Source organism: Ziziphus jujuba, chromosome 7 (genome assembly GCF_031755915.1).
Source record: "Ziziphus jujuba cultivar Dongzao chromosome 7, ASM3175591v1".
In the NCBI taxonomy this organism is placed as follows: Eukaryota; Viridiplantae; Streptophyta; class Magnoliopsida; order Rosales; family Rhamnaceae; genus Ziziphus; species Ziziphus jujuba.
In genome coordinates this window covers 16,871,714-16,999,394 of record NC_083385.1, presented here as the reverse complement: position 1 = coordinate 16,999,394, position 127,681 = coordinate 16,871,714, and the positions used below count along the sequence as shown (strand labels likewise).

At 31.6% G+C, this 127,681-nt stretch overlaps 12 protein-coding genes, 2 long non-coding RNA genes and 1 other non-coding gene across 41 annotated transcripts; 6 read left to right on the top strand and 9 right to left on the bottom strand.

Annotated features, from left to right (window-relative positions):
- Positions 1–1,326: 1,326 nt before the first annotated feature.
- LOC107425360 (CBS domain-containing protein CBSCBSPB3) lies at positions 1,327–8,820 on the bottom strand. 2 transcript variants are annotated; one of them, XM_048479030.2, is made up of 14 exons: positions 8,302–8,816; positions 8,013–8,181; positions 7,784–7,916; positions 7,271–7,441; positions 6,378–6,456; positions 6,144–6,257; positions 5,972–6,038; positions 5,731–5,836; positions 5,603–5,661; positions 4,140–4,249; positions 3,822–3,952; positions 3,174–3,256; positions 2,993–3,082; positions 1,327–2,030 (listed from the first exon to the last, which is right to left on the bottom strand). In XM_048479030.2, the coding sequence occupies exons 1-14, from the start codon at positions 8,436–8,438 to the stop codon at positions 1,857–1,859; spliced, it is 1,623 nt and encodes a 540-aa protein (XP_048334987.2). In that variant the 5' UTR covers positions 8,439–8,816; the 3' UTR covers positions 1,327–1,856. The 2 variants fall into 2 exon arrangements, 1 of the variants encoding a protein (XP_048334987.2); XR_009639640.1 differs by lacking the exon at positions 1,327–2,030 and having other exon boundaries at positions 3,017–3,082; positions 3,174–3,633; positions 8,302–8,820.
- A 5,280-nt stretch (positions 8,821–14,100) lies between these two features.
- Positions 14,101–20,280, top strand: LOC107425321 (filament-like plant protein). 4 transcript variants are annotated; one of them, XM_060819185.1, is made up of 5 exons: positions 14,101–14,265; positions 15,511–15,694; positions 16,445–16,625; positions 17,415–18,772; positions 19,530–20,280. In XM_060819185.1, exons 2-5 carry the CDS (start codon positions 15,584–15,586, stop codon positions 19,809–19,811), a joined length of 1,932 nt encoding a protein of 643 aa, XP_060675168.1. In that variant the 5' UTR covers positions 14,101–14,265; positions 15,511–15,583; the 3' UTR covers positions 19,812–20,280. The 4 variants fall into 4 exon arrangements, with proteins under 4 accessions (XP_060675168.1, XP_048335643.2, XP_015890799.3 ...); XM_048479686.2 differs by lacking the exon at positions 14,101–14,265 and adding an exon at positions 14,354–14,674; XM_016035313.4 differs by lacking the exon at positions 14,101–14,265 and adding an exon at positions 14,831–15,041.
- An 8,232-nt stretch (positions 20,281–28,512) lies between these two features.
- Positions 28,513–28,584, top strand: TRNAQ-UUG (transfer RNA glutamine (anticodon UUG)). Its single transcript has one exon. It is a non-coding gene; the product is annotated as a tRNA-Gln (tRNA).
- Positions 28,585–28,769: 185 nt separating this feature from the next.
- LOC107425349 (fatty acid amide hydrolase) lies at positions 28,770–36,792 on the bottom strand. Of its 4 annotated transcripts, XM_060819114.1 has the most exons (20): positions 36,175–36,776; positions 35,617–35,726; positions 34,402–34,462; positions 33,876–34,063; positions 33,601–33,730; positions 33,331–33,408; positions 33,074–33,221; positions 32,753–32,865; positions 31,974–32,049; positions 31,808–31,879; positions 31,658–31,706; positions 31,288–31,356; positions 31,095–31,175; positions 30,689–30,792; positions 30,496–30,588; positions 29,992–30,060; positions 29,676–29,740; positions 29,495–29,556; positions 29,279–29,374; positions 28,770–29,070 (listed from the first exon to the last, which is right to left on the bottom strand). In XM_060819114.1, the coding sequence occupies exons 1-20, from the start codon at positions 36,437–36,439 to the stop codon at positions 29,008–29,010; spliced, it is 1,992 nt and encodes a 663-aa protein (XP_060675097.1). In that variant the 5' UTR covers positions 36,440–36,776; the 3' UTR covers positions 28,770–29,007. The 4 variants fall into 4 exon arrangements, 2 of the variants coding, with proteins under 2 accessions (XP_060675097.1, XP_060675098.1); XR_009639714.1 differs by lacking the exons at positions 28,770–29,070; positions 29,279–29,374; positions 29,495–29,556 and having other exon boundaries at positions 29,671–29,740; positions 30,496–30,577; positions 36,175–36,790; XM_060819115.1 differs by lacking the exons at positions 28,770–29,070; positions 29,279–29,374; positions 29,495–29,556 and having other exon boundaries at positions 29,676–29,768; positions 36,175–36,788.
- Positions 36,793–46,134: 9,342 nt separating this feature from the next.
- On the bottom strand, positions 46,135–52,643 carry LOC107425337 (alternative NAD(P)H-ubiquinone oxidoreductase C1, chloroplastic/mitochondrial). 4 transcript variants are annotated; one of them, XM_048479187.2, is made up of 11 exons: positions 52,452–52,640; positions 51,930–52,123; positions 50,876–50,971; positions 49,850–49,916; positions 49,552–49,735; positions 49,070–49,163; positions 48,739–48,951; positions 48,027–48,428; positions 47,798–47,874; positions 46,598–46,701; positions 46,135–46,514 (listed from the first exon to the last, which is right to left on the bottom strand). In XM_048479187.2, the coding sequence occupies exons 1-11, from the start codon at positions 52,498–52,500 to the stop codon at positions 46,375–46,377; spliced, it is 1,620 nt and encodes a 539-aa protein (XP_048335144.2). In that variant the 5' UTR covers positions 52,501–52,640; the 3' UTR covers positions 46,135–46,374. The 4 variants fall into 4 exon arrangements, with proteins under 4 accessions (XP_048335144.2, XP_048335145.2, XP_048335146.2 ...); XM_048479188.2 differs by lacking the exon at positions 52,452–52,640 and adding an exon at positions 52,241–52,443; XM_048479189.2 differs by lacking the exon at positions 49,552–49,735 and having other exon boundaries at positions 49,070–49,167; positions 52,452–52,643.
- An 833-nt stretch (positions 52,644–53,476) lies between these two features.
- Positions 53,477–61,521, top strand: LOC125423721 (cyclin-dependent kinase E-1). Of its 8 annotated transcripts, none has more exons than XM_048478810.2 (16): positions 53,477–54,035; positions 54,418–54,528; positions 54,989–55,092; positions 55,182–55,224; positions 55,329–55,427; positions 55,737–55,806; positions 56,369–56,463; positions 56,608–56,641; positions 56,729–56,813; positions 56,971–57,048; positions 58,208–58,255; positions 58,391–58,423; positions 58,643–58,748; positions 59,217–59,426; positions 59,502–59,583; positions 61,452–61,470. In XM_048478810.2, exons 1-15 carry the CDS (start codon positions 53,736–53,738, stop codon positions 59,580–59,582), a joined length of 1,497 nt encoding a protein of 498 aa, XP_048334767.1. In that variant the 5' UTR covers positions 53,477–53,735; the 3' UTR covers position 59,583; positions 61,452–61,470. The 8 variants fall into 8 exon arrangements, with proteins under 8 accessions (XP_048334767.1, XP_048334766.1, XP_048334765.1 ...); XM_048478809.2 differs by lacking the exon at positions 61,452–61,470 and adding an exon at positions 60,489–60,972; XM_048478808.2 differs by lacking the exon at positions 61,452–61,470 and adding an exon at positions 60,422–60,972.
- On the bottom strand, positions 61,172–62,676 carry LOC107425353 (protein DOG1-like 4). Its single transcript, XM_016035349.4, has one exon. The coding sequence runs from the start codon at positions 62,371–62,373 to the stop codon at positions 61,441–61,443; it is 933 nt and encodes a 310-aa protein (XP_015890835.3). The 5' UTR covers positions 62,374–62,676; the 3' UTR covers positions 61,172–61,440.
- Positions 62,677–64,297: 1,621 nt separating this feature from the next.
- On the top strand, positions 64,298–64,945 carry LOC125423933 (uncharacterized). The gene is made up of 2 exons (XR_007242687.2): positions 64,298–64,507; positions 64,772–64,945. It is a non-coding gene; the product is annotated as an uncharacterized LOC125423933 (long non-coding RNA).
- Positions 64,946–66,232: 1,287 nt separating this feature from the next.
- Positions 66,233–70,288, top strand: LOC107425362 (uncharacterized). Of its 3 annotated transcripts, none has more exons than XM_016035365.4 (4): positions 66,233–66,513; positions 67,859–68,780; positions 69,431–69,505; positions 70,118–70,288. In XM_016035365.4, exons 2-4 carry the CDS (start codon positions 67,881–67,883, stop codon positions 70,232–70,234), a joined length of 1,092 nt encoding a protein of 363 aa, XP_015890851.3. In that variant the 5' UTR covers positions 66,233–66,513; positions 67,859–67,880; the 3' UTR covers positions 70,235–70,288. The 3 variants fall into 3 exon arrangements, with proteins under 3 accessions (XP_015890851.3, XP_015890849.3, XP_048335010.2); XM_016035363.4 differs by having other exon boundaries at positions 67,631–68,780; XM_048479053.2 differs by having other exon boundaries at positions 66,233–66,517; positions 67,631–68,780.
- Positions 70,289–70,559: 271 nt separating this feature from the next.
- LOC107425363 (uncharacterized) lies at positions 70,560–74,486 on the bottom strand. Of its 6 annotated transcripts, XR_007242473.2 has the most exons (4): positions 73,329–74,486; positions 72,942–73,014; positions 72,012–72,067; positions 70,560–71,302 (listed from the first exon to the last, which is right to left on the bottom strand). XR_007242473.2 is itself a non-coding variant. In XM_016035366.4 (2 exons), exon 1 carries the CDS (start codon positions 74,336–74,338, stop codon positions 73,334–73,336), a length of 1,005 nt encoding a protein of 334 aa, XP_015890852.3. In that variant the 5' UTR covers positions 74,339–74,485; the 3' UTR covers positions 72,580–73,014; positions 73,329–73,333. The 6 variants fall into 6 exon arrangements, 1 of the variants encoding a protein (XP_015890852.3); XR_007242469.2 differs by having other exon boundaries at positions 70,560–72,184; XR_007242470.2 differs by having other exon boundaries at positions 70,560–72,067.
- A 5,430-nt stretch (positions 74,487–79,916) lies between these two features.
- Positions 79,917–84,291, top strand: LOC107425367 (aldehyde dehydrogenase family 3 member H1). Its single transcript, XM_048479403.2, has 12 exons — positions 79,917–80,177; positions 80,886–80,990; positions 81,117–81,372; positions 81,525–81,593; positions 81,732–81,828; positions 81,917–82,123; positions 82,381–82,496; positions 82,685–82,789; positions 82,904–83,076; positions 83,202–83,292; positions 83,423–83,572; positions 83,877–84,291. Exons 1-12 carry the CDS (start codon positions 80,140–80,142, stop codon positions 84,108–84,110), a joined length of 1,641 nt encoding a protein of 546 aa, XP_048335360.2. The 5' UTR covers positions 79,917–80,139; the 3' UTR covers positions 84,111–84,291.
- Positions 84,292–85,155: 864 nt separating this feature from the next.
- Positions 85,156–90,134, bottom strand: LOC107425336 (uncharacterized). Of its 2 annotated transcripts, XM_016035328.4 has the most exons (10): positions 89,582–90,124; positions 88,819–88,916; positions 88,664–88,709; positions 87,968–88,050; positions 87,802–87,866; positions 86,599–86,660; positions 86,234–86,293; positions 86,012–86,044; positions 85,551–85,616; positions 85,156–85,471 (listed from the first exon to the last, which is right to left on the bottom strand). In XM_016035328.4, the coding sequence occupies exons 1-10, from the start codon at positions 90,026–90,028 to the stop codon at positions 85,427–85,429; spliced, it is 1,005 nt and encodes a 334-aa protein (XP_015890814.3). In that variant the 5' UTR covers positions 90,029–90,124; the 3' UTR covers positions 85,156–85,426. The 2 variants fall into 2 exon arrangements, with proteins under 2 accessions (XP_015890814.3, XP_048335361.2); XM_048479404.2 differs by lacking the exons at positions 88,664–88,709; positions 88,819–88,916 and having other exon boundaries at positions 89,582–90,134.
- Positions 90,135–90,682: 548 nt separating this feature from the next.
- LOC112492493 (uncharacterized) lies at positions 90,683–92,845 on the bottom strand. Its single transcript, XR_007242400.2, has 4 exons — positions 92,481–92,845; positions 91,943–92,325; positions 91,710–91,840; positions 90,683–91,573 (listed from the first exon to the last, which is right to left on the bottom strand). It is a non-coding gene; the product is annotated as an uncharacterized LOC112492493 (long non-coding RNA).
- A 9,518-nt stretch (positions 92,846–102,363) lies between these two features.
- Positions 102,364–105,376, bottom strand: LOC107425335 (B3 domain-containing transcription factor VRN1). The gene is made up of 5 exons (XM_048478896.2): positions 105,198–105,376; positions 103,661–103,706; positions 103,184–103,559; positions 102,930–103,084; positions 102,364–102,761 (listed from the first exon to the last, which is right to left on the bottom strand). Exons 3-5 carry the CDS (start codon positions 103,467–103,469, stop codon positions 102,507–102,509), a joined length of 696 nt encoding a protein of 231 aa, XP_048334853.2. The 5' UTR covers positions 103,470–103,559; positions 103,661–103,706; positions 105,198–105,376; the 3' UTR covers positions 102,364–102,506.
- Positions 105,377–110,605: 5,229 nt separating this feature from the next.
- LOC125423695 (B3 domain-containing transcription factor VRN1) lies at positions 110,606–113,245 on the bottom strand. 2 transcript variants are annotated; one of them, XM_048478568.2, is made up of 5 exons: positions 112,997–113,245; positions 112,435–112,834; positions 112,174–112,218; positions 111,154–111,308; positions 110,606–110,980 (listed from the first exon to the last, which is right to left on the bottom strand). In XM_048478568.2, the coding sequence occupies exons 1-5, from the start codon at positions 113,051–113,053 to the stop codon at positions 110,726–110,728; spliced, it is 912 nt and encodes a 303-aa protein (XP_048334525.2). In that variant the 5' UTR covers positions 113,054–113,245; the 3' UTR covers positions 110,606–110,725. The 2 variants fall into 2 exon arrangements, with proteins under 2 accessions (XP_048334525.2, XP_048334524.2); XM_048478567.2 differs by having other exon boundaries at positions 110,607–110,980; positions 112,174–112,221.
- Positions 113,246–127,681: the final 14,436 nt, after the last annotated feature.

Here is a 127,681-nt window from a genome sequence, read left to right as displayed (position 1 = left end):
CTTTCTAGTTTTGAATACATAGACATTCAATTTCCCCTCAAGTTTCACATATTTCTTCTCCACACACTTAGTATGAGCCATCCATTTTTCTACTTATGATTTATATTCTTCTATCATTAGTTTGCCATAGGTTTCCTGCTGCTTATAGGCTCAAATCTCATCCTCCAGATTGTATATTTTATATCTTAATTGATCAACAATGTTCCTAGCATTGTCTGACATGGGTGCGTCAATCCATTTGAAAAATCTATATCTTCCAGCATCCTACAAACATATACAATGTATTTAAGCCCATGTTTCTCACATCTTTTCATTTAATGAAACAAATTACTATAATTTTTATCCTAAACATTTATAAAAAATAGAAAACATTACCTCTGATCAAATATTTTTTTTGCAATTCTTTCTCATACAATTTTACAAAATATTTTACAATTCCAGCATTTTTGAGATAGCTCCAACATGAATATATTTTTCGAACTTTGAAATAAATACAAACTGATGTGAGCTAAATCCCCTAAATCTCAAATGTTTCAACACAATACCTTGTGTGTATCACAACTGTAAAATCTTCTCCCGGGATTGACACTAGTCTTTGATGTTCTAACCACAACTGATCGTGGTGTTTCACAATTACATAGCAAATCTGAATTTGTTGAAGGAACCGAGTTGCTAGAAGACATTTTCTTCTTCTTCTTCACGAGTTGCTTTTCCGCATGAACTGCTGTTCCTCACGAGTTGTTCTTCCTCAACGACACAGCTCCAATGTTAAGTTATGATGTTGTAAACTTAAGATATAATATATATATATATATATATATATATTTTTTAAACTCTGGCCACTCGAAATTTCAAGAAAAAAACAAATAAATGACCCAAAAAAAAAAAAAAAGATTGAGGTCACATGCCCTAATCGGATGGGTTCAGTTACATTTAACCTAATTGGACCACATTGAAATTTTCTTACACTTTCAGGGTATAAAAATGTCCAAATTACTTTTAAAAAACCTAACTGAAACTTTCGTAATTATAGAAGGTACTAAAATATATTTATCCCTATATATATATATGTATATATATCACTTAATACATAAGATCTTCTCTAACAAGATTTTAAATCTAATGAAAACACCATAATTTTTCATTAATCATAAGTAGCATGCACTGGATGTAAATATTTATTGAATCCGTGTGATCAAGGGACATCCAACGGAATGGCTTAAAAAGCATATTTTATTATTACTACCTCTATAAAAAACAGAAACGTAAGAAAAAGAAAAAAAATAGTATTTAATAAATTATTCAATACCCTTTTGATAGCAGATATGAATCAGAACCTCTCATGATTTTTCATTTTCTTCGTCTTGCTGGTGTTTAAATCACCTTTATACAGTAAAGTAGAATAGAATTAATCCAAAGCCAGGTTAAAAATACAGGGGATGTACAATAGACATCACAAAATTCGACATCGAAAATAGAAGAAACTGTGGTTGGAAGATATCAAGACAATATGCAATGTGGTAGCACCATGCCTATTCCTAGATATGTAACAGCTCTGCCTTCATTTTTTCCCCCCCTCTTTTGCCAAACACTCTTACCCCTCCTGTCCACAATACCATGAGAAACTCTCCTCCAATCACAAAACGCATCATCCTGTGACTTGTATGCATCTACCCATTTGTGTTATTTACCGTTTAGTAGTTTATCAGCTCCCATCAATGTGTGAACCGAAGAACTAGGGTTTCCCTAAGACTGCCAAAAAAAAAAATCCAAGTGCTGATAAAGCCCTTGAAGATCACCTTTCTGATCTTAGTACCTTCCCCCCTTCTTCTCTTTTTAATAATTTAATGCAAATCTCACAGCTTAACGCGTTTTAAGTAGACCGACACACCAATGGCTGTCAAAACTACGCCACCAACCAAAATACTGGAGTGAAATGATGTCCAACCAGTTCTCTGGGCAGTTGTTGTACCTGGCTCTGTTAATGTTTGTTGGCTGTAATCAGAGAAGTCCAGATGTAACCTCAAAACCTGTGAGAGAGAGAGGGGTACAGATTTAAATGAAGAGAAAAATAATCTTGAGGACAGATTCAAAATTTATAAGTCTTATAATCAAAAAATAACATTATATAGTATATAACTTTAAGATATCATATGCACCAGTTGTAACATGATAAGGTAAAACAAGATCTTAATCCCAAGCCCATGCTCCATTAAATAACTAGAACGAGCTTATAAATCATTTGCATATCACACGTCCATTTCAACTTACTCATCATGCTCACAAACATAAGGGGGGGAAGAAATTCAACTAAGAACCATAACATTTAAAACAATCCCCACGATCATCTTTAGCTGAACACTTCAACACTGCCACCAACATCCCACCCTCTATATGGGAAAACGAGATGAGGAAGTAGAAATGGTTGAATATAAATTATCTCATATCTAATCTTCTTAAAAGACACGGCCTCTTTTCTGCTTTAGGAATATCACCTATCTAAATACTCGAAATCTATACTCCAAACGATCCCATGTTACAAAACACCTTATTGAATAATATGATCCCGTAAGCAGCAGTTTCAGGAGGAGGAGAACACATGTAAATAGAAAAGGAATAGAAAAACAGATCTATTTACCCCCCCAAAAAAAAAAAAAAAGAATGGAAAAACAGATATTTTATATGGAGCTGGCTAGCCATACAGCCCAGATAAATGGAGTCGAGCCCCCCAGCTTACATGTAAGACTCACTCCACATGTCTGCAGGATATACCAGCATGACAGACTATATACATAAAAATACATTCACATATAATGATAAATAACAGCTCAATCACTTGAATGCTGTAGAAGGAAAAACATATCTATGAATATTCAAGTCAAAGCAAGAAAGTATAATGTAAACAAAGAAATTACCCAAAAAAAAAATGTCAAAAGGTTTAAAAAGAAATAAAGATACAATATGAATGGCACACAAAAGCAATAAAATAAACCTTCCGCCCTACTGATCGAGCATGGTTGACAGCACCAAGAAGATCGCCATCATTTGCAAGTAGAACTTTATCACCTTCATCATCTTCATACTGAAAATATGTGTATATATATATATATGTCTCATTAACATATTGTCATCAACTAAAGCACTAGAGAAACACAATCAGCTTTAAAACTCACTAATAGCTGAGGACGATCTGAGTCACCACTGGCACCAATTCTTTGTAAGACAGCAGATAGCAACTCCTCTAAGGTTTCTGTACCTGGAAAAAACCAAAGGCAAGATAATCATGTAATTCGAGTGTACAATTGGACAGCATATCTGACGCACCTCTAGTTTCTCAGAGCCATTAAAAAAAAGCATTAAAGTAACAATGCAGCTTTTGAAAGCACAAATCCAACCACATCCATCGTCACTATCATGGCACCCCAAGCGGCATTTTCACTTTCATGACCACCAATTCTGCCGCAATTTGAACTCTTATCATTACCACTGACAGCCACAATGGTAGAACACAACTATCACCACCACAAGTCCATTCAGCCACTGCTTCCCACCACTCTGCATCATTAACATAACCCCATTTGCTACCAACAAAATACTGTCGCACCATCATAGTATCAGATCCCTGCATCCTCACTATCATAATCATATAATGTATTTTCAAAATATGTTCTCTTTACTTTGAAACTCAAACCAACCCACTGTCCCTACCTTGTCACTTCATTAATCAGTAACACGCAAATAAACAGAGAGAGTATGAAAGCAGATAAACAAATTGATATCTAAAGTTATTTGAAGGCCTTTTTCCAATTTACATAACTTACCAAAATTTAGTCTATGCATGCGACCTTTGAGATCCTCAAATTTGAAGGCGAATGAATTTCCAAGACCAAGAGAAGGATAGTTGGACTTCACAATGTCAGTCCCATCATTAGTCATTAATGCAGACATATCACTGTAAACAAAAGTAAACAATGTGAGTTACTGAACTAATCAGATTGATAGCATGACAACATAACCAAGGTTGAAAAAGCACACCATAAGCACTATCTCTACCTAAATCAGTGTATATTTGTACTTTATTTTTTCAACTTGCTAGTGATAATGAAGTTCGGGAAAATACAAAAACTAGTAAACAGCACCTCTGGCTGTGGGAGTCACAATCATCAGGTGGTTCCAAAGCCAGTGCTGAATCCCAAAACTTCTGCATCATAGTGTTTGCCACCTCATTAACTCCTGAGCTACTTTCCACCTAAGGAAAAGCATAAAAACGAAAAATGCAATGTGGTTATGATCTTCAACAGCCTTTTTACCTATAAATTTTATTTTTTACACATCCATTAACATAAAGAGCATGTTGACTAAGACAAAACTGATTGTGCAGAATATGTATAAGCTTATGGGATTTGCATTAAATGAAGCTTCTTAGGGGATTTACAAGGGTCAGGAATATACATAGAAATCATAAAGAGAGCATCGTAGATAACTGTTGCAAAAATGTTAATGACACAGACCAAGTCATGATCATTCCATCTTGGCATAGAAATCCATACTAGAGTACTACTATTTTTTCTTGTAAACATATAAGAAATATTCACATTTCACCTGATAAGTGTAGTATCTACTAATATTCATTCAAAAAATAAATAAGATGTGAAGTATTACATTCTTCCAGACAATGTTATCACTGCAACCAACTAGATACGGACAAATTAAATTAATAACAAACATAACAACCCAACAAACCAGGTCAATTGAAAGCTTCAATCATAAAAGAAAATAAGCAGTCCTAAAGTTAGCAACTCATCTCAACAACTGGAAAACCCCTTCTGAACGCTAGGCCAAGACCTATCGCACGTCTCTTAATTTCCTACATAATCCTTCTTTTCTCCTCCACCCTTTTGTTTGTTCCTTTTTTTTTTTTTTTTTAATCCTCCCTGAATCATCAAAATGTTTAATCTAAAAACCAGAACATGTTATAGTCACTCACTATGTTGACTTCTAGTCCGCAAACCTTTTGATCAGAAAAGAACTTGAAAATAATTCTTTTTGTTTCTTCTCACAGTACCAAAGGAATTCATTCCCCTTTGGTTATATCTCCACACTCACAAGACACATCTGATTCTTAAATTCTATTCAGCTGAATCACCCTATCCTAAAATACATGCACCACATGTCAATAGTGTTTTTTTTTTTTTTAAACATCATTATATGCCATATTCAAGTAGCATTACCAAATAACTGGACCCTTTTGGCCAGATTGTAATTTCTATAAATTAAGAGATTCATGAATCCAACTCCTAGATGCACCCCACACCTAAGTCCATATAGCATAGGGACCTCAACCTCTAGATTTTGGAAGCTAAATAAGAAAAAAAATACTTATATGTTTCTTATAAAATTCACAAGCATTTCACCGGTACTAAGAGTTGACCATGTTCTTTTTACAATTGATATAAGTTAGACAGCAGTTTGTGACACCAGAAAGACACCCTACTAAAACACAAGTTTGAGAGCTTCAGGTAAAAATTCATAATCTAAAGATGTGCCAAAAAGAATAAATTATCATAATACAAGAGTTGGAAGGGAATTAGTAGGATTTTACCATAGAAATTGCGGCATGAGTTATTTGCAGAACATCCAGACAAGCAGCAACATTTCCATCTGCATAGCAGACATTATTAAATATCCCAACATGATACTAAATAAAGGTGTTAACGGAGTAACACTCACCTTTATCTAAAACAGGAAGATGTAGAAATTTCCCATCATGCATAATATGAAGTGCATCAAGAATTGTCGTCTCTAGAGTGCAACATTCAGGATTTGGCGTCATTACCTAATAATTACAAGAGAGAGAGAGAGAGAGAGAGAAATCAGCATAACAACCATCGTTGACAAACAAAAGAAAAAGGGTATAAAATTTCAATCCTAGCAGAAAAAACAACCAAGTAACAAATGCCTTAAAACAAACCTTTTCCACCAGAGTCAACTCTGGAGAGAGATTTTGTGCAACAACTCGCATAAGAATATCCTTTGAACTGCTCACAATTAAGCATAAGCAAACATCATATAACATGTAAGGGCCAATAATCACCATAACTAAGTGCATCTATTTCAATGTTACAATAGGAAAAGAACAATACGTAAGTATCCCCTGAATCTTGTTTCCTGTTGTAATGAGAACTGAATTAACTCGAAACTCCCGCATCTTTCTTGCTGCAACATTGACAGGATCTGATGGCAATACAGTTGCAACCCTGAAAGCACACGGCGCTACAAATTGTGGTAACTAAAAACTAATTTAAAAAAAAAGGGAAAATGGTGAACTTCAATCCCTGACAAAGAGGGCTCATCGGAAATAGTGCTAGAAAACATACTTAGTATTTTCAACAACGATGCTTGATAAGGAAGGCCTGAACATTCGCTCCCTCAAAGTTTCTATAAATGCATATGGAGCTGCAATAAATGATGAAAAATAGATGAATCTATTAAATTCCATCAGAAGTATGATATGTTGTAGCATAACAAAAAGCATAAGCTCTGTCTTTATACTAAATATATATTGCAATATGATATTCATGGGTTTGGCCACCATACTTGAGTTCCAACCATTTATTTTGAAATCATACTTGTTACCATACTTGAGTTCCAACCATTTATTTTGAAATCATACTTGATAATCTAGCAACATCCCTGCTGTAAAACGAATCTCCACAGCCTTTTGGCTAACAAGCAATATTGTTCTTTTAAAGTTTCCCATTCCCAAACCTCTTTAGATTTCGCATTAAAGACATTATCCCAAGAAACCAAATACTCTTCAAAGAGTCCGAAAAAATATCTCTCTCACTAAGCTCTCTAATTTTCCACAAAACAGAGATGAAACTCCCAAAATAGATAAGCTAACAAATGGGACCAACAGAAAACATAGACCATTTGACTAACAAGGCAATATTTAACTTTTTCGTGAGACAGACTCGCAAGACCCCCTTTATATTTAGCTTTAGACACTCTTTCCAAGTAAGCCAAATGGATCTAAAAGACCCTCCCATAAGAGAAAAAAATAATTTCAGGAAAATTCATTTGCTTTATATTATTGCATGTACATCTCTCTGTAAACCTTTTTCATTAGAGTCAACAAATAAAAGGCAAATTCTATATGTATAGGATGATTTACAAACTTTTGAATGAAGAGAGACATAAGTACAACAAAGTCCATTCAGAGTTGAGCAATGTTTTAATGATACGGAAAATGGAAAAGTTCTGAACAAACCTGAAAAGTTGTTCCCCCATTGGCGTTCAACTCCTTCAACTGCAGCAGCAATTGCACTCCCTTGCTCAGCCGCCTTCTCCATCCTTGATATAGCATCATAGAGGCACTTTGTTATATCCAACAAGGCGATAACTTCACCATTTTCTACAACAGGGAGGTGCCTAAATTTACCTGTTGCACCAAAAAAGATCGAAAAGACAGCTCAATTGATTGGTTGTATGCACAAGTCTAGATAACTTAAAAAAACACACAGTGTTATCCCATTGACTAGTCTTGTATGTGCAAGTCTAGTGCAGAAACTAAACTAGAGAGGAAGTTTACAAGAACCAACAGCAATCATTTTACATCACCCTCATCAGAATGGCATATCCCACCCCAACTAGCAATAAAGGTGGCATATTTGTGAATTTGCATACAACAAGTAAAACATTCTGAACACCAGCCAAAAACCCAAAATCAAACAGAACCACCTCTAGCCTATAAGATAACACAAAAATGAATATATGTTATTACCTTGGGCCATTTTTTGAAGAGCTTCAATTGCCAAGGAATCAGAAGTTACAAATATAGGATTCCGTGTCATAACCTTTGATACTATCGTCTGCTCCGGTCTTAAACCCTCTGCTATAACTCTAGACGCAATATCCTAACAGAAACAGATGAAAACGAAAGCTTTATTGACGAATTAAATGGAACCAAAACAAAAAATATAAAAATTAATAATAAAAAACTCAGTGCTGACCTTGTCAGTGACAATACCCGAAAGCAAAGCATTAGCATCGGTTAACAGAACTGCATCGACCCGCCGAGCTGCCATCCGGCGACAGGCATCGGATACCGTCGTCCCCTCAGGAATTGTGAGAGCTTTCGACAACCTCAGCTTCTTCACCGTCCTTTCCCCACCTCCAGACCTTTATTAAAAAATAAAAATAAAAATTAACATAAAATCATCAACACCCCGAAAATCAAGCTATCAAAAAACACAAAAAAAATTTAAAATTAAAAAAAAAAAAAAAAAAAAAAAACCATACGGATTGTGAGGAGGAGAGGAGGGTTTGCTAGAGGTGCCATTTCCGGTGCCATTCTCGGCCGGTGCAGATTTCTTGACGGTGGAAGGACCACGTTTGTGACTGACGCTGTTCCTCTTTGGAACAACCTGACTGCTCATTTCTTCTTCTTCTTCTTCTTTTTTATCCAATCTTCCAAACAACCTTCTCAAATTTTTCGATCTTCTTCTTCGATTCAGCTCCGCTCAGCCTCCTCCTTGTATATTTTTCGCCACCAAAAATCTTCAAATTCGAATTCAATTCTTTTTGAGACAAGAAAACGACGGAAAGGAAGAGAGAAAAAGTGTAAGCCTTGCCTAGGGTTTTGGGGCCCCAAAGAAAAGGCTTCCTCTTTCTCTCTCTTTCTCCTGGCTTTTTTTCTTTCTTTTTCTCTGGTTATGCAAAAAATGGAATTTGGAATTTGGTTCTCTCTCTCTCTCTCTCTCTCTCTCTCTCTCTCTCTCTCTCTCTCTCTCTCTCTCTCTCTAAAATTTTCCCAATTCCTGATTGCCAACCAACAACGCTCGCGTTCGGAATCGGAATCGCAGATATTTAACCTTTTTGAGACATATCAGCCTCAAGTACTTTACCCCTCATTGGACCAATCAAAATTCTCAAACCCTTTTTTTTTTATTTTTTTTTTCTGTTTTTGTCTCAAATTCATCAAAATAATAATAAATCAAATTTTGTATAACAATTATGATAAACTTTTTATTAAGTCATGCGTAATATTCCTTTCTTAAAAAAAAATTGGAGAAATAATTTATTGTTTTGGGACATTTAGAAGTATTTATTTCTATTTTGGTAAGAAAATCTATGCACATGTAATGTAAATTTTAATAAAATTATGTTTTCATCGTTTTCTCTATAATTATCCTAAAAAAAATTTAATTCAGTTTTCCTATAGAATTTAAAAAATATATAATTAAAAATTTATGGCTCAAGAAATTCTAAAATCAAAAGTCATTCTCTCTTCAAATTATGAGAAAATTGTCTATGAATTAATAATAATGAGTTTTGAAATAAATAGGGGGAAAAACGGTTAAGGGAAATAATGGCTATGAAAAAGAATAAACGAGTTCTCAAATAAAAATAAATTTTAGAATTTTAATATAAGTGTCAAATGTTAATATCAAAACCTGTTCATGGAATAAGGATTATTTTTAGGAATTCAAAAAATTTTAAATTGTTCATTCTTGGGACGAACGTTATCTTAATTTGTTGCCTTTTAAGTTTAAATTACCGTTGGGACTTTAAGAGGGTTAAGTTAAGTGAACCAAGTTCTGACACGTATCGTGTGCATGGAAATGGAATTTTGAATTGGCCAGGATCGGCCCAAACATCTGTTCATTTGAGCCCATCTGATTGAGCCCATACGAAAGACACAAAAAAAGACCAAACCCAAAGGTAGTCCCAAAAACATTATTTAATTTATTTATTTATTTTTGTCTATCAAAAATTTTAATTAGCAAAAAAAAAAAAAAGTAGGCTATAATAATAAGAAAATTTCTACCATATAAAACCAATTTTATGTTATAACATATATAAAATTGTTTGTCATAATCACACCTTTTTAATTTTGGGGACAAGTCTTAGTCTTGAAAATTAACTTAAACCACAAATCACTTACTTATAAAGATAAAAGAAAAAGAAAAAGTAGTTTAAAGTAAGCTCATTAGTCTGGAAACTAGGAAATACATATATATATATATATATATATATATTCGGTTGATAAATATTATAAAAGATCTATATATATATATATATATATATTGACATAGTATCAAAATCTTGTACATAGGGCCCATTTGACTTCCATGGCCCCTGGACATAAATAACAATTGATACCGAATAGAAGTGGACGGTTATTGCTAAAATGTGTCTCCTTCTTTGGAACATGATTATTTATATTATTATTTCTATTAGTAGTATTTTTTTTTTTTTTGGTCGATAAAATTAAAATATCATTGAAAGAGAAAAATTTAGATTACAAAGATTTTATATTTTGTCCTAATAAAGAAAAAAAGCATAAGGTAAGTTAACAGCCCACCTAATAGAATTTTATTGCTTTGCATTGCGATATGGGGAAATGAATTGAGAAAAATCATTCTAAAAGAAAATAATAGTTTATCATTTGTCTATCTTCCAAATAAATTTTTGGGCAGTAACCTTAGATTAGAATCCCACCTTCAAAATAAAGATAAAAACTATTAAAATAATAATAATAACAAAGCTCTACAAGTTTTTTGTTTTTTGTTTTTTTTTTTAATTTAAAAAAAAAAAGTCAATATCATGTTCTAACATTCCACAAAGGTTGTTGGCAGATCAATTAACAACATTCATTACCAAAAAACAATAATAATAATAATAAATCAATTAACGACATAACAAACTTTGGAAGGGTGGCTTATTGGTTGCATTTTATATGCTCTTTTTGCTTAATTATTTTCTTTACATGTATATGATTATAATGTGAGCCATATTCTATGTAAATTAAATTTGGCTAGATTCATAGCATTATATGATTTTTTTATTTTTTTTATTTTTTTAGTTTTATATTAGTATTTAACTAATATTCGTTTCCTATAAAATATTGTGGAACAAGAACATGTTTGGTCACAAACCATTTTATTTATTTTTTGTAGCGAAATATAGTGTTCGGGCATATTAATGTTTTATACTCTTTCAATATTATATGTGTCATATAGTTTAAGGTGCACATATATATATATATATATATATAAGTCTCTTATTGTAAATAAAGTTATTTATCAGACATTAAGTGATGGTTATTTATAATAATTTATGCGACAGAATAATTATGGATGATTATTTTTCTCTATGTAATAAGTGATTTTTCCTACTGTAACATTTTTGTGCATATATACATTCTATAGATTTTTTTCATCAAATATTTCTTAATAGATTATAAAATGAATTTTATTATACTACAAAGGAATATGATGCATAAAATTAAAGGAGAGATGAAATTACTTGTAATTTGGTACGCATGTCCAATGACGTCCACATTGTCCACCTCTCCTTTGACTTTATGCTCTGTTCTTTCTCCTAATTAAAATAACACAATAATTGAAATTCTTTTATCAAAAAACACAATAATTGAAATTAGCAATATTTTATGAATTTTGGACGATATAATTGCTGTCACTATTTAAGAAACTCCTTTCATGATGTTCCTAAACTATAATGAAATTTAAATTTGAACCACGGACCCAAAAATAAAATGATTGGAAATTTTTTTTGTGGAGGGTTGTTTCTTGCAGTGGGACGGTCCATATACATTTATGATATGAAATAGAAATTGATATTTGGATCAATTTTAAAATACAAAAATAGATTTTGTATATATTTTGAGACTACTTCCAAATTTAAGAACAAAATAGAACTAATTGTTTTTAGTACATTAATAATTTTTTTATTTAAAAAAAAATTTGAGAATGAAGAGTTGGAACTTTGATAATTGTTTTGAAAAAATGGCAAGAATTGTAGTATATTACTTTATTAATTGAACAAATTAATACAACAGAATAAGTGAACTCTTCCGCTATTTTAATTTCAAATAAAAGAAACTACTAAAAGATAGTTTAAGCATAAAGAAGCCACTCAATTATTATATTGTGAGATTAAAAATTGTGACTTCAATTTTAACAAACTCTATTATTATTTTGAAAGTTCTGTACCATAATAGTATCAAGGGACATCTTTTTTTATTCATTAAAAAAAAATCAAATAAAAGAAAATAAAATATCACCATATCATAATTTGATAAAATTTTGGTGTCTTTACCAACATTGATTTTCTATCACAATCCAAATTTAGTATTTTTGAACCGAAAAAGGAATTTTCTATATAGTCTCTTTTATTTTTTAAATTAAAAAAAAAATGGAAATGTAATGGTGGACACATCACCTAGAATATGAGCATATCTATTTTTATAGCTTCTGATATATGTGCCCAAGCCTCCAACTGATGGTATTTGTGAGCTTATGCCCTCTTGGTCAAAATATAACTCTACATGCCTTACCAACTTATTTGTTAATGCCTTATTAAATTGGCTTTATAATTTTTATTAAAATAATTTAGTGGCAAAACTAATATAGTAATTCCATATGAATAATTTAATAACAAAATTATTGTTTTTCCAACTAAACAACTAAACATTTGTAGTTTAAATCTTTAAACTCAATGTTTGAAAAGATAAAATATATATATACATATATATCTCCTAATTTAGGAGACATGGTAACGTGACAACTAATAAATGAGATTTATATACTTTTACAATAAATTAATCGGCTACATTTAGAGCATTTTTAATATTTTTGTGAGTTCCTATTACATAGCACAGAAATTGAAAGTGGTTATTGAAGTGGTTATTGTATACGTGTTATGAATGTTTATTTAATAGACATATGTGTTATGAATGTTTATTTAATAGACATTCAACTAAGAAAATAATCTTTAATGATTTTATCTAAATTTTAATTAATTAATAATGTGTCAATTACTTTTTATTATTAAGAATAGTTTTTTCTATTATAAAGTTTTAAACAAAAAAATTAGTAAAAATATATTCATAATAAATTCATGAAAACTCCATCCTTTTTAAGTTTCCAACAAAATAAATAAATAATCTTATATATGATACAGGACTATAATTACTTAATAACTCTTATAATATATAATTTAATTTAAATATAATTGTAGTCTAACCAACTCTTGTCTATTTCGTTTATTAGATTCCAATTCATTCCTTTTTGAAAACATCCAACTTAAACTTAATATTTATAATTTATTAATTTTTTTTCCCTTTTGAATAGAGAACCATGTAGTATAGGGTCCAAGAATTTTGCTAAATATATATTTTTTTAACAATAAATTTTCTTTTTTTTTTTTTCATTTTTTATAATTTCTTATATATTTTTATTAAACTTAATCTAAAAAAATGATAAAAAAGACTTTTACCTTATAGCACCAAGGTGCACATTAGTCAGTCAACATAGCTTTCACCATTTTTTTTTTTTTTTCCATTATCACACTTTAATATGTGTTTTAAGAATGCGTGCACACTACTCTAGCTATAGTTTATATATATATATATATATCAAAGTATGTATAAAACATACTGTTTGGCTTTTTGGTCTAGGAATTAATGGTCATGAAGGAAGCTTGGTTGTTTTTACATGCAGTCGCATTTATATAAGCTTCTTGACAGATATGTTTGCTTGGGTATCAATTGCTTTTTAATGGAGGGCATTAAGATTTAAGAATTTGTTGGCTTCGATTGGCAATTATTAAATACTTTTTATTTTATTTTAAATTTTTACATCAATAAGCAAATTGAGTTGTCCATGAGTTAGGTCCATATGTTTTATATGAGTCATGAACAGAGGAAGGGCTAGAATGACTTCTTAATACCATTCAATCTGACATTTATACTGCTATTGTTGATTAATAAAAGAATGCTGTTTTTCTCCCAAAAAAAAAAAAAATGGAAGAAAAAAATGCTGTTTGGTTTTGTTTTGGCAGAAGGGGTAAATAGGACATATTGTTTGAGTAATAACCATTTTTAAAACAAAATTTTCTTTTGGTTCTACACTATAAAATTCACGTATACTATTTAAATAGTTTTAAAAAAATTATAAATAACAAAAACAAATATTCATAAGCAGAAAAAAAAAAAAAAACAAACAAAAACATTACCAATAAAATAATAAGGACGACAAGGGAGGGAAATGAACAGGAAATCGAAACCAATGATTAACAATAATGGGAGCTAAAATTTCCACATCCATGGCGGGAATAACGCTAATCACCGTTTGAAAAGATAGAAAATAAAATAAAAAAGAAAAAAAAACAAAGAAGAAGACGAAAAGAAAGAAAGAAAAAAATGGCAAAGCTGATTCATGAAGATTACAAATTTAAAAGGTGTGGTTTTTATTCTGTAAAACATGCCTCTACCCACGTGGTCCTACTATTGTTTCTTCCAAATTCCTTTCCTAACATGCCCATAAATCCAGTAATCACTCTTTCTATATACAATTTTTTATTTTTATTTTTTGAATTTTATTAATTTTTTTTTTTAAATTTTCAAACCCAGAAAAAGACAGCTTGAAAACAAGTAATATGAATAAATTCAACGTACCCTGCAAATTTTTTTTTTTCTTCTGACAAACCCCTTTGAATCTCTGCAGATTTGTTTGAGGGCGATGATTGATGATTTCTTACTCTTACTCTTTCTCTCAGCTGCTTCAATATTTTATTGGAGCTTTTTTTTTTTTTTTTTTTTTTTCCTGATCTCCTGGCCCAGTTCTTTTGCCAACAGTAGAAAAAAAAGGTATTTTTTGAATTCTGTACGTCTGAGCGTTTTGTATGTTCTTTTTCTCAGAATTTATCGGATCTTTGCCGTTTTGGGTTTGTTGGGTCTACGATTTTTGACGTATTTGAAAATGGGTAATGGTTTTTTTTTTTTTTTTTTTTTTCCGTTTTCGGTGATATGTTGAAGTGAGTCTTCCTATTTCTTCGTTTTTTAATTGAAGATATTTTGAAAAAATGGGTGTTTGTGTCTATTTCACTTTCTATGTGGTCCTCTCTCAGTCTCTGTCTCTCTTTTCTCTCTCTCGCTTTCTATCTTCTTCTTGTAGACCATAGCGTGAATTTTGGGGAATTTGGTAGGTATTTGTCCATCAGACGAGTTGTTCGAGGTTTGTGTTCAAGTAATTATAAAGAAACATAATCTTCAAATGGATGTCATATCAGAATTCTCAATCCATTTTCGTTTTCGTACTTTCTTTTTTCTATCCATTTTTTGATTTTATAATGTACTTTTCGTTTTCATAAATGTACACCTTTTGGGTGGTTAAGGTTATTTTTCGACGTTAGATTGGACGGTGAGTGAATTCTAAGCTAAGTTTACCAGAAAATCCCTCTTTGTGGTCCAACAGTTTATGCTAATCTTCTTTTACTGCTTCTGAAATGTGAATTTTGTTTTCCTTGTTAAAAAGCTCTGAATTTGCCATACAATCCAAACCCATTTGCAGAAAGAGAAGTGGGTTTCAAACTATGGATGATTTAAACTTCATCCAGCTAGAACTCACTTGTTTTTCCATTTCATTTTCCAGCACAAGGCTTCAGATTTGATTAGCTCTTGCTGTTTTTCTTTGATGTATTCAGGATGGTTTTTTGATAAACTTAGAATTCCATCGGAAAGGCTACTGAGGTTCCGCTTTACTTCTTCCCATTCAAGATGGACAGACGAAGTTGGCTGTGGAGAAGGAAGTCTTCCGAGAAGAGTCCCGGCGAGACGGAGAGTTCAGGATCTATATCTTCTCATTCTGAAAGATTATCCGATGATCAGGTGGGTGATTAGCATTTTTGACAAATTAACTCGTCCATTGCCTTTGACTGAAATTTTTTGATCCTGTGAATTAAGAAATTTGGAAGTTTGCTTGATTCTGCTCAGTTAGGATTCATATAATACTTTCCTTTTTCTCTCATTGCATGTACTTTCTCTCTCTTTTCTCGCTGCATCCCTATTCACATACATTGGATGTCATAAGTGCGTATATATATCTGTGTATTTCGTTTCTATTTGCTTGTTTATGCTATGTTTGAAGAGACAAAAGGAAGGAAAAATATTTGCTTTGTATATTTCTAGATAAAGTTGATATTTCTAAACTAAAATGTTTTCTTCTCATTTTTTGACATCTTTTTTCTTCATAAAATTCTTTTATTCAAACAATGGAAACTAAAAACTACCGCACACTGAAATATTCAGGCATTTTAACAAAGCAGTAGATGGATTCCTCTCTAGAAAAAACAATACAAATAATAAACAAAAAGGTGAATTTGCCACTTTTAGTGAATAAAGCAAGCATGTATCAGATCTTTCTTCAAGGGTTTGTTTTTTATTTTTTGACAGTGGTGGTACTTCTGGTTATAGACATGTAGTATATGGCTCCTTTTTGCAGTCCATATGATTTCTATACAAGCTTATTTTGTTGTTTCTTTGTTTTTGTTTTGAACATATTTAGATACATACATATATTTGTACATATATAAACATTTCCTTGGTGAAAGCTAATTTAGCTCAAATTTGTTGTCAAAGGCATATCCTACTCATAGCACTCAATCTCCAGAAGTCAGTTCTAAAGCTGCATCGAATGATGAAGAAGTTAGTGAAAATGTGAAGGCTTTAACAGAAAAACTATCTGCTGCTCTTCTTAACATTAGTGCCAAAGAGGACTTGGTAAAGCAGCATGCTAAAGTTGCAGAAGAAGCTGTGTCAGGTATTAATTTTTCTTACCCAGTTGCAAATTATGCTGCCTCCTGAATTTTCTTACGCTGAATAAATATGAATTTGTTAAAGGAAAAGCAACATTGGAGTTGGGAGAGCCAACGAATAGAATTCTGAAATAAGAGATTGTATGTAAACAACATAAATGAAAAGGACTTCCTGGAATCAATACTTACTCTTTTGGTTGAAGAGTAGCATTTCTTGATGTCATTTAATGTTAATTATAAATGTTATTCTCTTTAAATTTGCTTGACTTGACTATGAGATAATTTTCATAAATCATGAGTTTAGTATAATCCAAGTTCAGTTTTAAGTAAAACAATTGTTAACTTTATATATATGTATTTGTCTAAACTCATTGCTCTGAGTTTACTGAAGTTGGTAGTATTAGTTGGTGTTGGGCTTTCCAAATGGCAAACGGGAGTCGCTTGAAAGTTGTTGATCTTATGCTTTTTAGTAACTTATTAATATTAAGGGGCCCCATTTTTAACTTTTTTGTACTCTGAGAGATAATTGCTTTATGAATGAATCATGTGGTGAATATGTCCCAAATAAATTATTGTGGAAGTTATTTTTCAGAAGTATGATGCTCTAGACATTTAATGTTTCTTTTTTTCTTAAAAAAATTGTTTTCTTCTTATAAATTTGCTTTCCTCCAAGGTTAATGCTTCTTAATGGTTCAAGTACTTCAGAAGACCTTTACCTTACAGAAGCTTTTAATAATTTTCTCTTCACGGGGGAGTAACTTACTAATCCTTTTGCATGCTATTTCAAATGCTAGGCTGGGAGAAGGCTGAAAAAGAAGTATCGGCTTTAAAACAGAAACTTGAGGGTGCAAATCAGAAGAATTCGGCTCTTGAAGATCGGATTGGTCATCTTGATGGAGCACTGAAGGAATGTGTTAGGCAACTTCGACAAGCAAGAGAAGAGCAAGAAAAGAAGATCCATGAAGTTATTGCAGCAAAAACTAATGAATGGGACTCTTTAAAGTCTGGGCTTGAAAGTCAACTTGTTGAGCTCCAGGCGCAACTTCAAAGTGCTAAAACCAACGCTGCTGCCCAAATTGATTATGATATGCAAACAAAGCTAGATGCTGCTGAGAAGGAGAACTCAGCCCTTAAACTGGAGCTCCTTTCTCAAGGAAAGGAGCTAAAAATCAGTATTATTGAAAGAGACTTAAGCATAAGAGCAGCTGAAACAGCTAGTAAACAACACTTAGAAAGCATAAAGAAGGTGGCCAAGCTTGAAGCTGAGTGCCGCAGGCTAAAAGCCATGGCTCGTAAAGCATTCCCGATTTATGATGGGAAATGTTTTTCAGCATCATCATTTTATTTAGAATCTTTTACAGATAGTCAGTCAGATAGCGGGGAGAGGCTGTTGGCAATTGAATCTGATTTGCAGAAAATCAGTGGCTTGGAGTCAAATGAAGGCGAGTTGGGCCGGTCAGATTCATGGCCATCTTCTGTAGTTACAGAAAGTCATCAAATTAAGAAAGAAAAGGATCTTGGAAGAAACCTAATGGTCCCTTCGGTAGATATTAATCTCATGGATGATTTCCTTGAAATGGAAAAGCTTGCTGCATTGCCAGATGTAAAAAGTGAAACATCATGCCTTGAGGCAGGACTTGAATCGAGTCACGCTAATGGTGGAGAAAACCCTTTAAAAGCAGATCTTGAAGCCATGATTAACAGAACTTCAGAACTGGAGGACAAATTAGAGAGAAATGAGGCAGAGAAAGTGGAACTTGAGATAGCTCTGACTGAGAGTAGGAAGCAGCTTGAGATATCTCAGAGCCAGCTATTAAAAGCAGAGAAGAAGTTGCAAGAGTTGCAAAGACAACTGGTAATTGCAAATGAATCAAAGAGAGCTGCAGAGGAAGAAACAAGGGCTTCTGAAACAAAGAGAGGGGTGGCAGAGTCACAACTTAGAGCTTGTGAAGCTGAGGTCAATACCTTGGTTTCTAAAGTGGGTTCATTAGAAGAAGAGGTTCGGAAGGAGCAATCTTTGTCAGCTGACAAGGTGGCCAAATGCCAGAAACTGGAAAAGGAACTGTTACACATGAAACATGAAGCTGAAGTCCAACGTGAGTCTGAGCTCCAGCGTATGAAAAGTATTAATGGCGATATGAAGATAAAGCAGGTCAGTTTTACCACTCTAAAGCTTAATGCATAAATGTTTTTCACAATGTATTATCTAAGGGAGCTATTATTTAGAAGAAAAATAAAACACTTTGGTATTTTTTTTAGCAATAAAACTAAGAACGTTTGCCCATATCATGTAACTGAATAACTGATCCTAGGCTGGCTCATGATTGACCGATCCTAGTTTCATTGATGATCACATCCTCAATTTAACTTCACTTCAAGAATTCAAGAGAACAGTTACAATAGAACATATTTGCCATGGGTTGTTAGTCTTGTCAATGATTGTTGCTGTGTTACCCATTTTAAAATCTGCTGCAAGACTTGCTGCAAAACCTTGCAATCAATCTCTGTATATTTCCTGGATTGTCTGTTTCTCAAAACTTGGGCCTGTTTCTTGATTGATAATGAAGAAGCTCATTTGTGTACTTGTTGCTGAAAACCTGAAACTTATTATTCTTAATTAAGCTATTTGTAATCAGTTAGCAAATCCTTCTGGGCAACGGAACTAATTTCTTGTAAAACAATTTCTTATAGGCTTCTTGAGAATAGATTATGATGCTCACATATTTAGGCATGCAAAAATCTTGTGTCTTTTATGAAAACAGAATCTTTTGGCATGGCTATTATTAATAGGATGTGTGGTCTTTTCAGTGGGGGTTCTACTTTCAAGATAATACAACTAGATTACGACTTACCACCTTCTTTACCCAATAGTTCTTATGTTAATTTTCTTCTTTTCTTGTTTGTGGCAGGAAAAAGAGCTAGTCATGGCTGCTAAAAAGTTTGCAGAATGCCAGAAAACTATTGCATCACTTGGCCAGCAGTTGAAATCTCTTGCAACACTGGATGATATCCTACTGGACTACGAGAAACCAGTAGAGCTTAGTGGTAATGGCTTGGAACCATGGAAATTGAGGTCAAGTGAAATGAATATGCCAAGAAAAGATTGTGAATATTCTAAAGTAGCTGGTGATTGGTCATATCCTTCTAAAAATGTCAGTGACATTAAGCCATCCTTATCAGTTTATCACTAGACCAAGCCTTTTGGCTCAAGAAAAAGAGCCAAAATTGGATTCGGCAAGTTTTCTCCCAGAAATAATAGTGAGACTCAGTTATGATGAAATCGGTGAGGATCAAATAAAATGAAATTGTAGAAAAACAAATAGGTCTAAAATATCCATTGTAAAGTTCTACATTATACTTTTAGTAACTGTGTATTCCATGCGTGTAAATCAAAAGATGTATTTAAGTACACATGCCTCTTGGTAAGCAAAAAGCAGAGAGGTAATTTTTATACATAATTTTTAAGGGGGTTATTTTATTTTATTTTTTTCATTCATTAATATACAGGAACTAGAGCATACTGGTATTTGATTGTTTCCTAGGAGACTAATCATTTAATGATTGCATTTGGTTGAGTGCAGCTCAAATATCTCATTTCCTGTGAATTGTATCCATGTAAAGAATTTTAATAAAATATTATATATTTGGGATTTTAATATATTGGCAACATAATTTGAAAGTTTACTAAGGTGACTTATGCTAAGGGTTGTTTAAGTTTTTACTATAAATTGATATGACATCACTTAATACATTAGTACACGTTTTTATTTTATGTTGAAAAACATATCATGACTCTTGTTTATATTTTTTTAACCTTCATGGTCATAAGAATTCATTTTTCTGTTTTGAAAACAATGGCAAGAAGTTATCTCAAAATATATTATAATAATAATAATAATAATAAATAAATAAATAAATAAAAATGGCAAGAAATTATCCAGCTAGTTTGATTTGCTTTGAGGTGGCCCACAAATTTATTGGCTTTGTGTGGAAATATAGCTTAAACAGCAAATTACTTAAAACATCCAAAAAAGAAAAAAGTGAAAAGCAAAAAAAAGGAAAAAAAGAAGAAGAGAAGACGAGCAACTAACTTGCTAATATTGTTAAAAGAAAAGAAACAAAGTTTGTTTGAAGTTTTTCAACCACAAGGACAGTCAACCAGCTATGAGAATGAGACTTCCTACCCAATTCAACTACCACACTTCCATGGCTTTCTTAGAAATCCATAGAAGATTCTTCATAATAAAAGAAATCTCATTTGGTATGCTAGCTAAAAACCAAATCTTTGTTTTATTATGTCATTTGTTTTATCTTCCTCTTATAGCAATCTTCCAAGTTTTGGTTGGCTGTTGGTGTCCTGGATCTTGATGCTCATTTCTTTAATTATGGTTGGCATGATTGGCTTTTTATAAATTATAAAAGTAAGATGAAAGTGAATCATTGGTTACAAAGCAAACTATTCCTTGGAATGCTTTATTTTCGATAGGAGGTAGGTTAATCTGGAAATGGAGATGTAAATCTTGCTTTGAAGCCCCTTTAAAATGACTTGTCAATCTTAGAAACATTATCATGAATTACACTGTTGATATGGTTTCTGCTTTAAATCATAATAATTCTGGCAAAGTACAGCAATTTATTTGGTGTTAGATTTTATGGATCTAAATATACATAATAAATTTTATTAAAATATAAAATACTAACCTCCAAACGCAGCCATTGATAAATTGAATCTTTAATCCTGCAAAATAGAAAACAACGTAAAGTAATGCCTATGGACACACTACTCTCAAACTACTCTCAACTAATCTCTGAAAACCCTAAAGATACAGTATGTATCAGCTTGCTTGCCCTAGATCTTTTATAGTCTCCGCAAGTCAGATTTACCCATTCATTTTAATATACCAAAATAATAATAATTTAATAATATAATAATAATAGAAAAATATAGGTAAGTCATTGGGCTTATAAAAAGAGTTGATCTTCCAGTCCAATGGGCCAACTGGAGCCTTATAAAGAGTATGTGATCAAGGACCCTACTACAAAATAATAAAATAAGTCAGTCTTATTAATGACATAAATAAACCCTGTAAGTGAGTAATTTATTATTTTAAGTCCACAAATATTAATTTATCTAACATTCTTCCACTTAGACTGCATAATCATTATATATATAATTTAAACTCACTTTCTATAGAATCTTCCGAACCATAATACTATTTCATCCAAATATATAGCACACTGACTGGGCACGACAATATACTAGACTAGGTAATAGAGATTCTCTCTGTAAATCTCTCAAAATATAATACCATTTCAATTGAGCACTTTGCATGCCATAAACTCAGTCTAGGTAGTAGAGATTTACCTAGCCACATGCAATCCCCCAACACATAATACCATTTCATTAGAGCACATTGTATATCGACATGATACAACAATATACCTAAACTAAGTAATAAGGACTCACCATGGCATCTGTGGATCAACATACACATATATATAGACTAAAAATCTCAACACGCCTGTAAATATAAGGAGCAATAATATGTGTAATAAATCATCTCATAAATAAATAATGATCCACATATATATCATTGTATCAAAATATCCAAAAAAATAAATAATACTCAACATGGATATTACTGCACAATACATAATAAACTCCCACTGACCCTCAGCAGTCTCAACTGCCTAACAATCTGATACGGAACATATGCTCCTTAAATATGTCTACTGGTAAGGCCTTGGTCAGTGGATCTGCCACCATACTGTAAGTAGATGTGTGAATAACAGTAATGAGATCCTTTTTAACTTTCTCCTTTACCACAAAATATTTTACATCAATGTATCTCGTACCAGGTGTACCTTTTTAATTATTGGAGAAAGACACCGCTGCAGTATTGTCATAATACATCATAATAGGCCTGTCAATGGAGTCAATTACTCCCAAATCAAAAATAAAATTTTGAAGCCAAATTGCATGATGAGTAGCCTCATAACATGCTACATACTCTGCCTCCATAGTCGAGGATGCTGTCATAGACTGCTTGGTATTCCGCCAAAATACAGTATCTCCTGCCATGATAAATATATATTCAGTGGTAGATTTCTTATCATTCACACAGCCTTTATAATATGCATCACTATAACCAACTACATCAAGAGAGTTGGTACGTCAATATGTCAACCTATGATATTTAGTACCTTGAAGATACTTAAAGACCTTTTTAACTACTTGGTAATGAATATGACCAGGATTGCTCATAAATTTACCAAGCACACCCACAGCAAAAGCTATATCAGGTCGTGTACAAACTTGAGCATACATCAAAGTACCCACTGCTGAAGAAGAGCGAACATATCTCATCGCCATCCTCTTTTTATCATTCTTGGGACACTGATTTTTAAAAAAATATTTCGCTCTTCGTGACTGGTACATTTCCAGGAGAACAATTATACATATAAAATCTCTTAAAGATTCTATCAATATAGGCTCTCTAGGACAACTGCAACACATAATTAGTTCTATCTCGAACAATCTTGATTCTCAAAACAAAAGAAGTCTCACCAAGATCTTTCATATCAAAATGGTTGCATAACATCTACTTTGTCTTATCCAATAGGTTAGTGTCATTAGTAGCCAAAAGTATATCATCAACATACAACACTAGAAATATAAAATTGTTCCTACTGACCTTCATATATATGCACCTATTAACAATATTCTTCTTAAAACCATTTTTGGTGACAACCTCATCAAACTTGAGATACCATTGACTCGAAGCCTGCTTAAGACTATAAATTGATTTCTTAAGCTTACAAACCAAATTACCATTCCCTATTTGCTGGAAACGAACTAATTGAACTATATACACATCCACAAATAAATCACCATTCAGAAAAATAGCTCTAACATCCATCTGATGCAACTCTAGGTCATAATGAGCCACAATCGCCATAATGATTCTAAAAGAATCCTTTGTGGATATAGGAGAGAATGTCTCTTTATAATCAATTTCTTCCTTTTGGCTAAATCCTTTGGCTATAAATCTAACCTTATACCTCTCCACTTGACTATTAGAGTCTTTTTAGTCTTAAAAATCCATTTGCACTTTATAGGCTTGCTACCCTCTAGTAACTCAGCCAAATCCCAAACTCTATTTGATACCATGGATTTCATTTCATCTTCCATTGCATCCAACCAAAAATTGAAGTGCGAACTGCTTATAGCCTCCTCATAAGTGATTGGATTTGAATCACCACTTATGTCAAAATCATGCTTCTGCAAGTGAACCTCATAATAATCAGGAATAGCTGACCTCTTAGTCATTTGTGACCTTCTCAAAGGCACATCAGTATCTGCAATAATTGGAATATCTTGCTCCTCAATAATGGATTCATCCTGACCAACTATTGGTTCATCAACTACCGGATTAATAATCTCTCTATCAAGAATAACAATACTGTGAATGAATACATTTCTTCTCTAAATTGAGGTTTCCTTGGACCATTACTATCATCAAATCCAAAATCATCTTCAAAATAAATAGCCCTATCTGATTCCACAATTCTGGTGGTGTGAGATGGACAAAAGAATCTTGAACCCCTAGATCCAATACAATAGCCAACAAAATATCTACTAATAGTTTTAGGATCCAATTTCTTAATTTGGGGAGTATAAATCCTTACTTCAGCTTTGCAACCCCATACTCGAATATGGTGCAAATTAGGCTTTTTTCCTGACCACAACTTAAAAGGAGTCTTAGAAACGGATTTACTTGGAACTTGATTCAAAATATAAGGTGCCGTCCTTAAAGGCTCTCCCTACAAGTAATCTGACAAACTTAAATTTGCCAACATAGATCGCACTATATCTAATAAAGTGCGATTCCTCCTCTCAGTTATGTCATTCTGCTGAGGTGTACCAGGCATTGTATATTGTGCATTAATACCTCCACACCTCGTTATCTTATCCTTTCTAACCTTTGAAGTTAGTTTCCCTTTCACACATTCAATACAAGTCGACAGATAAAAAAAAATCAAGATTAGGAAGTATTTTCTCCTTTACTAACCTTTCCCTCCTGTGCCTAGAAATATATCCCAAATACTTATGCTACAACATTGAGGAATTATCATTAACTCTTGGATGTTTAGAAGTAACAATAGGGGCAACAATAGAATTAACAGAATAATTGAGACCATTATTAAATAAATCAAGTCTATATAAATTGCCACATAAAACTTCAAAACCAACAACTTTACCATCCTTATACATTTCAACTTTGTTATTACCAAACAAAAAAACTAAACCCTTAACCATCCAAAAGTTAAATAGATAATAAGTTCCTTCTAATTGACGGTACATAGGAAACTTCTTATAATTCTAAAACATGTCCAGTGGCAAGCTTTAACTTGATTGTTCCTATGATATCCACCTTCACTCTTGAGCTATCTCTCATATAAACATGCTGCTTAAGATTGGTTGACCTCCTTTGCCTTATCATCCCTTGCAATGTATTAGTAACATGAATTGTTATTCCAGTATTTAACCACCAAGAATTCATAGGCGCATCAATAATATTGGTCTCAATCATTAAAATATTATCTTTCTTCTCTTGCTTTCCTTTTAAATTTCAACAGCCTATCTTCTTGTGTCTTACTCCATTAGAATAATCACACATTCCATTGAAGTACTCTTTCCTTTCTCCTATCTGATAAGCGCCCTCATACTTAGTATTATTCAAAAGGTCCAAATAATGATTCTTCTCATTCATATCAAACTTGATAAACTTCTTTCCTATCTCCTCAAGAAGTTCCTTTACAGTATCAACCTTAGGAATACTAGCATATATAGCTTCATCCATGTAATTCTCCATCATCATTATGCAGCACTTATTAGAATACTTCCAATCTCTGGTGGATCTATCTCCAAAGCCAAATCCAATTTCATAAATGTCAAATTCATAACCAAGGTTTTTTTCCACTTCTGATAGTTTGTCCCATCTAATTTCATCATGGCAGTCATAGGCAGAACATTTGGAGTGCTGCTAACTATGAAAATAGTAGACACAACAAAGTATTTAATATATATAAAACAATGACTATTTTCCAACCCCTTAACACAAAACATAAAATATCAATATCGCTAAGGTCTTTGTATCACTAAAGATATCCTTTTGCGGGCCAGGGACAGTCAACCAAATAACCACAATCAAATGCATTGAACTAAATCACCGACAGGGTAAATTAGAACCTGCGATTCATGGCATTCAATCAACTTCCACTGCCATTCCGGGCGTTCTACAAAGCAACTAAAACCACCAACAGGGTAGCCTGGTTACTCGTATAGATCCTAGTTAATAAGTGGGAGAAAATCAACATTTGGCAATTTCATAAAATAGGCAAATATAAAATATCTCATCCACTATGCCAACATATATTACATTGGTACACATAATACAAACAAAATAAGTCTCACGATATGTGAGTACCTAAAATTCCATACTACTATACCAATTCGGCACAAAGCCTCTTTAAGAAAAGCTAACAAAATCTAATTTTCCAAACATAGGCAATTTAATTTAATTCAAGAAAATTGGAATGGAAGAAATAAACAATAAACAAATAAATAAATAACATATATATATATATATATATTGTTTAATTTTATTTTATAGTAAACAATAGACAAATAAATAAATAATCAACAAATGAGTAATAAATATAAATAAGAAAAACATGTTTTTTTTTTTGGATGTTGCCGTCAGCAAGAGGATACTGATGTCATCGTCTTCTTCCCTCAGCCGCGTCAGAGACAACCCGGTTTCGTGGTTAATCGATCGGGCGACCCGCTTCCCCAACCCGACCAGAAAGCCACAAAATCGACCACCGTTTTCTGTGTAACCGGTACCATTCGATTCGTCTCTTAACGGGCAACTTTTTCCCCAAATGAATTTGGTCCAAAAACCCAGAAAATTAAACACCCAAACTCAAGAGAAATTTCAGCCATGGTTTCACCATTTTTTGCCCAATTACTAAAGGGTTTCAGTCCAAATCAATGGCAAAACATATTCCATTCCACGTAAAGAACAAGAACCGCAATACCCAAATAAAAAAAAATCCAAAAACACAATTTTCCAATATTTTGTAAAAGGGGTGATAAACAAAAAATTCCACAGTTTTTTTTTTTTTGAAAAGCAATCAGACATATATTATGTATATTCACAGAATATGTAATCTTGAATCTCATATATCCATACGAAAGAAAAAAAAATAAAGAATATATATTTGAATCGCACATATCATTCAACGGTCACATACAGCAATAATCCGATCATTATGAATATAGCAAAGACTAATCACAAAGAAATTTATTATCCATATTAACTAGCTCTGATATCAATTTTTAGATTTTATGAATCTAAATATACATAATAAATTCCATTGAAACATAAAATTACTAACCTCCAAACGCAGCCATTGATAAATTGAATCTTTAATCCTGCAAAATAGAAAGCAACGTAAAATAGCGCCTATGGACACACTATTCTCAAACCACTCTCAACTGATCTCTCAAAACCCTAAAAATACAGTATGTATCAGTTTGCTTGTTCTAGACTTTTTATAGTCTATGTAAGTTAAACTTATCCATTCATTTTAACACACACTAAAATAATAATAATTTAATAATATAATTAAAATATATATATATATATGGATAAGTTATTGGGCTTATAAAGAGATAGTTCTCCAGTCGATGGGCCAATTGAAGTCTTATAGAAAATGTGTGACCAAGAACCCTATTACAAAATAATAAAATAGGTCAATCTCATTAATGTCATAAATAGACCTTGTAAGTGAGTAATTAGTTATGTTAAGTCCACAAATATTAATTTATCTAACATTTGGATCAAGTGGAACCCTCTGCTTAATGGTTTTGTTAAATTGAATACTGATGGCAGTTACAAAGTTAAGCTTGAACTCTGCTAGTGCTATGGGGGTTATTAAAGATGCCAGTGGCTGCTGGATTTATGGTTATTCAGTGAATCTAGGAAGGACCAACAACATTTTAGCTGAAATTTAGGGCTCATATTATGGCCTCAAATTTGTTGAGGATGAAAACTATCACAATGTGCTTGTTGAGATGGATTATGCTCTAGTTGTGTCTTGGATTCTCAAGGGTGTCCAGATTGATCGCCATTTTTATGCCTTTATCAAGAACTGTTAAGCTTTCTTTCAGAGTAATCCTGGCTTCTCAATTAATCATATTTACAGAGAGAGCAATGCAATTGCTGATGGTCTTGCTAATTTTAGTCATTCTTGTTTTTTTGGTCTGCATACTTTTGATATAGCTCCCAATGGGTATTGATGAACTTGTTTCTTTTTAACTGTATGGGAAGATTGTCTTCCTGTGAAAGCTGTCTGTAGTCTTTCTTTTTTCTTCCCTTGTAATAAAAAATAAATGAATAAAAATCTTCCAAGTTTTGGGCATCAACTCTAACTCCTTTTGCCCTGTTTAGTAAGTGATAAGGTTGGTGAAAAGTTGTTTTTCCAAATTTGGAAAAAAAAATTATATTTATCTTGATTGCATATGAACATGTAGTAAGGAAAGATAGTTCACCAAAAGATTAAATTGAAGTGAATGACCTTGTAATTTTTAAAGACATGAAAATACACATTTAAAAAATTATACACTTTGAGAAAAAATGGTTATTATAGTTACTCCAATAGGTTGATCTTTTAAAAGGATATAATATTTTTCTTTAAATTTGTATAAAAGTGATGATTAAGAAATTTATCCTTAAAATTCTAGAGCTGCCCGCGCAAGTTTGTCCTGCATGAACTTTGGACAATATATGACTTTACATTTGCAAATTAAGCAGTTTCCTCGAAGGTTCTATGGTGTAGTGGTTAGCACTCTGGACTTTGAATCCAGCGACCTGGGTTCGACTCCCGGTAGGACCTTCTTTTGTATATATATATTTTTTGTTTTTTTCTGAGATTCCTATTGTTGTTGGCCTTATGACAAATTTTATATTCTGATGAAGCTTAATAAGCTCTTCTTTATATAAATTTAGGGAAAAAAAAAAAATTGGTTTCTCTACGTATTTGTTGTGTAAATATTTATGTGATATAAAAGAGAGTCTGCATGAACAAAAACAAGCAAGTAGTTCCTCTACTGATATTAATGCGCTTTCAGTCACTTCTTAGAAGCAAAATCTTTTACCATAATAGCATGTACAATAATGATTTCAATTCAATCTTCTTCCCCTTGCTATTCCTGGAAAAACAAAGCCTAAAAACATGGAGATCATATGGGTCCTTGTTCCATTTCAGTAGTTCGAAAACATTTCTGATGTGTAATATCAGAAAATTTCCTTGTGCATTTTAGTTGTTTTTGAGTAGATCATAGAAAACCTCTGGCTTTTTGTAGACTGAGGTACAAAGTGCCTGAAACCAATTATATATTGCTGGTCAGCGACTATATTATAGAATACCATATCAAGAAGTTCTCAAGAGTTGGCTGATCATCATTAAAATGCCAAGAAATTTGTGGAGAAAACAAGAAAACAAATGAGTATCATTTGTACTATAACAAGAAGGAAGAAGAAGAGGAACTATACAAGAAGCACAGTTTTTAAACGCTTGCTTACTATACCTGCATTGCGAATGCTATGTGAATTAATGTCGCCTCAGTCCATGGCCTACCGATGAACTGAAGACCAATTGGCAAACCTGATTTGTCATATCCAACCTACCAAGAAAAAGATCATGTTGGGAAAAAAATGACTTGTAATATAAGTTGAAAACATTCCACTGCATCTACAAGTCGTGAAAGACAAGAAAAACATAAGACGTGGGGATAAGATCATACCGGAACAGTCACCGCTGGAAATCCCAAGAAGTTTCCTGATATTGAATACCGAACAAGTGCAGCTGACATAGTAGGACAATGGTTGTCTCAATTAGATTGACCAAGGCTGTTATGGTGATTTTCGTAATTATAACCAAGTATTATCCATAGTTTTAAATGTGGAGATCTAAGTTTTATGTACCTCCATTTACGTAGTCAAGTTCACCAGTGTTGAGAGCATCATCTAAAATTGAGTAGGCTGTTACTCTGTCATACATGTCAAGTCAATAACTTCCTAAAATTTTAGAGAAATTTGGAATAAGCTAGATTCAAATATTTTCCTTTTTTCCCTTTTTTTCACTGAGTCATATTCTTTGTATGTTTCATGAACTAACCACAGCATCTTCAACTAATTCGGGATCAGATGAAAGTAATTGACTTTCGAGTATGATTTTTCATATAACAAATTGGAAGAAATCCTGATAGAAGAAGATGTAATTAGAGAAGAAAAATAGTACCCTGTTGTTGGTGCAACAATGACATCTGCCTGGGCAAATATCTTCTTATGAAACTGCATCTGTCGGTTCCTGTCAATGTGTAAACGAGCTTGTAGCATAAGGAATTAACACATAAACAAGATAACCAAAAGGAGCTTAGCCATGTAATACGGATTGTGAACTTCTAAAAGGCAATTTGCTTGGTGGAAAACCTTCTTGCACATGTTCAAGAAATGGAAGTGCTGGTAATATTGAGGTTTTATTCACATTTCATAAGAAATTGATGTAGGAGAACATTTTATACTTACAATATATTATCTATCTGACTAATATCACTTCAAATATGAAGTATTTGGTCGATTTTATTTGTCAAGATAGTTGAAAAGGCTTAGATTCTTTATCAGTCAGAACCTTGTTCATTGAGTTCCAAATATATTAAAATTGTAGCTTTGAATAGCTTGCTAATATTTCTTTCACTACAGGTAAAATTTAACATATCTGAAGTAAAACCAGGCCATCAATTACCTAATTTGCTGAGCTTTTATGTATTCCTTGCCGCTGAAGGCACCATAAACAGCTAGTGCTACTCTTGCATCCCATCCTAATTCTGCGAAATTCCTATTTTTTATGAGCTTCTAATGTCAGTATCTGGGTTTTGTTATACCTCTTAAACAAGAAAACTTTTAAGAGGAAATTATGGTAGCAAAAAGAAACATACAGCTTTTGCAGATAAGAGCTAAGTGAAGTGCTGCACTCAGATCCAATGGTTAAGTAGTGAGCCAGGCGCATCACCTCTATCTCTGGAATGGTCACCTCTACTGTCTTACATATAAAAAAGACTTGACAAGTTAGCAAGTGGTCACAATATCATTTACCAACTAGTATACCAATTGTATTAATCATGACAATATGTTACATGGACTTTAGTCTAGGTATCGAAAATGTGGATAAGTATCCAATTGTTGCATTGTTTGTTTACAAAGAAAATATCATGTATTTGGAGCATCATGAGTATGGGATGAAAGGAGTTTAGTTAATTAATTCTTGACAAATTGTCATCCATTTTTCTCTGCAAGAAAAGAGTTTCATAGCACAAAAGAGGCAAGTATTCTGATTGCTAGTACCTTCCAACCATGGTGCTTGTGAAGCTTTTGCAGGGCATCATCACAGCATGTTCTGATGTCATCACTACAATCATTAAACCACTAATTGAACCAATTAGTGGTTATGAAATATTCAGAATCAAATAGGAACAGTTTTATCATTCATAAAATGTAATTGTGCATTATTAACTAGGTTGAGAAACAGGTCATTAACCTCCACAGACTTTGCCAATTTGATGTTAACCGGTGTTGTTCCGTTCAACTTTGGAAGATTTAGTTTGGGCTAGAAGGTATCCAAACACAGAGAGACAAAAATAAATAAATAAATAAATAAATAAATAATTGAAAAGACAGATAAAAAATAAAGTTCTTTTTAATTCTGTCTATGATCCTGAAGTTGATGACTAAAAAGACATCCTTTGAGGGTAAGTAGGGTAAATTAGTTGATAGGTTGAATAAAAATGCTTAAAAAACTAAAAAGTAATAGATAGGAACTAGCTAAATAATAAAATTATAGTTTCTGCCACAATAAGCCCCTAAAAATACAACAAATACTTCAGAAGATTTTGAAAACCAATTCTTACCAACATACTGGATTGATGAAATGGAGATTCACCACTCATGGCTGCATAACTGCGGATAGTAAATTGAAAATATAAAAGGTATTAAAAAAAAAAAAAAAAAAGACAAGAAAAAATGTAATAAATAAGGATATATAATGAAACAATACTGACACAATAAAGGCATCCTCAATGCTGCCTGCCAGTATCCCAACCATCCCAACTGTCCAATTCAGAGGAAGAACTCTGAGCATAAAATAAAATGAATGTTAAGAAGTCAAAAGAAAAACTTCTGAGAAATGAATCTATAAGTAACTAGAATAGTACTCAAATAAGTTACCCAGAATGAGGTATGCGCCCAAAGGTTGGTTTTAAACCAACAACACCACAAAGAGATGCTGGTATTCTCACAGATCCTAAAACACAAACCAGAAATGAAAGCACTATTTAGTTACTATATAATATTTTCTACAATCACATTATTATAAAGAATCAGCAGCTTTAGAACCTTGTCTGTAAATAAACTCTCCATAATGTGAAGCTGATTTTGCACAGATGAATCCTATTGTAGGGTATAGTTGAGAAAACTCGGTTTGAGTTTCTATGGAATTTATGGTGTCCAAAGAAAGCTTAGCAAATTCATTAGGATATAGTTTGTAATGCTGAAGGTTAGCTATACTCCACACAGCTAGCATATGCAGACTGATATTTAGGCCTTTCCAGTAACCATTAGATTACAAATGAAAGATAAAAAAAAGATTTCAAAGTGGTTGGTCAAACAAACTATATGGACAGAGAAGAGACAATCTGCATCAACCTAACCTGTGGTCATCCTATTGTGAGCCTTGAGAAATGTTCAATTCCCAAGTGCTTCATGGTTTACTCTCCACTCTCCTTATATCCCTTTACCAATTCAAAAGGACCCTTGCATACTTACACTCTATCAATAAGTAGAGAATAATCTGGATAAAACACAAGTAATAAATAAAAAAATATGATGGTGCGGCATCCTAGATATTCAAAGCAAAAGCTGGAAAAAGGATAATCTATGATGGAGTGCCAAAAAAAACAAAAAAAAAAACCACAACATTTGTGCCCTCAATGAAAAAGGAAATTTACCTCCTCCATCAACACCAAGAGCAGCAGGGCATAACCCTGCAGCCACCAATGCTGCAGATCCACTCGACGAACCTCCAGTGATTCTGCTGGGATCATATGGATTTCTAGCAGCCCTAAAAGTAATTATCAAATCAATATTCTATTAACTAGCAAAGAAATCAATGGTGGATATCACTGATAAATTTAAGATTTATGTAAAGGAAAATGGAAATTGGTAGCCTAGTTATCAGTTCAATCCATTTGGCTCCATTTAGCACAAAAACATTATGTTTGACAGACCTAAACTATAATGAGATTATCCATAAAGTGGATGTTTCTTACCCGTAGTGGGGATTTATCCCACTTGTTCCAGCCCCAAGTTCATGCATATTGGTTTTTCCAACCAGAATGGCACCACATAATCTGAGGCGCTTGACACAGGATGCATCATCTGTGCAAGGTCTTTGTTTGTGCAGCCACTTTGTACCCCCTGGGGGGGGGGGGAAGAAAAGGTTTAAGATTGAGCGAGACTATTATGCTTAAAAAATAAAATTGTAAAATCAAGCATATATATGGAAAACATGAAATGTTAAATTTACCTGTAGTTGGATAAGGCATGCAATCTATTTCATCCTTGATAGCAATTGGGACTCCATCTAGAACAGAAATAGGTGCTCCTGGACAAGGAATTATATTTCAAATTGCAAAAGAAACGTAACCATTAGATTCTTGGATCAGAAAACCCAATTATTGTGGCATAGAAGGGTTAGTAAATGGAGTACATTATCTCAGCATAGTTTCAGGTGCTGGTCTAGTCGTTGTAACTTATCAAAAGGTGTAACAAAAAATCTTTATAACCACACAAATACCTTTCTCATAGCGCAATGTTGATTCTTTCGCTTGACTTAGAATATCTTCGGCAGTGTAGTTAATGAAGAATGACATCTGCAATGGTGGACTTGAAGATTCATGGACAGCAGCTATAAATCTCTCTGCAACCTATAACAATGTAAAGTAACACAAACTGATCATTGGAGGGGAGTTATAGCTATCATATGAAGATGCAGACAGGGGAAGAACAGAAAGATACAAAGAAGCTTAAGGAGCACTTGACTAAAACGAGTAACTAAAAAAACTGTCATACCACTAGAGGAGTTATTTCTCCACTGCTATAGGCCTTCGAATAATCTGATATTGTCCATCGATAGAAAGGAAGGTTTGAACCATTCAAAGGTTTTTCCAAGGAGACAGGCAGACAATCAATTGCTAGTCGAACTTGTTCAGGTCCAGACAAATCGGATTCTATGCATTTTACATCTTGTTCTTTCAGGTCTGCATTAGATGAATAATAATAATAATAATAATAACAAATCACTTCTGAAACAATAGTATACAATTAGATTATGAAAATGTTTGCTGGGTTTAAACTAGATGATTTTTTGACAGAAAAAGGGCATCATTAAATGAATGGTCTATTGCTATTCAGATAAATTATTCAAAGTTGTATATACATGTAAATGTCAAATTGATGCTTTATTGATATTCAATGAAAAATAAAATACTAGATAGCCTAAAAGAATTGGTGAAATATATAAATATATATATATATGTGTGTGTGTGTGTGTGTGTGTGTGTGTGTGTGTGTGTGTGTGTGTGTGTGTATAGTAGACCTTCAAACGGATGTAAAGGAGTGTAGATAGGTGGTTCTTCCAGCTCTGCATCTCTAATAAGCTGCACAGAAATTTGAAGGTTATGAAAAATGCTCAATATATATATATATTTATTATACACAAATTATCTGTTCAATAGAGCAAGTTTTCCATGACTAGAGGCAAAGATGAAGCTTTTATTAGAAATTTGAAGTTTCAATTAAATTGTGGTGAAGCTTTCCGTATCCTATTTAGCTGATTTATGAAGAAGAAACATAGGGTAGCCTAGAATGAAAAATGGTATTTTGGAAGTTTATTAAACACCAACTTGTACTTTATTAAAATTAGGCTTAATCTCATTTTGGTACTCTTTCACTTAAAGAAGGCTTGCTCATTGTCCTTTTTTTTGGCTGAAATTTGTCGTTTTATAAACCGAAAAAGGCAAGCAACTTTCAGAAGGCAAACTCATTTTCGATCCAACTACCTAATTATTTTGACATGGACTTTATCCACTTCCTAAATCATTTAATTATTGGCAAACGAACTCACACGTCAATTCCATAATTTCTTCTCCAACTAAAAGTAATTAAAGCTGATAATAATATATTTAAAAATTTAAAAATCAATGTAAAAACTAGTCATTCCAATCTCAAGGTATTTTTGAACTAAAAAAAAATTAAAATAAATAAATAAAATCTGAAGATATTTTCTATGATATATTAAATGTTGAAGTATATATCATTATAGATGATATATGTATGTATTTATTTATTTATTTTTTTTTGTAAACAAATGTTTGGTAGAAAGATAAGAAAAAACAATTGATGAAAAGGAAAAAGGAAATATATAAAAATAAATTCCATTTTTATTTTTTTGTGGTTTTAAAATTTTGAATTATTTGGTCCAAAATCTTTTCAGCAAAATTGAAGGCGTCTGACAATTCCGTATTTTGCAGTGGGGCTCTGCCATTGTCTGATACTCAATTGAAGTACCTTCTAAATTCTTCTCTTTTCCTTTGGTAAAACCCTTCTAAAATTCTCTCTTGTTTCACATTGAATATAATCATACATATATATATTTAGAGAATTGTTTTCCATTATATTTGATTCTTTGGAAAGAAAAAAAAGAGAGGAGAAACTAAGCTTTCATACATATATAACACAAATATTTACCAGAGAGTAAAATGAAGCTCATAATCAAAACATGTGTTTATATATATATATATATATGGCTTACCTTATGAATCAAATTATTTCCCTTCAATATGTACAATAACAAGGTCCCAAAGATCCTTGACTCCAAAAACCAAGCAAAAACTTTCACCAGAATTCCAGCCATGCGAGGAGCTATATACATACAGAGATACATATATATATATATATATATATATACACAGAAAGTCAATGATAAAAACTCAAGAAATTGAAACATACAGATTGAAGAAAAAAACATGTACAGCACCAAATGATAGCATAAAAATGATTTATACCAAACTCAGAATCCATTACCAATGCAATAGGTAGTATCAAGAGAAACTGATCATGAATCATGAAAAATAGAGAAAACCAAGAATTTTTTTTTAAATTAAATCAAAAATTAAGAAGAACAAAATTCATGGTAACCAGAAAGTTCATTTATTGATTTGAATTATATCAATCTTTCTTGTGTACATAGAGTTTGATGAAACAGAGCATATATACATTCAATATCATATACAGATCAATTTAACAACCAAAAAATTAGAAAAGAAAACAGATAATCTATATATATGTGTATGTGTGAAAGAATTGAAACCTTTGACATTGGCTCGCAGATAGAATTCAGAGCTTTCAGGGCCTAAATCAACTTCCTTCACTGGTTTATAAACCATGCTCTCTGTCTTGAAGAACCCCATGTTTTTAGTTTTGGCTACAATAGAAAGCTGAAGATGAAGATATGGATATATAAATATAGACAGCCAATATATATATCTATATATATAGAGTCTAGAATCTCTCTCTCTGTCTGTCTGTCTCTCTCTCTCTCTCTCTATATGTATATATATACATATATTATGCATATAAATTACAGAGAGGGCGGAGAAGGCAAAGAGAGAAAGTAATATTATATAAGTAAAACTACCATATAACTAACACTCATAGATGAATGAAAATTATATGTGAAAATTGTTTGTGTGTGTGTGTGTATATATATATATATCTATATTTGTATATATGTATATATATTTGTACGGGGAGGTAGGCCAAAGACAAAAAGTGGAATTGAATGCAGAAAAAGGAGGAGAAGTAGAGAGTCGTTTTCAAAGCGAGCATAATTTGATTTCAAACCAATATACATAAACTTTGCAGGGCATGCTTCTGTATCTTTCGAATAGAAGCTCTGTAGTACACGGGAACTCATTGATGATGTGTGTGTATTCTTTTTTCTTAATATCTTCCGCATCTTTTCTTCAAAATTTTTTTTTTTTTTTTCATTTTCATTCTATACATCAATAATATGATATCATCTTCTTTACAAATATTAATGAAGAAATAGAATAAATATAATAAAAAAATAAAATTTAAAATAAAATAAAATAAAATATTATTATTGGTTGAAAAAGAATGAAAATATAAAAATTGAAACTGAACATCTTCTTTCTATTCTATTTACCTAATTTTTAATGATGTCCAATTAACATACACACAAAAAGAATTAAACTAAATAGTCCTCCTCTCATATAATTAATGACTTAAGATATGCTTTTTAATTAGTTGATGTTGAAATAAAAATATGGTACGATGAAAGAGGGGAAAAAAACGAGTGAAAATTCTTTGTTTTTATATAAATATAAGCATACAATTTTGATATGCTCATAACTTTATAAGAGATTTATGGAGGAGTTTTATTATTTATCATTATTAGATATGGTCCCATATTTACATGATAAATTTTAATTAAAATGTTTAATTCCATTATTTTTATTTTAAAGTTTTAAAAATGAACTCTTTAATAATGACAGTTTAAATTGTCTTTTAACAAGCATGTTCTACTGATGATCATTTATTAACAGTGATAATTAATATACATATATATATATATATATATTAAAAAAAAAGGACATATCATGTTAGTTACCTTATAAATTTTTTAAATTAACTTTAAAAAGGTCATAATCAACCTCAAATAATAATTCTCTTGATACAAAAAAAAACCCAAAATAATAATTAATATTGGATCTTATTATGGGTTGCTTTATCTTTTCCATTTAAATTTTATTTTTAAAAGAATAAAAAAAAATATATTTAAATGATATATCATTAATTGGATGATGTGGATTACCATGAATTACATAAGATTTCATTTTCATAAGTCACTCTCAAGTTCTTTACCTGTGCACATATGAAAATGGATTTTAAAAAAAAGATTCTTAGATGATGGTTACTAAAGTATAGAAAATTAAAATAACGCAATCAAATAGTTTTCTATGTCTTTTTTTTTTTTTTTAAATCTTTTGTTTTATTTGATCTTTTGTTTGGATGAGACAGAATTATTCATAGTTTATCCCAAAAAATATATAAACAAGAGGGTTAAATTAAATTTAAGAGCTTCATTGTAACAGTAGAAAGACAGCTCATTTTAATGAATTAGTCATATTTTTTAAATGTTATAAATTTTAATAAAAAATTAATATCTGCAAGAGATTTATTAGTTTTTATGGAACAGTAATTGGGACGTCAGAAAATGATAAAAATAGATGCATGGTTTCTTTCTCCATTGAGTTGCCTTGTCTAACAATATTCAATGTTAAGGTTCACCACAACTTCAATTTAATTTTTCTAAATTAAACTATAAATAATTATTTAACATTTATTAATATAACATGGAAAAACATGTAATACTAATTATTAGTAGACCCCCCAAAATTGAAAAAAGAATATTGCTATTGATTTTCACTCTACCTACCTTCAAAAGTGAAAGAACAGACTAGTTTATTTGATATTGACATAATTAACTTGAGAATATATATATATATATATATATAAACTATAAATAATTATTTAATATTTATTAATATAACATGGAAAAACATGTAATACTAATTGTTAGTAGACCCCCAAAAATTGAAAAAAGAATATTGCTATTGATTTTCACCCTATCTACCTTCAAAAGTAAAAGAACAGATTAGTTTATTTGATATTGATATAATTAACTTGAGAATATAAATATCTATATATATATAAAGAAAAATTGATATTTTTTTCTTGTGTAGCGTCTTCGTTTCACCGATATGTACACAATTCTATCCGGACGGTCTTGACTATAAAATGATTCATATATATATATATATATATATATTTATAAATTATTATAGTAATTTGTTGACGTTGAAAAATAATATTATAATATTACATCACTGACAGCAAAATATTAATTTCACATTCTTTATTTTTTTAGAAAGTAAGCTAACAGATAGACTGTTGTATCTGTAATGTATTTATCATTATCTGGTATAGATTTTGATTAGTTAGACCATCTAGTGTTAGTGCTTATCTATTGAAACTTGTAACCATTTATGTACCTATATATTGGTTTTTGCTTTGTTAATAGTATAAGCTTTCCAATAAGCTCTAAATCTCTTATATAAACATCGTTTAATCTATGTTGGTTTGACAAGATATTCTTAATTAATAATGTTTAATGTCCTTTTAACACTAAACTATAATATTTTATCAAAAAAAGTCCTAAAATAAAAATATATATTAAAAAAAAAAGGGTAAACTTATAAATAAATGTAGACAAACGTGATCGCAACATGACCAATGAAATTATTGTGTAGCTAGTACAGAACAAAAAGGGCATTGAATTAGACACCCCAAAATTACTAAATGAATTAGGTTAATTACTGTTTAAACAGCATTACAATTTAATATATATCTACCTCCGTGCATATATGCATTTAATTTTTAATTCTAAATGTGTGCGATCCATATTTATTAGAAAAAAACAAGTTTTTTTTCAATTATAAACCAGCATTCAATAATGGAGTAATTAGTTCATGAACTTTTGAATCTTTGGATTATTTTAAATTATAAATGGTTTGATTAATTATACTTCTTTATTTATTTATTTTTTCTTCTTATTAAGATTCGATATGCTAAATTTGTTTTTATCAAAGGTGTTTTCGACATATATCTCCAACTAAAAGTTGAAAATTTAGGTTATGAATCATGTGCAATCAGTCAATAAAAAGATTAAACGATGTTTATATAAGATTTTTTTGATAAAATATTATCGTTTAGTGTTAAAAGGACATAAAACATTATTAATTAAGAATATCTTGTCAAACCAACATAGATTATTTTCGTGAGTTTCTGTAGATAGAGAGAGAGAGAGAGAGAGAGAGAGAGTGAAAAATATATATGCAAGTATGACTTTGTGCATATCGTATATAAGAAGAAAATTGAGGAACCTTCTTAGCAATAAGGCATATCAACTACCTAATATATATATATATATATATATATAATTTTGTTGTGGTGGATGTTATGGTGGATGTTATGGTGGACATCCGCATATTAATTAGGGATATTTAGGCAAAATGATGATAGCAAAACTGTATGTATATGCACCTAATTTTGACCTAGATTAGTTCTCTTTTCTAGTAGATGGTTATTATTTTAAGGAACATTATTTTACCCCCCCCCCCCCCCCCCCCTTCTGACATTTTTCTCACCAAGCTATAAAACTTTTCATATTGTCTAATAAACTATTGGAAGATACTAATTTTTATTAATGAATTTGAGAAAATTAGTCACAAACATTATTTATAAATAAAACAATTTAGTTTATTAGGGATTAGTTTACTAGAATTCAATTTCGTATGAGTTATTATTCAGAATGTTTAGTTTGTAAAAGTATATTTAGAATTTATAAGTAATTAATTAATTTATGTTTAAAAATTAAGGATAAATTTGTTTTTTTAAATAAACTAAATAAAATTAATTTTCTAGGTATTTTAAAATTATACATTTTTTTTAGAATTTATTTTCTACCCTATTTTTCTATATTGTGAGATTTATTTTTTCATGGAATCATAATTTTCTCCTTCTAAAAGTTATTCAAACACACACATAAAAAAATCATAAAAATAAAATAAAAATAAAAATCTCAAATTTCCATTAATTTTGACATTTTCAAAATACTCTATATTTTCAACTTACTAATTAAAGTCAACATTATTTAATATTTGTGAAAATACCAACTTCTGGAGATCTGGTTGTCTCAGTAGAATATTTGTGAAAATACTAACTTCTGGGGATCTGGTTGTCGCAGTAGAAAAGAAAAATTTACATTTAGCTTTCAATTTATATAACTAAAATAGCACCTGTTCTGTGGTGGTTATACCAAAAGCAATCAATTTGACTTTTGCTTTTAGTGAACTTGCTCAGAGGAAGAGAATAGATCTTAAAAATTTTAAATTAAAAAAAAAAAAAGGTGAAAAATGTTGAAGAAATTAAGTGCAGAAAGTGAAAACTTAACTGCCACTTAGCATGAATAAACAACTCAAATATATTTTTGAAAAGGATATGTCATGAAATTTTGTCCCACCAAGCACCAATTATTGATGAAGCAATTCTTGGGTGCAAAGCATCTTACAAATATCTTTATATGTAAGTAAGGTATACATTTATGTATGAAAATATTTATGGCGATGCTAAGAATATCTTCAATAGTTTTTTTTTTTAAAAAAAAAAAAACACATTTTCAATAAATTTGTCTAAATATTACAGTAAAAAAAAAAAAAAAAGATACTGTCAATGTACTTGTCTACATTTGAAGGGTTTGCTAAATGTTCTAAAATTTTCTAAAATTCAAAAGTTTACAAAAGAGTTTGTTCTTTTAGAGTTTCTCCAATCATGAATGTGAATTACTTCTCAATAGTACTATGGTATTCAAATTTATGTTGTATTAATATATAGTCAATTTTAAAATTATTCTCTAATAGTAAGATATAAAATATTATCATGGTTGTTAATTAATTACATATATTTTTTGTCTTGAATATTTAAGAAAAATTTTACATTTAAATAAACTTTATAATATTTAACAGACCCTCTGCCTTGACATATCTTTTTTTTTTTTTTTTTTTCCTTACCACATCAACTTAGCATGGAATTTAGATAGATTCATTAGAGAAGTTTTTTTAAATAACTACTTTTTTTTTTTTTTTTTCTTGTATATTTTTCAAGGGTTTGCTAAACATTCTAAAATTTTTTAAAAACCAAAAGTTTCCAAAAAGAGTTTATTCTTCTAGAGTTTCTCCAATGATGAATGTAAAATGCTTCTTATGTAGTGTAAAAATTGGCATAGTATCAAAATTTAGATTGTATAAATATATAATTAATTTTAAAATTATTCTCCAATAATAAGATGTTTTAAATACTATTTATGATTGTTAATTATATATATTTTATTATTTTTTTTAAAAAAATGGAATATTTAAGAAAAATTTTACTTTTAAGTAGACTTTATAATATTTAACAGATCTTCTGTCTTAACATATCTTTTTTTCCTTACCACATTAATTTAGCATGGAATTTAGACAGATTAATTAGAGAATGTTTTTGAATAACTATTTATTTTTTTGATATGATAAAAAAAATTAATAATAGATAGAATTATTGGATATGCTCTTAAAAAATAAAATAAACTAATAAAATATTTAATTAATAGTCGTAAATAACTTTTATGTATATTATTATTGAAAAATAATTTTACAAATAATTATATATTTATAACACTTAAATTTACACATTGTCAATTTCCTTGACACATGTGAAGCAATGTACATTCACTATCAAAAATGGCCTAACCCATCAAGTCCTTGACTCTATAAGTGGCTAAAATTTGCCTAAAATTAATTGTTTTACATATACCACATATTTTCATATGCATCGTATTCTAGAATCTTTTATGATTAATTTCAACGCAATATTAATATTAACAGTGTCAATACAGCATTTCAACTTTTAATTGAAAAAAGCAAGGAACTAATTAAATTAATGTTAGATCCATCTCGTGAATTGTCACTCAAAACCCATAAATTTATTTGCATAGCTTCTTTTCCCTTTCAAAGGAACACAAAATCACTACAAATACAATTAGAAATACAAAACAAGTTTTAGTATTCGTTTATAGAACTTTTTTTTTATATTCAAAAGCTCTATTTGATGGTTAAAACTCTTTTATAAAAAAAATAATAATATTTGACACTAATAAACAAGTATTTGTTGATTAAAAACTACTTTTTTAAGGTGATTTAAAAAAGTTAAAATTTTTAATTTCTATAAAGAAAATTTTTTTTAAAATTTTATATGAAAAATCTAATAAGCATTTAATGTAGTTTTTTTACTTACAATTAAATATTTATTTTTTTCAAAAAGATTTATTATACAAATTTTTAAGACAAAAGCTTTATATTCATCAACTATACTAAATGAACATTTAATCACTTTAACGATCATCAATATAGTGATCATAAATTATACATGGCTCTTATCTAAGATATTGGGTTAAAATTAAAATTGGGAACAATTTATAAGTACCAATAGGCAAATGATATAACAGGTTTGTAAGTGATTCATAGACATTATTTTAATTCGGAAACTTGGATTCTATACATGATATATAATTATTTATATATATTTTATACAAGTTAGGATATCATGATCATTACAGCTTTTATTATTAGCTCTAGGGATAGGTGTAAACTAAATAATATTGTCCAAATAAACCATTTCATTCAAGTATTTTTTAGTTTAAATCAAACCAAACCAAATTTATTATACAAACATATTTATTTTTTAAAAATATTTTATTATAATTAGTAAATTTTAAATACTTTAAAATTTAATTAATTTAAATTATTTATCATAAAAAATTTAAATAATTAAAAAATAATAATGTTTTTAAAAATTTACAAAATAATAAAAAAAAAATATGATTTTGGTCCAAAATGGACCAAAGACCAAATCCACCTAAACTAAGTAACAGTTTGGTTATTAAATTTGGATTAGTTTCCTCTAATAATTTGCTTTTGTTTAATTCGGTTTGTAAAAAAATGGGTCAAAAACCAACGAACTTAAACCGAATCAAAGCCCATATTCAAGGATTGATATTTTAAAATATAATATTGAATTATATGAGTTTAATAAAATATTAAAATCCTAATAGATCAAAATGAATGCTAAACACATTTATATAAACTTGAAACAACTTTTAAAAAAATCTAAATGATAAAGTAGATCTTAATGATTTTTTACCGGAACAAATCAAATATATAGATTGCTAATATGAATAAACATTTTTTAGATATGGTATTTAAAAATTAGAAACTAATGGTGGGGTTTTTGCTCTTTGTGGTTCTCTAGCTCTAGCAATTTCCATGAGCAAAATCAAGAAATCATTGTAGATCCTACCGGTCTTCCCAACACAAATTAGGGGTTGGCCTTAAATAATAATCATCTTGCATATGCTTCTATACGTTTCTCAAGACCGACAAATAGCGTTTAATTCCAGTTCGTGTCACTAATTTCATTAATTCAATTTAAATATGGATTGCCAATCTTTTTATTTTTTTTATATTAAAATTGTTTGATTTTCTTAGATTTGTGAAACTGAACCGGACTCATATTTTTGCTGAATTATCCCATCTGAGACTCTACATAAACAAGGCAATTAGATTTTTGTTCAAAAAAAAAATAAAATAATAATAATAAATAAAATTAAAAGGCAATTAGCTGAATGGTCATCAGGAACTTGTGATTTGTTTGTGAAAAATATATCAATATCTTCCTTAATTTTTCTCTACAAGAATGTAGTTGAGAGATTTTGCTTAATTGGGGGGGAAAAAAATTTAATTGTCAATTTAAGCAAAACAACAAATTATATTGTTGAATTGAAAGGACATTATTAGGCACCGTTTAACATAAACTTGAAACGCCAGCTTGTCCCCCATTTTCACAAAAGTAGACTACTCCAAACATTTGTAAAACTAGAAAACATGATCATCCCATGAGTTTAATACGTATAATATCTATTTTTCTTTCCCATATTGTCTAAAAATTAGGGATTCTAACTTAAAATTATGGTTTTGAATTTTTTTTTATAAATAATTCTTTATTGCTAAAAAACAGTAATTTTATCGTTGTAATGTTTAAAAGGACAAATGTGCAAAAGATTAGATATATGGTGGTTGTTGTGCACGCATGGGTTGGTTTGCAATGTCATCTCCAAATTCCAATAGACCAAGAAGGACCAAACTCTCCCACTTTAGTTTTTTTCTAGTACGTTTTATTTTGTCTTATTTATTTATTTGTCATTTATGGCTTTTGTTTCTTATTTTCATTTGTATTTCATTAAAAAGTTGACATTTTTTTGGTGTGTCTTAAAGATCTGAAGCAGCTAACATCTTTAATATATTTTCACATTTTACGAATCAATAAACTAGTAAGTAGTGCTTGGTTTAACAAGCTCGGAACTTAGATAAATTAATATATATTTATTAAAACGAAAAAAACCCACATTGCAAAGCACATTGATTTATATACTATGTGAAAGTATTCGGATTCCCTCAAACTAAATTTGTAAAATCCGGTTCAAGTTTCGTGCATATTGGTAAATAGTGAAGTGAACCATGTATAAATTTGCTTAGAAAATATAGTAAAAAATTAATGTTAAAATTTGAACATATAAAAATATAAATATAAATATAAATGGCAAGATAGAAACATGAAAGCAAGGTGGGTTGGTCTAAAAAAAACAAAAATAAAAAGACAGGTTGGAGCAATGATTAAGTGGGGCTTAGTTATGTGGTAGAAAGGAGAGTGAGGAGGTGATTGATGCAGTCATGAATGAAAAGTAATGATGAAACCCATAGGGGTCTTGTGAATGCTCCCACATGCAGCCTGTTTTTTAGTTATCAGAACAACTTTCTGGGAAACCAAACATGGTGAAAATGGTGGGGATATGGATGGGATTAAATAATGAATAAGCCATGGCCAGCTATGGTAAACATAGCTGGTAGGTTGCACCAAAATCAACCTAAAGGCTTTTATTTGCCGCAAAAGTTAGAAACCTCCAGCACCAATCAAGTATAAGATAGACGTTTCTAGATGGTCCACCAAAATGAGATAGACAAATCCATTCATCTCTTCATAGTGACAAATGTGTCACTAGAGCATAGCCTAATTTCATTCATTTTTTTATTTTTTGCTAAATAGTCAGAAGTTTATTTTGAATCATTAAAAATTTATAACAATCGCAAGTGAGTTTATCAAATTAAATAAATAAATACTCCCAAGTGAGGCTCTTTTAGTGTACAATTTCACCTTAAAAGAGAATATTGTAGATAATCCACCTTAAAGAGGACAATTTCAGTGGTCGGTTATGACAAATCACAATGTTAGCCATACTAGCCTTTCACCAAATTGCTAGTTTCTATGTCGTTATTGCACTACTAGGTTCTCAGCAGACCTTTGTTTTATTGATGGCAAACAATAAATTCCAGCAAAGAAAGATGGAAAAATGAACAGAAAATGTTTAACAAGTAAAAGGTAGCGCTTTCCTTTCCATGCAGAGATCAAAAATTGGTTTATCTTTTTCATTCCATTTTCAACCCCAAAAAAAAAAAAAAAAAAAAAAAAAAAAAAATCACCAAATTTTTTAATCAATCAAGTAATACAGCAATATTCTAACACCACAAAAAGTAAATAAAGAAAAAAGCATTACTCATATTGCTGTAACAAAATAGATACACCCATCCATTGTATTTACCCTGTTTAACTATTTCTCTGAAATGATGCTCTCCTAAGTGAAAAATGGGGTTTCAATTATCAACATTTTAGAAGTAAACTAACCGTTGTTCGCATTCCATGGATCATGTAGCAAGATTGCCAACAAATCAATACTGTACAAAGGAAAATCATAGTCGTTCTATATTTTAGCAACTACCTATGACCCGGAAAGAACCTTTGTTAAAGTACTTTGTATGGATGCAACTGAATCTACCGCAGTCTTTGTAAGCCAGCTGATCCCCACTCTAAGCCTATGCTCATCAGTTGGTAATCTAATCAAGTAAGCTATTTTCCTTGCTGCAAAATGGAAAACCAAGGCATAATATTAAATGTTGAAAGAAGATAGAAAGGGGAGAGGCCAGTCATGAGTAAAACTTTACCAGTATGACCAATAGGACCTTCTATGGTTAGCCCATCAATAAAACTTGGAGTAACAGCAGCATCATTTCTCCCCAAAGTCATCATCTCACCCAAATTTTGAAACCTAGCAGCCAGAAGTGTGGGTTTTATACTATTGATATTTCTATATGTAAACAACTAATGCAGAACATTCACCCGAAAAAAAAAAATGCAGAACATGTTTCAAACCAACTGATGGAGAACATGTAAGACAAAATCAGTTATCACAAAACAATTCCAGAAAACATTAAACATTGGCTATGTACTAAGCAATATTGCTTAGAGAATTCAACATTATTTTAGATGCCTAAATTAGAGGACGAATCTACATGAAATGAGTTGACAAAGAATAGAGCATCATGGACTCTTCACTTCAACATGCTCTATCTGCATGGATCGGACATCATATTTGCCACAAAAACATGAAAGAACTTCGAAGAACAAACCAACAAAATAATCGGAAAATACCTTCATCCAAGTCCATGTAAAGTAACACCTGAGCTTCAGCAATGTTTAAAACATAAATAGACCATAAATATTGCAGCAAGTGGTGAGAGAGAGAGAAAGAGAGAGAGAGAGAGAGAGAGAGAGAGAGAGAGAGAGAGGAGGTTTGGGGTGAAATACAGGGCATAAACCCCCACCATACCATGGAGGATTTGGCATATTGTAGAACACAAACTTACAAAATTGCTTTTTTTCAAAAAACAACTGCATGTGCATGACACATACCCCCAACAATTAGGAGTAGAAAGCTAAATTATAGGGCTACTAATGCAGTTTGCTACATAACCATGTATAATCCTATAGACAACATACAAGTTTAGAATGTCTTCGTTGTAATTTGCTATTTTCCCTCTCCTAATCTTCTTCATCCTTTAATTTTATGTTTAGCTCAAAACCATAACACCACCCACAAAATCTTACCACAAATGAGGAGTAGTAACCGGACCTTACTAACTTCATACAACAGACTTCTCAACACTAACAAGAACAGATTAAAGACAAAATAGAACGATTGACAAATGATAACCAGACATCTATCAATTTCAAACCAAACATCTTTAATCCATAAAATCATCACACTATCAGTGCAAAGGAAATCCTCAGGGTTACATTAAATGCAAACATTTACCGGTTAATAAAAAATAGAATTATAAGCATGATACTGATTGTCATATTACCTAAATGGCAAAAGAGGACGGCCATTGATTGCAGCCCACAAATTCCAGCCAGCAAAGTCTGCTTGTTGAAAAGCAACCTGAGAGCAGTATTGAAGCAAGATCAGATAATAATTATTTTAAGGCCAAAAGAAAATAATAGATAAATATATCTCGAAAAATTTCACTCTCAACTTTGTATGAAAATGCAGAAGTATAGAGAAAAGGAAGAAATATCAAGTATTTATAAAACCTGTGCAGTGGCAGGAAGAAGCCTTCCACTTGAGTCCCTTAAAGAAGAAGAATCACCAAGTGCAAATATACGTGGATGGCCCTTCACACGAAGAGTTTCATCCGTTTCTGCTTGTCCTCGAGCATTTAGGGGAATATCATAAGGCCGGTCACGAGGCTCCAGCTGAGGAAGAAGAGGTTTAGAGCCAACAGTCCACAATACTAGATCTGCTTCTAGGGTTTTACTCTGTAATCCTCTCTCAGCAGGCTGAAGTTCCAATACATATTTCTGAACATCTTGTTCTATAGCTCCCTGAACTGCTCCAGTCTCTGTTGACTTTTCTGAAGCTTCAGCATCGCCCACTTTGGTTATAGAGCGGACAAAGTAACCCAATAGAAGTTGAACTTTCCTGGATGACAGTACCTAGCAACCCCAACAGAAGTTACATAATTCACACAATGTTAGGGGCTTGGAATAACTATGGTAAGAATAATAAAATAAAATAAAATAAAAATACAAGCATGTGAACATGTAATGGATTGTGAAAGCCAAGTGTTTCAAAAAAAAATGAATAAATAAATTATATACTTAGTAGTACAATGGAAATATATAAAATTACAGAAAAATTCATACTGCATACTCAAGTATTGAAAAGCAACAAAGGATAAGTTCTAGCATTCAATCTGGGTCAATAAAATGTCAACCGGCATATAATTCAAAATTTAAAACTTACTTTAAGTGCAGCTTCCCTATTTCCAGGTGGTGCTGTTGGACAGATTGTGGTTTCCACATTGATAGCATGTACCACCCCTCTATCCTGTAATCTCTCAGATATTGTGGCTGCCAACTCAACTCCAGAATAACCGCAACCAACAAGAGCCACATGAATCAGAGAGTCCTGACCAAAGTTCCTTCTCTCCAGTGTTTTTAACCAAAAGTCAACCTTCTGCATCATAGGAAAATTGAGATGTAAAGGAAATAAGAAAAAGAACGTTACAACCTAAAAACCAAAACTTGTATACCAAAGACAAATGCATAAATTTATATTCCAGGTCAACACTCACACGTGCATCTTCTAAAGTGGAGAATGGCAATGCATACTCTGCTGCTCCTGGTACAACATCAAGTTTAGCTTCAGCTCCCAAAGCAAGAACCAGCCTGGCTGTCCAGGGCAAACACGAAGGAAGGTGACCAATAAAATTCAAATCAGTGCCAGTCATCCATGTTATAAAGAAACCAAAACAAAGAAGACATGCTCCATGGGAATAGAAGAAAATCCTAAAATATAAACAATGTCCCTGAATTGTTTCTGGATTTTACATTACATAGAACAATGAAGCATAAAATCCTACCCCTATATTTGGCCTCTTACACTTGGCTTGCATGGGAATTCCTAGTATAAGAAAAATTTTCAATCTAGAAAAATTGTAAACTGCTTAACTAAGTCATATAGTGCAAGAACAAGGATTATCATTCTACATTTTAGGAAATCACTAAAGCTATTAATAGAAAATTTGAATGCACATGAAAAGCAGTAAAAATATACCAGTCATATTCGATAAGAAGACCACTTTCAAGATGCACAGTTCCCCCACAACTATATTTTGAAGGTCCATTTAATCCTAAATGATCAGAGGGTCTCACACATTTGACCATGTCTTGGAAAAACAACACACTGGTATTTGCCAGCAAATCTGAGAAACGAGGAGCTATCTCCCATGCATCTACTTCTGCATATGATAAGGCGTGAATTTTCTTTCGGTTGACAAAACTAAGATTAATTAATCTCTGGAATCAACAAGAAGAAGAGCATAAATTGCAAGTTAAGCCAAAAAACAACATACCTCCAGATAGAAGCTCATACAGCATTGGCTTAAAAACAAAATGTTCAGACTGATCAACAAGAAGCACCTGAAAATAAAAACCTAAGATTAAGTGCAACAAGGTAAAAGTCAAGAACAATACAGAATGACACCACAATGTACATATTTATTTTATTAATATAAAAGTTTTTCTTTACTTTTCAAGTGAGAATGAGGGCACTAGAGCTTAGAGTATTGCATCGTAGTTCCCACAACTTCAATAGCATCTTTTCTAATCAAACATGTATAGAGTCTACTCAAATATGAAGTTCTAGAACGTGCTCTGCTAGAAAACATATTCACATTTTCAGTCATATAATGTCTCAACATGATACAATTATAACTCAAAATCAGGCGGATAGGAAACACTAGCTATTTGATAATAATGTTAAACAACTTGGCTTAAAGTCAGCTTAAACACCCTGATTTTGTTCATGTCATTTGAAATTCCAGTCATCCTCTCATGTTTTGCTTCAAATAACCACCCTCAGGACTTTACTATTACATACAGGATGGGTGTGTCTTCTTATCTCTCTCTCTCTCTCTCTCTCTCTCTCTCTCTCTTTTTTTTTTTTTTTAATGAATTTATCTCCCGGGACCAAATTGGGAAGCAGCTGAATTATGTAACATTGTACAAAAATAAATAAAACAAAATGCTTGAACTCAAGTCCAATACTTGTCCGCATCTATCTTTTGCATACAAGAAATCAAAAGGCTTACTAATAACATTGAAATATCAATGTAGAAAATTAATTATATTGGAATATGATTCAGATGAAAAAGTTGACATTAGCAAAAGTACTTGTAGTTCAACACTTGGTAACAAATTCGATTCAAAAGCTTAAGGTGTATAGATTGTAATTCATATACTTGGTATTGATGCAATGATACCACCAAAATTCAATGCCAAGAATTCCAAATAATTATGAGCGATAATGTAATTACAGAGAAATGCCAGGCTGGCAACTTAATCACCTGCCAGCAAAACCAATATAACAATTCCCTTACCTGAGGTTTTTTATCATCAGGCCATACGAGGGACTCTAGTCTTAAAGCAGTATATAGCCCTCCAAATCCTCCACCCAGTATACATACCCTTGGCTTCTGCAAGCACAAATTTACTGCTAAATTATATGATTGCAGAAGCAAAACTCACATATTGCATTAGCAAAAAATAAAATAGCACACAATAGATTACCCCGGCATGACATATGGTCTTTATCAAAAAGAGCTCAAATAGTACAGTTCTGCTCTAGAACAATGCCCACTCAAAAATCTGAGTGGATGAGTTATGAATAGGGGTGAAATAATAGTAAACAAAAGATGCATTATCGTTCCAAATCTCCACATGTAAGTAGCCGGCTGTCTAAAAAATTTCCATTAAAAAACAGAAAAGGAAATATTATTTATATTCTTTTCAACTGTAAAACAACTGATCCATGGTTCAAAAGCATGGCCAAACAAACCTTCATTTATTTATTTTATAAGAAACACAATTTTAGATAGAGCGGAACAAAACATTTAAAGAGAACGAGAAACCCTTTGTACAACAAAACTTCACACCAAAATACTTTCCCAAAACAACACCTTCCAATATAAATTAAGAAAGACTAAAGGGAGTTTCTAAAGGATAAATTAAGAAAGATTAAAGGGAGGTTCTAAAGGGAGTTTCCTTCACTTCCTTGGAGTTGGAAGTCCATAAAGATGCCAAAAACGTGAAATGATCTCATAAAATTCCACATCTGTTTCTTTTTCTTCAAAAAAGTCTCCGGTTTCTTTCATCCAAATAATATAAAAAATAAAAGTCACCATTCAATATCAAAACCTCCGTCCAAGGCAAAGAAGTTTGAGTTTTACCCCCAAAGAATACATTGACCCCAAAAAAAAAAGTCAAGTTGACCAATCTTGATAAGGTTAGGCAATAATCACCATACTCGTAAGCATAACATCATATGTCATCAGAAACTATAAATTAGCTGGGCAATTGCCCCCAAATGCACCATAAAAAAAAATAAAAAAACTACCAAGTAGCGGAATATTCAGATTAGTGTACTAGTTCAACCTTATTATCCGGCCAAGAATAAAGCCGTGACTCGGTATCAGCTTCAGATAACTCTGCAACACCACCATTCGTTCCTGTTGCACCTGAAGCAATACACCCAATTCCTCTCCTTTGAGAAACAGCTGAAAACGATAAATTTGTCCCCAATCCTCTCAAAGAACTGGGAAATAGTCTATTCCATTGCTTTGCCCCACCTGAAACCAATCACCAAAAATGGTATAAATCTTTGTCCAATTGACACCAAGAGCAAAACTTTGAAATACCACAATTGCTTTTGTCAAAAAATTTTAAGAAAATTCTCATTTTTATACTTCTGGACATCATCTGGGATGTAAGGAGGAAAAATGCTCAAACGGAACAACTCAAACCACCAATAATGCATGTTTACAAACAATTATATAGCTAATAAAGATCTTCCCATCAAAATTCTCAGAAAACAAACATAACCCATTTGCTGAATCATCTGCAAAAATGAAGTGAAGCGTGTGGTTTGTGCAAAAGTGAGAGAAAAAAAGGGCATACGATTAAAGGGAAAGAGGGCTGCTGAAGCAGTTAACGCAGTCAGTGCCATTACGCAAAGTTAGAGAAGACAATGCGATTAGGATTTCTCTTTTCTTCAAAGATTCGTAAAGAGAGAAGAACGCTGAGAACTGAGTTCAAGTGGCTACTTTAGCTCCACGCTACAACATTTGCTAACTTTGGATATTGGAAATTGGAAGTGGTTGTTCTAATTCCGGAAACGGACATTTGGTATTTGTTTATTTTATGCTTTTTTATTTATTTATTTTTTTTAAATCCACCTTTAATACTATCTTTAACTATGAGTGTCATCTCTAACCAAAATGAATAAATAAATAAACTGTGATTTATCATAAAAATAGTGCTTAAAATATAATAACAAAACTTTGGGTTTTTGCCGATGGAAGAAAAACTATTAGAAAATATGGGATTTTATTTTAGCATTTATGAATAATTTTGTCAAATTAAATAAAGGTAATAATCAATATATTAAAATTTGTTTTTTTTTTTTAAAAAAATATATATATATATACACTACTCTTGGTATATTCAATTTAAAATTCAAAAAAATTTAAAAATTTTTAAAAATTTAGATATTCGATTTAAATTTTAAAGAAGTTCATACAAATATAATAATATTCAATTCAGATTTTGATAGATTTTATAAAAATCTATTAAAATTTAAATGTATTCGATTAGAATTTTGTAAAATTTTTTAAAATCTGATAGTATTAAAAAAATTGTTGATTTTAAAAAAATTTTAATAATAAAATTGTAAAAAAAATTATTAATATAAAATTAAAATTTTGTTAGTTTCTTATAAAATATAAAATATGTATAGAATTTGTAGAATTATGTAATAATTTATCAAATTTATTAAAATTTATAATTTATTTTAATGTATTAAATTTTAGATTGAATATATTTAGATATGTTAAAATCTACTCTCTTTATGGAAAAAAAAAAAAAAAAACAAAAATTTTCTTATGGTTGTGTTTTATTTGTCATTTCATTTGGGTTTTAAAATAATAAGAAAACAAAATTTCTTATGAGAAACGTGGATGGCCGATGTGGGAATCCTCTTTCCTTTCCACTGAGAGCCAGGCAACGCCGGCGTTCAAAGTAGGAAAAAGAAAGAAAAAGTAAAAATAAGTGGGTCCCACCATAGAAAAAAATAAAATGGAAATCAATGAAGAGGTGGTGATGAGGAACTGAGAGAGAGAGAGACAGAAAGGTGAAGAAGCTGAAGAAGAAGAAGAAGAAGAAGTGGGGGGCCGAGAAGAGGCTATGGGGGACGGAAGCTCCGGCGGCGGCGGCAACAGAGGGCTGGTGGCTAGCGGCAATTCAAACAGCAACAATAATAATAATAGCAATAGCAATAGCAATAACAGCAGCAGCAACAACAACAAACCGCAGTGGCTGCAGCAGTACGATCTCATTGGCAAGATTGGTGAAGGAACCTACGGCCTCGTCTTCCTCGCACGCACTAAATCTCCTAACAATCGCGGAAAATCCATTGCCATCAAGAAATTCAAGCAGTCCAAGGACGGCGATGGTGTCTCCCCTACCGCCATACGTGAAATCATGGTTCTTTCTTTTTTTCCATTCTCCTCTTCCTTATTATTCTCTAAAATTCTTTAATTTTTAAAAAGTTCGAAACTTTTTTTTTTTTTTTTTTTGGGGTTAAAATTATGGGTATGCAATTTTTACCTAAAATAAGCAGTTGGGTATGGAATTCTTTTATGAAAAGATTGAGAATTTGAGTCGAAAATTTATTTTTGGGTACAAAATCCTTCAACTTGTTTGGTTCTGGCTTCTTTCCTTGTTTATGCTTTTTTTTTTTACTGGCCAAATATGAGCATTAGGGTTCCTTTTGTTTATTATTATTATTACTGTTTTTCAAATAAAGTCGCTAGAAAATAAGCGAGAATTTTTTTTTTTTTTTTTTTTTTTTTTTATGTTGTTGCAGTTATTGCGGGAGATATCGCACGAGAATGTGGTGAAGTTGGTGAATGTTCATATTAACCATGTGGACATGTCGCTCTATCTTGCATTTGATTACGCCGAGCATGACCTCTATGTGAGTTTTTTTCCATTACCTTCATTTTTTTCATTTCACGAGCCACTAAGGAAGAAGATTTAGATAGATGGAGGTTGAGTAGAATCTTGAACAAAGAACCAATTAAAATTTGCATTGAGGGTTTTTATATCCGATAGAAATTGTGTTCAAGGTGTGAAATAAACGTACTAGTTAATGCCATCATCCAAATCTTTAGTCTTGGCTTCAGTTTTGAATATTTGTAGTTAAAGATCTGTTCCCACCGATACTCGAATGCAATCCAGAGGTGATTGTAACAGAGTTTATATAGAGTCGGGAAGTTTCAAGTTATATGAAATGCAATGAAATGGTGGTAAGAATACATGGTGTCAGTTTAGAGTAAAGTTTTGTTTTCTCAATGGGTAATCATTAGGCTGGGAAAACAAGATATATACATATTCAATTAAGCACCATTTATATATTCATGTTCGTTGCTTGACAGGAAATTATTCGGCATCACAGGGACAAGGTTAACCAAGGTATCAATCCATACACTGTTAAGTCATTGCTATGGCAGCTGCTCAATGGACTGAATTATCTCCACAGGTAAGGCTTTATTTATGCAATGTGGATACGGTTGCTATGTCATCAGTTCATCATTATACATAATTACTTATATGGAACTCATGCTGCAGTAATTGGATTATCCATCGAGATCTGAAGCCATCTAATATCTTGGTATATCTTTTATAGCTTTCTTCCTCTGTTATGTTATGCAAGAATGTGCTTTTCTTTCTGAATTAATACAGATTACTATGTCGTTTGGAATCTTTCCCCACCAGGTTATGGGTGACGGGGAGGAGCAGGGAGTTGTTAAAATTGCTGATTTTGGACTTGCAAGAATATATCAAGCTCCCCTGAAGTCATTATCCGAAAATGGGGTAGGAGGCATCTTTTTGTTAGTGATGCATGTACCTGTATGGGTTTCTAATTGTAGCGTTCTTGCATGCACCATGTATACTGGAATAGCAGCTTAAGAAAGGAACTTCAAAAAAAGACATGGACATTTGATTGTTTAAGTAATTTTAGAAATTTTATTTTGATCAAATAAAGATGATATGGTCTATGTTGTTATTGAATTTGTTTATGTTTGAGATCTATATGATGATACAAAAACTAGGGACAGTATAATTTTGGGAACACCATAAACTATTAAAACACATTAACTTGTTAATCATTGGTGCTTGCAGGTTGTGGTGACCATTTGGTATCGAGCACCAGAGTTGCTCCTTGGGGCGAAGCACTATACAAGTGCTGTTGGTATCCTTGAAACCAAATTCCTTGCTTTCCTATAAGTGGGCATATGTTGTTACATGTTAGGCATGTTATCGCAGTTCATGGTGCATTTGAAATTCCAAAAGGATTATTTGCGTTGGTCCTTTTTTATTTATTTTTTGGTTGAAATTATATGCATTACTTATGCCGCTTAGGCTCTGCAGATATTTTTGTGGCTTTCTTGCATCTTATTTTTAGTTTTATGAGGTTACCAGTGTGATGTTTCCCCGATCTGATTGATGTTTGTATTGTTTAATGAAAGCATATATTGTATACATAATGGGTATCCCATTTCAACATGCTGTAATAGGACTGCAATATTGACAAGTTTCAAATTAAATAAGGAATGGAGTGACTTGTTGCCATTTCACTTGCTTTAATATAGCATCGGTGGAGGATTTTTATAATGAGGAATTTTGTTGGAAGCTTATTAGAAGTGTTTCCTCTGCATATTGATATGTTTGTGTGCTCGTGCATGATCCTATGAATCTGGAACAAGCACTTCTATTTAAAAAAGATATCAATCCTTTCTTAACTCTCACAATAGACATGTGGGCTGTTGGTTGCATTTTTGCTGAGCTTTTGACTCTGAAGCCACTATTTCAAGGAGCAGAAGTGAAAGCCCCTCCAAATCCTTTCCAGGTACAGATGTTCGTTGGGATGTTGTACCTTCTTATGTTTATGGCTCTTAACCAACTTTATATTTTTCTGATTCTACTTCTCACCAGAGAGTTTTACGTGTCTGTGATTTCATGTTGTTTTCTAATGCATGTTGCACTTGTGCAGCTTGATCAACTTGACAAGATATTCAAGGTTTTAGGTAATTTATTATTTGACTTTCTTGAGGCTATTTTTATTCTTTCTTATCTGTAGCTGAACTTATTAAAATCCATCATAATTGCATTAGGTCATCCCACACTAGAAAAGTGGCCAACACTTGCAAATCTTCCACATTGGCAACAAGACCTACAACATATTCAAGGTCATAAATAGTAAGTGCTCAAGGTATATAGAAATTGAAAGATTTTTGAAAAAAAACTTTGACATGATATAAATTTATTCATTGTTGTTTTTCTTGTGAGGCTCCATTTTCTTTCTCCCTTTATTTTTATCTCCACTGATTATTATTATTATTATTATTTTGGGCAGCGACAATCATGGACTGCATGGATTTGTTCATCTCCCTCTAAAAAGTGCTGCATATGATCTCTTGTCTAAGATGCTCGAGTATGTGGTACCTTCTAAATTGCAAGAAATATGTGTTTACAATGGTCAATTTTGAAACGATGTAGTATATAAATAATATTGCTAAATAAAATCATGGAGAGTGAGTTCCTTTTATTTCTTAATACACTTCACTGTTATCTTAGATGGGTACTTATGAGATTACATGCATGGTTCAAGGAATTGTTAATCTTATGAGATTACATGCATGGTTCAAGGAATTGTTAATCCAAGAGATGAAGTAAGGTTCATTTTAATTCACCCATTAAATGCATTTAAGGTTCATTTTAATTCACCCATTAAATGCATGTCTTCTATGTAATAAAGACATAGAATTGCTCCACAAACTGATGATGTATAGATAGAACATTCTCGTCCAGCTATGCCTGGTTGCATCATGTATACATGTTTTTCTGTGTAAAAGGTTATTTTATCTGCATAGAAAAAATTGTAAAACATCTCTAATCTGTAATACACATCCTAACTCTGAAGGATAATAAAGACATGCATGTTTTTCTGTAATAAAGACATAGAAATGCTCCACAAACTGATGACATGTAGGTAGTCAATTCTCATCCAGCCATGCCTGGTTGCGTCATGCGTACATGTTTTTCTGTGTACAAAGTTATTTAATCTGCATAGAAAACATTGTAAAACATACTCTATTCTGTAATATACATCCTAAGTCAGAAGGGGTCAGTTTATAATGACTAGAAAGGTGAAGTTGTTCTAGTATAATTGAGATATTCAACCACATGTCCGTACACTTCTAGATATGCAGCACATAAGTCACTACAGAGTTAGTGCTTTACTTTTATGGTGCTGCAAGGCAATTATGGTGCTCAGTTATCAAAAGTCAAAACCCTAATACTTGTCTGATTTTAGTTTTTCTTTATGGTCTGGTTTATTTAGTCATAATAATTCTTGCTACTATGTTTTCAAATTCATTGGTTTGCTACTCTTGTCTTCCGGAACTTTAAAGACAAATGTTAAAATATCTAATACTTGTCTGATTGTAGTTTTTCTTTAAGGTCTGGTTATTTATTCATGATATATCTTGCTATTATTTTTACAGATTCATTGGTTTGTTACTCTTGTCTTCTGGAACCTTAAAGAGAAATGTTAAAATATTTTGGTCCTTGCTTTAAATCTTTGCATGCAGGTATGATCCTCGAAAGCGTATAACAGCAGCACAAGCTCTAGAGCATGAGTAAGAATTATCCTTTTTGGAATAATACCAAGGATGTCGTATTCTTGGATAAGAGGCAGACATTGTTTACCAAGTATCATTTTCTAAACCTCTTTTTGGTTTTTGTTTTGTTTTGTTTTTCCCCCTTAATGCCAGGTATTTTCGCGTTGAACCTTTACCAGGACGCAAGTAAGACTTTCTTTTATTTTTGTTTTTATATCTTTTCAGTTGGTAATTTTCCTAATGTTGAATGAATATAACTGTTTTGAGGTACTTAATAATGGAGATAGAGAAAAGAGAGACAGAGAGGGAAAAAATTAATAACTTATGTTAAATATTATGGTGAAGCATATATTTCTTGCATATCCCCCTTTATTTTGACCAGGTATATGTTGCATCAATGATCAGTGCTCTAGTACCCCCCCAAGGAGAGAAAGTTGTCAATTATCCTACTCGTCCGGTAGACACAACTACAGATTTTGAAGGGACAACTAGTCTTCAGCCTTCACAGCCGGTATATAGCCACATGGCTTATAACTGTAGATTATGCTTTTCCAAAACTGCAAATCTTTGTATCAAAATTCAATTTGAGTTTCATCTACTAAAAATGGAAGCACAGATAGAATGATGGTGGTTGAGTTAAGAGTATGAAATATGGAGGGCTGCACCTTATATTTTGTATCCTATGCTGATATTCTATATATGCTATTCTTTTCGATTAGACAGTGTAAATATTGTTATAAAATGATGTTAGAACATGATATATTTTGAACTAAAACTTTAAAGTTTGTTAGGGGTGGGTGGATTTAGATTTGGAGAATGTGCAGTCTGTGGAGTTTGAGTTTATCTTTAGTTATTAGCTTGGATTTTTCGTGTAAACAAGAATTTGTTAATCTAGAAAACATGGTTTTTATCCATGCCTCTTTTTTTGTTCTCTAGAAGATGCATGTGTATGCCTCATGCTCCGATTATTTTGGGTCAGGTATCATCTGGAAATACAGTATCGGGAAGCATGCAACCTGCTCATGGAGTGACAGGCCGATCTGTCCCACGGCCATTGCTTGGCATGCCGAGGATGCAGCCTCAGGGCATGGCACCTTATAATCTCGCATCTCAGGCTGGGATGGGTGGTGGGATGAACCCTGGTGGCATCCCAATGCAACGTGGTGTCTCTGCTCATCAGCAGCAACAGGTTAGTCATGACTATGTGCAGCTACATTGTTGTGTTGTGAGGTGTCAATGTCTCTTTCTGATGCATGTCCAAAAGTTTCTTCAACAGTTAAGAAGGAAAGATGCAGGAATGGGAATGGGCGGATACCCTCCACAACAGAAACCAAGACGCATGTGAGGTATGGCACTTATGTTCCTTCGTTCAAAGCATCTGTGGATGTTTGTGTTGCGCACAGTGTCTTCAGTATGCCCCTTGGCTTGTCTTTTTTAATGGGGTGTAGTGTACTGCATAATTGTATACTAACTGGTGCTGACAATTTGGAAAGCATGTCAAAACTGCTTATCAACCACCCTCCCTCCCTCCTTCCCTACCCCAAAACGCCCTCCACCACCCTACAATAATAAATAATAGAAGAATTGTTGAAAATATTTCAAACTGATCTAAGCTTGTGCAAAAATTATGCCACCACTGTAAAGTATTTCTGTGAAAATTTGTGAAATTGCTATTGTTTACAGTTCATGTTATATGCATGGTTGTAAGTGAGTTGTCGACTTGTTTCTTTCTGGAAAGCAACCAACCTATATGAATGAGGTTACAAGTAAGTAAAAGCATAACTTGTGGGAACACTTACTAAGAAGGCACATATGTCTTTTTTTTCTCTTTTCATGTGGAAAGCACCTATTTGATTTGGATACTTCGTAGCAAAGTGTAATCTTGAGGTTGAGCATGGATATAAGTAGAATAGGAAATATGTTTTGCCTTCTAGTATGTTGCGTTGAGAAAAAATTTTTAATCTTGCAATAAGTTATTTCTTTAATTCTTCTAACAAGCACCGCCTGATTCTATTCTGAAAAGTTTTAGAGCAAATAGAGAGTTATTCTTTCATTTTTTATTTACTATTTATTACCATTGCTATTATTTATTATCATTTCTTTTGCAAGTGCAAATAAAGACTTTCTCATTTAGCATAAACAGAGATTTTCTACGTCATTGTTTATGTTGACAGAGCTTTTAAGGGGAAGCTGTAGGTAACTCCGATTGTCTAAATACCTGAACTCATCCATGACATTTTGCATAATGAAGTTCACAAGGTTTGCGTTCATTACATCCAAACCTTGTCGATCAATTTCAAATGCGTTTTCAAGTCATCCCCCAACAAAAGGATGGAGGACCAGTAGAGTTCTTCAGAGCCTGAATGCTGCAGCTTCATTTATCTTGGAATACAGGATGGTGCCTCCGATGGGGAGGTAAAAAAATGCACGAAGCTGCAAATCTGGCTGGAGTTCATCGTGCATGCAGTTGTACAATAAATCGATACCTAGCGGAGTTTGTTGTATTTTTTGCTCCTAAGCAAAGCTTATTATAGACATGTTGTTGGTAGATGATATTGAATTGTTTGTAGTTTTGCCGCTAAGCTTGGCATGAAGTCATACGTAGTCGATCTCTAGTTTCCCACTTGAAAAGAGTGAAAGGGTGGGAATGTTTGTAGCTACATAATTTGTTACCATGTCGATGAGATCCCAACTAGTGTGACTCATGCTGGTACATAATCCCTTCTTCTTCTTTTTCTTTTTCTTTTTTTTTTTTTTTCAATAATTTCCTGGGCGAGACTTTCATGTACCAATATGTACATGCTAATATTTGTTTATTAAAAACGTTCCATTAAGGATAGGTCAAAAGAACACTGAGAACACCATTTGACTAACTTCTATGTTGTTGGAGTGAAGAAGTGGTACTAAGCAAGCACAACTTTAAAAAAATAATAATAATAATAAATAAATAAATCTGTTAAGGTATATTCTTGTAATAAACTGAAACATAACATATTATAAAATATTAGAAGTTTTAAAATTACTCTTTTCCTTATCAAATCCATCTAATAATATAACACTAAATGCCTTAGCTTAATATTAAAAAATTTATAAGAAATTTTTTTTTTTTTTTTTTCAAATAGTAGGCATAATCCCAATTCTTTGTGTCCTTTTGATCTACTTGTGTGTTCCAAACTCTGCATCATATGAATTCATGATTTTTGTTACGTTGTAGAGTTTTGGGGACAACGAATTTGAGCTTCCCTCTTCTTTCCCCAGTCATGAAGCCTAAGATGCAACTCAGCCGCAGCGATCAAGAAATGAACGGCCTGGGTCGGAGTCAACACATCATTAACAATAGCTTCCAGAGTTCTCAGCCGTAGATCATCAGCTCTCTGCAATATCACCTCCAAACCTTCCTCTTTGAGTGCCAGAGTCGTGTCCACTCGCTCCTTCTCCACTTCAGCTCCACCGCCATTCAAACAGGCCGAATCGGTGTGGGAGCTCTTCAACATGATCAATTCAGTGACCATGTGAGAAAGTTCAACCATGGAAGCATCAGCCACAGTCTCCTGGTGCTTGGCCATCATTTCAGTTATCTTTTTCTCCTCTTTGATGGTACTCTGCTGCAACCCATCCACATGGACAAGTTGCCGGGGCGAAAGATCTGCCAGATCGTCTGTTGAGATGCCATTAATCAAGTGGTGGAGTGGAATGGCTTCAAGTTGAAGTCCGGACTTGGAATAAAGCAAATGGAAAGCCATGCTGGGCCGCCATCCGCCGATCCAGAGAAAAGCATCCTCCAAAGAGCTCAGCCAAGATGGGGATAGGAAGCCAAAGACATCTTGCTTGGCACACTTGGATTTGGCACTGTAATAATGTTCGTAATGCTTCATAACTCTGTCGATCAGCGGAATCAATACTGTCTCGACCTCATCCTCAGAGGCCGTTGTTTGGTTGGCCGCAACGTTGATGGTTCTTCGTCCGTGGCGGTGTTTGGTGGCGGAGACGAGTTGTTGACGATGCTGCTCTTGCTCAACCATCCAAAATTCGAAGAACTTCTGGAAAGTTTGGCGGTCGGGATGGTTGTTGTTTTCCATGACAGAGGATGAGAGATAAGAAGAAGAAGTGGTGGGCATGACAGTCGATGACGACATAGTTGAGGAAAGATGATCACCAAAACTCTCTCTCTCTCTCTCTCTCTCTCTCTCTGTCCCTGCAAACAAACAACCTGTGAAGAATTCTAATGGCTGGTTGTTTTTGTTGTTGTGAGTATATAAGAGAAAGGAAAGGTCGGTTTCGTGTGTGTGGGTTGAATATATATAATATATCAGTGATGTGATTTGAATAAAAAAATAATTAATATCCACTGATATATCTCTGACATGGAAATGAAAACTATGGATCTTAAGGCTTTAAACTATGCATGGTGTGTTTGTTTCCGAATACGCACACACCACCAACAGCCACCTAACCAAATCTTTATCATGACTTAGCCGCCATAGCCAAACTGCATGCTTGAAAATTGAAAGGATACGAAGAGAGCAGCATTTCCAATGAAATTTCATTTTACACTTTAAATGGTAGCTTATTCACCAAGTTTTCTGCCTTTCAAATACAAAAAGAAAAAGGATATATATATATATATATATATATATATATTATATTGTTGATATATTACGACATTATAACATAGTGCATGTGAGGAGCACTTACCACGATACATAATGTCATACGTATGTCATGTAAGTGAATTCTGTGCTTTAAGATCTGGCAACACGCATATTTAAGATCTGGCAACACGGATATCCGCATGTTAGATTGATTATAGCGGTGGTGATATGGTTGAGCTCCCTAGAAATATATCTATATCTATATATCTATATTTATATATATATATATATATATATATATTTTTATATATAAATATATATATAGAGTTATATATAATTAAAGCCACCTGAGTTTGGCAAGGGATTTGTTGTCCAGAGATTCTTTAAGCACAATGATTTCAAAATTATTTAATATTTTTTATGCATCTAATTATACATCCAAAAGAAAAATTAAATAAAAAATAAGAGAAAGCGACAAAGAGCAAGAAAGAGAGAAGGAAAAAAAATTGAGAAATTGTTGAGAGAGAGAAACAGAGAGCGAGAGAGAGAAGGGAAAAAAATTGAGAAATTGTACAGAATCGGAGCTGTCCAATCGGAGCTGTCCGTATTGTAGACAATCCAAAAGTTGTGGAATTTTGACACATTAGGACCGATCAAATGCTACACTCCATATATATATATATGAGATTGAGCACGATATATGTATATATATTTACATACAAATAAAAAATATTGTTATTATTATTAATAGTAATCGATATTAATAGGATTCATATATTATTTGATAATTTAAATAATTATTAAAAAATATATTTTTTTTAAAATTTTATAATAAAAATAATATTTTTTAAAAAAATTTATAATAAAAATAAATATTGTAATTAAATCCTATTGAATATATATTTTTTTATTTGTAATCCTATTGAATATTTGTAATTGTTTTTATAATACATATATATATGTGTGTGTGTGTAGAAATACTCTCCTAAAAACTATCTCCTGGTTTATTTTGAAAAACATGTTAAAATAAATACTAAAAATTGGATTCAACATTATTCTATAAAAAAAATTAAATACTTATCCTCAAATGTGTACTTTTTCAAATTAAATTCTTAATATTAAAAAATTAATATGTGAAATCAAATGTATTAGCCAATATGGATCTAATTTCACATTATTTTAAAATAACTTTTCAAACCTTTATATGAAATTGTCCTATAATTTTGGAATAATATGAGAGTATGTCCAATGTTAATGTGGATTTTTGTTCATATAGTATAAAAATTAACATTATTTAAATATAATCGGCATAAATATATAATCAATCCCTTGTTTTTCAACAATAATATATCCAAAAATATATATATATATATTAAAAAAAAAGAAAAGAAAGAAAGACACGCTGACTTAGCAATTTAGTTTCTCTCTCTCTTTCCTCCCAAAATGCCACTTTCTCTTCCTAGAAAAATTGAACCTTCTCTCTCTCTCTCTCTCTCTCTCTCTTGCAGGGGGGTCTTCAACATGAGCAAGGATTTCCTCTCTTCCTTTGTTTTATTCAACACTTTGTATACCATACCGTCATGTGCCTATGGTGAAGAAAAATTCAACAAATTGAAAGCGAAAATTATCTGGAAAAAAAAAAAAAACAAAAAACAAAGAATTGAAGGAATTCAAACAGGTAAAAATCTCACTACTCTCCTAGGGCCCTTTTGACCGAAATTGTTGGTTGTAGTCATTCTATTTATTTATCCAACTATTACTGAATAAAATTCTCACTGGATTTAGACTAAATATTAGACTTGGATTTGCTTGAAAAATTAGATTTTTTTTTTTTTTTTAGTGTTCTATTCATGGGTTGAAGTAGAATTTGGTACTACATTGGATTGTAAAAAAAGTTTGCTTTTTGAAGATTGATCTTGGAGATTGAACACATTGGTTGCAGGTTCCGTAGAACTTGGAGATTGATCTTTGGAATGAATCAAAGAAGATTGACTGATCTTTGGAATGAATCAAAGAAGATTGATGAGTAGAATAAAATGTCTAGGATAAAGCAAACCCATATGATGAAAATATGATATTCTTGATTTTTTTTATTATTTTTTTTTTAATTTTTTTTAATTTTTGGGGTTTGATGGCTAAAATTACAAAATATAATATTTTTCTTCTTTCTCATCAGAATCCAAATAGGAACCCCCACAAAAGTGCTAAATCATTTTAGGCGGTGTGTGGCTTCACCTTGTGTTTTCGAGAATATATGGCCGATGGTGATGGTTGTAATTCAAGATGAAAAGAAATTAAAAAAAAGTGCCATACAATAGGAAATAAACAATAATAAAATAAAATAAAGAAATTAGCCATTTACAATTCTATACATCATAATGAGTTTTATTTTGAGTAGAACCATTGAAAAACAATTTTCAATATTATACCATTGGAAGACAATATCTAGTAAATAAACAATATATTATATAAAATCAATATCTCTTACCATTTATATTATAGAGGTTTCAATGAGCAGAATTATCGAAGATGTTGTTAGAGTTTTAATAACCCAAACAAACAATTTGATAAAAGTAATTTTTCATTTTTTTTAAAAAAGAAAAAAATAATATTTATCAAAAATAAGGAGACAGATGGGGTAATAAAAGATTCATTTATTCTCTATTAACAATCTTTTCTTTTTGTTAAATTTTTTTTTTTCTTTTACCAACCTCGAATGGTCCTTATAACTTTTGCATATTGTCCCAATTTCTAGTGTTAAAAATTTGAAAAGGTTTTTTTTTTTTTTTTGGCCGGAGAAATGGTTGTTTATTGAACGAATAAATGTGGCTCAAAGGATCCATGTTTAGTTTAAAAAAAAAAAAATGATGTTTAATTTTTTTTTTTTCACCTCTCAAAATTTTACATACACCGTATGATAACGAAGTGACCATATATATAAATATTGTCATATTAAATACAGTCTAATAAATAATAACAAAAAAAAGTCTGAATTGGAAAAAAAAAATTTCTTAATATAATTTTGTATATGATGGTGTTTTTATTTAATTTTAGGATTTTTTTTTTCTATTGATTACATGTTCCAAAGTATTTTTTGTTTTCCGGTAGATTCAAATCCAGTATAAGAATTATTTTTATCAACTGAACTATCACACTCTATTTAATTTTAGGATTGAGTATATGTTTTTTTTTTTTTTAATAAGATAGATTTCTACCTTCATTTAAAAAAAAAAGAAAAAAGACAGAAATAGATTTCTAAGGTGTAATATAATAGATATATATATATATATATATATATAAACAAGTAAGCATTAAAATGATTTTTTTAATTAAAAAGTATTTTTTTGGACAATTATATAATTAATTTTAGTAAATATAGATATTAAAGAGAGGGAGAGTGAGAGAGAGAATGTAAAACGTGAAGGTAAAGTGAGAGTCAGAGAACAAAGCAGAAGGCAAAGAGGACTTTGTATTTTCTCGTGACATAAGAAGGGGTAAAGAAATAGTAAAACAAGAAAGATGAAGGAGGCGTTGGATACAAACAGAAAAATCTATTAAGACTCATATTACTACCCACTCTTTTGCTCTGGTCGATCTAGGTCTATCACTGCTCTTCTTCTTCTTCTTCTTCTTCTTGTTTTTTCTCAATCCATACGAGAACCAAAACAAAGAACAGACAAAAAGGTAGGTTCGTTTTCTTTTCACAATTTCATCTACTGCTTTGTACATTGATTATTTATGTATCTCCTTTCGTGGTTGTATTTTTATGAAATTTATTGGTTTCTGGGCTGAATTGCCTCTTGCCCATTTCTTATTTTACACTGAATCTAACTTAATTTTAATGGGTTTAGACATATCAAAATCTTTTTTCAGTTTTCATTTTCTTTTCCATAACATTTTGTTTTTCTTGTTTTGCCAATTTTATTTTTCTTGGAATTGGGATCTCCTAGATTGCTTTCTTTGGTGGGTTTTGACTGCGATTGGACTGTTGTAAGAGTCTTTAAGTGTATACCGATTGAGAGGTTTTGGTTAAATTTGTATGTAATGCTTAATGAATTAGATTTTTGTTAGAGGGTCAGAGTAAATTGATATTTCGCAGTTGATGGCATTCTCAAAATAGTGAAAATTTCGTGCAACAATTTGATTTCATGAATTAGCATCGAATTATAAAAGATCGGTTAGATTCATTTCAGTGCACAGTGCAATTATATTGTAGAATGCTCTTTGAGCCGACACTGCCCTTTTTTACTGTTCAAAATGAATTTTAAGGCGTTGAAGCAAAACCCTTTTTAACTTATGAAAGTTCCAAATGGTCTTCTGATTGAACTATGGAAGAAACTAGTTTGTGTTTATAAAAAAAATAATAATAATAAAAGTAAATGATTTATGGTTCTTCTCAACTCGTAATATTCTTATCTCATGGCACCAAATTTGAAGCTTTTTTAACAACATTACTTGTGACTATGTTTATAATGAGCTGGCATGGTTCTTTTAATATGATGAAGGCTGGGAATTATGTGGTTACCAATGTGGTGGGGTTGGGGTTATGATACTGGAGATTAGAAATATTCCCGTGTCTACAAAGTAATTGAATTTGTAATATAAATGCTAGCAGCAAATGTAATTGTTCTTTTATGTGATGTTTCTTATGATGCTTTAGAATTTGCTTTTTCTTCTCTCTTTTTTTTTTGTATATATATTTTTCAAGTCTTGCCCCATGCTCTTAACTATTATTTATAATATGGGTCTTACCTGTTATGAATGCCTTTGTAATTGATATCTCATTGTTTTCACATGTCAGTTCATCTTATAGTTGTACTGCAATGGAATTTTGATGTGCTTTAATTTAAGAATCAGAACGAGAGGAAATTAGAAATCTTGTGTTCTGCTTAGATGTCGTTACCATTCTGTTTAAGGGAATGGTAATTCTTACATCTCCTTTTGTGGAACGGGAATTCAACTTCAGTATCTCAAGGAATATATCAATTTAAAATGGTGCAATAATCTGAAATCATTGATCAAGTCTCAGGGTCCAAGTCTTGGCTGAGTTCATGGGTAAGGAAAATTTGCCACACTCTAACGATGGAGTAACTGATGGAGGTTGTTCACCTAATGAGGGTGATAATTTAGGATCTAACTCACGCCATAGTCTAGACAAGGAGGCTGGCCTGCCAACTTGTCGTGTATGTCAATGTGCTGAATCTGACAAAAGGGGAGATGCTGCTCTAGGGTTTTTGGGTATCATTCCTCCATTACAGGAAGCACGTAAAAGCAATGGGGAAATGAAGCATGATAGCACAGTAGTCACGAAAGATGTTGAACGCAATGTTTCTCTCAAGAAAAATGCAGGAACAGAATCTGGATATCTGGAGTTTATAGGCCCAGATGGGGAGGTTTTCATCTGTAATGCTGATTTGGAAAGGGGTTCACATCACAGCCAAGACACGTTGGTTGAGCTTGGTTGCTCTTGCAAAAATGACCTTGCTCTAGCACACTATGCTTGTGCTATCAAATGGTTCATCAACCATGGATCCACTACTTGTGAAATATGCGGTCATGTTACAAAAAATATTCGCACTGCAGACTTCAAAAAGGTTCTGAGCTCTTTGAAGGAGTATGAAGCATTGAGGGAACGGACTGCTAGTGGAGAACCCAATCCAGCCCTTCTGCATACAAGCGCTGATGTAGATCCAGATGCTGTAGCAGCTATCCGAAGACAGCGACTAAGTGAGATTTCATTGTGGTTTGGTCCACATAATAATAACAATGGTAATAATGCTGCTGCAGTTTCAGACGTTGTATCTGAACAACTACCAAGTGATGTACCTGAAGATGTTACCCCTGCTGAAAATCCTGCAACAAAGTGGGCTGTGGAAGGTACTGGGATTTTGCTTGCAACGGGTCTACTTACTGTTACTTTGGCATGGCTCATAGCTCCTCGTGTTGGGAAGGTATGTGACATTAGGTAGCTGGGACATTTAAACAAAATATTTGCTTATTATGTGTCAGTTTACAGAAGAAATAAAATTCCGCTGATATAAGAATTAGATTAAGATATATTTCACTTGATATCAACATAATAGACTATGGATAAATCTGGACTGAAAGACACTCCATTCCTTCTATAAGATTGTATTACAATAACAGTGATGATTCTCGTAAGTCGAGAGTTTTCCAAGAAGTGTTTGATATTCACGCTGTCTTACCTCTTTTGTCTTCCTTGCCTGTTATGAGTGTCCTCATTTTCCCTCATATCATTAAAGATCTTTTGAGTTGAACCATGTTCTGTTTTTATTTATCAATGGGTGGAATAAATTTGCGTCTACTAGAGCTACTTTTTTCCCTTGTCTTTTTTCTATCATTTTCTTTACAGATGACTTTTCCATACGAAAAAAGGCCTAATATATAATCTATTGCGAGTTATTGAATTTTTTTTTCCCCCACACCAATTGTGGACCAATTAATAGTTTATGTTAAAGTTCTCTATGTTTCTCAAAGATGTTCTTTTGTATCAATTTCAAAATAACGTGTAATGTTTTTACATTTCATCTCTTTGCATTAATTTTCAGTTTTATTTCACGAATTCCTATTTGTTGTGCAGAAAACTGCCAAAAGTGGTCTCCACATTCTTCTTGGAGGCATTTGTGCTTTAACAGTTGTGGTTTTCTTTCGCTTTGTAAGCACCTTTTACTGTCTTCCTTTACTCTTGCATACCTTATGCTTATTTGCAGCCAATTTACTTTAAACTGGTTTTGTTATGTTTAGTAAAGGTGATCATATTTTTCTTAAAAGTATAATGTTGAATGTTTCTGTTTGAGTCATGGTTATACAAGTTAAATTGCCTATGCAAGTCTAAACTGCTATTGTCACATCATAGTAGGAATTGAATACAGTTTCAATGAATGTCAAATTTTCATTTGTGCACTACCATAATGGTTTGGTATAAAAACATATAGCCAAAAGAAAAAAAGAAGAACAAGAGAGATGTTGAAATTGACCGTACATAGGATGCAAATCCATGGAATGAGAGCTAGAATGGAGCACACCTGTTACGGAAGAAAATTCTCAGAGAATCATACACTTGAGAATGTCTAGAGAGAACGAACATAAACAAAATTAAGAAGTTATGTATTAAAGATTTGAACGAGATTTAGCAATAAAAACTTTGTCTATCAATTGGCTTCAATTGCTATACTCTTAGCTGATCGGTTGACTCATGTTGGACATTTTGCTTTGTTCACTAACCATAGTGCAACGTGCATGATGCATTCTCCTTTCATTGTTGCAGTTTGTGCTTACCAGAATCAAGTACGGACCTGCACGCTACTGGGCAATCTTGTTTGTGTTTTGGTTTCTTGTCTTTGGTATATGGGCATCACGGACACATGGTGCCCATACAACATGATTTTGTTAATGATAATAATGTTTGTGCTTGTTATTTGATTTTATTATTTTATCTCATCTTTGTCTTTGCTAAGAAACTCCATGGAACTACATTTAAGGTACCAGTCAAGAATATATATGATGCATTGTCTTCCATGCAAAATAATAATAATAATGGGAGAGAGAAAGAAGAAGAAGAAGAAAAATGCGCTCAGGACAAGCCATTTGTAGATACTGTATATTGCAATCGTTGTAAATTGGTCCTTTTAAGGTTAATATTGTTAAATTTATTTGCGGATTTTTCCGATAGTCTCCATTCCCTCATGTTTACTGATTTACCATTGCATGGTAATGGTGGAAGGGAGACTTTTTCGTGAGTTCATTGGTGCTTAGTTCACCTGGAATTGTAAAGAAAGTGATCTATTTGGCGGCTATAATCCTTTTTGAGTTGGCAGATCTACACATTTTTGTTTTCTCTGAAATTTCAAGTTTATCTAGAGAATGGTCCTGATGCAACAAGGCTTTTTTTTTTTTTTTCCTTTTTTTTAAACGTCATCATGTACTATCCCTGTTTTGATATTTGCTCATAAAGTCTTTCCACACACACACACACACACACAAAATAAAAAAGCAGTGTGGAATGTAAACTTTTTCTTGTTATTCTTTCTCATTGGCCTCTTTTTCTATTGGATATTTTCCATACGAGAGATCAATTTGTATTACAATGTTGCTCTTTCTCTTCCATCTTAACAACCCTCTTAGGCTGATAGATAGGGAAGTAGATATAGTAGCCAAGGCAATAGCCAACGTTTGGAAGCACATTAGCCGAGTTAGGCAGAAAAAAATGAATGCAGAGGACAAAAAATTTATATGATGAATATAATTGCTCTCCTTTACAGCATTTGTGATTTGCAACATCGAAGAAACTGTACTTTATGAGAGGGTCATTCTAAGTATTTGTCCCAAGTAGTGTGTATTTAGTCCCTCGCACAGATCATTTTCTTCTTCAACTCTTTACTCTGGAGGGTCTGTGCTCCATCAGACCCAAAAACCTTCGTACACTATTTGGTACGAGTCTTGCCCCGATTGGCTGAGTTATTAACAGAACAAATCACAAGAAGATTTATATTGCTGCATGATTTTTACCACTAATCACCATTTAAAACATGCCCAAAGAAGAAAAACGGATAACAATAGATGCCCTACGTGTGTCAAGTGTACAAGCAGGGCTATCAAGATTTGAACACAAGACCAAACAGACAATCTGAAATCTGATATTTGACAAAAAAATAATAATAATAATAAATAAAATAATAACAATAATAAGATAAAATCCCCAAAATTTCAGCTATTAGGACCCAACCATGCATATTAAGCAAACAAAACATGCACTTGACAATTATAACCCCATATAGAGTAGTAAAAATACAAGACCTTAAAAGCCATTAGAAACAAAATCCAAATAAGTAAATACAGAAAATATACAGCAGTTCAATTACAAATAAGACATCATGAGCAACTAGGGAAAGTCAATAACGGGTCATTTCTAAAATTCAGTGCATTTATCTCGGTTCACTAGCTTTATAGAATGCAAAAGTGGCACTAAAAACCTGCTCCTAATTGATTCAGTCCGCCACCCCAAAGGGTGAGACAGCAAAGCGAAGGAACAGCAATAAAATTCCAGAGAACCGAATCTAGTATGAAGAAGGCTTCCAATGCAGTGAAGCATAAAAAGGAAAATGAGGAATACAGGCAACGAAAGTATTAGAAGAGGAAAAAGATACAGGATATTTCTTTACCTTGGTTAAGTCAGAACGCAGTTGATCTTCAACACCTGAACAGGAGTTTACAAAGCCTAACAAAACACAGGATCATTTTCGACAATGGGCAAATGGGATCAGGGGCTTATCACAGTGCTTGTAATCTCAAAGCAAGGGGCTAAAATACAGTTCCCTACAGTTCCTGCATAATGCTGATGCATAAAGGCATCTATTATCTCCAGCGTTTGAAATTGATTGAGAGTTTATTGTTCGCTGCTTTTGAATTGCCAGAGCATGCTTCCATAAGAATGGAAGTTAAAAATATCTGTTTTTCTTGTGCTCAGCATCTGATTAAGTTCATCCTCAACTCCAATCTGATAACTCCATTTATTAAACTTCAAAAGATATTGTCAAGTAAGTTTTAATGATTTTCAAGTGGAAATGGAACATTTTAGGGGACATTTAGTTTGGTTTTATAGAACTCCTTACTATCTCTTGGTTCCAGTTCAGTTGACAAATCAATTATTTAGAAGACCATTCATAGGCATGTTTCTATGTTATGTAAAATAACGATACATGGGCTTATGTTAAGCCTTCCACTTGAAAAGGTCACAATTCACATGCTTTGTTTCTTATGAAAAGTGAAAAGAAAACTACATCCAAATTGAAACAACAAACTGAATAAATATCTATATGGTGAAATATAGGACTTGTCCTTGTCAAATGACCAATCATATCAGCGACAATCACAAATTGATGGTATCTCATAGATATAATTGTTTTCATAAAACAGTACATTAATTTTAATTTTGAGACTCGACAATGTATAAATGACTAGCAAGCATTGCATGTTTCCTCTTTTCTGGTACAATGATGTACAAGTTGTTGTCACAAAAACTAAAAGAAAATTGAAAAGAAAAAAAGAAAAAAAAGATGGAAAGAAAACTAGTATTGGAACCAAGAACATACTGTAAAATTCGGGGTTCTGATTAAGAAATACAGCTGCTCAAAAATGCTGAAGCTTGGCAGATCTGGAAGTAATCTGGTGACAAAATATAAAAGGAGATTAACCACCAACAAATTACTAGAAACGAAGCAATCAACAATGAATTTCTTACACCATAGAAATCATTTTAAATTCCTCTCTCTATCTGTTTATATCCATCTCTCCCCACATTTAATATATCCCTCACCAACCCAATGGAAAAAAAATTGCAAGAAGAAACATAAAGTTCATCATCCTAGGCTACATTTTTATATACTGAACTACCACAAAATACGTACAACAAAAAAATTCCACAGCTTAATCAGTAATAAAACGATGATGGCAGAATAACATAGCAAACACATACATACCCATTTTATGCAAGATAGAACATATCATCAGTCATTAGAAGAATGTACTGCAAAATCCTCAAAGGGGCATTCCTAAAATCCAATTGAGGCAACCTCAGCTCCCTAACCCTACTCTCCCCACCATTTCCACCATCCCCATTTCTCCGCCCACTCCGAACCCTGCTCGTCTCCACCTTCCTAAACAGGTATACCGATTTCCGACCAGGAACTATCCTATCGCCGGAATCCACAGATGGGTTTTCTTTAGTCTTGAAAAGGGTCCACCCTTTTCCGGCCAAAGCCCGACAAAACCCTTCCATCGTGTCAATCCGGTCGCCGGTTAGCCGCGAAAACAGAGAAATCGAACAGCAATTCCAGTTGCTAGAATTCCCAACACTCGTCTCGTTGTTCGTACCATTGGAGCTCAAAAACACAAGCTTGAACAGACCTTTGGAGAGCTTGACGAAGGAGCGGAGATGAGTCAGTGAGGCCGAAGAAAACGAAGGGAAAGGAAGAGGAACGGCGTTTGACGGCAAAGAACAAGACGATGAGAGCGAAGACGAAGACCATGAGGATGGGAACGAAGAAGGGGATGTTGAAGATGGAGAAGAAGAGGAAGATGGGTAAGAGAGAATGATGTGGGATAGAGATGGGGTCGGATGCAAATCCATGCCCATGTCTCTGGCTATGGTTGCTAGCCTGTAAGTGTCAGTTACAAGCTCTTTGGTTGGGAGGAAAAGGAGCAATGGGGTTTTGGATTTGGCATTCTTGGATTTGAGCTTTGGTCTAGTACATTTCCGATGATGATGATGGCGGTGGTGATGGTGGAGACCATTGTCATGGTTATCATCACCATCTTCTTCTTCTTCTTCTTCTTCTTCTTCTTCTTCGTCGTCGTCGTCGTCGTCGTTGTCTTCGTCTTGATGTTGTTGGTGGTGGGTACTGTGATTTCGGGTGAGAAGGAAAGGGTTGTTGTTAATGGTTTGGCCAAAGACGAGAGAGCGAACCAGCTTTAGAGGAAGAGGAAGCATTTTTTTGTTTTTGGTTTTTGCTTTTGCCCTTTTTTACTCACTGACACTGTCCTCTCTTCACTCTCCCATTCCATATACAATTCAAAGGCATCTTCTTGTCTTCTTTGACAAATTCTCAAAGGTTGTATTTTTCCTTTTTTTTTTTTTTTTTTTTTTCAACCCTTGAACAGAACAGAATGATTGCCATCCAATGAATGGCCATAATTGCCATGCCAAACGTTTCTTAATTAATTAATTTGTTCTTATTGATTAACCAAAGAGAAGTTTTTTTTTTTTTTTTCTTTCTTCCTGAGCTTAGTTGCAGTTTTGATTTCATATTTCAAAAAAAAAAAAAAATCAAATTTTACAAATAAATTTGATAGATGAATTCAAAAGATTTTTTTTTTTTCCTTGAGCTTAGTAGCCGTTTTTGTTGCTTATTTAAAAAAAAAAAATCATATTTTACTAATAAATGTGATAGATGAATTAAAAAGACCATTACATTTGATCTGAAAAAGAAAAAATATTATTACATTTGTTTTAGTTTTAATCATTTATAATAATTTTATTCTATCCTTCTCATTTGATAAACTATTACATATTAGGATGTAATAGATGAGATGAAGATCTTTTATCCTTATATCCTTATTTTCCGAACTATAAAAGTAATAGAATAACACCTCAAAATTTTTTTTTTTTTGGGACCAAAATAACACCTCAATTTGTTTATGTGTTTTTGAATGATATATTTATATAATATAGTGGCCATGATTGAGATAAAAAATAAATAAAATAAATAAAAACTAGAAGATCTAAATCTATATGTGACCAAACATACCAGCTTTAGTAAAAAAAATAATATATATATATATATATATATTTATATAAAAAGAAAAAAAAACCAGCCTTTAGATTGGACCCAAAAAAATATACATATATACATACATTTATATACAAAAAACACAAAAAAATTCAAAAACTATATATATACATTTTTATATATAGTCAATTTAATTTGATTTTGTTTAGATTAAAAATTATTCAAATTAAAAGAATCATTACACTTGAGCAGAAAATAAAAAAATTAAAAAAAAAATCATATTTTTGTCTTTTTTTAATCATTTACAATATTTTTTCCTTTATCTCTCGCACTTAATAAACTATTACATGTGTTTTTTTGCTGGAAAAAAAAAAGAAAAAAAAAAAAAAGAAGATATCTCTTGTTAGTATCATAAACATTAAATTATAATACTGCATCATATAATATTACGATACGAGTCTATCCAAGATAATATCTTTTATCCTTAGATTCCTGGTTTCCAATCTATCAAAATAATAAAATAACACTTCAATTTATTTATGTGTTTTCGAATGTAACGTTGTATAATATGGTGGACCATTTAAGCAAAAAAATGTAGTGGGCCACGATTGAGATGAAAAATAAAAAAATAAAAAATCGAATATCTAAATCTATATGTGACCAATCATACCAGCCCTTTAAAAAAATATATATAATAATAATAATAATAAAAGACCAGCCTTTGATTAGACGAAAAAGAAAAACTGTCCATTTTTTTTGTTATTTTTTTAATTTTGTTCATTTTTAGCCGTAGGGTTAATTATAAGCCTCTATGTTAACCTCATATCAATATGAGCACTAATTTTCCACACCCACAAAGGGTGGGCATTGTTTTATTTATTTATTTATTTTTTGCATTTTTTATAAATCTTATTGAACCAAATTAGTAGAAAAAATCAAATCAAACTGAATTCACTATCATTGATTTGGTTAGTTTATAATTTTATTATTTTTTAATATATTTAAAAAATAATAATATATTTAATAATTAAATTTATTATATCTTAAACTAAATAATTTAAAAACAAAAAAATATAATTAATTATAATAAAAATATTAAAAAAATTATATATATTTATATATGAGATAAAAATAATATATTTATATATAATCGATTGGATTTGATTTGATTTGATTTAGATTAAAAATTATACTAACTGAATCAAGCCAACCAAAAATAAAAAATAAAACCAAACATAGGTTGGTCAAAAATATGGTTAACTGTTTTTTGTTTTATTATGCTACGGAATTCAGTATTCTTACTAGCTTAACATCATAAACGCAAATAAATAATAAAACGTTGCATATAGAATTCAGGACTCTTTTTTTTATTTATTTATTAATTTATTTTTCTCGGTGAATAAGACTCCTACTTTAGAACAAGTTAGGATATACATTTCAGCCCCATAAAAAAGAGCCAAAAAAAAGTTAGGTTATACAGTTGAATGGTATAATAGCGACCCAAATGCCATGTGCAATTGTACTATTGGTAAGAAGCTTACTTTTTAGATATGCTTTTGTCAATGCTGCGTACAAATCATGAAAAACAGAACAATTAATTGAACAATGTGCATCGATACCCATCTGGCTTGTACTGCTGAATTTCTTCACAACCCATAACCATTAATGTATAATGTGCATCACATCAAAATTTATTAAGAAATTTCAGTCTTATGAAAGAGACAAAAATGTTGCTAATAATTCTATATTGGGGATGTTGTTAGAATATTTTATCATGCAAATATTACTAAAAATAATAATTTTTAAAAAAATTATTATTTTTATTTAATAATATCAATGACAATTTTTTTAAAAAATTATTATTGAGAATCCCATATCATTTTAATTAAGATGAAAGCCATTACTCATTTGAAAAAAATGCATGACTATATTATATTACACATTCGACTTTTCAAAAGTTTTCAAAGTCATTTTTAACTTATAATGATAGAAGTGGTGATATGATAAGTACCAAACAATGCCACAATCTCAATTAAGTTTTTAGTTTTAAATAATTAACAAGAATATCACTTATACAATTTATCATATAATTTTATTTTTTATTATTGAGTAATTAAAATTTAACATTTCATATATGAAAGAATGTAAATATTGTCACTAAACTATTTTGTAAAAACTATCATATATTGTTCATTATAAGTTAAAAGATAGTTTTCCTAGAAACAATTATTATATATATATATATATATATATATATATTTGTATAGTCAATATTTTACTATGGTAGAATTGATAATATTATATTAAAAGCTTTTTAGATCAACCTGCTATTTTTCAGGATAATATTAGCAACGTGATAAGAGACTCATATGTGTGTGTGTGTACATTAAAAGAAATAATAGTAAAAGAATAAGTAAGGTATTATTTGTTAAGATGTTCATTTTTTTTATAAAGTATAATTTATTTACTTTAATTATTTGTTAGTATTAATTAGTGTTAATTGGAGTTTGTTAAATACATTAAATAACTATATATGTAAAAAAATAAATAATTAAAAATCAACACAATTTTAAATTTTGTGTTACTTACGGTTATAGTTAATAAAGATATTTAATTATCATTTATTAAAATTAACAAACTATTAAAATAAAAAATATATATAATTTTAAAAAAATAATAAACACGTTAACAAACTACGTCTAAGCAAGATTTAAAATATCTGATATTTGCTCAAAATTTTTATTTTTCAAAAGGATCGAAATAAAATTTAAGTTCGAAATGAAAATGGATAGAACTTTCATGATATCCATTGAAATTTTTGAAATTTCGCCAAAATTTCCATGGAAATTTCCGTAAAATATCTATATCAAATCCCTAATGATCTGGTTAAAAAATCTATAATTTCTATGGAAATTTTGGAAATTTCCACTGAAATTTCAAAATTATTCAGAATTTTTTTAATTTTTTAAAAAATATTCATAAATATTATTGATATTTAATAAATTTTTTTATTAAATTTACTTCATTGATAATCTTTTTTACCCCTTAATTGCTTTTTAGATATTTAGTGATATAAGAAAAATAAAATAAATTGTATTGAATAACATTAATAAGTTCTACTTATTCAATATCGATAAAGCAAAAATACAAAAATTATGCATTATATATTTGAACCTGACAAATCTTATTGTCGGGAATATCTATTTTACAAATATGGATAAATAGATGATGAAATATATACATGTGAGATAATAATGTTTATTTGAAAAATTAAGAAAAAAATTCCTAACAATTCACAAGTTTTTTTTTTTTTTTGATATTTTTGAAGAAGTTATAAGAGGTAGTGGCCAAAGAAAATCACCAAGTCGAGAAGTTGGATTAAGTCCATTTACTGGTGGACAATATTACACACATACAACACAAGATGAAAATCATAGGAGTAAAGATGCAAGTCAAGGATTTGATGCTGTTGGAAAAGACTATATACAAAAAGAGAAATCTATAATGGAGATGTCACAACAAGAAGAAGATTCAATTTGTATGAATTTTAGATCTATGAGGGTTGGAAGTCATTTTTATAACCCTTCTTCAATGGATATTTATGGAAATGTCATCAAGTAGCAACTTATGAGTATCATCTCAAACTCAACCATTAAAGAATAATAATTATACATATAGTCAACTAATAATATAAGATCTATATGGTTGACATATTAATAATTATATGCAAAATTATCAGAAAATACATATTTTCATAACTACTCCTCATATTTCACATCTCAAAATCAAAATGAAGAAGAAATCAATGATTTTCAACTATTTAGAAAGTTCTATGTGGTATTAAGACAACATTTATAAACTATAATATAATTGAAATAATTGTTTTATATACTTTAGTTAATAAATAATTTTATCATATATGTATTTTTTGATATATTTTTATTAATAATAATTCATTTATGGTCATTAATGTTTATTATAAATCAATTCACTAAAAAGAATATAATATCTATTCAGTATTTTAATAAGTTTTATAATCAATTTGATAATTGAAGAATTAAATAAGCTAATTCTAAAGTTTTCATAAAAAAATTTATTTTTTAAAACAAAATTTTATTATTTTTTATAATATTTTATTGATATTTGATATTTTTTGATATTTTCATGAATATTTTCGTATTTTAAACTTTTAATATTTTCATCGATATTAATTTTTTGAACCTTGCATCTGAGTGTGTAATATTATATGTTATATGCATATTTCATTATCGTGGGATGCTATGAAAGGACAAACTAGACTAGAGCAGGTAATACTTTGAGAAAGATAAATGATTCCATTGTGAATAAGTAGTACTAACTATACATAAAAGGGGGGAGACTAGGCTTTTCAATACATAAATAACAACGCGTAAGACAACGCGTAAGATATGAATGGAACGGACCAAAATCATTTAAAATGCTTTTCATTTCCCAAAATTGTAAGCTAGGATATTAGAATTGCCACGTTTTTGTTACATTATAATTAGAAAACAAAAACAGACAAGGTAAAATGTGAAAATCTGGCCAAACGAGATTCACATGATAGACGCACACACTACACCTTCAATTTGTACACATTCTGAATTACCAAAACAAAATTTGTATCCATTCTCACACTTCTTTCAACTGATGGACCTATCAAACATAGTACCAAAAAATTAAAAAAAAGAAAAAAAAAAAAAAAAGAAGAAAAACCTCAAAACATTATCTTCATCTCTTTCTCTTTCTGTGGCTGAGAAGCTCACCCACTTATTTGCTCTCTTTTTGGCCGTGAACATGGTTTTCAATGCAAATTATGTTCAAATATTGCTTTCAAACAACTTATATTTTATATATCTTTATATATACAACACAAAAAAAGAAACATATAGAAATTATTTCTCAACGACCTGGAATTGCATTAACTAAACTTGCTTTTTGTTGTCCTTAATCTGTCACTCTCTACCTCCTCTGTTTTTCCGTCATGAAAGGCCTCTGCATTAACCCTTTTAACAATTCCAGGTAAGTGTGTGAGTGTGTGTGTATGTGCTTGTATATTTTCTTCTTCTTCTTCTCTTTCTCTCTGGTTTTGTCACTCAGTCTCTGTGATCCAGTTTGCAGTACATGTGAGAGTCTTAGAGATGCATACATATAATATATACGTGTGATATGACGTCACGAATCCTTTCATTTTGTTAGCAACTCTGCTCTTTTTGTCTTAAAAAAAAATTAAAAAAAAAAAAAAGAAGAAGAAGAAGAAGAAAAAAAAAAAAAATCTGTTTTTCTTATTACTAATGATTTAATTCGTCTTTTTTTTTGGTTACTAATGACTTCGAAGAAAATAATCAAATATGTACTCTGTTTGAGTGTCCTCTCTCTCTCTCTCTTTCTCTCTTTCTCTCTTGTTGTTTTATTATAAATTTATTCATGATGAGATTATTTGAGTGACTTGAATAAATTAAAAGGAAAAAAAAAAAAAAAAATCTTAAGTTGTGTTTCTGTTTAACTGTGAGTCTACTAGAAACTATAATTATACTTGCTATAAAAAGCGAAAATCTCATTAGTTATGTGTAAATATGACTTCTAAATCAAAAATTATACTTGAAAGCTAATAATTATATTCCAGATAGTTATTGTAATTAAATGATGTATACATATTGAGTCATGATTTTCAAATTATGTTTTTCCATGTTTTCTCTTACTTGTAATTTTTTCTGATGAAAAATACAGTGTCTTGGGTGGTAGCAAAAATGGTATTGTCATCACTAACTCATTTCACAAAAACAACTATCCAACCCATCGATCTTTCCCCAAGATTGTCTTCTCGTCAAGCTCGTACGTACTCTTATCTTCACCATTATTTAATCTCTTTTTTCATTTATACTTGTTAATAACAATTTCATAGTACATATTTTAGTTAATTAATTTCTGAAACTTCTTTGTTTTTTGGATTTTGGTCAGCTTCAAAATTAGTTGCTCTGCAACTCTTTCGGTAGTTGGGGAAGTGGAAGAGAAGAAAACATTCGATTCAGATGAAGCAACATTGTTGTTAAAAGATCTACAGAAAGTTTTTAGATCTGGAAGAACAAAGAGCTATGAATGGAGAATTTCACAGCTAAATAGTATACTCAAAATGCTTAAAGAAAAAGAAAAAGATATTACTGACGCTATATACAAAGACCTTTCAAAGCCTCAACTTGAATCCTTTGTTTCTGAGGTTTATTATCTCATTCTTTTTTTTTTTTTTCTTCCCATTTTTTCTTATGTGGGTTTTAACTAGCTTTAATTTATTGGATTTTTTAAATAAAATCATTTTAGTTATATATGTGACAATTAAATAACAAATTTAACATTTGTTGGGTGGCACAGATTTCTACTGCAAAAGCCTCATGCAAACATGCACTTGAAGAACTGAGTAGTTGGATGGAACCAGAAAAGGTAAAATTAACCACAGTTAAATTTCCATACTAATTCCAGTTAAAAAAAAAATGTGGACAAGAAACTACTCTTATAAATTAATTTTTATCTTATATATTAATTTAGAAATTAATATGTATATATATAATTTTTTTATAGGTCCAAACTGCAATTACAACATATCCATCATCAGCAGAGATTGTATCAGAACCTCTAGGAGTGGTTCTGGTCATATCAACATGGAACTTTCCTTTCTGTATGTGTCTGTTTTTATATACAATTTAATCTTTTCTTATATTTACATAATATATATTGATAATTTGTGGGTATGGATATTTGTGCAGTGTTATCTATAGATCCAGTAATTGGAGCAATATCAGCAGGGAATGCAGTGGTACTAAAACCATCAGAACTTGCACCAGCCACATCAAGCTTGCTTGCAAAACTGTTAGAAGAATACTTGGATAACTCTGCCATCAGAGTTGTTGAAGGAGCTATTCCTGAAACTACTGCACTTTTGGAGCAAAACTGGGATAAAATTCTATACACAGGTTCTCTTCCTCTTTCATATATAATCTTATTTCAAAATTTCATTCTATTTTATAAAATATCTTATATATTTACAGAAAGTCTTTCTGATCACTTTATTTTTCCATGGAGACAATTTTCAACTTAATCAATTAATCTGTCATTCAAAAAGCATAATAAAAAAAGCTTCTTATCTTTAAGCATGCTTAATTTATGACTTATCAATGTACAATGTAATTAAGGTTATTAATTTTAAATATATATATATATATATATATAGGGAGTGCAAAAGTAGCTCGTATTGTGATGGCTGCTGCTGCAAAGCACCTTACACCAGTAGTTCTTGAGCTTGGTGGGAAGTGCCCTGCTGTTGTCGATTCTGATATCAACTTGAAGGTATTTTATATTCTTTATTATACTTTATATATTATTATATATATATTATTACATTTATAACCTTTTAAAAATATATATTGTTGCGAACAAATTTATGAGAAAATTACTATATATATATAGATATATACCATAACTTTTTTTATATATATACTTTGTAATTGATACTTTGTAATATTTTAAATACTAAGGTTGCTGCGAGGAGATTAATAGCAGGAAAGTGGGCATTGAATAATGGGCAAGCTTGTATTGCTGTCGATTATATAATTACAACTAAAGAATTTGCTCCAAAGTTGGTAAGATTCTTTTTCTCTACTAAAAAAAAAAAAAAAAAAATTATATTAAAACCAAGAAAAGTATATAGACAATGATTAATTTATAATATATATATATATATATATTTTGAACAGATAGATGCTCTGAAGAATGAAATAAAGAAGTGTTTCGGGGAAAATCTAATTGAATCCAAAGACAAATCTCGTATAATTAGCCCATCTCATTTTGCACGTTTGGTGAAACTCATAGATGAAGATAAAGTCTCAAAAAAGATTGTCTTTGGAGGTGAAAGGGATGAGAACCAGCTGTGAGTATCAGATTAATTAAATAAGGAACATATACATTTTTTTTTTCTTATCTATAAAAATATATATTAGAAGAAATTATGTAATATGATTTTGATTTTTTCTAGTACATTTATGATGATTGCAGACAGATAGCACCAACTATATTATTGAATGTTCCCGAGGACTCTGATCTAATGAAAGAGGAGATATTTGGGCCAATTCTGCCTATTCTCACGGTTATTTTTAAGATCAATACTATTTCTATTATTTTCATTTGTTTTCAGTTTATGCTTGTTTGTTTTGCTTATGAATGCTATACTTATTTTCATTAATGTATCTTTTTTTATATATGTATTCATTTTTCAGGTGGAGAAGATAGAAGATAGTTTTGATATAATAAATTCAAAGCCAAAGCCTCTTGTAGCATATCTTTTCACTAACAATGATCAACTGAAGAAGAACTTCGTGCAGAATATATCTTCAGGAGGGATGCTCGTGAACGATGTCGTTCTACATGTGATTTTCTAAAAACACTCACCATTTCATAAATATAAAAAGAGTCATGCTCATACCTGATCGATCTAATGGTATTAGACCTAAAAATGCATTAGTGGTGGTTATATAGATTTAATGAACTACTAAAGCATTATATATAGCCACTAATGCATTTTTAAATTTGAAATTTGAAGTAATCCAAAAGCTAATAAAAGAGGTTCTCAACCATTAGATCGACCATGTAAGCTTGACTATATATATTCTTTAATAATTGGCCAAATTTTGATGTCCTAAAAAATTAACGTCATGGTATGTATATGTGCAGCTTACAGTAAAAGGCTTACCATTTGGAGGAGTTGGCGAAAGTGGGATGGGTTCATATCATGGGAAATTCTCATTTGATGCATTCAGCCACCAGAAGGCAGTTATGTATAGAAGTTTTGATGGGGATGCTTCCCTAAGATATCCACCGTACACTCCTGAAAAAGAAAAATTATTGAAGGTTCTCATTAGTGGTAACCTTTACAAGATTTTCCTTACCTTAATTGGTATGGTTTAAACTTTCTTAGACAGTATTTACCCAAAAAAAAAAAAAAAAAAAAAAAACTTTCTTAGACAGTGTAGGGATTAAGCTTTCAACTTGAGTTCCGAATGTATTAGATAGTATATTATATTAAATGTAATGTATCAAGTTTCATTCCCTATAATTATTTTAAATGGTAGTTTATTTTCAGTTAAAAGCATTCCCAACTCATTTGATCTCGTCTTTTAGAATAACTCAGTTGGTAATAATCACTTAATTTTTAAATTTTTAAAATTTAAAATCTATGCTAAAATCTCTCTTCTTAAATTATCAAAAGAAAAAAAAAAAAGTTGATTGATCCCATATTATATTGCTTGCTTATTATATAATCGAGTAAATTCCAAATCATATTACCACAACAATAAGAGGCCCCAAAAAAAAAAAATTAAACTCCAAACGAAACATAAAATATCTATATAGGGGTCATTTATGATACAATCCGTCTGCATACGGATTCGCATCATTGATAATGATGTTGTCTCTATATAACACTATCGACGACGGTTTTTTTCAAAACCATTATCAATGTTACTAGTCCACATGCAGACGGACCGTACTATAATATTACCCTGTATATATATATATATATAACCACTAGCCCTTTTAAAAGATAAATCATTATTGAACAAAAATATAGTAATTTTGGAGATATTCTCAAACACACCAATCTTTAACAATTTAGTAGGTTCAAACAGCTTAATGAGAGGGTCAATGGAAAATTGTCAATTTTAATTTTTAATACCAACAAAGGAAAAAAGAAAAGAAATATCCAGTTCAAATTGGTGAACCCCACTCTCATAGTTGAAGAAAGCTGTTATTTACGTTTCCTTTCCATTTTTTTTTTTTTTTCTCCCTCGTGGAGTTGAAGAAATCTATTAGTTGTTGTGAAGGTTCTCTCATGGCACATGTTTAGGATTTGAAAACAACTACTTTTTACTTCATGTTGCTGACTTCAACCTAGAGGAATGCCAATTTAATACTCCTAACTTACCCAATATGTCTTAAAACAACGTAAAAAAAATAAAAATAAAAAACCTTATGACTTGTTTACAGATATATAAATATACTAATCTGCAACATTACTTTGGTTGTTTTCCTCGAAACTTTTCTTTAACATCCAAAATTTGTTATATACACTGAATTGAACAAACTACAACTAGTGCTTCTGGCTTCCCCCTTTTGAAGTGATTTATTTATTTATTTATTTTTAAATTATGAACATGAAAAGAAAAAAATAAAAAATACATCATAAAAACGATTTGTGAAAGCACTGTTTACCAAAACGCCCTGAGCTATTCTTTCCCTAATAATGAATCAAGAAGAGCTGCCTCTTCCTCCTGAAATTATTGCAGCAAAAGAATCACTTAGCTCAATGAACTAACAAATTATCAAGGAATCTATGAAGCAGTTACGTACCACCAAGGCATTAAACTCGGTCTCCTCGTCTATGGCACTTATTATAGCAGGATCCTCCAAGAGATCCTGTTTCCAAGAAAATCGCCAACATTTTGTTCAAGAGAAAACAAGCTTTTGAAAACAAAATTATTCCAGACTGATTGTGTCTGCAACACTAGGAAACTGAAAACAAAACACCAAATTTTTGCTATTCTAAACAAGTTCACATTTTTTTCATCTTAGCCCCACAAATGCTTTCATTTTCTCTATATAGTTGTATTCTAGAAGTTGGAAAGTTCAAAATCTTCAAATACTTTTATTTTTGAATATATGTAATCTTTCGGAAATTCTATTAAGTTGATTCACCCATATATTGAGGATAATGAAGTCGGTGCACTGTGCAAAACTGAACAATCTTCATGCAGTATATTCAATAAGATACTAGGTGACATATGAATTGTGGAATAAATGAGACTACTTACATCGTCAGCAATTTGCAATAACCCATTTTTGTCCTGCAGCAACAAATTCCAGTACGATTAAGGTTCTGTTTCCAGATGATCAATCAGCTAGTCCTACTTTTTGCTAATAACTAAGTGATTCTGGAAACTTGAACAGTGTCTTGCCAAATCTTTCGATAAACTTCTCTATTAAAATTAGAAGGGACAAGCGATTGGGCAAAGAGAAGAAAACTGGAAGGTTACCTTTACAGCAACAAAAAGAAGTGGATCAGATGGTGTATATATCATGTAATGTGCACCATCCTGCAAAGAAAAATGAATAGATTAGAAAAACAATAGGTGGAACAAAAGATTTAAGCTCATAAATTTAGATCCAAGATCATCAACGAAGTGTATGTTCTGTGAAATAAATATTTTCTCAGTGGACAGCCATATCTCATGAACTTAAGGAACTTTAGAATATTGATCTGGCAAAAGTATTTTAAGAGTCAGCATAAAAACTACAAGCAAATTGAACAAAATTGGTGTCTCCTAATGCTATCTTTGATTGTATAACAACTGAAAAAGTTTAAAACACAAGGCGATCAAAGGATTGCATTTTTCATTACCAGATGGAAGCATGTAATTTCTACACCCTCTGTTGGCAAGCCATCTACACCTTGACCATCATCTGCAAAAAAATTGAGCAACCTACATTCAGTTGATAAGCATACATTGGATAATCGTAAGATTGTATTAAAATAGAAGGTGGAGAACAGTCTTGATGTAAACATCTAAAGTATGATTTCCTATCAAAACAGTACCGCCAACAGGGGATAATATATGATTTCTTATCAAAACAGTACCCCCAACAGGGGATAATAGAAGCCACAGATTATGCATTCTACATGTCCTTTCAACTACCAAGTCAACTAAAGAACGAAATAAAAGCTAAGAAAATACTTCTGATCTATTAAGTCTGAAATAGGCTACAATTTCTTTTAAATTTACTTTATTCCCTCAATCCATCTTTTCCTTTTATTCCCTCAATCCATCTTTTCCTTTCTATTTTAAGAAGCAATGCTATATTTCTGTTTAACCCATCCAAGATTTTAAAAACATGTGATGATGTTGTGGCATGTTTGACATGACAAATTAACTACTTCCAGTAATCGGCAGCAACAAAGCACATGTGATGCAAGTGCAAAAAGCTCCTACAACTTTGTTTGGATTGTCAAAACAACTAGAAGACTTAGATTGCCCAAACAACTACTTTACCATATTATCAATCAATAAAGAACTAATGGCTCAGATTCTACATGGTAAATTTGGCATCCTCATGAATAGCAACATACAGATAGTGCTTGTCAATTATCACTAGAAAACCAACTACAACCCTCTAAATGCTTTCATGATTGATCATTTTTGTGAAGGAAATGCTTAATTATATCTCATTCAAGTTTCTGTCAAATTAAAGCAACAGCTATAATTTATATAAAAGTCCAACTTAGCAGTAATCATTAATGAAAATCATCTAAATAGGCGAATCATACTTTTTGAACTACAAGGCAATATTTTGAATCATATCATACAGGAATAACACTATGCTCATACCCTGGTAAAAGATGAAAAAAAAAGGTTTATGATAATGTGTCTGTGTGTGTGAGCATGTGTGCGCATGCTTTACAACAGGAGGAATATTACATTTATACCACAGTAAAAAGAACAAAAATGTTTAAATAAACACAATGTGTGTATGAGAAAACCACTTGACTAGTTCAATGAGAAAGTAATAATTTAAGGAAAAGTAAATCGCATAAAGGGGTACTTGCCTGTGCGGAAATCAAATATATCATCTTCAGAGTAGCAAAACCCTCCTCGAGCTGTATAACAAAATCTGGCCAGACACAAAAGACCATATTTAAATTAAGATATCTGATAGATCCAAGACAACATGGTTTAATAAATGTCCAAAGTAAGCAATATATAACATCCTACCCGCTATGTACCATATGCATGTGTATCTTGGCAAGCGCATAAGCAGCAGAAGGAAGAATTGCATCAACCTCATCATCACTAACCTAATATGCACAAGCAACATAGAGTAAAAATGGAGATAGAGAACTTATAAATTTCCAGCTCTGTCTACAGACAAAAAGAGCAGACACTAAACACTCCGGCTTGAGTCCCACACAACAACTAGACATAAAATTCACGTATTACAATTGCAGAACAATAAATACAAGAAATGGGAGTTAGCAGGATAACCAGACATAAAACAGTCTTGACACCATTATATTTTGTACTTTACCATTAATCCCAAAAACATAAAACTCTTATGAACCGGCTCCAACCATACATTAGAAGTCAAGGCATAAAACACTTAACAATAGCCTATTTAAGTGATTCAATGATATTTTCCACAGAAAATGGAGAAGTTTGTTATAAAAAGGAGCAGATTTATTTGATATGTCATGTATCATCCTCGTTGTTATAATGCTTTATGAACACTACATAATACTTAGCTTTTCTATCTTATTGATCGAAGTAGCCTTGTATATCTAAATTATAAAAAATGTCCTACACCAAAAATTAAATATAAAAGGCACCATTTAACCTAAGTTAACTGTCAGAATATGTCTAAACAAATTTGAGATTAAACTGAAACTTAAATGTGGGACAACAGAGACATACAGCCGACCAGCCATCAATATTTGTGCTCTTTAATATCTGAACAGGCCTGCAGGAAACAAGTATGGGGTAAAATTAAACGAAAATTAATAAAATTGTCAATTAATTTTTGGATATAATGCACAATAACACAGTTAGACAGAAGCAAATTTACTTACGTATCAACTGGGCAAAGCAACATACATTCATCCCCTTGAGAACTTCTGAACACTCTCCTTATAACGCACTCTAATGGAAAATTATTCGTAGGATCAACCTGCCCATGACTTCCTTAGACTTTTTTTTTTTTTTTTTCTTTCCTAAAAAAGTTATGAATGCAAATACAGAGAATAAAAAAGGTATCATATAATTATAATGCATAACAAAAGTTGCATTCAATCATAATGTTAAAGTTCTAGACAAGTTTATATTCATGGCCATTCAAGTGGAACTTAGATATACGAGTTAAATATGACGTTGGTAATAAGAACGCCAAATCAGAAACTAATTCAGTCAGCTGTCAAAATTTGAGAGCAGCTATTACGAATCCAATTGGGTTATTTACATATCATTACGGTTATTCCTAAAAAAATGATACCATTAAAATAAGTTGCTTGGTGGAGATTTATGTGGTTAACAATGATATGGATATTAACAAAAGGGGAAAACCAAGAGAGAGAGAGAGAGAGAGAGAGAGAGAGAGAAAAAAAAAAAAAAGAAAATTAAAAAAAAGAAAAAAAAAGCTACTTGCTTTGAGACCTCTTAAGCATATTCTTCCTCCAATCTTTCAAACATGGAAACGAACTTAGTTGTAAAATATAAGAAAAATATTCCAACCTTAGATTTCCAACATGGAAATGAGAAATGAAAAACCAAAGAGGGCCAGAAATTAGAATAGAAACGACAAAATAATAGAAACTTTGAGCAAGAAAAGAGACTCACAAGGGTGGCAATCCGCTTGTTAGAAGCCATGAGAACCCTTCCTTGATCATCCACAACAAACCCAGCTGGAGGTTTCGGCAGTGGAGTGGGATGGTAACCCGAAGAACGCGAATCCGAACCCGAACCCGAATACGACCCATCACCGGAAGCACCCGAAATGCCCACAATTTCAACATCACTGAAGTTCAGACCCTCTGAATCATCGCCAGCAGAACCAACATCAGCCTTCGCCTTCTTCTTCCTCTTCTTATTGGAAGAGCGTTTCTTCACAGGACCGGTCTGCGAGTGTGCGGAGGCGCATAGAGGAGGGGAATGGAGGCCATTGGGGGTTGTTGAAGAAGAAATTGGGAAGGAGAGAGAAATTGGGAAGGAAGCCAATGGCAGCTTAGGGTGGAAGGGGGAGAGATATGGAAGGTTGTGAGGTTGTTTGAGGAGTGAGAAAGCCATTTCTGGGAAAATTTGTGTCGCTTCGTTACTACTGGTTGCTACTTGCTAGGACACGTTCTCCTCTGAGAGAGCGAGAGAGAAAGAAATAGAGCGAGTGACGTCGTTTTGTTTTAGATATTAATTTGTTTGCCAAGGTAAACATTTTTATTTTTTATTTTTATTTTTATTTTTAATTTAAGACTTGAAAAGAGCACCTAAATGGGAAGCTCATTTCCAATGCTCTAAAAATCATGCAAAAAGAAAAATAATCTAAAGTGTCTTTTTCAATCTCAATTTTTTTTTGTTCATGAATTTCTGAAATGATTCTTGTCCATAAAAAGGAAACTTGATCTAAAGGTCTACCTACTTTTATGTCAGAGCTTTTTATTGAAATTTATATGCTCAATTTAAGATTTTAATAATGTCTTTTTCTCTTTGTTTATAATTTAGTGGCAAGCTCAAATGTGTATGAATCTAGTGGTAAAATTATTGCTTATAAACAACAATACATAGACCTTCCATTTCAATTTAATTTTAGTTTTTCAAGAGAAGAGCTTTTTTACTTTCTTATTCTTAAGCAAAATAATAGTAATAATTAATATACCAAGCAAAATAATAATAATAATAATAATAATTCAAATCTAACCGACCATCGTTCATGCGGTTTCGGTTTGAACTTTGATTCCTATGAAAATATTTTTATTTTTTTAATAATTTGAATTTTATATTATTAGTATCTTAAATTAAATAATTTTAAAACATAAAAGAATATAAAAATATAATTATTTATAATAAATATTAAAAATCTATGTATATATAAATATATATTTAATTTTGCCATTTATAGTGTGATTATCTAATATATATTTATTGTTGGTTTGATTTGGATTAAAGCTTACCGTGATCCGTCATAGACATCGATTCGATCAATTTAGTTGGTGTGATTTGGTTTGTGTCCACCCAACGTCTAAGTCCACCTCCTTTTACAATAGAACATTTTAATAAGATTTATAAGCTTAATCTAAGATATAACAAGGTCCTTTATTTTCTAATTTTTAAGTAAATATTACTTCTAAACAAATTGTCAAAAAAATCTTTGGCAGACCAACTAATATCTAAGATATCTATCCCCATATATACTAGTTAATTAAATAGATAAATTTTGCAAGAAAGTGGTCCTAAACAGAGCAGAAATTCCCCTAGCTAAAAATATAATATTGATGACCAACTTTAAAGCAGTAGTCTTAGCTATACATCCAAATTAGGAGAGTAATTTCAAATGGAGCAGACATCATCATCATTATCACTTGATTGGGATCGGAAAATATGAACTTTAAAACAAACACCCGGTTGGGAGTTGATCAACTCAAACAAACATACATTACCAACTTCCATGTCGTTGTCCTCCACAAACTTGGACCAGGAACCAGTGAATTTTCCGTTTGCCTTTCCGCGGAAAGTCTGGTACAAGTATTGGACCGACCAAGTTCTTCCTTATGAGTTCCTAAAGATAACATCCATGGCTTTATCCTCTGGATACTTCTCAACAAAGTCCCTTGGGATATTCTGTACATGAAAAAAAAAAAAAAAATGAGAATTAAAAACCGAAATTAATGGGCATGTATAACTAATAAAATTATTAAAAAAACAAAAAAAAAATTTACACTTTTACTAATATTATATTTGTATTCAAAAAGCTTACCATATATCTTCCATAAGCATAAGGTTGCTCCATTATCACCCAAAATAAAGGGTTTTTAGACCTGAAAGCTTTTGCTCTTTCATCTGCTTTAGCTCCAGCATATCTTTTGCTGATCAGCTTCTATTTGTGGCCTGTTAAAAATGAAAATAAATAAATAAACAAATAAGCTCTCAAATTAATCCAAGAAAAAGAAAGTAAAAGCACAATATATTAATAATTAAAGATACATATACCTTCACTAATAGTACCTTACTTGGCATGGGGTTTTCATCAGTATTGCCTTTAGAGATTCCTGCTGCAGAAAGAGTTGCTTTTCTTCTTCTTCTTCTTCTTCTTCTTTGGTTCATCAAGGAGCCAAACTCAATCTCTTTACAAGTTTCATCGAATATATGAACACGGAAATTGCCAGAATTTTCTTTATACTTGAACACCACAAAGTGACCAAACTTTATTGAACAGTGGTTGGCAAATTCTTTCCATCCCTCACCAAACCAAACTTTCCCACCATGCTTCCACCTTCACTTCCCAATTTTCTCCGTCGACTCGAGCCTCGAGGACAACCTCGGAGTCTTCGAGGCTTTTTCCATTTGTCCTAACAAACTTCCGGTGGAAATTTCTGCAAAAATGTTATACAACCATATTTAATTATAACCAAGAAAGAAAAAAATAAAATAAAATTACAAACAGCAAATTTGATGAACTATCCAAGAAAAGAAAATTATGAAGAAGATTTATTGATATATATATATATATATATATATATATTCTTACAAGCTTCCTGTCTCGAAGAGCCTCATGAAGAACTACTTTAAAAAAGTAGTTCAACATGATGTTAAAATGATCAAGAAAGAAACAGCCGGTGTTTTGGAAAAATGTGAAAATGGAATTGATTTTCTAGCCAGGGTTTTGGGTCTATCTGAAGGATATCTAGCTATGGCCGAGAAGCTTTAAAGAAAATAGTCACATAGAGTTTCATTTTCATTTTGATGCAACATTTTCTTATTTTTTAGACTTCAACTAAAGACAGAGATGTCCCTTAGTATATGTATGGAATAAATAAATAAATAAACAAAGTATTGTTTCTTTGGAATGAATAAATAAATAAACAAAGTATTGTTTCTTCGAAAGGGTAAAAGTTATATTGTAAAGTGGGCTGCAGAAGAAACTGAAACTTAATTAAGGTGAAAATAAAACGATTTTAGAATTTTCTACCCAAAAAGAATGTAGCAATTAATTTGCGTGCAAGACAAGAGAGAAAAAGAAAAATATCTCAGGCATCTAAGACTATAAATGTGTGTATATCACATGCTGATCTAGACTGTCTGTTAAAAAAAAAAAAAACAAAAAAAACAAAAAAAAAAACAAACGCTTCATTTATATTTCCTCCACCTCTAGGTCACTGTATATTACATTGTCAAGTTATATTACCTTGACCTTGTTGTGAAGTCCAACCGCACCACACTGCACCGATAGTGTGAAACCAGTAGCTCACCATTTTTGACAATGGTTATTGATGCATTTAACATCGAACTCCAACTTGCTCAAAAATTGTGGGCAATGTCAGAAGGCCGGTGCTGAATGTCAAAAGAGGTTGAAAATGGAGGACATGCACCGAATTTGTGAGTCTATAAATAGGCTCCATCCCATTGCATGCAAGCCAAGCCAAGCGGTGTAACCTCAATATCACCCAAGTGAGGAGTGTTGAGGGTAGTGTTTAAGTTTCAGAGAGAGCTTGAGAGAAGAGTGAGCAATTCCAGAGAGAATTTGACAGTGTAGAGAGAGATTTCACGTGAGAATCCTCCACGAGAGAAGTTTTTATTTTTATATTCTATTTCCAAAAGAGTAATAGAATTCTTTTTGTTTTTCTTCTCATATTTCTTCTCTAAAGTGGTCAGAGAACCACAAAAAGTGGTATCAGAGCTCCAGGTCGAGAGCTTGGGTTCAAAATTTGAAGAAACACAGCCTCTGTTCTTCAAGTTGGTGTTTCGAAAAGTTGCTCAAATCAATAATTTGACAATACTAGGTGAAAATAATCGACGATACAAGAACAACCAAGTTCGTCAGAGAGAAACGATGATCCTAACAAGCCCTCATGCGCCGCATGAAATTTTCTACAGCAGATCACGCGTCTCACGCTTTGCACGCGCTGTCTGGAGGTTGAAGACGACTACGTCAGCAGACACATCATCGCACGCAGCCACGCAACCCGACACGTCATCAGCCATGTAATTGACACATCATCTGCCACGTGTTGACACGTTAACACAATCTGCCACGTCATCAAAAGTTTTTGAAATTATGAAACAGCCCCTGAATTGTTAGAAATTACAGATTAACCCTTTTGGTTTCTGTATTTATAGGTTGACCCGGAATTTTTAGAAAATTATATTTTTGCCCTAAAAATTTTGGTAATTATATTTTGACCCCAGAAGAGTCAAGTCCACCATTTTCGGCCGTTCCGGACGCAACGGTTAACTCTGTTTTGCCAAATTCGGCTCCATTTTTGGTCAAGCCATAATGTCAATGGAAGAATCATCTTCGGGAGTTATGGTTAAGCTCACCGCCACAAAATATACACTTTAAAGACCTCGGATGGAAAATCTCCTTAATTGTAAGGATCTGCTTGATCCTATAGAAGCTAAAAGAGAAAAGCCTGATCCCAGCGAAAAAGCATAATGGAAGAAATTAAACAAGAAAATGATCAGTTAGATTAGGCAATGGATCGACCACAGTGTCTTCCATCATGTAGTAAAGGAAACAGATGCATATGCCCTCTAGACAAAATTGGAGGACATGTACCAGGCCAAAACTGCTCGAAACAAAGCCCTGTTGCTTAACCGATTGGTAAATCTAAAATTGCAGGGTGGAACTTCTGTAGCCGAGCATACCAGTGAGTTCTAGAGCTTGGTAAATCAACTATCTGCTATGGATTACCAACTAGGGGATGAGGATCAGGCCCTCCTACTTCTAAGCTTTCTTCCAGACAGTTGGGAGACATTGGTAGTCTCTCTTAGCAATTCGGCCCCGAATGGCAAACTTACTATGTCTATGGTTAAGGATGCCCTATTTAATGAAGAGGCCAGGAGAAAGGACATTGGCATAGATCAGTCACATGCCCTCATCACAGAGAGAGGAAGATAGCACAGAGGTGGTCGAGATAGGGGGAGAGGCAGGAGCAAGAGTAGAGGCAGATCTACAGACGGCAGAAAATCATCCTATAAGTGCTATCATTGTGGCCTGGAGGGTCATATGAAGAAGAACTGCAGAAAGTTGTTGAGAGAGCAGAGACTTCAAGGTAATTAGCCGAAGAAGGATGGAGAGACATTAGTCACTGTTTCAGGAGAAATGGCGCTCTGTTCCACCGAAGAAGAAACATGCCTTCATATATCAACCCAAGACGTTGAGTGGGTAGTCGATACTGCAGCATCCTACCATGTCACTCCACATAGAGATTTTTTCAAAACATACAAAGCAGGAGACTTTGGTACGATAAAGATGGGAAATTCTAGTTTCGCAAAGATTATGGGAACTGGTGATATTTAGGTAAAAACGAATGTTAGTTGTACAATCACTTTGAAGGATGTCCATCATGTTCCAGATCTTCGGCTTAATCTACTTTCGGGAGCAGCCTTAGACAAGTAAGGCTATGACAACTACTTTAGCAAAGGCACATGGAAAATGATGAAAGGTGCCATAGTTGTTGCCCGAGGACATATTTGTGGAACGCTGTACAAGACTCATATGAAGATATGTGCAGATAGCCTCAATATTGCAAAAAAAAAAGGTGTTTCAAAACTTGTGGCACCAGAAACTCGATCACATGAGTGAAAAAAGATTGTCCACTTTGGCAAGGAAGAAACTTATCACTGTTTGCAAGGACGCTGCGCTAGATCCTTGTAGTCAGTGCTTGTTTGATAAGCAACATAGAGCCTCCTTCAGTTCCTCTGCATTGAGAAGATCAGAGTTGCTTAGTCTGGTGCACTCTGATGTTTGTGGTCCCATGGAGGTGGAGTCATTAGGTGGCAACAAGTATTTCCTAACCTTCATTGATGATGCTTCTCGGAAGGTGCGGTTATATTTCTTGAAGACAAAGGACCAGGTATTGGATTACTTCAAATTGTTTCATACCATGGTAGAGTGTGATACAAGAAAGAAGCTGAAATGTCTTCACTGAGATAATGGAGACAAGTATACTTCCAAGGAGTTCGATGCCTACTACAAAAGACACGGCATTTGACATGAGAAGACGGTCCCTCGCACCCCGCAACATAATGGAATAGCCGAAGGAATGAACCGAACCATTATGGAAAAGGTCAGAAGTATTATCAATATGGCTAAGTTGCCAAAGCCATTCTGGGGGAAAGCTGTTCATGTCGCCTGCTATTTAATCAACAGATCACCGTCAGTACCGTTAAATTTTGAAATTCCAGAGAAAGTGTGGTCGGGTAAGATTCCCTCCTACTCTCATTTAAGAGTGTTCGGTTGTTTAGCTTATGTACATGTATCCAAGGAGCTCAGACAGAAGCTCGATGTAAGATCTATTCCATGCATCTTTATAGGATATGGAGATGAAGAATTCGGATACAGATTATGGGACCTGAAAACAAAGAAGGTTATTAGAAGCAGAGACGTAGTATTCCATGAAAACCAGACAATGGAAGACATTGAAAAGCCCAGAATGTCTCCTAATTGTAGTTCTAGTACCGAGAATTTTGGTCCTAATCCAGCACCAGCACAAATAGCCACAGAGGATAATGAGGTGCATGAAGATATACCAGAAGCAGACCAGGAGGAAGAAGGGGATATTGAGCAGGGGGAGACTCAATCCTCTCAAGTAGTTGCAGGGCCATCACAGCGGTCAGATGATGGTACACCTCCTGAAACTAGTGGTTTACAAGTTCGGAGATCTGAGCGAGGCCGAATTCCATCAAAGAGATTTCCAGAATCTAAGTATATTCTGCTTACTGAAGAGGGGTAGCTAGAGAGTTTCCAAGAAGTTGTTTCTCATTAAGACAAGAAAAAGTGGCTGCAAGCAATGCAAGATGAGATGGAATCCTTGCAGAAAAATCATACTTATGAGTTGGTTGAGCTTCCAACAGGAAAGAAGGCACTAAAGAATAAATGGATGTTCAATCTCAAGAAAGATGGCAGCGAAAGGGTGGTGAAACACAAAGCCCGATTGGTGGTCAAAGGATTTCTTCAGAAGAAAGGAATTAACTTTAATAAGATTTTTTCACCAGTGGTAAAAATGACTGCAATTCGAGTCATTTTTGGTTTAGTAGCAAATCTAAACCTAGAGCTTGAACAGATTGATGTGAAGGCAGCATTTCTTCACGATGATTTACATGAGGAAATCTACATGGAGCAGCCAAAAGGATTTGAGGTTTCAGGGAAAGAAAACCCCGTATGCAAGCTGAAGAAGAGCTTGTATGATCTCAAGCAAGCACAAGACAATGGTATAAGAAGTTTGACTTGTTTATGGTGAGTTAAGGCTATAAAAGGACTGCAGCAGATCAGTGTGTTTATATTCAAAAAATTTTAGGTGGAAACTTCATTGCACTTTTGCTATATGTGGACGACATGTTGATCATTGGATAAGATACAATGAAGATTAGTCAGCTAAAGCAAGAATTGTCTAAGTCCTTTGATATGAAAGTGGTGAAAATGACTGCAATTCGAGTCATTTTTGGTTTAGTAGCAAGTCTAAACCTAGAAATTGAACAGATTGATGTGAAGGCAGCATTTCTTCACGATGATTTACATGAGGAAATCTACATGGAGCAGCCAAAAGGATTTGAGGTTTCAGGGAAAGAAAATCTCGTATGCAAGCTGAAGAAGAGCTTGTATGGTCTCAAGCAAGCACAAGACAATGGTATAAGAAGTTTGACTTGTTTATGGTGAGTCAAGGCTATAAAAGGACTGCAGCAGATCAGTGTGTTTATATTCAAAAAATTTCAGGTGAAAACTTCATTGCACTTTTGCTATATGTGGACGACATGTTGATCGTTGGGCAAGATACAATGAAGATTAGTCAGCTAAAGCAAGAATTGTTTAAGTCCTTTGATATGAAAGACTTAGGACCAGCTCAACAAATTTTGGGAATGCAAATAATCCGAGATAGAAAGAATAGAAGGTTATGGCTATCTCAAAAAAAATATGTTGAACGGGTGATAAAGAGATTTAACATGGATAAAGCCAAACCGATCAGCATTCCACTTGCAAATCATTTTAAGTTGAGCAAGAGATTATGTCCCTCATCCAAAGAAAAGATAGAAGAGATGGCTTCAGTACCATATTCTTTAGCGGTAGGAAGTCTGATATATGCAATGGTGTGTACCAGACCAGACATTGCTCACGCAGTAGATGTTATGAGCAGGTTTCTTTCAAATCCTTGAAAAAAACACTGGGAAGCAGTCAAATGGATTCTCAGGTATCTTAAAGGTCCATCGAAGCTGTGTTTGTGTTACGGGGGAGATGATCAATCTTAGAAGGCTATATAGATGCAGATATGGCCGGAGACCCTGATAATAGAAAATCTACATCAGGTTATCTCTACACTTTTACGGGGGGAGCTGTGTCATGGTAGTCAAGATTGCAGAAGTGTGTTGCTTTATCCACTACTGAAGCAGAGTACATTGCCGCAGTAGAAGCGGATAAGGAAATGTTGTGGTTAAAGTGTTTTCTCACAGAATTGGGCATCAAGCAAGAAGACTACAAGATACATTGTGATAACCAAAATGCCACGGATTTGAGCAAAAACTCAACGTATCATTTCCGTACAAAGCACATTGACATCCGTTATCATTGGATACGCGAAGTAATAGATCAACAGTTGTTGAAACTGATGAAGATCCACACAAAGGAGAATCCAACAGACATGTTAACAAAAGTTGTTGCTCAAGAGAAGCTGAAGCTGTGCAGAGACATAGCTGGAATGGATGGCAGATGACCATTAGTTTAAATGCGGCTGGAGGGGGAGAATTGTGAAGTCCAGCCGCACCACACTGCACCGACAGTGTGAAACCAGTAGCTCACCATTTTTGACAATGGTCATTGCTGCATTTAACACCGAACTCCAACTTGCTCAACAATTGTGGGCAATGTCAGAAGGTCGGTGCTGAACGTCAGAAGAGGTTGAAAATGGAGGACATGCACCGAATTTGTGAGCCTATAAATAGGCTCCATCCCGTTGCATGCAAGCCAAGCCAAGCGGTGCAACCTCAATATCACCCAAGTAAGGGGTGTTGAGAGTAGTGTTTAAGTTCCAGAGAGAGCTTGAGAGAAAACCAACCTACAAAAACGAAACGGTCCCTCCGTAACCAGTCATCCATAATATCAAATAAATCATTTTCGTCTTTGGTAAATTTACCAAGGGCTATAGTCATAGTGATCCTCCTATTCAACTACTTCAACCATTTTCGAGCACCTCGTAGCATTTTCAGAACGTTGGGGCTTCTATCATTTATGTATGATTTGATTTCTTGTCCACTGCCCCTTCTTTCGAATAGGTTTCGAATATAAAAAAATTTATTGGTCTCTAACTCGACCTAGTAAAGTAAAATCCCTGAACTCAATTCGGTTATCCTTTCCTATTCTTAATAACCACCTGAGTGAGGAATTCCAGAGATAATTTGACAATGTAGAGAGAGGTTGCACGTGAGAATCCTCCACGAGAGAAGTTTTTATTTTTCTATTGTATTTCCAAGAGAGTAATAGAATTCTTTTTTATCTCTTTTCTCATATTTCTTCTCTAAAGTGGTCAGAGAACCACAAAACTTGTATATAGTGTACCGGGTTTTTTTCATGAAAAGTCTGAAAATTATAAGGTCTCAATGGTAGAACATGAGAAATTAGAAATTGAATATTTTGTTTTATGGTCTAAATGAAATTTTGAATTCAGAAATTTAAAAGAAACGAAGTGTCTGTGCATGCAGGGAAAAAAACAAAAAATAAAATAAAATTTGAAACCCATCATTAATTTTCATTTGATCTGATTCTAGATTCCAAACCATGCTTTACCACTTGGTTGTCCTGGGACTTACATTGACTTGTATATATAGGATAAAAACTGCCAAGGAAAATTGATTCTTTTTGGGTCTTAATTTACCACCAATTTGATTTCTTATAAGAGGTGCTCATATTAATTCTAACAGGTTCAGGAAGCAAGATTAAAAAACGGAAAGAAGATAACGAATATTGCTTAATTTGCTTCTTATTAGTGGTCCTGCAAATTTACTTTGGGTAATATAAGTCGAAAGAAAGTAAAATATATATTATTATGATCAAAAGAACTGTTTAACTGCTTTGGAAATATTTGTTTTCAATTGTTTCTGCCGAGAAAATATTTTTTCAAAATAAAAATTTGTTCTTTCTGGTTTCTCTTTTCTTTTTTCTCCTTAGAAATAGTATTTTCTTTAAAAAAAAAAAAAAGTTTGAAAAAAGGCATCTAATTGAGATATTTAATTGAGCCTGTAATAATTTTGAGTAAAAAGCTCCCCAACACATCAGGAAAACGAAACTTCACCAGGTTTCATTTGGTGGCCAACTTATGATCAAACAGCTTTTTATTTTTATTTCTTAAATTCTGAGGCAAAATGAAAAAAAAAAAAAAAAAAAGCCTTTCAATATGAGTTTGAATCGGCACCTCGTCCACAATTGAGACCCCAAAAAGAAAAAAATAAAAATAAATTATATATATATATAATAAATAATAATAATGAAGATGATGATTAATATTATTACTATTAGACCCTTTCATTCAAAAAATGTAAAATAAAATAGAAATTTAATTAAATTTTACGAAGTACTATACTTCGGCCTTGAATAAGATTTTGTTTTGATATTTTATTATTTAACTTAATTTATTTTAGATCTTTCAAAAATAAAAACAAAATTTTATTTGCTGTATCAAAATTTTAATTTTAAAAATGAAAATATCAATTCCAATAAACTATTTCATAAAAAAAAATAAAAAATTCAACGAATCATAACAGATATAGCTTCAACTAGTATTAATAATTGGCTAATCTAATGGGCCAGCTTTGCATCGAGCCAGCATCAGTTGGGCCGACTCGCTCATAGGCTGCTGCAGTGCAGCAATGAGGATGGCTCAACCACAGCCAGCCGTGTCTAAGTGTTGGCAGTCTCCAAAGTAGCAGCCATGGCTTACAGACCGGCTTGGGTTTGAACTTGTGACGTCGCGGCTTCGTGGCCTGCTTGATAACAGGCTAGTGTGTCTTAAGGTCAGAAGCAGCTTGCAGACAAATCGATCATTGTGAGGCCCATTATATGGGCTGGCTAAATAGTGGGTCTCAGCAACGATCCGCCTTACAAATGGGCCGCTGATAATGAAAATATAATTTTATGTAATTAATTTTTAAACAATAAGTTGTATTTTGTTTTTATTTTCATTTATTAGTATTGTTTTTAAGTTCAAGTGAAATAGAAGACAATCAAAATTGATTGCAAATTTTAATTGGATAAAGGTGAGAGATAAAATCTAGATAGAAAAAAAAATCAATTTTTTTTGGCATTAATCGCACAAAAAAAAAAAATAGTCAAATTTATCGCAAATTTTACTGGGAAATGTGATATATATATATATATATATTTTTTTTTTTTTTTGGGGTTTAAAAGCAGCAGCTTCGTTAGTACTAGTTCCTTCTTGCTAGGACAGACTCTTAGAGAGAGTGACGTCGTTTTGGTCTGTGCTTTGCCTGTAGCAGAATATAATATTTGGGGATAAATTTTAGATGTCAATTGGTCTGCCAGGTTCATTTTTGAGAAAATACTTTTTGAAAAAAAAAAAAAAAGGTTCTTTTTTGTTTTTTTTCTTTTTTTTTTTCCTGAGAAATAGTATTTGATTTAAAAAAAAAAAAAGGTTTGAAAAAAGCTCTTAATTGAGATATTTAATTGAGCCTATAACAATTTTGAGTGAAAAGCTCTCTAACATATAAGAGAAAATGAAATTTCACTAGCTTCCCCTTTGCCCCTTAATGGACAACAATAATTTTAGAGATTAAAAGGGGCATTTTGTAGCACTAATTGAAATGACTCGTTAAATGATTATTCTTTTTTATGGATTTTCTACTATTTTTTTTCCCAGTATTCTTGATTTTTAAGGGTGAGTTTTGAATTTCTAAACTAATTATACCAAAGTTTAGTAATCCATTGCTGGAAAAAAAAAAAAAAAAGGGGTAGGTTTTCAATTTTCTTTTTTTGGACATGACCAAACCATGAGTTTGTTTTTCTTTTTCCTTTTTCAGTAAGCTAGATGACCCTAGCTTTTTTTTGGGTAATAATCTGACTTACTATAATTAGGAAAAAGCAATAAATGTTTTCTATTTCTCTCTTTTCCATGCCACCGGTAATGTTGAAAAACTTGGAATTTTTCACTTTTGTCACGATCATTCCATCAATTCACTACCCTCAGCATCACCTTTTTTTTCTTTTTTTTTTTTTTCTTTGCTCTGAATCCTCCGCATCATTGTCAAAATCAAAAGGTGCATTGAAACCTCCTTCATGCTCAATTAATTTCACCACAAATCAACATCAACTTATTTGATGAAAAGAGAGACAAATTAAAATTAAAGACTTATATAAACAAACTCAAACTAAAACCACAATCATACACAATGACAAGCCTAAACTTAGCTAATGCAAGCATAATCATATATATATATATATATATGAACATCAAAAGTTCTCTTTAGCTACATCAAAAGAGACTTTAAAAGGAGTTATATCATCAATTACCCAAAAAAAAAAAAAAAAAAAAAGAGTTATGATCAAATACATTCATGGAGTTGGGAAGATCCGAACTCGAAAAGAAATTTGGTGACCCTTGATCAACTCAAAATGACAAACATCACCAACTTGCACATTGTTGTCTCTAACAAACTTATTCCAACCGGTACAGAATTTTCCTATTGGCTTTTTCTTGACAATCTTGAACACGTACTGGACCAGCCAAGTTCCTCCTTTTGAATTCTTTAGGATGACATTTGTGGATTTATCTCCTAGATGGTTCTCAAAAAAATTCTTTGGTATATTCTGTACATCATGAAAAAATAATAATAATAATACTCTGTGATGAGCAAAACCCAAATGGACATCCTCTTAAAATTACTAATAGTCTTACCATGGGCCGGCTAGCAAGTAATTAAATATATATGGAAATACACCAGAAAAAAAAAAAGTATATATTGAGAGATTAATTACCATATATCTTTGTACCACATAAGTTGCTGGCAAGGAAATCCAAAAGAAAGGGTTTTTGGACTTGAAAACTTCAGCTCTTTGAATAGCTGTGGCTTTTTGGTCAGTGTCCATGTCCACGGCATGTTTGAATCTTTTGGTTGATTTTATTTTCCCCCCTGTTTTATCATCAGCAAGATTAATAAGCTCTCAAATAAAAAAATAAAAAATAAAAAATAAAATCTATATCCATCCAAAATACCAAAATACATATATACCTTTTGTGGGTTTAGCTTTCTTTGTATTTGGAACATCCAAAATTTGGACAGAGCCGGAATCAGAATCAGTTTCATCATGATCATTAGCTGTAGGCCTGTAGGATTTGGATTTGGTGGGGTAAGCAATCTCCGTAGCAGTTTTATTGAATATGATAACTTTGAAATTGTAATTTCCTTGATATTTGAATAGAAGAAAATTTCCATGCTGAATGGAATAGTGGTCTTCAAAGTCTTTCCAACCTTGACATAACCAAACTTTTCCATCGTCCTCTTTCTCCAATTTCATCTCCCAATATCTCCAACTGTTTCCAACCTTAAGCACTATCAACTCCTTCAGCCTTATTCCATTTCTGCTCACAAATTTTTCTGGAATATTCTGCAAATATATAATATATAACTTAAAATTTTATAAGCAAAAATAAATAAATAAATAAAATTTAAAAAAAAGGATTACAAAGCATATTCATTTATACTTACAAGCTTCCCATCTTGAAGAGTGCTCTCTCGAACCACTACAATGAACCTTGACATTGTTTGTTGAAGAAAAAATGTAAAATAGCAATCAATTTCTAGCTCTGTAGCTTAATGCCTCGGTAGTTGATGAATAGAAAATGAAATGAGGCAACGAATGCAGAAGAGAAAAGCTGCAGAACAAGAGAGAGAACTGAAAAATACTTGTCTTGTGTTTTGATCTTGTATTGATGGATGAGTGAAAGAGACAATTATTTGTTTTTGTATATAAATAAATAAACCCAGAATCTTGAACGCAAAAAGACACATGATCCTAAACATAGAATGCCACCTCAGTTTACACGTGGCAATGGGTTTAATTCCTCAGTATGGTTCCAGTTCTATTACTAAGTGAGGTTATACTTATGGGTAAAAGTTCCAAACTAAACTGACAAACTTAATTTACAACCTCTTACACAACTAGCTGATTCATTTGATCCTTATATATACATAAAAATTATGATATTAATTAAAAATGATATATATATATATATATATATATATAGAGAGAGAGAGAGAGAGAGAGAGAGCTTTATGAAGAGGGAAAAGAACTCAAAATTTGATGATGTGAGACTGATCAGTTCAACCACACTTGATTAAAACCCTAAAAATTATGATATTGACTGAGAGACAAACTGCATATAACACCAGATTAATGATCATATATGTATAGGATTTGTGTATATATATATATATATATAGGATGTGTTTATATAGAAAAATATAATATTATATATATATATATATATATAGGATGAGTAATAATGATTGTGGCACATGGGTTTGCTAATTTGCAATGCTGGGACCATTATGTGGTCTGAAATTTGTTTGACCCGCCCCCAATTCAATATTCCTAAAATCCGAGAGAGAGAGAGAGAGAGAATGATCAGGATTAGATTGGCGAGTGGGTTAATATTTCCCAAAAAAAAAAAAAAAAAACGAAAAGAAAAAACAGTAGGTGGGAGTAACTTGGAAAATTTCAAGGATTAAATCTGGTTTTAATTTCCATCTTTGTTCAGTTTTTATCTTATACCATTAATGATCCAAACTAGGTATATATGGGAAGCAATAAATGTGTTAGATTGTAAATTATATATGTATATATACATATATAAATATATATATATATACACATATATATGCAGGACTACTATAGAATGACACAGTCCGCATAACAAAGAGTGCACCTTCACGGCCGTTTTGGTGAGACATCCACTAATCAAAACGAGCAGTGTTAAAAAATAAAATAAGAAAAACGTTTTAATCACATTAAACAGTATTAATCTCCTTTTAACCAAATTAAAAAGAATAACTTGCCACTATTTTATAAGAGAATCAGTTAAGAGGGACTTAGTTTTTCCCCCTGTATCCTCTTAAAAACCACAAAACTAACCAATATTAAGGATTCAATTTTTCATTTTCTAAGCAATCAAACAACAAGCACAATATAATCATTTAAAAGAAAAAAAAGAAAAAAAAAAAGAACAAACGTGAAGTCACATACCAATGGTGGCGGGTGCGCAGGGGCAGAGAGTGAAAAGTGGTGGCGAGCTGGTGGGTTAAGCTTTTACGAAGGAAGAGAGGAAGGAAGACAGAAAGAGAGGAAGGAATGTGGAGAGACTGTATTTTTCTGCACTTACACACACACGTACCATTTTGAGCAATCTTGAAGATATTTCTCACACATACTTATCTTCAATAATGTAGTAGTAGGTTCAAACAGCTTAATGGAAAGATGAGTGAAAAAGAGCATTGTCAATTTTAATACCTAAATAAGGAAATAAGAAAACGAAAATTCCCTTGTCAAATTTTCCGGTGGACCCTACTCTCGTAGTTGAAGAAGGCATAGCTCATGATGCATGTTTATGGGTTTGAAAACACCTACTTTTAGTTCATGTTGCTTACTTCAACCTTAAGGAATGCCAATATAATACTCCTAATTTACCAAATTCGACTTAAACCAACATTTAAAAAAAAAAAAAAAACTTATGAATTGTTTACAGACATTTTTCATTTTTGGTAAAAGAATTGTTTTACAGGCATGGAAATACGATAACCTGCAACATTACTTTGGTTGTTTTTCCACTAAACTTTTCTTTGATACCCAGAATTTGTTATGTACACTAAATTGAACCAAAAAAAAAAAAAAAAAAAAAAAAAAAAAAAACTACAATATATTAGTGCTTTTTACTAAAAAAAATAAATAAATAAAAATTACAATAAGTGCTTCTGGCTTTTTCCTGAACCCCCTTCTTTTTTTGTTTGAAGTCATTTTCTCAATTATGAACACCAAAAAAAAAAAAAAAAAAAAAAAATCATAAAAAATATTTTTTAAAGCGCTGTTTACCAAAATGCCCTGAGTGAGCTAACCCAAGTTTACCATTAATGGACAACCCATTTTGTCTCCAATTTCTGTATGGTATTTTTTTATTATTATTTTCTTTTAATGAGTGAGCCAAAGTGACAATATATATATATATGTATATATATTTGTATACTAAAATTTGGTATATTTTATATTAGTTTCTACTCAAAAAATAAATAAATAAAAGTTAGTTTTTTCAATTTTATTGCAAAACAAATGATTTAACAAATAGGTGACTCTATAATTTTTTACTTTGCAATAATAAGTAAATTCTTTAAATACATGAGTGATAATTATATATGTAAACAAATTAAATATTGCATATAATTTGACAAATAACATTTGGTAAAACAATTTAATATTTTTAACTAACAAAGAGGTTTAAAAGTACAAAAATTTTGTGAGGTACCAACGGCTCTTTGGATATTTGTGAGGTACCAGAAGATTTAAGTGATTTTTCAAAAATCATTTAATTGGTTTTTCTTCTAAAATTATAAAATAAGTAATTTTTTTTGAAATAAAATTATCAAAAAGCAATTTTACATTTTGTTGCCAAATAACATATGAGACATTTTAAAATCACTCCCAAACGGAAGATTGAGGTTTATTAGTAAAGAAGGGAGGCAAAACCCTACTTTACCTGATGAGTTTCAAATTGTTAAAGGTGTGTTTTCAGTTTCCAAGCTGTCATCCTAATTAATATATTGAAATTTACCCAAATAGGCAGTTAGGACATCAATATGCCATTCCTTCGACCAAAGGTAAGAGATATAATCGATAAAAAAATAAACAAATAAAATCATCATGATTTTCATAGTTCCACTTTTTGCCATTTCATGTACCATTGCCATTCATCTTCATTATCAAAAGGTTGACAAAATACGATGAATACATGTGCATTTTTGCAAACCAATCTAAAACCTCCTTAAAAATCCCAACTTCGTGTTCAAGTATATGGTAACTTGAAGTAGGTAGAGTTGTATCGTCACTAATCTTAAATTGTATAGTAACTTGAAGTAGGTAGAGTCTGTGCATTTTATGGAGTGAGTTAATTAAGTAGTGTAATGATTTTTAACTAATTTAGGAATCAAGAATTCTCAATAATTCCAATTTGTACAACTTTACAATTTTTTTTTTAATTTTTTTTGGGGTAAAATTGTTCAACTTACAATTTGGTGGAGTGGAGACTTTTAAAAATCATTTATTGCTTTTCTAACTCTAGTCAGATTACTGAAAAAAAAAAAAAAAAAAAACACTATGGTTAATTAGGTCATATCCTAAAGCGGTAAAAAAAATGTTTGGTTTATAAATCAAAGCTCAGCCTATAGAGTTTCTAATTCACAAATTACAGCTAGACTCCAATCCAATACTCAATTAAATATTCCGGAGAAATCAGCAAAAAGATCAATAATCTTAAGGAGCATTTCAAGTTTCAATTAACTACTTTAAATAATTTTTTCTAACTCTAAATCCCCTTTTTCTCTTTTTTCTTTTCATTTTTTTTTCTTTTTTTGTTATCAATCTCTAAAATTCTTGTTGTCGGTGAAAAACACAATTAATCCAAGTCCACCTAAATAGCCAACAAAAAGGGATACAATTTTGAGCTAAAAGGTTAAAAAAAATTTAATTAAGAGAGAAAAATTTAAAATGACATGTATAATCAAGGATTGTTCATAGGCCGAATAGTAATGTAATTTTTATTTTTGGGTAAAATGTAAAATTCAATTAGTTGTAAACAAAATGTTCCATGAAATGAAAAAGGCCGAATTCTTCATAGAACTTTTTTTTTTTTGGCTGAAATTATCCAAAGAACTTTTGAACTCCTTTGGAAAGATTTGTTTTCAATTGTTTCTGCCAAGGGTATTTTGCAAAATATTTTTTGAAAATAAAAATTTGTTCTTTCTGGTTTTTCTTTTCTTTTTTTACTTAGAAATAGTATCTGCTTTATTAAAAAAAAAAATTGAAAAAAAGCATCTAATTGAGATATTTAATTGACCCTGTAATATTTTTGAGTAAAAAGCTCTCAACATATAAGGGAAAACGAAACTTCACCAGGTTTCATTTGGTGGTCAACTTATGATCAAACAGTTTTGTATTTTTATTTCTTAAATTCTGGCAAAATGAAAAAAAGAAAAAGAAAAAAAAGCCTTTGAATATGAGTTTGAATCGACACCTCGTCCACAATTGAGACCCAAAAAAGGGAAAAAATATATATATATATATTTATATAATAAACAATAATAATGAAGATGATGATAAATATTATTACTATTAGACCCTTTCATTCAAAAAATGTAAAATAAAATAGAAATGTAATTAAATTCTACGAAGTACTACACTTTGGCCTTGAATAAGATTTTGTTTTGATATTTTATTATTTAAGTTAATTTATTTTAGATCTTCCCAAAAAGAAAACAAAAGTTTATTTGCTGTATCAAAATTTTAATTTTAAAAATAAAAATATCAATTCCAATAAACTATTTTATAAAAATAAAAAATTCCTATGAATTATATCAGATATAAATTCAACTCGTATTGATAATCGGCTAGTCTAATGGGCAAGCTTTGCAACGAGTCCAAGGATGGCTCAACCACAGGCAACCGTGTCTATGTGTTGGTAGTGTCCAAAGTAGCACCATGCCTTACAGATCGGCTTGGGCTTCTACTAGTGACTGCACTGCTTCGCGGCCTGCTTGATAACAGGCTAGTGTGTCTTAGGTCAAAAGCAGCTCGCAGACAAATCGATCATTGTGTGGCCCATTATATGGGCTGGCTAAATAGTGGGTCTCAGCGATGATCCCCCTTACTAATGGGCCGCTGATAATTAAAATATTATTTTTTTAATTAATTTTTAATAGACCTAATAAAATCTCACACGATACGATAACATGATACGAACCCATATGATCATTTACGGGTTTGAATTGAAAATATCATGTTGGATCGGTATTAATATCACCTAATAAGACTCAATCAATTAACAGATTTTAACGGATAAAATATGATAAACCCATTAAACCAATTTAAAATGAATATTTTAGTAATTATATAAGTTTTATAATATTAAAATTACTTAATAAAAATTATTCAATATATTATTAAACATATATTAACTTGTTCTTTTTTAGTTTAATTTTTAAAAAATCTAAAAACAAATAAGAATTTTTGTAATTTTTTAATAAAATATTATTTTATTATTTTAAAACTAAGTGAAATTTAAATTTTCAAATTTGTATTTATCATTAATGGATTAATGGATTGGATGATAGGTTATACGATAATTTATCGAATAGGTTCGGGTTTATCTATTTTCACAGAAAAGCTAACAGATAATATTTGGATTAATTTAATTCCACACGAACACGACATAACATGACATAAATACGATTTAACATAATACGTTGTCAGGCCTAATTTTAAAACAATAAGTTGTATTTTGTTTTTATTCTCATTTATTAGTATTGTTTTTAAGTTCAAGTGAAATAGAAGACAATCAAAATTGATTGCAAATTTTAATTGGATAAAGGTGAGAGATAAAATCTAGATAGAAAAAAAAAATCTAGATAAAAGTCAAATTGATTGCAAATTATACTGGGAAATGTGATGCTGCTGCTTCCTTACATTTTTTTTTTATTTTTATTTTGGGTAAAAGCAGCAACTTCGTTACTAGGACACACTCTTAGAGAGAGTGAGGTCGTTTTGGTCTGTGCTTTGGCTGTAGCAGAATATAATACTTGGGGATAAATTTGAGATGTCAATTGGTTTAATTGAGCCTATAACAATTTTGAGTGAAAAGCTCTCCAACATATAAGAGAAAATGAAATTTCACCAGCTTCCCCTTTGCCCCTTAATGGACAACAATAATTTTAGAGATTAAAAGGGGTATTTTGTAGCACAAACTTGAAATGACCCTTTAAATTATTATTCTTTTTATGGATTTTCTACTATTTTTTTTCCCAGTATTCTTGATTTTTTAAGGGCGAGTTTTGAATTTCTAAACTAAATTAGATCAAAGTTTAGTATTTCATTGCTTAAAATAAAAAAAATAAAAAAATAAAAAAAAGGGTAGGTTTTCAATTTTCCTTTTTTGGACATGACCAAACCATGTGTTTGTTTTTCTTTTTCCTTTTTCAGTAAGCTAGATAACCCTAGCCTTTTTTGGTAATAATCTTACTATGATTAGAAAAAAGCAATAAATATTTTGTATTTCTCTCTTTTCCATGCCACCGGTAATAATGCATGTTGAACAACTTGGAATTTTTCACTTTTGTCACGATCATTCCATCAATTCACTACCCTCAGCATCACTTTTTTTTTTTTTTTTCCTTTTTTTTTTCTTTGCTATGAATCGTCCGCATCATTGTCAAAATCAAAAGGTGCATTGAAACCTCAATCTTCATGCTCAATTAATTACACCACAAATCAACATCAACTTATTTAATGAAAAGAGAGACAAATTAAAATTAAAGACTTATATAAACAAACTCAAACTAAAACCACAATCATACACAATAACAAGCCTAATCTTAGCTAATACAAGCATAATCATATATATATATATGTGAACATCAAAAGTTCTCTAGCTACATCAAAAGAGACTTTAAAAGGAGTTATATCATCAATTACCCAAAAAAAAAAAAAAAAAAAAGAGTTACGATCAAATACATTCATGGAGTTGGGAAGATCCGAACTCGGAAAGAAATTTGCTGCCCCTTGATCAACTCAAAAAGACAAACATCGCCAACTTGCACATTGTTGTCTCTAACAAACTTATTCCAACCGGTACAGAATTTTCCTATTGGTTTTTTCTCGACAATCTTGAACACGTACTGGACCAGCCAAGTTCCTCCTTTTGAATTCTTTAGGATGACATTTGTGGATTTATCTCGTAGATGGTTCTCAAAAAACTTCTTTGGTATATTCTGTACATCATGAAAAAATAATAATAATAATAATCTGTGATGAGCAAAACCCAAATGGACATCCTCTTAAAATAACTAATAAAGTCTTACCATAGGCTAGTAAGTAATTAAGTATATATTGAAATACACCAAAAAATAAAAAAAAATTAAGTATATATTGAGAGATTAATTACCATATATCTTTGTACCACATAAGTTGGTGACAAGGAAATCCAAAAGAAAGGGTTTTTGGACTTGAAAACTTCAGCTCTTTGAGTAGCTGTGGCTTTTTGGTCAATGTCCATGTCCATGGCTTGTTTGAATCTTTTGGTTGATTTTATTTTCCCCCCTGTTTTATCATCAGCAAGATTAATAAGCTCTCAAAATAAATCCAAGCAAAAAGAAATTGAAGAATACTATAAGTGGGAATTCAATTAATTTCTTAATTTGACTGTCATCAATTTGCTCAAAACTAGGTTTTGAAGACTATGAAGACCACTAGACTCAAATTTTATAATTTATAAGCTGGATATCCAAAAACACTGAACCACGCATACTAGAAGTACTACTAATTAAAGAGACCTTGTCTTAATAGATCAAATATTTATATCCATGAACTTTTTTTTTCCATAGAGAATGACTAGCAAAACCCTTTTTGTATATATACATATATATATATATATATATATATAAAACTTAGATTCTTAAATTCTTAATAGAATTATCAGCTTGTTTTGCCTAAGCTCTAATAACATATCTAACACACTTTTGAATCATTATTTTCTTCGAACTAATGCTAGAATATTTGTTTAGATTGGTAAATCAAACATAATATGAGGTATATTCAATAAAAAAAGTTGCTCACTCATCTCAAGTGGAATTTTGGCATTTTAACCTTAAGATGAGTGAGAAATTATGAAAAATCGCTAGCGGACTTTGCTGCAAGCCAAATTTTCTTTTTATGTTATGTTTTAATTATCCCTATCCATCTTGATGCCAATAAAAACTATATATATATATATATATATGTGTGTGTGTAAATTTCAATATATATATATTGAAAATATTACAAATTGTCAAACTTAGTAATTAAAGAGACTTTAAATGTCATAAACAACCCTATAGGTCACGTCAAAAATTGAAATAAAGTAAATAATAATAATAATAATAATAGAACAATTTAGTATTATAAGAACATATAATATTAATAGTACCTTTACTTGGCATGGTTTCAACATCAGGAGTCCCTGTAGAGGTTCCTGCTGCAGCATGGGTTGCTGAAGTTCAAGTAATATATATATGTATATATATACTTTACCAACAAAAAAAAAAAATGTAATATATATATATATATATATATATCTTTTGGTAATTTAAGACATGAAATGTCATAAACAAACCTATAAGTTAGGACCCAAAAAAAAAAAAAAAAAAGAGCTTCCCCTTTATAAGAATATAATATTAGTAGTACTAACCTTTACTTGGCATGCGGGTTTCATAAGTAGTGCCTTTTGAGATTCCTGCTGCAGTATGAGTTGCCTTTTTTGTCTTTCCCACAGCCACAGGAGGTTGTTCTGTTGTGCTCTTTCTTGTTGTTCTTCGGTTCGTGGAGTGAAACTCGATCTCAGTAGCGGTTTCATCGAATATATCAACACGGAAATGGCCGGAATTTTCTTTGTATTTGAATACCAGAAAGTGACCGAGCTTTATGAAATAGTGGTTGGCAAATTCTTTCCATCCCTCACCAAGCCAAACTTTCCCACCATGCTTTTCCAGCTTCACTTCCCATTCCTCTCCATCGACTCGACCCTCCAGGACAACCTTCGAGTCCTCAAGGCTTTTTCCATTTGTCCTAACAAACTTTGGCGGAATTTTCTGAACAAATTTTATATTCACAAGTCACAACCAAATTAATAACATAACCAAGAAACAAAAATTACAAACAAGAAATTAACTTGATGAACTATATATGCAAGAAAAAGAATATCATGAAGAAGATTCAACGAAATATATATATATATATATATATGTGCTTACAAGCTTGCCATCTCGAAGAGCCTCATGAAGAACTACTTTAAAGAAGTAGTTCACCATGACACCGATGTTAACGATCAAGAGAGAAACAGCAGGTGTATAGCTTTCTTTTCAAAGGAGGAGAGAGATACATTGAGAGTTTCCTGAATCAAAAAATTTCAAAGGTATATTTGAAAATGGAAGAAAAAAAAAAGTGGAAAAAGGAAGTGATTTTCTAGCTAATTAAGGGTCTGGGGGTTTTAAGAGTCACACAGAGAGTTTAATTTCATTTTGATACAACTGTTTTATTAATTTTTAGACTTCAATGAAAGACAGAGATGTCCCTCTTAAAAAAAAAAATCTTCTTTTTTTTTTTTTTTTCCTACGAAGGGTTAAAGTTATATTGCAAAGTAGGCTACAGAGAAGCAACAGAAGCTTACGGTGAAAACGAAATGATCTTAGAATTTTCTACCCAAAAAAGGAGAAAAAAGAAAAATTGGTCCTTCTGGCATCCATTACTATAAATGTGTGTATAATCACATGCTCTAGACTGTAAACGTATGTACGAGATTGAAGACAAAAAATTAAAGCTCTATTTATTTTCTACTCTATATCACATGGTCAAGGTCAATTAATAATGATCTGATTCTACATTCCAAAGCAAGCTCTTACCACTTGGTTGTCCTGGGACTTACCGGTATATATACGTATAAGACAAAAAACTATCCAAAGAAAATTTTCTTTGAAGAGAATCGATTCTTGTTTGGTCTCGATTACCATCAATTTAATTTCTTCTTAGAGGCGCTCATACCAATTCTAGATCAAAATAGGTTCAGCAAGCAAGTTTTAAAACAGAGAAAAGGTAAGGAATATTGCTTAATTTGCTTCTTATAGGTGCTCCTGAAAATTCACTTTGGAGTCAAAGGAAAGTAGGTTATATATATTTATTATATATTAAGATCAAAAGAAATTTTGAACTTCCTTGGAATATTTGTTTTCAATTGTATCTATCAAAACATAACTTTCTTTTAATTTTTATTAACTTTTTCTGTCAAAAGAAATTAAAGACCCCTGTTTTTATGATCTCCTAAGAAATACATTAGATATGATTTATCATCTCAACCTTGTTGCTTGTCCCTCTTAATTGAGACAAAACTTGAGTTTTTATTAGAATTTCATTTATTTTTTGTTGTCTTATTTAGTTTCAAATGATACCAAAAAAAAAAAATATATATATATATATGCCAAAGTTAATGCACATTTCACTAAATGTCCAAGCTGAATCTTGAAATGAATGCATAAGTAATTGATTTGCAGCTCTTTCACTGTAGAAATAAATTATTATAAAATTACTAAAATAAAGCAAAGCTTGGCTTAACTAACTGTCAAGGACTACACTAAAATGTAACTAACTTAAAAAAATAATAAAATAAAAAATTCCTGATTCATTTACAATATCAGGAAAAATGAGGAACTTTTATTTTTATTTTAAGAAAAGAAAAACAAAACAAAAACAAAAAACAAAACCTATTAAAAGTCTTAACATGTCTAACCTAATTAATGGTTTCAACTGCACCCTGCTTCGACTGAGAGTTTTTAGGTAAACAGTCGAGCACAAACTCATTGTAAAATGCATTTCTATCAATTCTATGAGAAAAACTTCAGTGGAGTGGTCCCATGGGCTAAAGGATGTTCCACTAATAGCCACTTGTGGGACCCACTATATGGGGCCCATCTGCTTGGGGGTGGGGCTTGCAAAATCGCCCCACCCAATTTTTTTCCTTTTGAAAATTAGTTGAAATGAATTAGTGAAAGATGTTTTAAAAAAAAAAAAAAATTGAAAAAAAGGAAAAAAAAAACTTTTTTTTTGGCATAGGATATGTCAGAAAATGGCAGCAAAGCAAGTTTTCAGTTTATTTAAAACAATCGAATCTAATACTAGTACAGTAACAGCACAAAGATATAGCTACTAACACTGATCATGACCTCCACATACAAAAGTACATGTTAATCCACATATAAAACAATAGAATCTATATCAGAAAAAAAAAATAATAAGATCATGAAATTCTAGTGACCGAACAGTACAGAAAAAAAAAAAAAACTGACAAACTCTTTTTCTTGTTTTTTGGTAAAGAAAAAAATGACCAAGTTTGATAAAGTTGGTGTATACAAGCACAAACATCATGGTACCTTTTCAACAACGAAATTTCCTCGATAATTGTGAGATAAATTTGAATAAAAAGAAAAGAGGATCAAATTATGCATTTATTAGAACTAAAATTGTCAACATTAGCTGATTTTTATTATTATTTTTTTTTGGGAAAGGGAATCGATATTAATTATAATGAAATTCACATTGACTTCATCTTTTTTTTTTCTTTTCCAATAATAAATGGGTATTGACTTAACATTCAGACAAATTCTACATTGTATGATATAAAAGATAATATCATTTTAAAAAAATATATAAATTCAAATTAAAACATAATTTTATGTAATTAATTTAAAAAATCTTTTAGTAATTTATCTATTTAAGATTACCAAAGTATTATTATTATTTTTATTATTTCAAACTGCAATTAATTAGAGGTACTAAAAAATCTGGTACAACGGCTCAAAAGATTCTCTTCCAATAGTTTCATCATCTCCTAATATATGGTGTTTTTCTGTGATCAATCTGGTTGGGTTTCGCAATCAATATCACGGGCAGACCTAGGTAGGGCAATGTCACGGGGGTGAGGAATTCTCCTAAAATTTTTCTCATCTTTATGGGGCTTAGAGCTCCAACTCTAATCAGACTTCTCATGTGCACACCTTACACGTCAACAAAGGAAATCATCACAGCTAAAACTATGTACAACACATGCACACTCTTAGTCTGAGGCTCCAACCTTGGACTGCATTCCAACACTCGAAGTCCATCACAAGGTTTTGAACACTCGAAGTCCGTTCCAAGGTTCTGTGCGCCAGCACAAAGCACACTCACACAACCATACAACCCGAGGGTCAAGTATGCCTTACCGCACACACACACACACACACACACACACACACACACACACACACACACACACACACACACACACACACACACACACACACACACACACACACACACACACACACACTGTATGGCAATCACAAATGACTTACAATTTACAGGGTTACTCTCTCGCCCCAACATTTTTTCATTAACTCAAAAAAAAAAAAAGGATTACAAAGTCCTATCACATGGATTACCACATCCATTTTTTCTACTAGGTTGAATTATGAGATTGGTGTCTCATGCTCCTATTTCTATTCCTATATATACAAGTAGAGTGTAACTAACATCCCTAGTTGCATGGGATAACAACTATCTTATCCCCTAGTTGCATGAGATTACAACTAGCACTTATCCCTAGTTGTTATCATCACAACTTACTCTCCTAGTTGTGTAGGACTTTTCAAATCAATGATCTCGCGCTACCCAGCTCTAGTAGTTATCTCCCTCATAACCACCTATCACGTGTAATGCGTCCATCCATGCCACATGTCCTCTTTGGTCATATCCTCATCCTTTTTGAATTCAAACTCATGTCCATCTGAATTTAAACTCATCTCTTTCAAAGTCAAACTCACCTTCAAATTCGAACCAGAATAGGATTGCAACAACCTTCCTTGATCTCCACTTCTCAAGGCTTGCAACCATTTTTTGAATTTCGGCCAAATCAATACCTTAGCCACATTTCAAAATTCAACCTATCCATTATCTTAGTCCAATTTTCGAAATGAAGCCTATCCAACAAACAAACTAACCTTACCTGCATTTTCTACTTGGTAATCCCCGAAAATCATGGCCTTCTTGCCCCTTTGTATGTGCTCATCACTAGTAGCCTAACCCATGCATACTTAAGCAGTCATGCGCCCCATCGCATGTGTGCAATTTAATGCCTCCTCGCACCCAGCAACTTCACGTCTCCACATGCTTGCCTTGGATCCATTCAGGCTTGCTACTGCGCATTGCAACCTCACTCGCTGCCTGCACTTACCACTAAGCCATGCACCATGACACAACCCTCCTCGGCTTGTCATGCCCATTTTGGTGCAACTCGTATGCATACTCGCCCATACACACCTTCCTTGGCCCTCGGTCACATGCACTTCCTCGTACATGTTGTTGACTGCTCATCCAACCCTTGCCATCATCTCGTGCACATACGGTCTTAGTCTTGTTTGCCCGCAATGCAAAGTCCATCATGCACCATCTTGCCATGCCCAAGGCATCCACCCAAGCCTCCCTTGCTGCATCATGCCGTGCCACCCATGCAGCTCTGTTTTCCTGCAACAATGCCGTGTGCCGACCACCTAAGCACACCAAAGACCCAAGCATGGCTCATGGCCTCCATGCCATTTTTTCTTTATTCTTTCTTTCTTTCTTTCTTTTTTTCTTCTCCCCCCCCCCCCCCCCCCCCCTTCCTCCTCAGCGGGGCATCTAATTTTTGTCAATTTTATTACATTTTTCTCCCATTTATCTTTTTTTTTTATCCATTTCTTACTAATTTATAATCATAATTATTCAATATGATTATTATTCACTCATTTTGATCAATATAGTAGTTAATAATTACAAATTTTTAAAAAATAATGATTATTTAAAAGTACAATAACTTAACAAAATTAAATTATATAATTTAAACAAAAAACAGTATTTATTTATAAAATAATATTTATTTAATTACTAAGTGATGTTTTAATTATAGAGATGCCAATTCTTCATTTTAAATACTAATTTTACTGTTACTTTTTTTAGTTCTCCATTTATTCAGGTTAATTAATTTCTAATAAAATCTAAAATAGTATTCTTTTTTTCTTTTTTGGGTTTGCTTGAAGGAGGATTTTTTTATGTAAATTTATAATGAATATATTGTGAATGTTAAATCATTCTCAAAATATTGAAATCATATTGTTCTTAAGAATAATAGAATTAGAGGAAAAGAAATTAAACCTATTTAATTAAATAAAAAATCTAATTAGTTTGGCTAGCCACAAGATTGAAAAAGAAAATATTATACATGCATATATATATATATATATATATATATATATATATATATATATATAAATAGATCCAAATAAATCTAAAAAAACAAAAAGTAAAAGTATCATTACATCACATAGCTTTGCTTCCTCTGGAAATAATTTCAGGGTCTGCCACTTATATCAATATCATGATAATCCATAAATAATTTTAGCTTATATCAAATAAGGTTCGCTTAGTTGATATGCTTTTTATATCCATACTAATGACGTTATGGGTTCAAGATAGTATATTTGATCTCTTCCCTTTAGACTAAATATTATTGTAATGATAATATATATAAATATATATAATAAAAAAAATAAGAATTCCCATTTATAGAGAGAACAACAACCAAAACTACTTAAAAAAACTGAAATAGCCTAATTAAGTGAGGTTGACTTAATTGTTATGCCATTTACACTTGCATTGAGAGTTCGTGAGTTTGAAATTCTCATTCTTAGCTTTGTTTTATGCTAACTCTCTACTTTTATAATTAACACAAAAAAAAGAAAAAAAGAAAAAAAAAATTATACTTTATTTTGACTATATTTAATTTTATCAAATGAGATTGTCTCAGTTAATAATTTTTATTCTTTCCTTTCTTTTATGCTAACTCTTTACTTTTAGAACCCAAAAAAAAAAAAAAAAAAAGACTCTATACTTTATTTTCATTATATTTGATTTTGTTAAATAAGATTGATTCAATTAACAAGTTATTCATATCTATATTTGAAAAATCATAAATTCGAGACATTGGATGAGGGCATGAGACATCGGGTGAGGGCACCACGGCATGTATTGCATTCCATTTTTGTATATTTCATCCTCAAACTATTTTACCAAAAAAAGAATTCACCTCAAACTAAAAGCCTTTAAAAAAGATTTTTTTTTTTTTCCTGACTCTCTACTTTTATAACCAAAAAAAAAAAAGAAAACTCTCTCTACTTTATTTCACTTCATTTTCTCTCTCTACCTTCTTCCTACATTTTCTCTCACCACTTTCTTTCTTTTTATTTATTTGAAATCTTAACTGTATTCTTTATATTTCTTTTATTTATTAGGAATTATTCTTTATATTTCTTAATGATTATTATTAATATATATATATATATAGGAAAATGTATGTATGCCTATGAAGGCGTAATAGCTGACACTTTAATTATCAGCATTTTATCTGCATTTTGAAAATAAACGTACGTTTGGATTGAACTGATCTATGCACAAAAACTACTGGACTCGTTTAATCAGCAACTAGGCGGTCAATTATCATTATACAGCGGTATAATTTAGGATATATCTATATTTTAACATTTTAAATTTAAGAGTGTCATAAACGAGTCCGCCAGTTTTTACTTTTTCTAAAAAATAATAATAAATAAAAAAAAGTAGGAGATTTCCAAGCCATGCAATGCATGAAGAATAAAACAAGACAGACATGGTTCAATTTCATTATGCGGGGAATCTTCTTCGTAGTTTATGATGGCGAAATCGATGAAAGTGCATATATGGTTTTCTGGTTTTCTTTTTGTCTCTTTGGGAATCCGCTTGCTTGATGAAGAAGCGCTCGTCGAATTCGTTTGGTTGAACTCCAATGCGTTCGCTAAAAATGCTGGTTCTTTGAAGGTCAAGAAATAGAAAAAGATGAAGGTGGAAAGACGAGGGTCAGGTACTTAAGGTTTCGGAGTGCAATTGCTACGTGGTTACGGCGTGTTAGAAAAAAATATAAAAAAATATAAATATAATGAAAGCCCACCATTCATAAGGTTCTAGGTTCAAAATTCAATCGAAAAAAGATGGATCTATATTTAAAAAGAAATGTTAAAGAAAAATATAAATATAATAAAAATCCATTTTTCATAAGCTTAAGTTTTTAAAATAAATAATATTTTAACATAGCGGATATGAATATGGAAAAAAGAAGAGCTAGTTTTGCTGAGTAAAGGGATATGATCTGGAAAAGCCAACTCATCAGTTTAGAGTATTTCACATGTACATATATATGTTACTATTATAATATTGCACTATCCAAAGTAATACCATGAGATATATTTACCATATAGTACCCTCTCATGTATATTGGATTATAAGAAACTCAATCATACGTACACCCTAGACAAGAAACATAAGAAGATCGATCAAGATGTAGCAGCAACGTTAAAAATTACATATAAAATACATGATCGATTACAAGAGATATGCAAGTTCAACACTTAATTCTTACGTACACATTAAACCTTTTCTTATTTCTCGAACAGAAGAGATTCTACAAAACAGAGACAAAGAAGGTGACAAAGTTCATCAAGTTCTCAATTAATTAATTAGACGCATCGCATCTGCGCCTAATTTCAAATAATGATTTTAAATAATAAGTTTTTTTTTAAATTTTGTATTTATTATTATTTTTAATTCCAATTTAATAAGAAGGAAATCAAAATTGATTGAAAATTTTCTTTGGAAAAATATGCGAGATAAAATCGAGAAAGAAATTGGAGAAAAAATAAAATCCATCATTTTCGTAGTTTCACTTTTGGCTATTTGATGCACCATTGTCACTCAACTTCTTTCTGCATAGTTAACTCATACATGTGCATTTTAGCAATTTCAACCAGTGTATTCAGTTTGCGAACAAGTCTAACCAATATAAAATCTCCATAAAATCATAATTTTGTGATCAAATGTGTAAGTAAATTGGAATACATAGAGATAGAGAGATTATTGGGTGCGCAACGTGTACCATGATGGATTCTATGTTGGTGTACATAATCAATTGGATAAAGTCATGTGTTGCACTATATCTGTATCATTGAAATACTTCAATAAGCATTCTCTATTATTTTAATGCCTCCCCCTCCATCGATATATTATTTTATTTTATTTTTATTTTTTCTTCTGTCTTTTTCTTCCCTTGTGTGCTATGTGTTCTTTTCCAAAATAGAAACCAGAAATCTCTCATCTGTGTTCTCAAATCTCTCCTTAAAACCCTTTGCCATCAAGATTGAGATCTACTATCTCTTAAACATCCAAATTGAAAATCATCTTAATCACTTCGTTAATCACCACAACTATTTAGGGTTTTAATTTATATTCATTTCTCTATGAAAATCCTTTCACTTAATTTGATAAATACTTTCAAAAAAAGAAAAAAGAAAAAGAAGACAAGTCTTTATATTCTTGGAGGCAATAATATTTATGTAACACCCCGTTCCGAATTATGCTAGAAATTTCTCAAGTTGACCAAGTTTGATCGTCGTTGACCGAGAATGATCAAACTTTGACTTTTTGACTCTGCAAGAATTCTAGGTTGACCGAGGCACCGTTGCAAAGTACGCATCGATCTGGGTTCGTAGACAAGTAGCACGATAAAAATGGAGCTACACTTTGAAAGTTATGGGCAAAACAAGTTGAGATCCGAACTGTCCGAGAATATCGGAGTTGACTTTTTATTTTTGTAAAATTGAGCTTTAACTCATGTATGGTTGTGAATTACTCATTGATACGAGTTCATAGACTAGCGGTACGCCTAATTTGGACATTTCGTTGAAAAGTTATTGACCTACAAATTTTTCCGAATATCGTAATATTTTAATATTATTTTTTTGATTATGTGAACAGTATGTACCATGTGTCAAAACCTGGCCAACCCATGAGTGCACAGTGACACCCACGGGAGGCGTTTTGATTGGGCAAATGGTTGTGTGGGGCGTGTGAGGAGAGAGGTGGAAGAGAGAGAGAGAGCAAGGAGGAGAGAGACGAGAGAGAGTCACCAACCGGCCACCGCCGTTTCTTCCATTCTGGCCACCATTTCCGTACACATGCCACCCCACCACCTTCGCCTCCTCATTTTCGGCCAGCCCACCAAATTCCATGGCCAAACGACCGTCGATGCACCTGGATCGATGCTTTTGGACCGGCAGCGCCGATTGCTTCAAACCTAGATTTCTCCCTAACCCGGCATCCGTTTTCCTAACCTCCGGTCCCATCCATTCACCCGTTCTTCAATCTACCTTTCCTCCAAAAATTGATGTCAATGGCCACCGGACACGCCACTGATGGTGATGGTTTCCGATGACCACGGTGGCTCGTTGGAAAACTTGATTCCGGCGAGTTCTTGATCACACTGTCCACCTTTTCCCACTAATCCAAATCTTCTAAACCCAAATCCGATGTCAGTTTTCTCCAATTCACAGCGGTTTGTAAGATCTAAGGACCTAAAGACCGAAACCTTCTCTGTGAGATTCCGGCCACCTCTGGTCCGATCTTAGGAAGGAACACAGGTGAATTGTAGAATCGATCTTATGGAGGATCCTGATTTACTGGTGTGCTCGAGGTGAGTGACTCACCTTTAAATTATTTTTTAGAGTTAAATTATGAATATTTTGTGTTAATTGAATATTTGAAAATGATATTTTATGTGTGAAATATTTAGTAAATTTATATTTGGAATTTTGATGCCAAAATTGAATGAATTATAATTATTTGTGCATTAAGAAATATTTTGATTTTAAGAATTTTATAGATATGGGATTTTGTTAATAATTGTTAAATTTTATTGTTGGAATATTGTGTAATTAGAAATGCTTTCATGTGATTTTTAATATATGTTTAATATCTGAAGGAATTTTCATTTAATTTTACAATGCCAATTTATGATGATTTTAATATATGTGTTGTTGCCAAAAATATATTTGGGATTTTAAAGGAATTATGGTTTAAGGTTTTTAATAAATTATTGTTGAGTTTGATGTTGATTTTATGATACATGATAAATGCGTTTACATGATTTTAAGAATATATGAATTTCATGTGGTTTTAATATTATTTTTGACATAGAGGTTTTAATGATTCAAGAAAAATATTTGTTCAAGTTGATGCTTCCAAAATATATATTTATATATATATATATATATATATATCTTTATGCGCTTAAATTATTAATTGATTGATTTTATAGTATTGGAAAAATTGTATAATTATATCGATGGATTTATGATGAGGATTTAAGAGAATGTGGATTTGAAAAATGATATAATTTCTACGGTAAATTTTGGAAAAGCTTGGTATTTTAATAATAAATTTAGTAATTGATTTTAAATGCACGCATATAGTACTGGTGTTCTATACTGTATATGTGGATAAGCACGCAGGTTGTAATGTCTCCTATGAGTTGCTATTGGACCGAAGGCAGACAAGTTTGATATTGGCCATAGCCGCCCCCTCCATGGCCGAGATGACGGTTATAAGCAGCGGAGCTGTCGGGACGTCGAAGCGACCGTATGCAAGTTTCTCTCTTTAACCTCCCGTCAGACGGTGCTCGGGATGCTGGGTATCATAGGACATCACTGATATATAGTGTGGTGCGTGAAGTTATTTTCTCTATACGAATTTCAAACCAAAATGCTTTAAAATCGTATTTAAAATTAAACGTATTTAATTTTGTTTTATTGTTTATTTCAAACAAATATTTTCTAAAATATATTTATTCATGTTTTTATCAATTATTTTAAATTAGTGTTTTAGAATTTTATTTTACCATGTTGATATTATTTATTTAAATTTTGAGATTCTAACATGAATTTTATTGTATTCTTTTATCTATTTTAAATTGAAGTTTAAAATATATTAAAATATTTTTTTGATTATTTTATTGATTTAAATAATAAATTTTATAATTTATAAATAGAGTTGATTTTTGTTTTATGTCAAGTTTCTTTAATACAAGTTTATTTATGATTTTATTTTATTTCATCTTATAATATCTTATTCTAAATTTAATAATTGATTTTTAAAGTGTTTCCAATGTAAATTTTTGAGTTCTAAATTAATATTTGTATTTTATGTGCATTCTAAATTATTGCATTCCATTTAATTAAATATTTTCTTGATTATTTTTAATGTAAATTTATTATGATTTTGTTTATTTTATTTATGACATTTTGTGTACAATTTAATAATTGTTATTAAAAATTATTTTTGTTTTTATTATACATTCTAGATCTTTAATTTAATATATTTTATTTGTAATTTATTTAATTAATTATTCTTTGATTTTTGGAGTACAATTGTTGGGTTTTGTGAAAATGTTTTAAAAATGAGAACTCTTCCAACTGAGTGAACTGTGAGAGTTTTGAGATGAAACAATATTTCAACTACTTATTATTTATTTGATTATTTATTATTAATTAATCAAGTTCATCTTCTCGTTATATTATTATTATTATTATTGTAATTGTGTCGTAGTTAGGATTACTCACTAAAATGATTAACATCTCATATTTTTAAATTTTATTCCCCTAAATCCAGGTTAGTAGACGTTGATCGTCCGGAGGCAAGTTCGATGTCTTGTTCGTTGCTGAAAGTTCAAGGAGCCTTACTTACTTTTCTTCGCTATCTTGTATTGTTTCTTTTATCCTTTGTTGTATTAAATTTCATATTTAATTGTATCTTGATAAAACTTTGTATACTGTTTTGGACGTTTATATATTTAATTATGCACCGATTCCTTGTTATTCATTTGAAGTGCTGAAATTTGTGGTAATACATTGTAGTAAGGTGGGAGGAATAAGGAGATGTTTCTAGAAGTATATTTCATGCAGGGAATTTTGAGGTAAATCTAACCCTTAGGGGAGATGCTACCGGATTTTTTATTGGAAAATCCGGTAGGGTTTATCTAAAATCAAGACTTGTCCAAAATTCCGATGAGTAATTTTGGACAGATCCTGAAAATTTATAGGATAAAAAGAGATACAAAAATATTGAATATGCAAGGGGAAATATTGAAAGATTGAAAAATTATTATTTTTATGTGCTATGAAGGTTATACTTTATACCAATCTATGTCTAATCATAGAGCATTAAAAATTGCTGCAACTAGTTTATTGAACTTCTTTCTGCTAAGAGGTGAGGTGAGGAAGAGTTTTTTCTTCTGCAATGAAGGTTCACGGAAGTGAAAGTGATAGAAAAAATAAATAAATAAAATACTAAAAATATATGAATGGAAATGGAATGACGTTATAATTGTAGTAAATGCTGATGTGGACTTTTTTTCAAATGACAAATTTGATGCTACATATGGCTTTATCCCATCAATATAGAATCCACATTGTACACATTGTGTACCTAAAAATTTCTCGGTAAAGACTGAATTTTAGGGAGTGAATTAATTAATTAGTACAATTATTTTAAACTAATCTTGGAATTGAATAATGCTCAAAATTGCAGGTTGTACAACTTAGAATTTGGCCGAATGGAGCATATTAAAAAGCATTTATTGTGTTTCTAATTTTTTTCTAACTCTGGTCAGACTACTAAACAAAAGGAAAATAAAAACTATAGTTTATTAGGTAATTTCCAAGAAGAAAAAGGAAAAAATAAAGGCTCTACTTTGGTTTGGTTTAGAAATCAGTACTCGGTTGAAGTTTCTAATTCACAGATTACAACTAGCAGTCGAAGGGAAAAAAAAAAAAAATTACAAAATGACTCCGATCCAATACTCAACCAAATATTGAGAGATCATGCAAAACGAAAAATCATATAAAGTGTCGTTTTCAATTTTTTTTTTTTTCAATCAATCTCTAAAATTATTGTTGTCCATAAAAAATTATAACAAAAATGATCTAAAGTCCACCTACTTTTATTCCAAAGATTTTTCCTCAAATTTACATGCTTAATTTTAAGATTTTAATAATGTCATTTTCTTCTTGTCTACATTTTAGTGGAAAGTTCAATGTATTTGAATCTAGTGGTAGAATTATTGTTGATAAACCATTATACATAATTAATTTAACTTTATGATTTAAAAAAGAACTTTTTATTTTCTAATTTTTAAGGAGGAGAATAATAATAATAATAATAATAATAATAATAATGATAATAATAATTAATTACCATATAAGTACATGGTACTACTAGTGTGTGAATAATAAGTTTTTTCTTCCAAGTTTCTTGTTCTTCATAAAACTTCATTTTTGGTCTAATGGTTTAAATCCACTTCGTTTTATGTAAGAGCTTTTTACTAAGATTTATAAGCTCAAATTAAGATATAAATAACTAAAACTCATATCTAAAATCTATCCCTATATATATATATATATATATATTACTTAATTAAGGATGTATTACTAATATATATTAATTCACCACGAATCGACATCTAAAGTAGGGGTGGGAGAGAGAGAGAGAGAGAGAGTATGAAATGGAGCTGTATATGGATCTGTCATCATCATCATCAATCTCGTACAAGTACCGGACCGACCAACTTCGTCCTTCTTCTGAGTTCCTAAATATAACATCCATTGCTTCACCTTCAAGATACTTCTTAACAAAGTCTCTTGGCATATTCTGTATATACATGGAAAATTAATTACCAAATAATTAAAAACCCAAATGGACGCCTATATACATATATATATACATATATGTATACACACACACACATATATATATATATATATATATACATACACACACAAAAATTAATTAAAGCTTAATTACCATATATCTTCCAAGTGCATAAACTTGCTTTATCAGAACCCAAAAGAAAGGGTTTCTAGACCTGAAAGCTTCAGCTCTTTCAACTGCTTTACTAGCTCCATCTTTTTTTCCCTGCCTGTTCGATTATGAAAAAAAAAAAAAAAAAATTATAAGCTCTCAAATCCAAGCAAAAGGAAAAAAAAAGAAGCATATATTAAAGAATAATTACTAATAACCCATTTAATTTTTATAAAACATATACATATATATATATATAAAATAATACCTTTAGAGGTTCCTACAGTATGAGTTGCGTTTCTTCTCTTGTCCAAAGGAGGCTGTTCTTCTTCTGTTGGTCTTGTACTGGTACTTCTTCTAATTCGGTTGGTGAAGCGACAGTCAATCTTCACCTCCATAGCGATTTCGTCGAATATATCAACACGGAAATGGCCGGAATTTTCTTTATATTTGAATACCAGAAAGTGACCGAGCTTTATGGAATAGTGGTTGGCAAAATCTTTCCAACCCTTACCAAACCAAACTTTCCCACCATGCTTGTGCAGTTTCAAACCACATTTCTCTGTGTCTCGAGCCTCAATGACCTCTATGGAGTCCTTGAGGCTTCTTGCATTCGTCCTAACAAACTTTGGTGGAATTATCTGCAAAAATATTATACAACCATTACAAAGAAAGCAGACTTAATGAACTAGATATATATATATATATATATGCAAGAAAATCGTAAAGAAGATTCAATATATGCTTACAAGACTCCCATCTTTGAAAAGCCTCATGAAGAACTTGTTTACCATGGTGTTAATAAACAAAGAAATTCAGCTATTCCATAATAATGGAGGATTGAAACTTACTAATGAGAGAGCTGTGCTCGTTTTTGAAGGAGACGATAGAGAGTTCCTCTGATCCTGATCAACTTTCAAATAATAATAATGGAGACAGACAAAGAGTTCCTCTTGCAAAAAATTTTAAGAGCTACACAGCAATTTCCAAGGAAGTTCATTACCCTTTTCCTGCTTCCTGATCCCAAAAAAAGATATAGGGAGGCCAAAAGCTTGAAAAGGGTACAAAAAATGGTGATGAAGAAGAGGATGAGAGGTAGTGCTCTGAATTTTACCAAATAGAGAAACCTGGTTTTGATTTTGTGTAAATAACTGTGC

Bases quoted from the DNA above. Each gene is read 5' to 3' on its own strand.
- LOC107425360 (XM_048479030.2), bottom strand. From the start codon at position 8,438: ATGAGCAGTCAGGTTGTTCCAAAGAGGAACAGCGTCAGTCACAAACGT. The intron at 7,917-8,012 runs GTCAGCACTGAG...TGTTTCTGTTAG, and splicing joins CGGGTATTGTCACTGACAAG to GATATTGCGTCTAGAGTTAT. The intron at 6,457-7,270 runs GTTTGTTCAGAA...CATTTATTGCAG, and splicing joins ATGGGGGAACAACTTTTCAG to CTCCATATGCATTTATAGAA.
- LOC107425321 (XM_060819185.1), top strand. From the start codon at position 15,584: ATGGACAGACGAAGTTGGCTGTGGAGAAGGAAGTCTTCCGAGAAGAGT. The intron at 15,695-16,444 runs GTGGGTGATTAG...TTGTTGTCAAAG, and splicing joins AAAGATTATCCGATGATCAG to GCATATCCTACTCATAGCAC. The intron at 18,773-19,529 runs GTCAGTTTTACC...TGTTTGTGGCAG, and splicing joins GCGATATGAAGATAAAGCAG to GAAAAAGAGCTAGTCATGGC.
- LOC107425349 (XM_060819114.1), bottom strand. From the start codon at position 36,439: ATGCATAATATATGTATATATATACATATAGAGAGAGAGAGAGAGAGA. The intron at 30,793-31,094 runs GTACTAGCAATC...TTTATATGTAAG, and splicing joins ACAAGCACCATGGTTGGAAG to ACAGTAGAGGTGACCATTCC. The intron at 29,557-29,675 runs GTACATAAAACT...CTACTATGTCAG, and splicing joins ACTTGACTACGTAAATGGAG to CTGCACTTGTTCGGTATTCA.
- LOC107425337 (XM_048479187.2), bottom strand. From the start codon at position 52,500: ATGGCACTGACTGCGTTAACTGCTTCAGCAGCCCTCTTTCCCTTTAAT. The intron at 52,124-52,451 runs GTATGCCCTTTT...GATTGGTTTCAG, and splicing joins AGCCCTCTTTCCCTTTAATC to GTGGGGCAAAGCAATGGAAT. The intron at 46,515-46,597 runs GTAAAGTTTTAC...TCCATTTTGCAG, and splicing joins AGGTCCTATTGGTCATACTG to CAAGGAAAATAGCTTACTTG.
- LOC125423721 (XM_048478810.2), top strand. From the start codon at position 53,736: ATGGGGGACGGAAGCTCCGGCGGCGGCGGCAACAGAGGGCTGGTGGCT. The intron at 55,225-55,328 runs GTATATCTTTTA...TTTCCCCACCAG, and splicing joins TGAAGCCATCTAATATCTTG to GTTATGGGTGACGGGGAGGA. The intron at 55,807-56,368 runs GTATCCTTGAAA...CTCTCACAATAG, and splicing joins GCACTATACAAGTGCTGTTG to ACATGTGGGCTGTTGGTTGC.
- LOC107425353 (XM_016035349.4), bottom strand. From the start codon at position 62,373: ATGTCGTCATCGACTGTCATGCCCACCACTTCTTCTTCTTATCTCTCA.
- LOC107425362 (XM_016035365.4), top strand. From the start codon at position 67,881: ATGGGTAAGGAAAATTTGCCACACTCTAACGATGGAGTAACTGATGGA. The intron at 68,781-69,430 runs GTATGTGACATT...TTTGTTGTGCAG, and splicing joins TAGCTCCTCGTGTTGGGAAG to AAAACTGCCAAAAGTGGTCT. The intron at 69,506-70,117 runs GTAAGCACCTTT...TCATTGTTGCAG, and splicing joins TTGTGGTTTTCTTTCGCTTT to TTTGTGCTTACCAGAATCAA.
- LOC107425363 (XM_016035366.4), bottom strand. From the start codon at position 74,338: ATGCTTCCTCTTCCTCTAAAGCTGGTTCGCTCTCTCGTCTTTGGCCAA.
- LOC107425367 (XM_048479403.2), top strand. From the start codon at position 80,140: ATGAAAGGCCTCTGCATTAACCCTTTTAACAATTCCAG. The intron at 81,373-81,524 runs GTTTATTATCTC...TGGGTGGCACAG, and splicing joins TTGAATCCTTTGTTTCTGAG to ATTTCTACTGCAAAAGCCTC. The intron at 83,293-83,422 runs GTTATTTTTAAG...TTCATTTTTCAG, and splicing joins CAATTCTGCCTATTCTCACG to GTGGAGAAGATAGAAGATAG.
- LOC107425336 (XM_016035328.4), bottom strand. From the start codon at position 90,028: ATGGCTTTCTCACTCCTCAAACAACCTCACAACCTTCCATATCTCTCC. The intron at 88,710-88,818 runs GTAAGTAAATTT...TGTTTCCTGCAG, and splicing joins TTGCTTTGCCCAGTTGATAC to GCCTGTTCAGATATTAAAGA. The intron at 86,045-86,233 runs GTAACCTTCCAG...TTGTTGCTGCAG, and splicing joins TTCTTTTTGTTGCTGTAAAG to GACAAAAATGGGTTATTGCA.
- LOC107425335 (XM_048478896.2), bottom strand. From the start codon at position 103,469: ATGAAATTGGAGAAAGAGGACGATGGAAAAGTTTGGTTATGTCAAGGT. The intron at 103,085-103,183 runs GTATATATGTAT...ATGATAAAACAG, and splicing joins GAAAGCTAAACCCACAAAAG to GGGGGAAAATAAAATCAACC. The intron at 102,762-102,929 runs GTAATTAATCTC...CATGATGTACAG, and splicing joins ATGTGGTACAAAGATATATG to AATATACCAAAGAATTTTTT.
- LOC125423695 (XM_048478567.2), bottom strand. From the start codon at position 113,053: ATGGTGAACTACTTCTTTAAAGTAGTTCTTCATGAGGCTCTTCGAGAT. The intron at 112,835-112,996 runs GTAAGCACATAT...AAATTTGTTCAG, and splicing joins CTCTTCGAGATGGCAAGCTT to AAAATTCCGCCAAAGTTTGT. The intron at 110,981-111,153 runs GTAATTAATCTC...CATGATGTACAG, and splicing joins ATGTGGTACAAAGATATATG to AATATACCAAAGAAGTTTTT.